This window comes from Bubalus kerabau, chromosome X (assembly GCF_029407905.1).
Source record: "Bubalus kerabau isolate K-KA32 ecotype Philippines breed swamp buffalo chromosome X, PCC_UOA_SB_1v2, whole genome shotgun sequence".
NCBI lineage: Eukaryota > Metazoa > Chordata > Mammalia > Artiodactyla > Bovidae > Bubalus > Bubalus kerabau.
The window spans coordinates 94,238,425-94,380,969 of record NC_073647.1 but is presented as its reverse complement, the minus strand read 5'-3'; the positions used below and the strand labels follow the sequence as shown (position 1 = coordinate 94,380,969).

Sequence of the window (142,545 nt, the reverse complement as noted above, 5' to 3'; positions counted from 1 at the left end):
TGCGACGGCGCCAGTCTGGGACAGCGCAGGAGCAGCCGAGAGGAGCTAGCCCGCGTGGAGGTCAGGGGCGGCATCTGGGAGGAGCTAGCCCACGTCGAGGTCAGGGGCGGCGTCTGGGAGGAGCTAGCCCACGTGGAGGTCAGGGGCGGCGTCTGGGAGGAGCTAGCCCACGTGGAGGTCAGGGGCGGCGTCTGGGAGGAGCTAGCCCACGTGGAGGTCAGGGGCTGTGTCGGGGAGGAGCTACCTCATGTCCGAGGTCAGGGGCGGCGGCCGAGAGCGCCAGTCTGCGACAGCGCCAGTCTGGGACAGCGCAGGAGCAGCCGAGAGGAGCTAGCCCGCGTGGAGGTCAGGGGCGGCATCTGGGAGGAGCTAGCCCACGTCGAGGTCAGGGGCGGCGGCCGAGAGCTAGCCCACGTCGAGGTCAGGGGCGGCGGCCGAGAGGAGCTAGCCCACGTCGAGGTCAGGGGCGGCGTCTGGGAGGAGCTAGCCCACGTCGAAGTCAGGGGCGGCGGCCGGGAGGAGCTAGCCCACGTCGAGGTCAGGGGCGGCGGCCGGGAGGAGCTAGCCCACGTCGAGGTCAGGGGCGGCGGCCGGGAGGAGCTAGCCCACGTCGAGGTCGGGGCGGCGGCCGGGAGGAGCTACCCCACGTCCAACGTCAGGGGCGGCGTCTGGGAGGAGCTAGCCCACGTCGAGGTCAGGGGCGGCGTCTGGGAGGAGCTAGCCCACGTCGAGGTCAGGGGCGGCGTCTGGGAGGAGCTAGCCCACGTCGAGGTCAGGGGCGGCGTCTGGGAGGAGCTAGCCCACGTCGAGGTCAGGGGCGGCGTCTGGGAGGAGCTAGCCCACGTCGAGGTCGGGGCGGCGTCTGGGAGGAGCTAGCCCACGTCGAGGTCAGGGGCGGCATCTGGGAGGAGCTAGCCCGCGTGGCGGTCAGGGGCGGCGTCTGGGAGGAGCTAGCCCACGTCGAGGTCAGGGGCGGCATCTGGGAGGAGCTAGCCCGCGTGGCGGTCAGGGGCGGCGTCTGGGAGGAGCTAGCCCACGTCGAGGCCAGGGGCGGCGTCTGGGAGGAGCTAGCCCACGTCGAGGTCAGGGGCGGCGGCTGAGAGGAGCTAGCCCACGTCGAGGTCAGGGGCGGCGTCTGGGAGGAGCTAGCCCACGTCGAGGTCAGGGGCGGCGTCTGGGAGGAGCTAGCCCGCGTGGAGGTCAGGGGTGGCGTCTGGGAGGAGCTAGCCCACGTCCAGGTCAGGGGCGGCGGCCGAGAGGAGCTAGCCCACGTCGAGGTCAGGGGTGGCAGCCGGGAGGAGCTACCCCACGTCCAAAGTCAGGGACAGCAGCCGAGAGTGCCAGTCTGCGATGGGGCAGTTGCAGCCGAGAGGAGCTAGCCCACGTCGAGGTCAGGGGCGGCATCTGGGAGGAGCTAGCCCGCGTGGCGGTCAGGGGCGGCGTCTGGGAGGAGCTAGCCCACGTCGAGGCCAGGGGCGGCGTCTGGGAGGAGCTAGCCCACGTCGAGGTCAGGGGCGGCGGCTGAGAGGAGCTAGCCCACGTCGAGGTCAGGGGCGGCGTCTGGGAGGAGCTAGCCCACGTCGAGGTCAGGGGCGGCGTCTGGGAGGAGCTAGCCCGCGTGGAGGTCAGGGGTGGCGTCTGGGAGGAGCTAGCCCACGTCCAGGTCAGGGGCGGCAGCCGGGAGGAGCTACCCCACGTCCAAAGTCAGGGACAGCAGCCGAGAGTGCCAGTCTGCGATGGGGCAGTTGCAGCCGAGAGGAGCTAGCCCACGTCGAGGTCAGGGGCGGCGGCTGAGAGGAGCTAGCCCACGTCGAGGTCAGGGGCGGCGTCGGGAGGAGCTAGCCCACTTCGAAGTCAGGCGCAGCGTCTGGGAGGAGCTAGCCCACGTCGAGGTCAGGGGCGGCGGCTGAGACGAGGTAGCCCACGTCGAGGTCAGGGGCAGCGTCTGGGAGGAGCTAGCCCACGTCGAGGTCAGGGGCGGCGGCCGAGAGGAGCTAGCCCACGTCGAGGTCGGGGCGGCGGCCGGGAGGAGCTAGCCCACGTCCAAGGTCAGGGGCGGCAGCAGAGAGTGCCAGTCTGCGACGGCGCAGGAGCAGCAGAGAGTAGCTAGCCTACGTCGAGGTCAGGGGCGGTGTCTGGGAGGAGCTAGCCCACGTCGAGGTCAGGGGCGGCGTCTGGGAGGAGCTAGCCCAGGTCGAGGTCAGGGGCAGCGGCCGGGAGGAACTACCCCACGTCCAAGGTCGGGGCAGCGGCCGAGAGTGCCAGTCTGCGATGGGGCAGTTGCAGCCGAGAGGAGCTAGCCCACGTCGAGGTCAGGGGTGGCGGCCGAGAGGAGCTAGCCCACGTCGAGGTCAGGGGCGGCGGCCGGGAGGAGCTCGCCCACGTCCGAGGTCAGGGGCAGCGGCCGAGAGTGCCAGTCTGCGACAGCGCCAGTCTGGGACAGCGCAGGAGCAACCGAGAGGAACTAGCCCGCGTGGAGGTCAGGGGAGGCATCTGGGAGGAGCTAGCCCACGTCGAGCTCAGGGGCGGCGGCCGAGAGGAGCTACCCCACGTCCAAGGTCAGGGGCGGCAGCCGAGAGTGCCAGTCTGCGATGGGGCAGTTGCAGCCGAGAGGAGCTAGCCCACGTCGAGGTCAGGGACGGCGGCCGAGAGTGCCAGTCTGCGACGGCGCAGTTGCAGCTGGGAGGAGCTAGCCCACGTGGAGGTCAGGGGAGGCGTCTGGGCAGAGCTAGCCCACATCGAGGTCAGGGGCAGTGTCCTGAAGGAGCTACCCCCCACCCGAGGCCAAGGGCGGCAACTAAGAGGAGCTACCCACCGCCAGAGGCCAGGGGCGGCGACGGAGAGGAGCAACTCCACGTCCAAGGAGCGGTGGCTGGGCAGGTGCAGGAGGGCCGAGAGGAGCTACTCCACGTTCAAGGTCAGGAGGGGCGGCGGTGAGGAGATACACCTCTTGCAAGGTAAGGAGCAGCAGCTGCACTTTGCTGGAGCAGCCGTGAAGTACCCCACGTCCAAAGTAAGAGAAACACAAGTAAGACCGTAGGTGTTGCGAGAGGGCATCTGAGGGCAGACACACTGAAACCATAATCACAGAAAACTAGTCAAGCTTATCACACGGACCACAGCCTTGTCTAACTCAATGAAACTAAGCCATGCCGTGTGGGACCACCCAAGACGGGCGGGTCATGGTGGAGAGGTCTGACAGAATGTTGTCCACTGGAGAAGGGAATGGCAAACCATTTCAGTATTCTTGCCTTGAGAACCCCATGAACAGTATGAAAAGGCAAAATGATAGGATACTTAAAGAGGAACTCCCCAGGTCAGTAGGTGCTCAATATGCTACTGGAGATCAGTGGAGAAATAACTCCAGAAAGAATGAAGGGATAGAGCCAAAGCAAAAACAATACCCAGCTGTGGATGTGACTGGTGATAGAAGCAAGGTCCATTGCTGTAAAGAGCAGTATTGCATTAGGAACCTGGAATGTTAGGTCTATGAATCAAGGTAAATTGGAAGTGGTCAAACAGGAGATGGCAAGAGTGAATGTCAATCAGCAAACTAAAATGAACTGGAATGGGTGAATTTAACTCAGATGACCATTATATCTACTACTGTGGGCAGGAATCCCTTAGAAGAAATGGAGTAGCCATCATGGTCAACAAAAGAGTCTGAAATGCAGTACTTGGATGCAATCTCAAAAACGACAGAATGATCTCTGTTCATTTCCAAGGCAAACCGTTCAATATCACAGTAATCCAAGTCTATGCCCCAACCAGGAACACTGAAGAAGCTGAAGTTGAACAGTTCTCTGAAGACCTACAAGACCTTTTAGAATTAACACCCCAAGAGGTGTCCTTTTCAGTATAGGGGACTGGAATGCAAAAGTAGGAAGTCAAGAAACACCTGGAGTAACAGGCAAATTTGGCCTTGGAGTAAAGAATGAGGCAGGGCAAAGGCTAATAGAGTTTTGCCAAGAGAACGCACTGGTCATAGCAAACACTGTCTTTGAACAACACAAGATAAGACTCTACACATGGACATCACCAGATGGTCAACACCAAAATCAGATTGATTATATTCTTTGCAGCCAAAAATGGAGAAGCTCTATACAGTCAGCAAAAATAAGACCAGGAGCTGACTGTGGCTCAGATCATGAACTCCTTATGGCCAAATTCAGACTTAAATTGAAGAAAGTAGGGAAAACCACTAGACCATTCAGGTATGACCTAAATCAAATCCCTTATGATTATACAGTGGCAGTGAGAAATAGATTTAAGGGACTAGATCTGATAGATAGAGTGCCCAATGAACTATGGACGGAGGTTCGTGACATTGTACAGGAGACAGGAATCAAGACCATCCCCATGGAAAAGAAATGCAAAAAAGCAAAATGGCTGTCTGGGGAGGCCTTACAAATAGCTGTGAAAAGAAGAGAAGCGAAAAGCAAAGGAGAAAAGGAACCATATAAGCGTCTGAATGCAGAGTTCCAAAGAATAGCAAAGAGAGATAAGAAAGCCTTTCTCAGTGATCAATGCAAAGAAACAGAAGAAAACAACAGAATGGGAAAAACTAGAGATCTCTTCAAGAAGAGAATAGGGCACAGGTATATTAAGGTGTTCAACAGCAGTCAGGAAGGAGTTAGGTCATACTTGGATCCCCCACTGAAGTTCATGTCAGTGCAGCTGCCAGGGCCCTGTGACCACCCTGGCACAGCCAGGAGGTATACTGGCATCATCAAGCAGGCAGGCCTGGAGAGGATGAGGTCTGGTGCTACAGTGCAGGCTATGGGGGTCATGAGGAGTACAGCAGCCTCGGTGATGGCTATGGCTTCACCACCGACCTGTTTGAGAGAGACCTCAGTTACTGTCTCTCTGAGATATATGACCACAGGTATAGAGATGGTGAGTTCACTGTCCAGAGCACCACTGGACACTGTGTCCATATGAGAGGGCTGCCTTACAAAGCCACAGAGAATGACATTTACAACTTCTCCCTGCTCAACCCTGTGAGAGTCCACATTGAGATTGGCCCTGATGGAAGAGTGACCAGTGAAGCTGATGTTGAGTTTGCCACTCATGAAGAAGCCATGGTGGCCATGTCCAAAAACAGGGCAAACATGCAACATAGATACATAGAACTTTTCTTGAATTCCACAACAGGGGCCAGCAACGGGTCATATAGCAGCCAGATGATGCAAGACATGGGAGTGTCAACCCAGTCTACTTACAGTGGTCTTGAGAGCCAGTCTGTAAGTGGCTGTTACGGGGCTGGCTATGGTGCCCAGAACAGCATGGGTAGATATGACTAGTTTTGTAGTAGCTTTTGAGTTATTTCAGTCAAAATTTTTTCACAGGAGCCAACAAACAGTGAAAAACAGTTACTACTCGAGAGGAAGCTAGGGGACCCATTTTGCACCATGAGTTTGTGAAATCTGGATTAAAAAATTACCTCTTAAGTGTTTTCTCATGCAACCTTTCTTCTAGCATGAGATATTGAGTAAACTAAAACTATTTTCAGCTTTTCTTGATTAACATTTGGGTAGTGTACTTCTGGAGTGATGTTATCTGAGTTAAAGTAGTTTTAAGTACGTTAAGTGTGGATCTTTTACACCACATCATCGTGTACACATTGTGGAGGCGTGCTGTTTTGGAAAACTCAAGGTGCTAGATCCTTAATTCCAAGAGGACATTTCTCATGTTTGTTCATTCTGGTTTATTTTCATTTAAAATTTCTTAGGTTAAGTTTAAGCTTTTTAAAAGTTTGTTTTGAAAATTGAGACACATCACTAATACTGTAGGAATTGGTGAGGCCTTGACTAAAAACTTTCTTTGTACTGTGATTTCCTTTCAGGTGTATTTTGCTAAGTGAACCTTGTTAAATTTTTTTGTTAACTGAACTTTTTCTTAAAGAGACCTTTTCACACACACACACACACAGACACACAAAAGAAGACACTGAGGCTAGACCTCTGGGGAACATCTACAGAGGAGCCCAAGGAGGACAGTGCAGACAAAAATCATGAGCATGATATAATGGAAACCAAAGAAAGAATAATTTTCTAGAAATGAGATTTGTTCTTAGCATCACACACTACTGAGAAGTTCCCTCTGAAGTATGTCTGCAGCTTTTCTAATATGGAAACCACTTATCAGCATAATGAAAGCTGATGGTTGGGGCAGAGACCAGAATGCAGAGACTGAACTATAATGTGAAGATGTCAGTGTTAACTATTTTTTCTTAAAATCAGAATCTGGGTAGTTCTTTTCACAATAGCAACACTAGCTGTGTGTGTGCTAAGTCACTTCAGTCTCGTTTCAGTCGTGTCTGTGCTTACTCAGTTGTTTCAGTCATGTCTGACTCTTTGTGACCCTATGGACTGTGGCCCACCAGGCTCCTCTATCCATGGGATTCTCCAGGCAAGAATACTAGAGTGGGCTGCCATGCCCTCCTCCAGGGGATGTTCCTGACCCAAGGATCAAACGCAGGTCTCCTGCATTGCAGGCACATTATTTACCGCTGAGCCACCAAGGAAGCCCACAATACCAGTTACCATGTGTTAAATAACAAATATACAGAAGGTGAGTATTACAATTTCTTTCAACTCCAGAGAACATATTATTGGGTGCCTTGGCTCTTGGGGATATGAAGAAGATCAAGGTGAGGTCACTGTCCCCAAGGTGCCGATAACACGATAGGAGACAGACAAAGAGGTCTAGGGGCTTAGATGAGGGAAGAATAATTTCTATCAGAAGGGGTTGGGAATCTGAGAAATCCTGACAGAGGAAATGACTTTAGAGCTGGGATTATGAAAGATGAGTGAAAATTCTCCTGGTGGAGGGTGGAGAGGGCGTTCTAAGTAGAAGGACACAAAGGCAAGAGCTTGTAGACAGAAATGTCTCTGCCATGTTTGGGGATGACTTGTGGCTCAGTGCAGATAAAGGGCATGTTAGTGAGTTTGGACTTTAACAGAGATAATGGGAAGCTTCCAGAGTTATTTTAAGCTAGATCAGTCACATGTCCAGAATTGAAAGAGTCCAACTGCAAGTGGGAAGAGACACTGAGAGACTTCCATAACTTTCTGAGTAAAAGAGGATGAGCGCCTGTTCTAAGAGGGTGGCAAAATGTTGGAGGAGAATGAAACAAACAGCAAAGCAAGGCATTTGAGCTAATTTAGGAAATAAAGATGATGACTTGGTGATTGATCATAGTGAAATTATTAATCTCTTGAGCTCTGGAATCAGGAAGAATTCTGGTTCTGCAACATTCCATTTGCATGCTCTTAGAAACATTGGGCTTCCCAGGTGGCGCTAGTGGTAAAGAATCCTCCTGCCCTTGCGGGAGGCTCAAGAGATGCGGGTTTGATCCCTGAGTCAGAAAGAGCCCCTGGAGGAGGGCATGGCAACCCACTCCAGTATTCTTGCCTGGAGAATCCCATGGACAGAGGAGCCTCATGGGCTACAGTCCATAGGGTCGCAAAGAATCATACATGACTGAGCAAGCACAGACACATTATTTAATATTTCTGAACCTCAGTTTCCTCATCTGCATAATAGGGATGATGCCTACTGTATAGGACAAAACAAGATTAAGTACTCAATAAATGTTAGTGATTATGTTTAATACTGTTATTTTTACTGCCAGCTAAATTGCAGTCACTGATGGAAGTGCCCAATAGGCAATTAGAAATGTGAATTGAAGTGCAAAAAGAAAATATGGACCAGAGATTTTTGATTTACCTTATTACTTTGGAGAGTGGTTGCACTGCTGTGAAGGACAGAGAACGGAACTTTGCAGAATATTTGCGCTTAGAAGTGGTAGGAGAAAGTGTACAGAAAAGTAGTGGTGTGTGTGAGAGAGAGAAGCCTTACCTTTGAGAGGATCGTTTTAAACTGCTAAATGCAGTGGCTTCATCTAAATCCTTAATTCCTGACACCTCTGCACCATTAGATGCAAGTGACCTCTTCAAATCTTCTTTTAGAAACTCTCTTCTTCAGTTTCCATGGCATTCTCTTCTCTTCTGTCTTCTCTGATTATGCATAGAACGTCTCAGCCTTATCGCTTACTTGTGCCAACTCCTTCATTTTACAAATGAGGAGACAAAAGAGCCAGGAAATGGAAGTAGCTTGTTCAAGGTTCACAGTCAATTGTTCCTTCCTTGTCTTTATTTCCACCCTTTTCTCACTTTCCACAGTTCTTTGCTCTTTGCCCTCCTATACTCACTTTCTCTTTCTAAAAATTCATCTTTTTGCACAGTTTCTAGGATTGCTTTTAGGTTTCTTGATTGCCAGCTTGAAATCTCCCATCCTTGCCTCTCTCCAGAGCTGCTATCCCACCCTTTCAATAGTTAGTCAGATGTTCCACCAACACCTCATACTTAGCATGTCTGAAATATCATCTTTCCTTACAACGCTAGCTTCCCTCTGACTCCATTACCATATCAATGCTGCCTTCATTCTCCTAGTCAGCTAATTCCTTATCAAATCTGGTCAATTGGTCCTATATAAATGTCCATGTAGTGCAGGAGTTAAGCACAATGCCTGTAGGGACAAGACTGCCTGGGACCAAATAATGGTTCTGTGATATTGGACAAGTGACTTATTTTGAACCAGAGGCCATTAGAGCTGGAAGAGAAGTTAAAGATAATTATTTCCCAAAGCTTCACCTTTTTCAGAAAAGAAATCTGAATCCCTGAAAGGTAAATCCCCACAGCCTGTAAATATGAGTCAGGACTGGAACCCAGGACTACTGGAGCTCCAGGTCAATGTGCTTTGTCCTGCACCATGTTGCCTCTTGCTGTCTTATTGGACCTGTCACCACTGCCACTTCCCAAGACTGAATATTTATAACTTTGTGCCTGGATTATTGACACAGCCTTCTACCTACTCCTGCAACCTTTCCTTTACGCCATCCCCAGTTCATCCTGCCAAGTTAATCTCCCTAAAGCTTCATTTCCATCTTGTCATTCCCCTCATTGAAAAGTTTTTGGTGGTTCCTCCTCGCCTACTATATAAAATTCAAATGTCTGAAAGTGAAGTCGCTCAGTCGTGTCCGACTCTTTGTGATCCCATGGACTATAGCCTACCAGGCTCCTCTGTCCATGGGATTTTCCAGGCAATAGTACTGGAGTGGGTTGCCATTTCCTTCTCTAGGGGATCTTCCCAACCCAGGGATCGAACCCAGGTCTCCTGCATTGTAGGCAGACGCTTTTACCATCTGAGCCACCAGGGAAGTCTCAGATGTCCAAGCTAGGTATCAAAACTCCTCCAAAATGTGCTGCCAGCCCACCTTTCCATGCTTCATTACCCATACTACCCTTATTATACTTCATGACCCAGCCGTGCCCAAAACTCTGTGTTCTTTGAACAACTCATGCACTTTCATGCCCTACTGCCTTTTTACATAGTGTTCTCTCAACTTTGAATATCTTTGATTTTCTTCCTGTCAAATTCTTATTCATTTTTCAGGGCCCAATTAAATGTCCTAGTGCATGAATACTTTTCAGATTCCCCCAGTCAGAATTAATCTTTATGATAACGTATGTTACAGGAATTGACAACACAGCTGAGTGTTTAGTGAGTTCCTGTCTCCCTTTTTTTCACCTGTGTTCCCACAACATATTGCTTATACTTCGTTTTAACACTTATTTCACTTACCTTATATTCAAGCTGATTATTTAACCTACTAATGAGACTTGTCTCATTCATCTTTGCATCCTCCATGGACCCAGGAGAGTTCCTGGCACACAATAGGTACTTAACAGATATTTATTGAAAGGAAAGGAAAGGAGAGGAAAACTGTGGAGCCAAGTCTTGAGACATCCCCTCATTAGTAATTCAGCAAGACCAACTCCTGTTGCTGAACATGGAGTGACATGTTGAGAGAAGAAAAATCTGGGAAACTCTACTGGCCGATCTTCAACAAAGTGCTTCAGGAAGCCTTGGTTCAACCTGACAGTTTGCTTGAGGGTGATAAGGTAGGAGAGGTGAGACAACTCAGATAAAATTCTTATCCACACATTCTTTAAAATAAGCTGAGATCAATGTAGGTCCATTGTTCCTTGCCAGCTGGTTTACAAATAGCTAGAGAGAGCAGTGACTGGTGCTAAAGAGGGGAGAAGGTAGAAGTAGAACGTCTTTGGAGCCATTTGCATAGGGAGGTTCCCATGATCCATGAGTTAATCTTTCCCTGGAAAAGGATTCTTTCTGTCAATTGAAGTATAGTTGATGTATAATGTTGTGCTAATTACTATTGTACAGCAAAGTGATTCAGATATATATATATATTCTTTTTATATTATTTTCCATTAAGGTTTATCATAGGATATTGAATATAGTTCTCTGTGCTGTAGAGTAGGACCTTGTTGTTTATCCATTCTGTATATAAAAACTACATCTGCTAACCCCAGTCTCTCACTCCATCCCTCCCCCAGTCCCCTCTGCCTTGGCAACCACCAGTCTGTTCTCTACATCCATGATTCTGTTTCTGTCTCATACATATGATCGTTTGTGTCATATTTCAGATCCCACACATATGTAATATCATATGGTATTTATCTTTCTCTTTTTGATTTCAGTTGCGTTCAGTCTCTCAGTCATGTCTGACTCTTTGTGACTCCATGAACCGCAGCACACCAGGCCTCCCTGTCCACCACCAACTCCCGGAGTTCATCCAAACTCATGTCCATTGAGTCCGTGATGCCATCCAACCATCTCATCCTCTGTTGTCCCCTTCTCCTCCTGCCTTCAATCTTTCCCATCATCAGGGTCTTTTCAAATGAGTCAGTTCTTCACATCAGGTGGCCAAAATATTGGAGTTTCAGCTTCAATATCAGTCTTCCAATGAATATTCAGGACTGATTTCCTTTAGGATGGACTGGGTGGATCTCCTTGCAGTCCAAGGGACTCTCAAGAGTCTTCTCCAACACCACAGTTCAAAAGCATCCTTTCTTCAGTGCTCAGCTTTCTTTATAGTCCAACTCTCACATCCATACATGACTACTGGAAAAACCATAGCTTTGACTAGATGGACCTTTGTTGGCAAAGTAATGTCTCTGCTTTTTAATACACTGTCTAGGTTGGTCATAGTTTTACTTCCAAGGAGCAAGGGTCTTTTAATTTCATGGCTGCAATCACCATCTGCAGTGATTTTGGAGCCCCCCAAAATAAAGTCTGTCACTGTTTCCACTGTTTCCCCATCTATTTGTCATGAAGTGATGGGACCAGATGCCATGATCTTAGTTTCCTGAATGTTGAGTTTTAAGCCAACTTTTTCACTCTCCTCTTTCACTTTTATCAAGAGGTTCTTTAGTTCTTCTTTGCTTTCTGCCATAAGGGTGGTGTCATCTGCATATGTGAGGTTATTGGTATTTCTCCCGGCAATCTTGACTCCAGCTTGTGCTTCTTCCAGCCCAGCGTTTCTCATGATGTACTCTGCATATAAGTTAAATAAGCAGGGTGACAATATACAGCCTTGACGTACTCCTTTCCTGATTTGGAACCAGTCTGTTGTTCCATGTCCATTTCTAACTGTTGCTTCCTGACCTGCAGACAGATTTCTCAGGAGGTAGGTCAGGTGGCCTGGTATTCCCATTTCTTGAAGAATTTTCCACACTTAGTATGATAATCTCTAGTTGCAGCCATGTTGTTGAAAATGGCATTATTTCATTCTTTTTTATGGCTGTGTAGTATGGAAAAGGATTCTTGATCAAGTTCCCTGGATCACTTCCCTTGGAACAGTGGGTAATTGTGAGGGGTAATGCAGGCCAAGTAGGTTCTTAATGGTCTCTCAGTAGCATTGGACACAGGTTTCAGCTAAGGCCTCTGTGCAGATCATCCTATTTCTAGAGTAATGGCAAGATAAAAGATGACTTGCATTCTCATTTTGGCCAGACCTTGTGACTTGTGGGATCTTAGTTCCCAGACCAGGGATTGAACTCAGGCCCTCAGCAGTGAGAATACAGAGTCCTAATCACTGAATCTCGGGAATTTCCTGCATTCTCATGTTGACAGTTTAAGGACAGGTTGAAAACCTCAAGTTCATTTCTTTGTTGGCCACCTCCATCGTTATCAATTATCATTCATCAAAATTTTTCTAAACACCTACTACATGTAAGGTACATGGGTACTGATGCAGATTTGAATGGAATGTGCCCTTAAAAAAATTGTTATTCTAAGAAATTCCCTGGTGGACCAGTGGTTAAAACTCCACGCTCCCAGTACAGGGGGCATGGACTGGATGCCTGGTTAGGAACTATATCCCATGTGTCTATATCCCGCAACTATATCCCACAACTAAGACCCAGTACAGTCAAATACTTTTTTAAAGTGTTATCCTAATAGAGAAGACACATAAGTAACCAGACAATATGGTGGACTCCGATAAGTGCTATCGCAGAGATATACAGTACAGAGGAGAAACTAAGGGAGAGAGAAAGTGGATGGAACAAAACCTTAACTCCTGAATTTAGCATAAAAGGCCACTGGCTACGTCTCTCCACTCCTCAGCCTTTGTATGTGAAGAGCAGACTGTGAGCTGAGTTTCAAGGAATGGAGAGTTGGCAAAGAAATGAGGAAGAGGTATTATAGGCAGATTTTATCCTAAAGGCAATGAGGAACCAATGGAGAATTTGAAGCAGGGGAGGGGTATGATCAGATATATATTTTAGAAAGGCCACTCTAAGGAAAATTTGGAGAATGGATTGGAAGAGGCCAGGAATGGAGGAAGGGAGACAGGAAACTGGTTTACTAACCCAATTGTAAAATTATTGTAGTCTATACTAGGGCAGTGGAAGTGGAATAGAAAGAAAAGGAGCTGAAAGATATGAGGAAGCAAAACCTACAGGGTTCAGTTATTTATCAAATGCAGAGTTAAAGGAGGCTAAGCAAGGGGAGGAAGCTAGTGCTGAGTCCGTAGATTCCTGGCTTGAGCTATTGGGTGGATATGAGACCATTCAGTGGGATGAGGGAACACTGGAGGGGCAGCAGATTTGGGAGCAGAAGAGATGAGATGAACATCATATACATATTTGGAGACCAGGAGTGAGGTCTGGCCTGAAAATACAGATTTGAATCTATCTGTAGTTGAAGCCATGGGTTAGATGAGCCTACTCAGGGAGAGCCTGAAAAGTGACAGGAACAGAGGGACTAGAACTCTGAGGAACATCAACATTTAAGGGACAGAGTAAAAGAAAAGCATGGAGCAATCAGTTAGACAAGAGAGAGACCTGAAGAGAAAAGTGTAAGAAAATTCAAAAAAGAATCTGTAGCCATTAAAAAATACACTTTAGAAAAATATTTAGAGACATCTTTGTTGTTGTTCAGTAGTTAAGTCGTGTTCAACTCTTTGTGACCCCATGGGCTGCAACACACCAGGCTCCCTTGTCCTTCACCATCTCCCAGAGCTTGCTCGAATTCATGTCCATAGAGTCAGTGATGCCACCCAACCATCTCATCCTCTGTCGTCCCTTTCTCCTTTTGCCTTCAATCTTTCCCAGCATCAGGGTCTTTTCCAATGAGTTGGCTCTTCTCATCAGGTGGCCAAAGTTTTGGAGCTTCAGCTTCAACATCAGTGTTTCCAATGAATATTCAGGATTGATTTAGGATTGACTCGTTTGATCTCCCTACAGTCCAAGGGACTCTCAAGAGTCTTCTCCAACACCACAATTCAAAAGCATCAATTCTTCAGCACCCAGCCGCCTTTATGGCCCAAATCTCACATCCATACATGACTACTGGAAAAACCACAGCTTTGACTAGATGGATCTTTGTTGGCAAAGTAATGTCTCTGCTTTTTAATAAGCTGTTTAGGTTTATCATAACTTCGTTTCCAAAAGGCAAGCGACATCTTTAAACATGATATAATAGCAAGTGAAAGAGGATATAGAACAGTATGCATTGCTGAGAACAGATTGATGATTGCGAGAGGTGGGGGGTGGAAGGTGGGCAAAAGTGTGAAGGAAATCAAAGGGTATGCATTTGCAGTTACAAAATGAATAAGTCATGGGGATGTAATGAGCAGCATGGTAAATGTAGAAATAATACTGTATTGTATATTTGAAAGTTGTTAGGAGTAGATCTTAAAAATTCTCATCACAAGAAAAAAATTCTGTGGGATGGATGTTAGCTAGAGTGACTGTAGTGATCGTTCCACAATGTATACAAGTATTGAATCATTATGCTGTACACCTAGAGTTAATAAAATGTTTTATCTCAATAAAAATAATATGTAGTATATGATGACAGTTTTATAAAAATATAAGTGTATATTTTCATTGAAAAATGACTGTAAGGTTTCACACCTTGTAGTAATGGTTATCTCTGGATGGTGATGCTACAGATTATTTTTATTATTATCCTATGAATTGTTTTGGTATTTTCCAGTTTTCCATAAGGAACATACATTGCTTGTGTAACAGCAAACATAAAGATTAATATAAAAGGGAAGGACATCCCTGGAAGTCCAGTGGTTTAAACTCTGCACTCCCAATACAGGAAGCATGGGTTTAATCCCTGGTTGGGGAACTAAGACCCCACATGCCACAGGATGAGGCTATATATTTATATATGGAAAAATCAAAGAAGAAAGTTTAGAGAAGGTGGGAGTGGTCAAGTGACTCCAACATCTCAGAGTCAGTAAGACTAGTTCTGAGGAATGTCCAATGGATTTAGTAACAAAGTGACTTTGGTGAAAATTATTTCAATGGAGTAGGGAGCAGGTGCAGAAGCTGGATTGGAGTGGAACTGAAAAGTGAATACCAGATGAAGAAGTATAGATGGCAAGTATAGACATATCAAAAAATGTGGTTAAGAAGGAAAATAGATAGGGTAGAAGCCCAGTCTCAGATACCATTCAGTTTAAGATTCTCACACTATGTGTGGTGGCTTTGAGCGTCCTGAAGAGAGGTAAGTTATGATGGTTTTCTGATACTCAGATTTTCAGTATAAGGGGTACAGCATAGTATGGAATTGGAAGCAGGAGCCATCAGGAAATCAGCATCAGAAATTGCTCTTCTGGGCTCAGAGACAAACTTAGCATCATTGGAACTGAGTGAAACACTCCAGTGTTACATATGTGGCTACATAATTTAGAGTGTGGGTTAATACTTGGGAAAGAGCCCTTCCCAAAAGCCTGTGATAAGTATGAAATCATTGTGGAAGTTCTAGTGACTCATGTGATAACAGTCAGGGCTTCTTTATCAAGGTGTGGAGCTCAGTTTCATAGACAATGTTCGCTAGGAATAATGCCAAACCTCAGTGCATGCTACAGTTCAACCTATCCCCAACACTGTGAGGTGAAATGTCAACAGTGAGAAAGAGCAGTTTATGTTTATTAAAGCACTAACACAGATTCAGCAATCAATAACTGCTTGACACTCTGAAAAGCGCCCTCATGCTGGCAAATCCAATGCCACTGAACACCCATTTCCTAGGAAACAGTGAAGTAGCTCAATCATCCTTGTCTTTTATAGGAGGAAAAAGCAACCAAATGAACCAAAATGGAATCAAAAAGCAATCAAAATTCATGATTTCAGGGATCTGAATGGGCCTAGGAATCAGCCCTTTAACTGTCAACAGAGTCAGTTGGGGCAGGTAAAATAGGGGGGAAGATGTCTGGGTTTCCTACCTAGATAGCCTTTCATCCCTCCTATGAACAATACTTGTTAGCAGAAGCCTTTGCTTTCAGGATGTCATCAACAGCCTGACACTCCCCTAGGTATTGACCTAGCAGTGCTGAGTGGTTCAAAGAAATAACAGGGGCAGAGTGGCTGCTGAGACAAGGGGATTCTCAATAAGGCATTTGTGGTGTTATGGTTGGCAAACTTGGTTGACAGCGGGAAGGGCAGAGGAGTCCAAAGATTAGACAGAAAGGATGAGCCTCAGGGCTTCTATTTAGGGTCTGATTTACATGTTTTATTTGGATTATCAGTTTGAGGGGGTGGGTGATGAACCAATACGTTTCTAATTGGAAGTCCTGGAAACAGATCCTCTGAAAAAGAAGTTCCCTTTATATACAATATGAGTTCAATGATAGGTGTGTATATAAAGAAAGGAAACTGGAAAGTACTAAATTATTAACAGCTTAATGGGCAGGGTGTTAGCTCATCAGGTTGGACAATTAACAGAACAAGCTAAATTCTTCTGTGTCCTTTTTGCGTCACCCTTCATACTTGACACTTGGCTCCATTTTGTTTTGTTTTTTTTTGGCTACAACCTGGACTGCTCTCTGATTCCTCAACCCTATCACACTACTTCTACCCTTGGGATTGGATGCAACCTGGGAGTTTTCTTCCCCTGCTCTGCTCCCTGGGTCTTACAGTGCCTTGTACCCCAAAGCAGAAAGATCAGGAAATGGACATCAAGCTGTAACATTAAGATAGGAGCCCAACAGTTCCAGTTTCTCATTATGCTTGTTTCACTTGGCTACCTGAAATGATGTGGAATTTCCTGGGGTCTTTTGCAAGCATACTCTCTGTTGGTGCAGTGATCAGACATCAGTGAAATACAGGACCATTCCTAAACCCCAGGAGTTTGAGTCTCTTAAAAAAAGATTTATTCTTTTATTTTTTGGCTGTGGTGGGCCTACACACAGGCTTTCTCTAGTTGCAGTGAGCAGGAGGGCTATTGTTGCCATGTGCACCTGGCTTCTCATTGTGATGACTTCTCTTGTTGCAGAGCACAGGCTCTAGGTGCATGGGCTTCGGCAGTTCCAGTGTCGGCTCAGGAGTTGTGGCTCACGGGCTTAGTTGCTCTGTGGCATTTGGGATCTTCTGGGACCAGGGATCAAACTGGTGCCCCCTGCGTTAGAAGGCAGATTCTTGACCACTGGACCATCAGGGAAGTCCAGGGTCTTAATAAAATATAAAAATGAGGGAGGCAGGGGCAAAAAGAATTTCAAACTGCAGGGAGTAGATACGGTGCTGCTTAATGCTCTTACTCCCAGGAAATCTATAAGCTCCAAGAAGCACCACCTCACTTTTGGCTTTACTGTTGGTAGAATGAGTGCACCATCCTGACAATATGGGGCTGGTTTAAGGATATTTCACACTTTTAGGTTTTTTGCGCAGAAGAGCTGAAGCAATTTTGCTTTGTTCCCTGCTCCACACTGTCCTGAGAGCAAAGGGTATATGCTTAACGTCAAGTGAACTGGTGCACTATCTGCCTCAGTTCTTCAGAAATCCCCTTGGAAAAATACTGTTAACTCTCCCTTTTTGATCTCTTCTAAGAATATGAATTCCTGAGGCACAAACTCATTCATACAATTACATCTTTTCAAAAGGATCTGTGGGGACTTCTCTGGTGGTCCAGTGACTAAGACTCCACACTCCCAGTGCAGGGGGCTCAGGTTTGATCCCTGCTCAGGAAACTAGATCCTGCATGCCACAATTAAGAGTTCACGTCACAACCAAAAATCCCATAGGCGTCAATGAAGATCAAAGATCCTGCATGCTGCAACTAAGACCTGGTGCAGCCAAATAAATAAATAGATAATTTAAAAATAAATAAAAAGGATTTGTAACAATCAAGAGCAATTATTAATACAGGACAACTTCCATCTTTCCCTAGCAGCCCTTACTGGAAACAGTTTGCATAACCTTCCACAGCCTGAGCTGGGGTGGGAACTTTTGAAATGTTCTGCAGATTTTCAGGGTTAGCCATTTCCTTAATCCTATGGACCCATTTGGGAAGATCTTTTTGGCCTGTGTGTCTTAAGCAACATTTATATGGGAAGCTGTCTCCTTTGATTTCTGAGCCATACAGCAGTGCTGTCTCATTGATCAAAGCCATAGAAAATGCCACATTTTGTTTGGTAATGAGGCCCAGGGACTGGCTTGATGATGGACTCCACATGCGAGGCAGCGCTGCTGCAGACCATCCAGGGAAGCCTTAAGATCGCTGGGCTGAGGCAGCTGGGCGCTGTTCCGGGATGTAATGAGCAGAGCTCCCACTGGCTTTCTGATTCTGTTGATGAGTTTAGAACCTCTGAACTCTGATGATGTTGCTGGAGAAATGTGCTCTGAAATAAAGCGATCAATTTCTTCCAGCAACTGTCCTGGTCCTGGGTGGGACAGAACAGGAAAGGCCTTGTTTGGGCTAATATCTGAGCCATCCTGGAGACAGCAGGCTTATGTTTAAGACCTCTTATCTTGTATGTTTTAAGATCTAATAAAGATCTTCCTGAGTGAATCTGAGGAAGTAAACAGGCTGATGTAAAAAATAATTTTTTTTTAATATTCCCCCCAAACGTCCATTGTGAGAAGAAAGGCTGCTTAGGATTCAAGGCAGACGCTGATTTTAGCTGCTTACCAGGAGCCAATGGATTTGCACTGCTCGCTGTAGTAGTTTTCCTCCTCTCCTCTCCATTTTCCTCCCCTCCCATGCTCTCTCTTCTCTCCCCTTTCCAGAAGATGTGTTCAAGCAGCAATAAACAGGCAGAGGACAAGTCAATTCTAGCAACAGTATTTTTTATACCACTACAAGCTACTCAAAAAGACTTCCTGTAGCCTAAAACTATAAGCACCTAGAGAAACCCTGCCAGAACTCTAAGAAACAATGAGTACACACTGATATTGACCTGTATTTTCCCTTCCTAGGAGCTCTGTTATAGGAGCTTTCTCTTCTGGTCAAACAGGTCTGCCCACCGTTCCCTAAACACATCTCACAGCTTCCTGTCACCTGGAATGGCTGGCCTCTCCATCTCCTTTATGATCTACATCCAACTCTGTCTCTTCCAATAATAAGTACCTTTTAATCCTACATCTGAATGCCTTCTGGCCCCTCGTATCTACACAGGTCATTCAGGACATAATCCCTTGTTGTAGGTACTCGGGCATATATCTCATCTCTCCAGCTAGTTTTGAACCTTCTAGAGTTAAGGACCAGTTCTCACTCAGATTCTCCATGGAACCTGTAGAGCTCATTAATTCTGATGTTGTGGTTAAACAACCTCTGGCACAAGACTGCCTGGGTTCAAATCTTGCTTTGTCACTTGCTGGTTGAGTGACCTCACTCACGTCACTTAACTTCTGTAGGCCTTAATTCCCCTGTAACATGGGAATATTAATAACACCTTCTGCAGAGATCTATTTTGAGGATCCAAGTAATACTTGCAAAACACTTTGAACACTGCCTTTCACCCATTAAGTACTCCAGAAATGCTAGTCCTTGTTATCCACTCCAACCTGAATGCTCAGCATGAACTGCCAAGTGCCAAAGAATGGCACTCAGCCTGCCCCCATGGTGTCAAGCTTAGTTTTGCCTTATAAGTTTACCAGACACTCGCTGAAGGAATTCCCGACCTGACTTTGAATATCCTTCCTGCTCTGAGCCCTTTACCTGACTGCTGGTATCGTCCACAGCCACCCAACACAGTCTTGCCTCCTTTCTGTCTCCCAGTCATGTCCCACTCATTCCTACCTTTGGACCTTTACTCAGTGTTCCTCTTCCCTGGAAAGCTAGCCCTACCCTTCCCCTTTCCAATTCGCACCCATCTTTCACTTTTCCACTCACGCTTTACCTCCTCCAGGAAGCCTTCCCTGATTATCTCAATTTATCTTCATCTTCCCCTTGTGGCTCAGCTGATAAAGAATCTGCCTGCAATGCGGGAGACCTGGGTTTGATTCCTGGGTTGGGAAGATCCCCTGGAGAAGGGAAAGGCTACCCACTCCGGTATTCTGGCCTTGAGAACTCCTTAGACTGTATAGTCCATGGGGTTGCAAGGAGTCTGACACGACTGAGCGACTTTCACTTCACTTCCCCTTCTTCCAACTCCCTCAGCAGTCTAAGTTAGAACCACATAACTGAACATGCACCGACATTTTCCTGGCAACTTTTGAGTCTTCGTCTCATTTCCTCAGGAAGTTGATAAATTCCTTAAGAACAACTAGAATGTTTTCCCCTCTTTTGCCATCTGCCCCTGGCATGTAACCAGTACTGGGTACTCAACAGGTGTCCAGTAAAGACTTATCAATTGATGTACCTATATGCCCGGGTATGGCCAAGGGAAGCTAGAGTTCTGGCTCTCTTCCTGGCAGTGAGCTCGGGCTGGAGTGAAGAGAAGGCAGGGAACCAGTGAAGCTGACTTCAGTTATTTCTTCACTGCCACCCGGGCCACAGAATTAGCAGGGTCTTCAGGTACTGTCCTTTAGACTGGACTTCTCTCTCAGTTAATGGTTGACATTCTCTGTTTACCTTAATGATTGCCAAGATCTGTTGCTGCACACGGTACATTTTGTGGCTCAACTGCCTTGGCCCCGAAGGTAGAAGGCAATTTGGAAGAGGTTTGGGGGTTGTGGGATGGGACTGGAAACACTTTGGTCCATCCCTAGCCACTTAGGGCATGGGTAATAAGCAGAAAGCCCAAGAGAACCCTGGTATGGCCATGTGGGGGAAGCCCTGCTATCTCTCACTTTGGCCTCAAGGGGCCAGTAGCCATTGCCTGTGGCTGTTTTTTCTCTCCCCATAGTCAGCATTTTCAAGGTTGGGAGCTGGAAGGGATGGCACCCAGTGCAGGAGCCCTCTCTGTAGCTCATCCACACACCGGATCTACCTGTGGCCGGCGGGTGGGGGAAGGCTGAAGGCTGAGGCCCAGGTCCAGTTCTGTCTCCCAGATTGGGCTAAACATGCATACATGGGTGACAAAGATGCCTCTCTTCCTCTGGGATGGGGCAGTAACTTCAGGCTATGTGATTTGTCTCTCCAAAGTCACCGGGAGTTCAGGGGATCAATCTTATTTAATGATTGTATGAGGGAGGAGGTAGAGCTGGTTAATGTTTGTCTGGTTCCTCTTGGGCTGTGGGCCATATCTGGCTCCAGCCCTGGGCTCTTTGTCCCTCCCCTGGACTGGGCTGACAGTACCTAGTGACATAGTGCAGACACGCCTGCAGACATTCCCTGGGAAAGGGCAGCAGCAGCCAGGTGAGGAAGCTGCGGGCTGAGGGACATGGGCCCAGGGGCTGGTGTGGCCCAGGAGGGAAGAAGTGGGGGTTGGGGAGAGGTTTGGTTCTTGCCTTCTCCTGGGCTCTGCGTTCAGCCACTTAGATCCCTTCTGTGTTTCCCTCTGAGTTGGACTGAAGCACCTCCTACCCGGGTGCCAGGCTTGCTTAGTCTCTCTCTGTAGCCCCCAACTCATCCTTTTCCCAGGCTCAGTGTTGCTTCTACTCTCACTCTTTTTTGCCCAGGCAAGAATCACCCTCATCCCCACAGGATCAAATCCCCAGAAAGATTGGAGGGGGCCCCCAGGCTCAGGGTGGCCAAGTTTATATCTTTAAGACATTTCCTGCCACACAGGGTTAGGGTTCAGTGGGGGCCGCTGGGCACTGCCAGGTGCTGTTTTCCTTCCCTGATTAGAAGGCTAACCAGGCGTGCAACCAACATAGGGGCTGCGGGCGGATGAATACAGCACACTCGGTAGGCACAGAGGACCAGCCAGCCGGGCCAAGGTTTGGGAGCATGTATTTCCATTTTCTTGAGAGAGGCAGGGAGACTCAAGCTGAGCTTGGAGTAACTGATGACTGGGAGATCTAAAGGATGGGTAGCCCCCTAGTTGTTTGAAAGTTGTTCCATCTGTTGGGAATGGCACGGCAGAATGCACGGACTTAGAAAATGAGATGAGAGGAGAATAGCGACAAGATGGGTTTGAATGGAGAGAAGTATAGAGGAGGATGCAGCAGAGCAATGGGGAAGGGACCCAGGCTTTGATGAGGGGCCAACATGAGCCCTAATCTGAGTTCCAGCACTGGCTTACCAGCTATGTGATCAATTACTCAGCTTCTTTGAGTCTCCATTGCTTCATCTGTGAACTGCAGACAATAACTCACAGCTCACAGGTCTGTTGTGGGGATAAGAGTTAAGGAACAGACTACTCCTAGCACAGAATAGGTATTCTCTAAGTGGTGGCTGCTATAATAAGCCCAAGTAGAGAGCAACAGGAAGTCAGAGAGTTGATGGAGGAGTAAAAGGGTATAGCCCAAACAGTGAGAAAGGGAGCTGATATTACCATGTGGAAAGATCATGACAGAGCGAGAGAAGGAGAAAACTGGAATGAGCTAGACTGGCCCTGACCCAAGCCTGGCCACAGGATACATATGACAGTGTGGAGGGAACAGTGCAGTGACAGGTGCTGTGGAACCACAGGCTGGAGGCAGGGAAGAGAAGCGGGTGAAGAGGGAGAGGGATGGAGTGGTTTGGTCTTAGCCACACCAAACTGATGAAGGCAGCTGGAAACTCAGAAGAAAATCTGAAAAAAAGTCCCCTGTCCTTTCTTGCCAGAGGCTGCCTGTGAAATGGGGGAGGGAGTATGGAGTCTGAGGCTGAGTGTAACCTCATTTAGCCAAGCCAGGCCCCTCTTTCCCAAACCAAAAAGATACAAGGATTTCCCATAGTTGGAAGGAGGGATAGGAAAGAGGTAGGAGCAGAAAGAGATAGACTTGAATGTGTGTGTGTGTGTACACGCATACACACGCATGCAGGCACATGTGGAAAGGAATGCGGAGAACAGTTTTTGAGTTCTGAGATCTAATTGATCTCAGAATGCAGTGTCCTTAAAGGAAGAAAGGCTGCCAAGGTACAAAGACTTTGAGGTCAGAGGAAAACAAATTTGAAATTTGACTCTACCATTTAGCAGAAGTGCAGTTGTCATTGAGGTAAGTTGTTTAACTTCTCTGAGCCTCACCTTCTCTGTCTGAGAAATGGGTATAATATTAGTTGGAGGGACTAAGGACAGTCTCCTGATTTTGACCTGTGCTTGAGTGCTTGGGCAAATCTGGATCTGAGGACAAGGGCAGAGCCAGACAGGGTCAGAGAAATCTTGTCTAATTAAACACAGGAGCCAAACATGCCTGGAGCAACACAGAGCATATCAACACCTGGACTTTAACCCAAAGTCACAAAAACAGTTTGGATTTCAAAATCAGGTAACTCCCATGAATGTTTTTGAAATGAAACCCTTGAGTACTGATGTTGACATAGGGATCAGCTCTTTCTAAACGGAGAGCAAAAATTGAGATCTCAGTGCTCACACAAGGGTCCTTAGGTGCTCTAAAGGGAGCTTCTGGCTATGTCCCAGAGGGCTCAAGAAGGTGGGAGGTGGAGAGCTAAAAGAACCTAGAAACTCAGGGGTGGCCAGGCTGTCTGTGAGACATCCCTAAACGACAGAAGAGAAGAGAACAGCTGAAGTTGGCTTTGGGGTTTGAGGAAGCAGCCAGAGAAAGGTAAGGAGGGGAAAACAGAACAAATCTGGAGGCAACTGAAAGCCCTGGGAAGGGAGGGGAGGAGAAGAGTTGTCAGTTATAGGAAAGAAGAGAAGGGCTAGAGGAGAATAAAAGTCAGACCAATCTTCAATCTCTCTGTTTCTTAAAAGCACTCATAGAAAGAAAAATTATAATTGTATCTGAGGCAGCAAAGCTTCTGGGAAAAAACATGGGCTCTGGAGTCAGCTTGTGTGTCTGTGTGTGTGCGTGTGTGTGTGCATGTGTGTTAGTTGCTAAGTCGTGTCTGACTCTTTGTGACCCTATGGGCTGTAACCTGCCAGGCTCCTCTGCCCATGGGATTCTCCAGGCAAGAATTCTAGAGTGGGTTGCCGTTCCCTTCTCCAGGGGATCTTCCCGACCCAGGGAACAAACCTGCGCCTCCTGCATCTCTTGCACTGCAGGCAGACTTTACCACTGAGCCACCAGGGAGTCAGCTTGATCTGGCTCAAACATCCCAGCTCTGGCATGTACTCACATGAACCTTGTGACACTGAGAGAAGTCCCTTCACCTTTGTCTACCTCAGTTTCCTCATCTGTGACATGAGGGTTACAAATAGCACCTACCTCTCAGGGTTCTTTTGAGGTTTACAGGAGATGGTGTGCAAGGGCCTGGCAGAGAGCAGGGGCTTGGGAAATGGTTATTCTTAACAATATGCTCCTCCACCACCTATTTTGACTCGAACAGGTCTCATTGGATGAAGCATTTCTTTCCATTGTACCTCCTGTACCAGCTCTGCCTTCAGAATCCCAGGGTTGGGAGAAAGGGCACCTGTGTTCCTGCTTTTCCCGCACTGGTTTAGGCCCACAGCATGAACTGACTGAGGCTTTTTTTTTTTTTTAAGCTGAATTAAGAAAGCTTGTGCAGACTATCCCTTTACCCCTTAGTTTCTTTCATTCCGCTCCCCCAACTTTTCTTGGGCTTCTCTGGTGGCTCAGTGGTAAAGAATCCGTCTGCCAATGCAGGAGATGCAAGAGACCTGGGTTCAATTTGTAGGTTGGGACGATCCCCTGAGAAGAAAATGGCAACCTGCTCCAGTATTCTTGCCTGGAAAAACCCATGGACAGAAAAACCCAACCCATGGCTGGCTACAGTCCATGGGGTCACAAAAGAGTCCGCCATGACTTAATGACTAAAGAACAACAAATTTTTCTAGCTACTAATACCCTCCCCCTTCCCTCTACAACAGCGAGGACCACCCAGAACTTGCCACAAAGTTCAGGCCTTATGTTCTCACAGCTAGTTCCTGGCTTGCAGCATAATCTTGTAATGGCAGACAAGGTGGGAGGTAGAAGGAAGCCCCCTCCCCTTGCCTAAGAGACAGAGGGGAATTTCTTCCCTAGAGCAACTGGCAAGCTCCGGAAACCAGGAGTTACAATATATACTTGACCCGCGGGCAGGGCAGCAACAGAATGGTCTGTTCTATTTCAGACAGACTCTATAGGTCAACAGCAGCATTGGGAAGAAATAAAGAGGGATATTGGGTTTGGCAAACCACTTAGTTCCCCCCCAAACCACATTGTTTTCTCTTCCTGATAAGGTTTTACTTCCCTTGATCACTAACCATGAAATTGGAGCTGGGCTAAGAACTTTTACAGGTTGCTTCATTGAACCTCACAATAACACTGGGTATGAACCTCATTTATAGATGTGCACACAGACTCAAAGGTTTGGTAACTTACCCCAGAGTCATAGTAGATTAAAAAAAAAAAACAAAAAACCCGAAGCTAGGTGGCTCTTATCTTTTCCATCTTCTAACCTTTTTCTGTTGGCTTGGTTAACTTGCTTTTTCTTCTGGCTTGTCCTCACTTGGCCATCCTCTGTACGGGCTCAAGGAGTGATGGTCAGGCTTTGCTCCATGACTTTGGGATCGGACTGCACTCACAGGTTAGCAGCTTCCTTGTTTCTTGTGTTTTTATGGGTAGCCTTGCTTCTGTTGCTGTTGTCGTCATCATTAACAGCTAGCCTACACTTCGGGAAACACCATCTGCAAAAGCACAAAGACTGCACCATGCAAAGAGCTTAGGCTTCTGCTTCAGACACTTTTGTGTTTCATCCTACTCAGACACTTCAGCTGTGTGACCTTAAGTGAGTTACTTAACTTATCTGAGCTTCAGTTTCCTCAGCTGGAAAGACTGGGGTAGCAGTTCTTAGAGGCTTGCTAAGTGGGTCAAAAGAAAGAATATATGGGAAAATACTTAGCACAGTTCCTAGCTTGATAAAAGTGAGTTCCTTTTCCTAACCTCAGGCTCACCCATATCCTGGAGGGGATTTAAGCCAGGAAAAATCCTGCTGAATCTAAGTTTCTAGTAGAGTCATGGGAGAGGGCCTTAGGCCAGAGGCTTCTGGTTCCCCTGGGTCCCATCTTACATGCACCTGTCCTTGTTCCGTCTTCCCCCCCGCCGTGGCCATTCTTCTGGTGGGGCTATGGGGTGGGTGCGGCGATGGACCGGGCGGGCACAGAACAGGTGGGTGCAGGCTGGGTGTCCGGCGCTGGGACACAAGTGCTCTGTGTGTAGGGTGGGCGGAAGTCAGGGCGTTTGATCTGAATTCTAAAGGGCGTTGTTCAGAGCCCCACAAAGGTCCCATTGTGCACACACTGGGTATAAAGCAGCATATGACTCCCCAGCACCGGGCGGTGATGAATTGGGACGCAGGCGCGAACCCAGGGACCACTCCCCCTGCATAGACATGAGACCATAGGGAACCTGTCTGGGTGGCCTCAGGGATAGGCGCTCCCCAAGGTAACGGGGCTTTGTGGGTTTAGCCCAGGTCCAAACTTAAGGAGCTGGGGGAGGAGAAGCTAAAGAGGATGGCTGATGGCAGAACAAGATGGACCTGGCAAGGAAGGGCAGGAGAGGAGAGAATGTTGGATGAAGGTGGAGAAGAGAGATGGGGCTCAGGGAGGTCAAGTCATCAAGTGAATGAGTGAGGAGGAAAAGAAAGAGAAGGAGAGGCTGGCAAGGGAGAGGGAGTGGTGAGAAAAGCTATGACTCTCCTTCTTCCTTTCTTGTCACTGGCTCTTGGAAGGGTTGGGGGGAGGTGTCAGGCAGTGTTATGGAGCCTGGCTTTCCACCCCAGCTTTCTGACAGCTTGTTCTGTGGCTCATGTTTTGCAGGTGTGAATGAGGCAGGATGAACTGGACGGGTTTGTACACCTTGCTCAGCGGCGTGAATCGGCATTCTACTGCCATTGGCCGAGTATGGCTCTCTGTCATCTTCATCTTCAGAATCATGGTGCTGGTGGTGGCTGCTGAGAGCGTGTGGGGTGATGAGAAGTCTTCCTTCATCTGCAACACCCTCCAGCCTGGCTGCAATAGTGTCTGCTACGACCACTTTTTCCCCATTTCCCACGTGCGTCTGTGGTCTCTGCAGCTCATCTTGGTGTCCACCCCAGCTCTCCTCGTGGCCATGCACGTGGCACACCAGCAGCACATTGAAAAGAAAATGCTTCGACTTGAGGGCCACGGCGACCCCCTGCACCTGGAGGAGGTGAAGAGGCACAAGGTCCACATCTCAGGGACACTGTGGTGGACCTATGTGATCAGCGTGGTCTTCCGGCTGTTGTTCGAGGCTGCTTTCATGTATGTCTTTTATCTACTCTACCCTGGCTACGCCATGGTGCGGCTGGTCAAGTGTGATGCCTACCCCTGCCCCAACACAGTGGACTGCTTCGTGTCCCGCCCCACAGAGAAAACCATCTTCACGGTCTTCATGCTGGCCGCCTCAGGCATCTGCATCATCCTCAATGTGGCTGAGGTGGTGTACCTCATCTTCCGGGCCTGTGCCCGCCGAGCCCAGCGCCGCTCCAATCCACCCTCCCGCAAGGGCTCAGGGGGCTTCGGCCATCGCCTCTCACCTGAATACAAGCAGAATGAGATCAACAAGCTGCTGAGTGAGCAGGACGGCTCCCTGAAAGACATACTGCGCCGCAGCCCCGGCACCGGGGCTGGGCTGGCTGAGAAGAGTGACCGCTGCTCGGCCTGCTGATGCCACAGACCAGGCAACCTCCCATCCTGCCCCCTACCCCTGTCCTGCCCCAGGCCTGCCCCTCCTTCTCCCCTGCCAGTGCGCAGGCCTCTGCCTGCTAGGGGTTGCTCCATCAAAACTTTCCTTCCCTCCCTACTTCCCTTCCTCCCCAGGGCCTTCTGCCTCAGGGCCTGAAGGTGTGGGGAGCTGGAGGCCACCCACGCCAGCACTCAAGGCTATCGGGGGTGCAGGCAGCTCTCGTTGCCTGCACCCCTTTCTCTTCCCTCTCCCTCTCCCTGGGACCACTGGGGACCAGAGGTGGGATGCTCTGACAACATCTCCAATTATGAAACTAATCTTAACCCCGTGCTGTCAGATACCCTATTTCTGGAGTCACATTGGTGGGGAGGGATGTGGGCAAGTGGAGTGGAGGGAGGGTGCTGTGGACGTGTGGGTGGGGAAGGGAGGGTAGCAAACGAAAGAAAAGGAGGAACAGTGCTTGCTGGCCCTGAGGAAAAGAAGGACATATCTGGGGTGGAGGAGCTAGGGAGGGAGAAGCAGGCAGATAAGTTGGAGTGGGGGTTGGTCAGGGTTGCCTTTGCCTCCAGTCCCCAAGGCCTCTCTCTGCCTGAAATGTTACACATTAAACAGGATTTTACAGTAAACGAAGAGGTGGCTTGTGTGTTTGTGAAGTTCTTTCTCCTGCAATCTCTGACCACCCCCTGGATGAGCTGGCCTTGGCTTTTTGCTGATCAAGAAAGAAATGGGAAAAGAAAGAGAGCAATTTGAGTAGCTGAAGCTGCCAAGGAGGGACTGCCGCGCATATCCCACTACCTCACAGGCCAGGCACAACCAGGCCCAGAGCCATTCTCTCCTGTTTTTTGTTTGGTTTGGGTTCTTTTGCCCCCGTTTTAAAATAACAGCTTTATTGGACTCTAATTCACTCATCCCTTTCTCTGATTGATTTTTTTCATCCATTTTAAATATGTAGGTAATATATTGAGTTTGGGTAATTTTGTGCAGTTTTGTAAACATGACCACAATCTATTATAAAACATCTACATGCCCTCAAAAAGTTTCCTTGGGCACATTCCTCTGATTTTAAAAAGATTAAAATGACAACTCCCTCTGGAGAGACAGGAAATGATGGAGAAAGTTCACAAGTCTGAGAGGGTAACATACATCACCTTGGCGAGGCCTGTCCCCTGCACTCCTGGGAGGAAATATGGCCTGTCCTCCCTCAAAACTGAGCCTTCACTGCCTATGGATGCTCTCCAAGCCACCCACTGGATTGCACAGTGACTCTGACCCCTTTTCTCAGATGGTAGCCCTAATTCTACCCTTCTCCCCAGTTTCCTTCCCTCAGGAATCAATGCCTCCCACCACAGAGATGTCTCTAACACAGGTTAAGCATTTCACAGCAGCAGTTTCCTCAGCATCACTCACCCAAGCAGCAGGTACCTCCCCTCTTTCCCTGGGGGGCTGTGGTGGGAAGAGCCCCAGGCTGGCACTTGATAAAGCTGGGTTCGAGTCTTGGTTCTGTCACTTAGTAGCAAGGTATTCCCTTCTGCAAGCTTCAGCTTTCTTATGAGCAAACAAGGGCTGGCCCAGAACCTTTCTAAGCTTCCTTTGACACTCTGGGCTCCATGAGTTCCCCAAGCCTCCCCCAGTCTCATGAGGGTTCCCTGTTGCAGAGTCACTGCCCTCACCAATGGCCCCCAGGAGTAAAAGTTTCCCCTACAGTGGGTTTCTCCCTTCAGCTTCCCTACCTCTTAACAGAAAAAATTATTTGCTACTCCCTTTCAGAGAATGCTGACTCCCTGTGGGAAGTATGTCAGAAAGGAAGAAAAAATCAGGCATAATCTTACCAGAATTGTTCTCTAGAAACAATCTTTCTCCTTCAGACAGAGAGCCTGGGAGGTTCCTCATTCAAGGAGGTTTCTCCTTTAGAAAAGAAAGGAGTGCACAAGTATTCCTTTCCCACACACTTGGCAATCCTGAAAAAGAGTTTCCTCCCCTCTTAAGAGAGAGACATTTCTTTCCTGCAAGAAATCTCCTTCCTTAGTAAACCGACAGCTACTGTCAGGGGAGAGGTCCCCATCCCCTCACAGTGAGTGGAGATTTCTTATCTTATTGAAATACATTCTCCCTCCCTCCACAACACAACACAACAAACAACAGCACCTCCTTTCTGTCCAAAAGGCCAAAGAAAGTTTTTAAAATTCCATCCTGGTTCAACAAAGGAACTTCATACCCTTCCCACGTTGAGAAATGTTAAATCTATCACCTCAGAAATCGAGTTTCTCTTCAGATTCTAAGAATTCCCCTTGGAAAGGGGTTCCATCTCCAGATCAAGACTTTCCTCTCCAGGGGGCAGTGGTGGGACAATAAAGCTACTGGGTTGGGTGTTCCAGACAAAAGGACACTTTCTCTTGTGTGTTGTGAAACAGGTGCATGCATGTGTGCTCAGCTGCTCAGTCGTGTCTGACTCGTTGTGACCCCATGGACTGTAGCCTGCCAGGCTATTCTACCCATAGGATTTTCCTGGCAAGAATACTGGAATGGGTTGCCATTTCTTCCTCTAGGGGATCTTCCCGACCCAGGAATCAAACCCACATCTTGTGCACTGGCAGGCGGATTCTTTACCACTGAGTACCTGGGAAGGTGGGAGCAGACCAAAGGAAGTTTGAGGGGAGCTGGTGTACATAATATATATAGCAAAGAGGGAGGCGGGTACAGCAGACTAACCCTAGGACCGACTTTTATTCGAGGTTATGTCACAAACATGTAAGGGTTTCTTATACAGGAGGCAAGTGGGGCTTAGTACTCGTCACACAGAAGACACCCGTAGAGCAACTGTAGTAGTGAGGATGGCAATGAAATGAGGAAACCTACTTCTAGCCCCTGGAAACTTCATACTTATCCTGAGGCTCAGCTTCCTCATCTGAAATATAAGCTCTCTTTCACAGGAGCTTTTGTGAGACTCAAACAAGGTATGTTCAAAAGCTGGTTATACACTGTAAAAGTAAGGGACGATAGTATCATCAGCACTGAGACCACAGCCTTAGGGCATGCTAGAACTCGATGAGCCAGAAAGGAGTGAGGCTGGTTCAGCCAGGTTGGAGCTAGTGGAAGGAACTTGGCAATGAAGGGTTTTCCCAGGGAATGGACAGCAGTCTAAACAGCAAAGTCCAGGAGATGTCACAAACTTCTTCTGAGCATGACCCATTTAAGGGTAAATATTCAAGGGGTGTGATCTGAGGGTGGAAATGGCTTGACATTCTCTCTCACGGTACTAGTACTTCTTAGAGACATTTCTGGTCTTTTTAGAGCATCTGTGTGTGCTGAGATACCAGGAGCTGGGGGCAAAGGAACAGAGTCAGCTCCTGGATGAAGGGACTGGTTGAACTAGGAGAGTCGTCAAGGCCCCAGCCAGCTGAGTTGGGATTTCAAAGCAGGCTGCAGTCTCCATAGAGAATTGGCATGGCAACCATGAACTGATTCGGATGCCCAATCAGATAGCCTGGGTGCACACAGTGGTGGCTAGAGGGGAATGCTTGCTCCATTTACTGATTCCACAATACGTAAATGCCAGACTTGACCTGTGAGACAGAAGGGGCTATAAAAGCCCACCAAGCTAGGCTCCCTTTGATTCCTGGACTAGGCCAGTCTGAACCTGTCAGGTGGGGAAAGGATTGGGGCACTTAGGGAGGGAGAATAAAGCGGGCAGAAACCATACAGGTATCTGAAAGGGTATGGTGTTGTCTTCAGAGTTAGACAAACAATCTGGTATGAAGGATTTGAGGAGGGAAATGGCTAGATGGGAGGCAGGACAGATAAACTGTGACCTGTTAATAATGGGCCTTGTACGTCACTATAAGGCATTAAGACTGTTCTATAGTTGAGTTTTGAGTAGGGGAGTGCCACCTTCAGATTTGCAGTGTGGGAGCTCACTCTGGCAGCTGCAGAGACAGTGGATTGGTGGTTGGAAAAATGAGGGGAAGAATGACTGGCCATGGGACTGTGGCAATAGCCCAAGTCGGGCCTGTGGGACTTGGACAACGGCAGGAGGAGTTAAGAGGACACAAATGTAAGAGACTCTTTGGATGCAGGATTGACGCCAGGACTTGATGTCTGAGTGTGGCGAGACTGAGGAGCCAAAGATCATTTGGAGATTTCCTCCCCCTTCCTTGACTGGCAGACTCCTAATCATTGAAGACTCAGCTCAAAGGTCAGTTCCTAATATGAAACCTTCAACTCTCTTCTCCTTGCACCCTCCCCCCAACCCCTCAGAAAGAAGGAGTCCTCCCCCCATTCTGAATTCCCGCAGGATATTGTGGTAGTATGTGTTGATTAGAGTTCTTATCAAACTGTGTGGTAATTACTTGCATAATCTTAGCACACAGTAAGTGCTTATTCTGTTGAATTAAGGGCAGTAGGAAAGAGGATATAGGCATGTGCAAAGGCTCAGGGTCTTGAAAGAGTGGAGTGTGTCCTAGAGCAAAGAATGCCTGGGATGGGGCTCAGGGTGTGATAGGAAATAAGACTGGCAATTCAGGCGGGGGCCAGGCCATGAAGGGTCTCATATGCTATGTGTAGAAATTTACACAGGAGTTTGAGCTCTCAACTATCACAGGTAGGTATGCTTCTTTTTTAAAAGTTAGGTCCCTGCTAGTGTGCGTGCATGCTAAGTTGCTTCAGCTGTGTCCGATTCTTTGCACCCTTAAGGACTATAGCCCGCCAGGCTCCTCTGTCCATGGGTTTCTCCAGGCAAGAATACTGGAATAGGTGGCCGTACCCTCCTCCGGGGGATCTTCCTGACCCAGGGATCAAGCCCATGTTTCTTATATCTCCTGCATTGGCAGGTGGATTCTTTACCACTATGCCACCTAGGAAGCCCAGGCTCCTACTAGACTTGTAGGCAATTCTGTACTCATCATGGTAGGCAGACTGGAGGTACTGAGGAGATTAAGGTCAGGGCAGACCTTGCACAACTTGATGCATTAAGGTTGACGGAGAACTATGGAGGAAAGGGCAGAGCGATTTGACAGTGGACTTCAAAGAGAAAGGGTAATTTATTCAGGATGGTGAACAACTGTTCTCCATGTCAACTGAAGACCCTCTAAAAAGTCAGTACAGCATAGTGACCTTTGCCAAGTTGTTTGGCCACTCCATGCCTCAGTTTCCTCTTCTGTAAAATAGAGATAATAACAGTACATCTGTCACAGGGCTGCAGTGAGGATCAAATGCACTCATTACATAAAAGACACTTAGAATAGTACCTAGTTGATAGTAAGTTCTATGCAAGTGTCTGTTTTATTTCCTCCCGCCATCTTTGCCATCCTCCAAAGATTCACCAAGAAAAAGAAATGCAAAAAGGCAAAATGGTTGTCTGAGGAGGCCTTACAAATATCTGTGAAAAGAAGAGAAGCAACAGGCAAAGGAGAAAAGTAAAGATATATCCATTTGAATGCAGAGTTCCAAAGAATAGCAAGGAGAGATAAGAAAGCCTTCCTCAGTGATCAATGCAAAGAATAGAGGAAAACAATAGAATGGGAAAGACTCGAGATCTCTTTGAGAAAATTAGAGATACCAAGGGAACATTTCATGCAAAGATGGGCTCAATAAAGGAGAGAAATGGTAGGGACCTAACAGAAGCGGAAGATATTAAGAAGAAGTGGCAAGAATACACAGAAGAACTATACAAAAAAAGATCTTCACGACCCAGATAACCACAATGGTGTGATCACTCACCTAGAGCCAGACATCCTGGAGTGCAAAGTCAAGTGGGCCTTAGGAAGCATGTCTATGAACAAAGCTAGTGGAGGTAATGGAATTCCAGTTGAGCTACTTCAAATCTTAAAAGATGATGCTGTGAAAGTGCTGCACTCAATATGCCAGCAAATTTGGAAAACTCAGCAGTGGCCGCAGGACTGGAAAAGGTCAATTTTCATCCCAATCCCAAAGAAAGGCAATGCCAAAGCATGCTCAAACTACCACACAATTGCACTCATCTCACATGATAGCAAAGTAACGCTCAAAATTCTCCAAGCCAGGCTTCAACAGTGTGTGAACCGTGAACTTCCAGACGTTCAAGCTGGATTTAGAAAAGGCAGAGGAACCAGAGATCAAATTGTCAACATCCGTTGGATCATCGAAAGAGCAAGAGGGTTCCAGAAAAGCATCTACTTCTGCTTTATTGACTATGCCAAAGCCTTTGACTGTGTGGACCACAACAAACTGGAAAATTCTTAAAGAGATGGGAATACCAGACCACCTGACCTGCCTCTTGAGAAATCTGTTTTCAGGTCAGGAAGCAACAGCTAGAACTAGACATGGAACAACAGACTGGTTTCAAATCGGGAAAGGAGTACGTCAAGGCTGTATATAGTCACCGTGCTTATTTAACTTATATGCAGAGTACATCATGAGAAATGCTGGGCTGGATGAAGCACAAGCTGGAATCAAGATTGCCAGAAGAAACATCAATAACCTCAGATGTGCAGATGACACCACCCTTATGGCAGAAAGCAAAGAAGAACTAAAGAGCCTCTTGATGAAAGTGAAAAAAGAGAGTGAAAAAGTTGGCTTAAAACTCAACATTCAGAAAACTAAGATCATGGCATCCAGTCCCATCACTTCATGGCAAATAGATGGGGAAACAGTGGAAGCAGTGGCTGACTTTATTTTCTGGGGCTCCAAAATCAGTGCAGATGGTGACTGCAGCCATGAAATTAAAAGATGCTTACTCCTTGAAAGAAAAGTTATGACTAACCTAGACAGCATATTAAAAAGCAGAGACATTACTTTGCCAACAAAGGTCCATCTAGTCAAAGCTATGGTTTTTCTAGTAGTCATGTATGGATTTAAGAGTTGGACTATAAAGAAGGCTGAGCACCGAAGAATTGATGCTTTGGTGTTGGAGAAGACTCTTGAGAGTCCCTTGGACTGCAAGGAGATCCAATCAGTCCATCCTAAAGGAATTCAGTCCTGAATATTCATTGGAAGGACTGATGCTGAAGCTGAAACTCCAATACTTTGGTTACCTGATGTGAAGAGCTGACTCATTTGAAAAGAGCTTGTTGCTGGGAAAGATTGAAGGTGGGAGAAGAAGGGGACGACAGAGGATGAGATGGTTGGATGGCATCACTGACTCAATGGACATGAGTTTGAGTAAACTCCAGGAGTTGGTGATGGACAGGGAGGCCTGGCAGTCCAGGGAGGCTGCAGTCCATGGGGTCGCAAAGAGTCAGACACGACTGAACTGAACTGAAAGATTCACCAGCTCTTTCAAACACTGAGCTAAATTCTTTGTCTCACCTAACATGTTTTCTTGACTGTCTAGTTGTCAATTGTGTGCTGAAGTAGGTAAATCTTTATGTTTGCACACATGTAATGGTACATATGGCCACATTCGGATATAAGTGGAAGGATGGTTGTGGGGGGAGGGCCTTAATTCTTAATGTAGTTTTAATGAAAAGAATGTGTCTCAATCATAATAAATCCTGAAACTTTATTCCCAGACTTACAAATAACTTAAGTGTGGGACTTCCTTGGTGGTGGTGAAGACTCTGTGCTCTACTGCAGGGGGTGTGGGTTCAGTCCCTGGTTGGAGAACTAAGATCCCACATGCCATGCAGTGCAGCCAAAAAAGAAAGAAAGAAAAAGGGAAATAACTTAGGTGGATGAAAGGAAAGAATAAAGAGGATTGCTCATGGAGCACCAAGTATGGACCAGATTTGGTGATAAATTAAGCACTTATATGTATCATCTCAGTAATGGTAACATAGCTATTACTATACCCATACTTGTAGATGAGGAAATGGAGGTTCAGAGAGGTTGAGTAGTATGTCTGGCTGAAAACTGCAGAGCTAGAATGAACACTTAGGTCTATTCTAATCCAGAATCTGTGCTATCTCCTCTATCCCAAAGTAACCACTCTATGTTGCCCTAGGAAGGCTTTCATGATAGAGGGGGGTTGTGGGGGAAGCTCAGTATGATATGAAAAAATTAAGTTGCTGGAAAACAAGATGTATGTTTGGGGGGCCCTAAGGTTAGGAGAGAGGAATGATGAAAGCTGAAGAACAGGCTGCCCTGCGCTTCTTCCAAGATCTCTGCTTGGAGCAGGATCCAGAAATTGTCCATTTCTAGGAAGCAAGGCAATTTGGGGAGTGCAGGCAAGAGGGGAAGAGAGAGTTATTTAGAACCCCCACCTTTCAACCCCGTGAATCATGACAAGTTTTTAAATCCTACTATTTCTCTCCCTTAAGCTTAGAAATCTCAAATGCGGTCTTCATTTTCCAGCAGTTCCTTTGCCACTTTCTCTTTGCCTTCCACCTTCCCTTTAAGGGGCAAAGCCCCTCATCCCACAATTAGAGATAAAGGTCTTGAAAAGCAAATTCCTTGGAGGATTAATGCCAACAACAACAACAAAAAATCATTCACACTAGAATATAATCAATTCACCAACAAAGAAAGTCTTGTAAGTCGGCTTCCCAAATCTTTCTCAAGTTCCTTTCCTCCTCAGCATTCCCATTATGTTGCAGTCTTCCTTCAGGCCTTGAAATTATCTCCTAACTGGTAATGTAGACAATAAAAGCTAATGTTTATTAAGTGCTTGTTGTGTGCTGGGCACTGTGCTAAACCATATCTCCCTTAATCCTCACCATTCATGGAGGTAAGCATAATTATTGTCCCCAATTTACAGATGAGGAAACAGGCCCACATAGTAACTTGGCCAGACCAAACAGCTCTAGGAAAGAAAGGGCTGAGCCAAGGATCTAGAACTCATGTCTGCCAGATGCCCTAGGCAAAGGACATACCCATTTCTGTACCACTGGCTCCCTGAAACTGGCCTCCTGGGTTTCTTCAGCACTCAGTTCTCCATTCACCCAGACATGCTAGAGTCACCTTAAAACGTGATGCCAAAGACTACCCTGGTGGTCCAGTGGTTAAGACTCCATGTTTCCAATGCAAGGGGCATGGGTTCAATCCCTGGTCAAGGAACTAAGATCACACATACCCCATGGTGAGGTCAAGAAAATTTAAAAAACAAACAAACAAAAAACCATGAAGCCTACCCTGTCAATTCTTTGTGAAAATACTTTGATGACTTTCCACTGCTTTGAGGATAAGGTATGACTGTTTTGGTTTGCCTGGACCAAGGGGCTTCCAGGATGCTGGGCTTTCATTGCTAAAACTGGTTGGTCACCTTAGCAGGCCTTTCACAACCTGATCCCTTTTCCCCCAGCAACACCTCCCACCACTCCTCATCCCTTTTCCTGTGCAGTCTCCACCTCCTGTGCAGCCCAACCACCCTTTCCTGAAGACACTCCCAAGATCTCTTTTACCTACATGCCTTTGTGCACATTGATCCCTGAACCTCTACGCTACCTGATAAACTATCTACTCTTCATGAGAACACAGCTGCCATATCACCTCTGTGGTCCATCTTAATTTCCTGGGACAGAATGAATAGCAATTACTTTCTACCTTGGTTATTTTATTGACGTATGAGTCTTCCCCAGGGTCAGACCAGGGTGAGACAATCAAGGCACCTAGGGTATAAAACGCCTCCTTAAGGAGGCAGTCACTCTTAGGGTGGCTCAAATGCCAACCTTATATTTGCATGACCCCAGCCATGAGTGCCTCCTTAAACTTTGCACACCAAATGCCTTAATTGGCTCACTCTTGACACAAGCTTGGTCCTATCAGATTGGGGACTTCTCAGAACAGACTCTAAGTTCTTACTCATCTTAATTATGATTAGCACAAGGCTGGGCACAGGGCAGAAATCTAGTTGGGCAAATGACATCACACCCTTCTCTGTTCTAGTAGGGGAAGGAGATAGGAGAGCTACATGGCTTTGGGCCCTGCTGAGGATGGGAGTAGGAGAAAGCAAATTAACAGGCTTCACCCTGGCCTGTGGTATAAAGATAGCTTTTAATCAGGTGGTTTTACCTTTGGCACCTGGCAGATTTGGGGTTCCACCTATTTGTCTGGTCTCTCCTTCTCAGTTCCTTTCACTGGTTAATTGAAGATATTCTCCAAGGTACCGTTTTTTTATCCTTTTCTCTTCTTATTTCCCCCGAATGATCTTGTCCATTCTCATAGCTTCAGCTAGGAGCCTTTTGCAGATGACTTCTAAATTGACACCTCATGCATTATGCTAAGTGAAACAAGTCAGACAGAGAAAGATAAATACCGTGTGATATCACTTGTATGTGGACTCCAAAAAAGCTGAACTCATAGAAGCAGAGAGTAAAATGGTAGTTTGCAGGGGCTAGGGTGTGGGGGAAAATTGAGAGATGTTGGTCAAAGGGTATATGCTTCCAGTTCTAATATGAGTAAGTTCTGAGGATCTAATGTGCAGCATGGTGACTATAGTTAACAACACTGTATTATACACTAAAGAGTTACTATGAGAGATCTTAAAACTTCTCACCACACATACACAAAAAAATGGTAAATAAATGACAGGATGGAGGTGTTGGCTAATGCAATGGTGGTAATAATTTTGCAATATGTAAGTGTACCAAATCAACACTGTACACCTCAAACTTATGCAGTATTATATGTCAATTATATCTCAATAAAGCTAGAACAAAGTAAGACACTTTATCTCTCTTTTAAGCCTCAGACCCACATTTCCAACTGCCTAGTATATATAGTAGCATCTAGCATCATCATTGCTCTTTCATACCCGTTTTGTCATCTGACCTTTGCAATAATTCTGTGAGCAAGTCAGGGCATTTTTTAGAGGAGACTCAAAAGGTAGGCTTGCCCAAGTTTTCGTGGCCGAACTATGATTAAAACTCAAGTTTGGGTATTTTCTTTTATGCCATGTTGCACAGCCCACCACATGGATGTGTCAGTGGAGTCTCAAACCAAATGTGATCAAAACCTCAATTTGTTACAACATCCTCCTACCCTAACTCCCCTGAAAAAAACAACCAACCAACCCCCAAGACAAAACAACAAAACCCTGCCTCTGTTTCCCAACTTGGTTAAAGGAGTGTCAGTTTCACTGTTTCAGCCATCTAGGAGCCTGTGGAGGCCTGCTTAAAACAAGACTTCTAAAAGGACAAACATATCTGGAAGGCTGTGGTCCAAGGCCATTTTTTTTTGCTTGCTATTAGCAGGGTGTCTGGAACCAGAAGGAGCACACAGCCCTTTTTAAAATTGAAAGTCTTTATGCCTAAGATGAAATTGAACTATATGTAGGCAAGAGACGTGTCGTGTTAAAAGCAAAGAATAACACAGCAACTCCTGGTGAAAAACCTAACAAAACCAGAGCAATCTGGGGAAATGTAATTCGTCCTAAGGAACAGCAGCAGGGCTTGTGTCGAATTCCGAAGCAAACTTCATGCTAAGACCATTGGACACAGAATCTGTGTGAAACTGTATTAAGTAAATAAAAGTGTGGATTTGTTCTGTTTTTTAAAAAAGATGTCTCACTTTTCCAGTCATCAAGGCTAGAAACCTGGATTTCATGTTTGATTCTTCCCTCTCTTCCATAGCCTACAGACTTGACCTTCAAAATGTCTGAAACTCATTTTGAATTCATCCTCTTTTTCTTCTCTGTCCCCATTGAGGCTCACAGAATTTTAGCTACAATCCTTCCACTGATGTCCTGGCCTTCTGATCTACCCTACCCCCGACCCTCCATATTGTCCTGGAGATCTCCTCCCTAAAGCAACACATCTGATCCCCTCACCCCCTCATCGGAAATCACAGCCTTTGATTGTGCTGGTCCCCAACCCCTCCTACTTACTGAGACCCGGGTCAACTGCCACCTCCCTCAGTGAACTTGCACACAACCCCCCTATAAACCTGAAATGACTTCCTTATTCCTCGCTTTCTCATAGCACTGCTGCTGCTGCTGCTGCTGCTGCTAAGTCGCTCTGTGCAACCCCATAGATGGCAGCCCACCAGGCTCCCCCGTCCCTGGGATTCTCCAGGCAAGAACACTGGAGTGGGTTGCCATTTCCTTCTCCAATGCATGAAAGTGAAAAGTGAAAGTGAAGTCGCTCAGTCATGTCCGACCCTCAGCGACCCCATGGACTGAAGCCTTCTAGGCTCCTCCATCCATGGGATTTTCCAGGCAAGAGTACTGGAGTGGGGTGCCATTGCCTTCTCCGTCCCATAGCACTAGGTATTGTATTTCATTCTGCTAGTCTCTCAGCTAACTGTTCACTGTTCTCTCCCCACTCTAGCCTGGGAACCTGCTGGGGATAGGATCTCAGTCTAGTTCATCTGTCTTCTCTGAAATGTATAATCTGAAACTAGGTCCTTAAACGTAGTAAGTAGGTCCTTAATAGATAGCTGCTGCATAAATCTTTCTCTTGAGTGTTTGTAAACTTGTTATAACAAGGACCATATTCCTAGTGGATTCATTCAGTGAGATGGATAAAAATGATTCTCAGCCTGCAGTGGGACACCTCACTTTACACCTTGAGAGATCTGAAGTGGTCCAGCATTGCTCCACTGTATCATTCACCCCTCAAAACACTGCTCTCCCAAAAAAAAACAAACAAAAACAAAACATTGCTCTCCCTCCCCAATAGAAGGCAAAAGACAATTTTAACTCTTTATTTGAAACAATTCCAGAGACAGAAGGTTAGTCGTGACAACAGCTTCTCACTACAACACAAGGTGGGCATGGCTCACTGAAGGGACAGGCCAGGTGCCTCAGAACAATATATACAATTTAAACAGTGGCTAAACTGGTGACAGTTATAAAAACACAAAAAGGAGGCTGGGGAACAGCAAAGCCAACAGGGAAAGAACTAGGTACCCCCTTTGCCGGACGCTAAGAGTTTTCTGCAACTACAGAGGCAAGATGGGGAAGAGAAAAGATGGAGGCAGTGGGGGCAGGACCCATGCCCACAATTCTTCACCTATCCTTTGACCACAGATCCCATCCTGCATGACTCAGGGCCCCCACAGGCTTGGCCTGGCTCTTACAATGGGGGAAGAACAAGAGTGGGGAACCCAGCCCCAACCCAAGTCAGAAGGTGGTTTTTGCCTTCGGAACTCTGTCCACTGAACTAAAGGGAGGCAGTTACAGAAAGCCGCTAAGCATGTTGACACCATGGCTCATGCCAACCTAAGATGGCAGAGAGACAAACACATAAACCAAGGGGACAGGAGTCTTCTCCCCATACTTAAGAGTCATTCTCTGCCTTTGAAGGAAAAAAAGCATTTAGAAGATTTTTTAAATTGCAGCACCAAGCGTTGGTGCTTGCTGGGGTGGGGAGGAGGAACAAGGTAGTGAGGGGCTTCCAACCACCAATTATCTTGTGGGAGGGAAGAGTGCCTAAGCTCTGTGTTTTAGGTAAATGGTCTCTTCATTACTTTCATAGTTTCTTTCATATCTTTCATACAAGACCCTTTAGTTTGTGACCAGGGAAGAGTAGAGAAGTGAGTGGGCACAAGGTTGAGAAGGCAGCTGGGTTCTTCCCTCGGCCAAACCTAGGAACAAGGGCCTTGACCTATGTGGGATGGGTCAGGAAACCCAAAGCCAACAGGATCACCAGAGCTATGAACACTTCACTCAGAGTTTGGCCCCAGGAGTTTACTCTGAAACATGAAGAAAACGGCCTAGCTGGTTTTTGCCCATCACTGGGAGACCAGTCTCTCAGTACAGAGGACTGGGGCCTTGTGGTCGTCAAGTGGTTTGGGAGAAGGTAAAAGCCAGGGATTCCTAGGGAAGGCAGGGAATGGATGAGTAGAAAAGGGCAGTCAGGGCCCTTCAGAATGAGTAGCATCGGTTCCTGGGCCTGTTGCCCTGTGGGACGTGGCCGTGGGACAGACGTCGTGGAAGATGGATACGGGAAGCATGTGGGCTCAATCTAGGTCTTCCTCCCCGGGACGACCCAGCTCCTCATAAATCTCACGCACAGCCAGAATGCGATTGAGCATGCTCTCCAACATGCTGCGGTCCATGGGGATCACAGAATACCAGAGAGGTGACTCAGCGATGCAGGACCGCTCAGGTTGCAGGTAGAACACATCATTGCGCGTCCGGAGGCTTTCAGGACTGCAATGGTGGGGGCAGGAGGGGGGCAGGTGGACAGAGGTCAGTAACTGGGAGAAGTAGAGCCCGTGCGTCCCCAGGCTGATGCCATTCCTGCGAACCTGCCAACTCACCATTTTGAGAGATAGAATTCATAGAACTTGACAGGGCAGCGGAGGGGATTCATGCGGTTCTCACGCTGCTCTAAAATGGGGGCTTCATCATCTCTCTTCCGTTTCCCAGGACCTGTGTCTGTGGAGTAGGCAAATGACCTGGACTCATTAAAAGTGCAGTCTCAACGACAGATCTCCAAGAGCACAGTCCAGGGCACAGGTTGAAGGCCTCAGGACACAAAATGGGCTCATGGAGAAATAAAGGCAGAAGAGTCAGTCAGTCTCTCTGCACCAACTCAACATTCTGCAATGTACTGCTCTGAAGGGCGCCCTGGTTCTCACTGTTAAAACACTCTCTATCATCTTCCCAAAGTTGATTTCCTAAAGAGGTGATCTCAGAAGTCACATGGACAAACTGACAAAACAGACCCTACTGTAAAATCAGGGCTGCTTTCTGGGACCAACAGCAATGGCTCCAGCACCCCACACATTAGTCCTGGTAGAGTCTCAGGTCCAAAAGGGACCTTGGGAACTGATTCCAGGGCCAGAATAGAAACCAAGGTACTGTGGCAGTTACGCCCAGCAGCAGAGCCATGGAAAGCCTGTCATTCACTCTTGTCAACTCCCCCTTCAGCCAAACACACCCAGCAGCTTCCCACCTGTCCACCACACCTCCTAAAAAGTAAATTGCCCTGAAATGAGGAAAGGCAGGAAACAGGCAACTGGGCAACCTCCTATATGCAATAATCACTTCCCAGCAGATTGAAGGACTGGTTGTTGTTCCTTTTTTCTGGAAACCAGGAATGGAAGGATAGGGAAGCTAGAGATAATGGAGAGGGCCAACCTGGTGGTATGGTGGGGCAGGGAAGGGGAAAGCAGAGGGGGAGGAAAAGCAAAGGCGGGGGCAGCATCATACCTCGCCCTTTCCTCTGGCGGACAGGAGCATAGTAGCGGATGCTCACCACCTTGGTGGTGCCCCGAGGGGTGGTACACTTGCGGGACTGCCGGACCACATTGGTGAAGGAGAGCTGCATGTGTTCCTCAGCTGTCTGAAGCCCAAAAAACTTAGTGTTGAAGAACATGAGGGTGTTGAGAAGGACAAAGGGTGAGTAGACCCCCAGCTGCTTACACTCCCAGAGGTGCTCTTCCTCTACTCGGGAGAACACCGTATCTGCAAAGGCAAGGGGGAGAGGCTGTCAGGAGGGACTGGCTACCCACACCTGTCCCCTTTGCTCCCACACATTCCACTCACAAGCACCGAGCACACCAGACTCGTTTGGTCACTAAAGGACCACCACATGTAAAACCCTGACACCTTGCTATACTGCACAGGAGGACTGGATTTGTTTGTTGGCTTTTGGTGGGGTTGGGGGGAATTTTTTCCCCCCAGTTTCCACCTGCATTAGGAGCTTCACTCATGTAAACCTTCAGGAGTCCAACGTCCTTCTTTCTTCACTTACCACTCAACCCTGGTCACTTTTTTGGTCCCAGAGATAGCTCTTCAGACCTAAGGCTTGATCCCCTCCTCATGTTCAAGGACAGGGGCTCTGATTCCCCTAGCTCTAAACCCCAAGGCACCCAACTACACACTCCTGTACTCAGACCCTTTTGTGAAGAGTGGCAGACCCAAGAGTCCAGGGCTCGGAGTGGTACACTGGAAGAATAGAGCAAAGGGCAGACGGGTTGCCAAGTCCCTGGCCCTTACTGTTAGGGAGGAGCGTGGGCTGCCAGGTACTCAGAGACTTGTTGAGTTCTTGAACAAAAGTCAGGTAGTAAAGGTCCGTGAAAATGTTCACCATTCGGTTATTTTCCAACAAATACTGGAAAAAGAAAAACAGACACACATACAGCTAGACTCTGGACCCTAGAGGAAAGACAATGATGCCAACGGCCTCAGGCATGGTGACCTGGACAATTAGGAGACCATGGGAAACAGTTGCTGGATTAAGTGATCCAGAGTGGTTTTCCCCAGGTAAACCTACAGCTCTCAGGTGCTGAGGCCCTGTTGGAGGAGAAGACAGTTTGGAAGAGACGTATCACAGCTGCTTCTTCACAAGCCCACACCCCTTTGTCAGCTAAGGCACGTTTGACTTCTCCCCATGGAAACCAAACATTACCCCACCATTCAGGAGACCTCGCTCTGCCCATCCGTCCCCTCCGAGCATGGGTTTGAGGACGACAAAGCAATCCAGACAGCAATGAATACTGCCTCCTTGGTCAACAGTCCTGGAATGCAGCTTTGATTTTAGTAGAGTATTGTCATTTCTTGTCCTGTCTGGAGTAGGAGATGCCTGCTCAAGGCAGCAGACGAGGTGAGGAACAGGAAGTGGGACAGAATCATTTCAGGTAGGACCCTGCCTACTGTGCTGAGTTACGACAAGTGAGGCGGCATGTCAGTGGTACCTGTTGGATGCCAAGACACAGATAGTAGATGCTATCAGGTTCATATCGTTCACCGTTGGGTCGAGTGATTTCTCTCACAAACTGGGCCAAACCGTAGTTGAGTTCAGCAGCTGAGCAGGCCAGAATATCCTCCTTGATACGCATAGGTTTGGCTGCAAAGATACACAGTGGAGGTAGCTGGCATTAAGACAGCCCCACATGGAGAATTTCCCTTAGCTCCATCATTAACCCCTTCATCCCTTAGTTACATCCAGCTCCAGAACAAACCCAACAATCACACAAAGAACCTTCAGCCTTGAAACCTAGATGGCATCTCCCCTTATTCTGCAACTCCTCTACATCTGCACAGGATGCCCTATGGACACCTTCAGCTGAATCGCAGCCCTGCTCCCTCTCCCCTTCCCCTCCTCCCCTGGGTACTTACGGCCAAAGCGCAGCTCATCACCCTTGCTAGTTTCTCCATTGGCATATTTCGACTGCACCCAGCACTTCCAAGCATTGACACCATAGGAATAGTTGAGTCCAGTACAACTAGGCTGGCTGCTCATGGAGTCCCGGGAACAGCTCTCTGAAAGCACCAGCCGCTTTTGACCCTGGAGAGGAAGAGAAAGGAGTGGGTAGCAGAGGTAAGGCAAGGAGCACTGTGGAAGCAAGTCAGGACAGTGTTCACCACCAGGGCGGGGTGGGACCAATTTAAGAATGCAGCAAGCTTCCACAGCACAGGACCCCAGGAACAGCTCTGATGAGCTCTGATGAACTGGGGAGAAACTAGAGTTTGGCTGTACCTTAATGCACACAGTCTCTGGAGAATAGAATGGCAACCCACTCCAGTATTCTTGCCTGGAGAATTCTATGGACAGAGGAGCCTGGTGGGCTACAGTCCATGGGGTTGCAAAGAGTCGGACATGATTGAGTGAATAACACAACACAATGTACACAGTGGTAGAGAAAGGAGGCTAGGGAAGGGGAAACTAAGGCTTCTGATTTGGCTATGAAAGCCCCACACCCACCCCACTGCCCTTCATGCCTCCATCCCTCTTCTGTGGATATAGAAGCTCTAGTCCTCACCTTCCTCATGGCTCGGGGAAGGTCTTGTTCAGTAGACACGTCCTCAGGCCCTACCAGGCCACAATCAAAGAGGAAGTCCACACTGGGGTTAATGTCCAAAGGATCTAGAGGGGAAAGGAAGAAGAAATCGATTTTTTAAGACCTCAACCCTGTAGTCCTCCCACCTCACTCCCACTACTTGTCCACTTGACTTGAGATGAGCCTCCCAGACATCTTCATTATAGTCAACAGGACAAAGCTATACACAAAGAACGTGCTCACAGGCATGTACACATAAAATTCACAACACTGGGAAGATTCCTAACACTACTGAATTATAAACTTAAACATGGTTAAGTTGGTAAATTTTATGTTATGTGTTTTATAACAACTACAAAAAGAAAAAAAAAAAAAAACAAAAACAAAAACAAAACAAGACTCAAGTGTAGAAAAGTGTCCTGGTATCTCTGGCACTGCTCTCTGTGAGAGTCTTCTGTTTAGGGTCATTCTTGGGGTCACAAGCAACATTTCTTTCCTGACGGTGCACATGCTACTATATGCAGTGGGCACACCCTGAATCCTACTCACTCTTGGGGAAGTCTGCCTCCAAGTCTTGTCCAGGCTCATCCAACACATTGGCCATCTTGACGGCCATGGCCAGGACATCATCCCGAGCTGGCCCAAACAGGTCACAGTCTTCCAGAAGTCCCTCTGCACTCTGGTTGCTCACAAGATCTAGGTGGCAGGGAGGTTGGCTCAGTCTCTGCAGCTCTTCCTTGGCACCCCCCAAAGGCTTTCAGGGGCTGATCCCAACTGTTCCCCCATCCCACCAGGCAACAAGATCACCATTCTCCACCCCCTTAGGCCGACACAAACTGGCAGCACCCTGTCTCCGTTACCACCGCTGCCCATGGCATACCACAAAGGTCAGATGAGGCCTTGTCCAACTCCTCGGCCTCTGCGATCATCTCTGCCATAGCCAGGATATCGGCCTCCAAGGGGTTGGACGGGATCTTCACCTTCAGCTCCTCAATGGTCTCCACAATCTTGTCTGTGCTCTCCAAGGTAGTGGGCAGGAACATGGGCACAGGCACCTGGAGGCATGAATCCCAACTAAATGCCAAGAACCACACTAGCACATGAGATGAACAGCTAGTGAGAGGGAGGGAGTCGGGGTGGTGGCCTCCAGCCTGGAAAAGTGAAAGAGGCCCCCAGCAGGAAGGGCAGGAACACTCACCGGGATAGGCATTGAGAAAGGCACCGGGACTTTCTGGCAGTACAGATGCATAGGCACTGGCACAAAGATGGGCACTGGGATGGGCAGCACGATCACCTGTGGCTTCCACTCTTCTGTTGACAAGAAAGGGGTCTTCTCAGAGACCCTGGCAGATGAGTCACATCCACCCCAGGACCTGATACTTGTTCATCACCCCCAAAAGCTCTAACATGTGCTCAGTATCACAAAGCTGTCCTTGAAACAAAGGTAGACAGATGACCCTGGGACTCCAGAACAATATGCAGGACACTTCAGCCATCTAAGAAACTCCCTTGTCCAGCTCCCAGGCATAGGAGGAGGCCTAAGACCACGAAATACAGCCTGTGGCACCTTGGTACCCTCGCTCACCTGTCTGACTCCCTTTGGACTTCATCTCCACCTTGCAGGAGACCCCCCGATTCTGCATCAGTGGTTTACACATAGCAGCTTTGTTTTTGCGGGGTGCTGCTGGGGGTGGTGGCGGTGGTGGTGGAGGAGTGGGAGCAGCAGGGGCTGGTCGGGTCTTCACAGGGATCTGCAAACACAAAGGAACGTGAGTACCACTGCTACAGTAACCCCTTTGAGACCATCTTCCCCCTTGGCTCTTGCCTTGACCTTGCCCAGATTTCCATTTTCCTGTAGGGTCTTTATGGTGTTTCTGTTCTCCACTTTGGTTTGAGAGGGTGTCTGGGGCTTTGCCTCAGAAGACTGACCTGTAGATCAAAACAAATGAATGCTCTCATCTGAGGCACTAGCTCTCTGTTTTCCTCACCCCTGCTCCAGGAGGGCTTTGTTAAGAGAACTCCGAATGTGAATGGTAAGTCTAGAATTTTCCCTTCACTCCACCCCAGCTTTAATCTTCTCTAGGTCCCAGCAATAGTGGCCAAAAAGATTCTTTGCTCCCGGCTGCCAAGAAGGATTAAAAACATTGCTTCCCCAATAACCCATAATTTGAGACCTTCCGTTAAATGGCCATCAGGAGTGTAGTACCCCTGGAGTGTGGAGGTGCCGTGGTGATATTCTAGAAATGACAATAGTCTTCATTCTCCCTAAAGGTGTTTACGTTGAGCTTGTGTTGACACTTCCTTCTTTCTGAAAACTAACCACAACCCCTATATGCCCCACTCTACCAGGGCAGGTACCCATTCCTTACAATATATACCTTATAGAAAATCAGTAGGATCTAACTCTCAGAACCCCTTTTTAAAAGCTCTCAGAACCTTTAAATGAGATTCCTCTAGTACCTGCACAGTTCAGAAGCTAAAAAACAACACAGAAACAGGAGCTCTGGCCAGGGATGAGGTGAAAGCAGGAGAGGAAGAAGAAAGGGGCTGGGCCCAGGGTCAGAGGAGTCCAGGCCAGTTCTAACAAACTGTGCCCCCTGCCCAGGACTCACTGTTCAGGAGGCTCTCAGGCCCACTCTGGGTATCCAGGTTGGGTTGGTTCTGCTGGCTGTAGAAGCGCAGCAGACACTGTTGGTTGCAGAAATGACGGATCTGCCCACGCCAGTGGATGGTCTCCAGCAGCTTCCCCTGGCGCTTACAGGCATGGCACCGGGCAGCCTGAGGGTGTTGACAGGGTGGTCAGACCTGCCTCCCTAAAATGTGCTGGGTCCCTTGCCCTGGGATAAGCCATGCCACTCTACGGAAGCTGGGCTAGTCGGAACCTCCTCCCTGGAGATGGACCCACAGCCTGATGATGGCACAACAGCCCGTGCTCCTTGCTGCCCTTTCCTTCCTTTGTGACATGCAGCCCCCCTTACCTTGCAGTACCACAGCAGGTACTTGCTCTTACAGTCCTCGCTGCAGAAGTCCCAGGTGCTGCCATCCAGCTGCTCGGTGACTCCGCGCTGGCAGGTCTGGGAGCAATAAGTACAAGTGATACAGCATAATCCCAGCTTCTTAGTGAAGTCCTGTTTGTATAGCAGCACACAGCCTGGAAAGGGGGCAACAGAGAAGAGTCCAGAGACATGAGATCTCCATGTGGCCATGAGACCCAACTTTCTCAAGGCAGTGCACCTGAAACGTTTAACAGCCTCCAGAGTGTCCTGAGCAGAATGGACCACCCTGCAAGCCTACCTTACTTAATCTGCTGTTCTTCCCAGCTGCAAGGTACAGGACTCTCTGGCCCTTCCCCATCTCCTTACCTTCACTGCAGAAGCTCTTCTCCACCCCACTGAATCGGAGCTTCTCATGCAGGAGTTTCTCCTGCCGGCAATGCTCACACTGGGACACCACACCCCGGAGGCGCTTGAAGTCCTCACAGCAATCACGACAGCAGAACTGGAACACCTGGTCCTGGGACGGGGCATGGGGTTGGGGAACAGGGCTGCGACATCTGGACCCAGCGAGAGCCAAGCAGAAGGACCCCTTCAGACAGACGTCTGGTCATGTAGCAAAACATGGGTGGGGGTGGGGATCTTACCTGCCAGTCCAAGACCTCAGGCTTGCCACTGAAGAGGCTGTGGCAGTAGTGACAGCTCAGGTGAATGCCCCCCTCGGGGCTCGTGCGCTGGAGGGAAGGAAGACAAACAAGGGAGGGCCAAGATGTGTGCAGTGGGCTGGCGGAGGGAGGGGAAGTCAGGCTTGCTCTTTGCTCTGCCCAGGCCTACCTACCCCAGATCTCATACCCTCTCTATTGCCACACCCATTATCCCTCGTCCAGGGTCTGGAGTACCTGGAACTTGGTCCAGCAGCTGGGGCTGCAGAATTGGTAGACTGTGCGATCAACCTTGTTGTAGTAACAGGGGTCAGAGAGGCTGCGGCGGCAGAAGCTGCAGGGTCGGGGAGGGCCTGGGGCACAGAGAGAAAAGGACAGAGAGAGAAGGAGAGGGAGAGAAAGAGAGAGAGAAAGAGAGAACACACAGCAGGTGTAAGGCAGTGCAGAGATGGAACGGGAAATCCACGGGAGAGTGTGGTTGGGGCCGAAGTTGGGCAGCAGGGGTTACTATAGGAGGAGTATGGGAGGTAGAAGGAAGGCCAGCAGGGGTCTCAGAGAAGAGGGCTTTGCACCTACCAGTGAGCCCTGCCTGCTTCACTTTGTAAGAAGTGGTACAGCACAGGGAACAGAACAAGCTGGTCTTGCCATTACGGTCCACATGGGATAGCATCTCAAAGTTCTTACACAGGGTCTTGCACCAGACACATGGGTACACCCGTGTGTTTTTCTGTGAGGATGGGGAAGGAGAGGCTGAGGCTGGATTTGTCCCTTCACTTTTATTTTTAAAATTTTTAAAACATGAGATATTTCAGGCATACAAAAAAGAATAGATGATGAGATTAACAAACACCTGTGTGTCCACCAGCCAGCTTCAAAAATAAAACATAACAGATACAATTGAAACCCCCTTTATTTGTTTTATTTCTCCCAGCCCTCGACCCGTCAGGCACCTTTATTTCTCACCCAAGGACCACACCCCCTTCCACAGCCCTCTAATGCACTACTCCCTCGGCCCCACCTTCTTGTATGCCCCCAAGCAGGTTGTGTTGCAGAACCGCTTTTGTTGGCCCTCGTGGAAGAGGAGCTCGGGGCCAGGGCTCCCAGTCTTGGTGTAGATGTAAGCCCCACACTGGTCACAACAGTTGGTTTTCAGTCCCTTGTTGGCCCGGAATTTGGAGAAGCAAGAATTGCTGCAGAGCCGGTGCACCACGCTGCCATTGCTGACCTCATGCAGGACCTGCCACACACACACACACACACCCTGAGCTGGGGCCTGGCCACCACCACCCACCCTGGTGCAAGGATGGCCCGCCCCACCTCACCCTAGACCTTTACAGCAGACAGTGGGCCCAGGGACCCCCCAACCTGCACATCAGGATGTCGACTTGATGCTGAGGTCCTGGGAGGCAAGGATGGCCAGCTGCACACAATCCTGGAGAAGCTCTAGCCTTGAATCCACTCCCTCACGATGGCTGCTTCCCCCTCCCCACATCCCTCATCCACAGGGCCTGGCCCCTGCAGCCCCAGGATTGCAGGGGCGGCTCAGGGCTGGCCAGGCTCTGCAAGTCAGCCCCCATCCAGCTTCCTCACCTCTCCAGTCTTCTGGCATATGCTGCAGCGAGTGGCATCAGCAAGATCCCCAGACTGGGGGATTGGGCGCTGCTGCTGGGCCTCATACAGGGAGAGACAGACGGATGTGCAGAACTCATGGAAGGAACCTCCCGAACCGGTCTGCGCCACAACTGAGTCCTTGGTGTTCCAGATCTCCCTGGAGGTGGGGACAGGTTTGTACATTTAGTCGATACCACCCCTTCATTTCATGAGCCTCCACCTTCCTCCTCTGGGATCAATGACCACAGAATCAAAAACATTGTCAGACACCCTTCCTATTAGTGAACTGCCTCTATCCCGTATGGTGCTAGGGTCTTGCCAACAGAATCTGTCTCACCCTTTACTCCCGGCCTGATCCCTGCTCTCCCCACAGCCCCAGACCCTCACGTACTTCTTGCAGAAGGTGCAGGTCTTTTTGCCAGAGGGCTTCTTGGAGAAAGTGGTGAGGCAGGATGAAGAGCAGAAGAGCTGAGGCAGCCCCTTGCGCTGGTAGGCCGTCTGGCCCTTCTGCAGCGGTGTCCGGCAGTGGGCGCACGTCATCTTGGTGCCTACTGAAGAGCGCCCGGCCCTCTGTGCCACACTCGAGCGTAGAGACATGCGAGGAGAGCGCCGGGGCCGGAATGGCACGAAGTCCTCATCATTGGGATCATCTACCATGGCATCAGAATCCTCATCTGACACTGGAACTGGGCGGGGGGGAGGGGGCGGTGGTGCGTGGGGAGAAAAGGCTAAGGGACCAGGCCTCCAGCCATCACCTGACCTGCAGGTAGTTCAGCTGATCCTGGGATCCCCAATCCCCATGGTTCTTGGCTTTCCACTCTGCCCCTATTACACTGGAATCTCAAGCTACTGGTGTCACCATCCCTTAGTTACTCTGTAATGTCCTAGGGAAGGGAAGGTAGGGATCCAAGTGAGAAGATTCGGGGACAGGGATGGCAGAGCTGAAACAGGAAACTCCATTCTCACTGCTCTTGTTTTCAATTTCCCCCACTGCCCCAGGTTCCCATGCCAATCCAGGGCAGAGATAGGCGCTTCACATTCTGCATGGTGTGCAGCACCATAGGAGCTGGGAGATCCATGCCGGCTACATCCCACCCGGTTACACTTCAAGTCCTACTCACTGCTTTCAGTGGAATCCACAACCTCAGGTTTTGGAGGCTCTACTCTTCTAACGCGCTCGCTTCTCTTCTGCACCTTGGAAACATGGGGAGGAAAGCTGACACCAGGGGCAGGCTAAAGGGCCAGCTGCACTAGTACAGGGTTTGGGGGGTGTACAGAGATGGGAGGGGGCGAGAGAGTAGGGACCCTGGGCCCAGCCCTTAGGAGGAGGGGAGAAAAGGAGGCTGGACTTTCTCCTTAAGAAGCAATAGACACAAGTGCTCCCTCCCTCCTCCTAACTCTCCTCACATACACTCTCCACAGAACAACATCTGGGAGGGAAAATGAAGGGTCTGCCCTTCCCAGAGCTATAGGGGGAACCAGACTCCTTCCAATCCCCTCCCCCCTCACCCTCTCAGGCGGCTTCTCACTCGCCTTCCCAGTCAGGCCATCTCCTGCAAAGGAAGCAGAAAGCAGCCTAATTCTTGAGCCTGCCCTCACCACCCCCTCCCTGGCTCAACCCCCGCCTCCATTCCTGGGGAAGAACTTACTCAAAACTGAAAGGGAAAACTCGCGTGCCTGTGGCTTCTTGAGGCCCCTCTCAGGGTTACCTCGAGCTCTGCACTAAGTGGGGGGGGGGGGGCGGGCTGCAGCTATTCTCCATGAAAAAACAATCCTACCTTCCCACCAGCTTTCTATCCCAATGGTTGGGAGTTAAGGAAATACAGGTAACATCCCTTTCAAGAATTTATAGTTTATCAACAAAAACAAATGCAACCACCCAAAGGTAGCAAGGGGAAAAGGAAGCAATAATGTATGGGGAGGTTCCCCTGGACTCAGGTGGTTATATAAGCCCTAAGACCCTGGTCACAACCTGGGAGAGGCACTGTGTTAGGTAGAACTGGGAAGAAATGCAAGCCTCTTAAGTCTCTGACTATCAGAGACACAATCCTAGGCCCTGCATGTCTACCATTCCTCTGAAAGCACTCTGCACTTGGCTCCAGAACCTAGCATCATTCATCAAACCCAGAAACCCCACTCACATCTAGAATAAAACAGAAAGATCTTAGAACCAAGAAGCGTGGTGTCCTCCCCAAGTCCTGAAGGAAGGAGGACCCTGGTAACCAAAAGCCCACCGGGAGAAGAAAAAGGGACTCTCTCCCACAAAATCCAGTCTTCTCAACCCACCCCCTGAAACCTTGCCCCTATTTTTCCTCCAGAGCCACTGAGCTTCTCCCTCCCTACTTTCCTTCATCTTCTTCACCACATCCCCATTCCTCCTTTCCAAACCCCTAACTCCTCCATACACATCCCTACTCTCCACCCCGACTTCTTCCCCAAACACACAGCCACCTCCTTACCATCCCCCAGCCTTGATTTTCCAGCTGATCAGGCAACCTACCTGGCAAGGAAGGGTGTGCAGGGGGGCTAGGGCTCCCAGGTTTGGTCTGAGAACTGTTGATTCCATCCCCCAGAGTCTCTCCCACTGAAGGGCTGGGGGGGGCATTTGGGCTCTGTGGTTGCCCTTGGGGAAGCTCCTCCTCCTGCCCAGGGGAGCCCCTTCTCCCTGTAGCTATGGAGGTGGTCTCCTCCTCTTCAATATGTGGGGATTGCAGAGTTATTGGAGAATCTGGAGCCAAAGGCTCTAGTAGCCCCTCAGGTGAAGAGGGATTTGCCCCAGCCCCTGGGTCAGGTGGCACCACCTCAGGGGTCCTGCCCCCTGGTCCAGGCTCTAGGGTCTGATCGCTTGCATCCCATGCAAGGGTCCCCTCAGGACCATGGTCCACCTCTGGGGGAGAGGGGGCTTTATAGAGTAGCCCCCCCAGCCCCAGCAGCTCAGTGGCTCCATCCAGGACTCCAGGGTCTTTCTCCAGGCCAGCAGGGGTATCAAGCAGGTCCAGGGCTCCCGAGGATGGAGAAGGGCCAGGGGGGGCCCATCCTCGAGTTGGGGCAGTCTGAGATTCCAGTAGATCCTCTCCAAATTCCATGTCTACTGGAAGGTCTCCAGCCAAGGGCTTCTCTGGCAGGGTCAATGGGTCAAACGGACTGGGGAAATCACTGGGATCCATGAGGATGACTGGATGTGGGCTGTAGATTAAGGGTAGAAAAGAGGGCAGAAGAGGTAGTCTTCACCAGAATTCCTTCTTATATAGGCTCTGGGACACACCCCACCATCCACTTGGATTTCTCTTGAACCGCCCCCACCACTATCGACAAACATTACCACAGGTTTTAGTGCGAATGACCACTCCTCCCCCCCAGTACAGCGCCCCCTGTGGGAAGAAGCGTTCCCCGCCTTGGCCCTGTACCCCCACTCTTCAGGCGCTCCACCCGCCCGCCTAGCCCCCGCCACCCCATTGCAACTCCCAGTTCCCCTCCCCCTTCACCTTTCACTCCCCCCCCCCAACTCCGGCTGAACGCCCCCTTAGAGTCTCCCAGGGCCGTAGCCACCAGGAGCCTTTCCCGCCCCCGCGGTCTCAGTTTCTATCTCCCCTCCCCTCTCTCCAAGAGCCCCCCAGTTCCCCAGTCTTTACCCACCCTGTCTGGCCCCACCCCCCCTCCCCGCGTTGCATAGTCGTCCCTCAGCCCTTTCCTCGCCCCCCCCAACTGCCTTTCCTAACCCCTCCCCCCAGTTACCTTTCAGGGTCGCCCACTTCCTCAAGCCCAGTCCCCCTTTCCTATTGCTCCCCGATCCTTCTTCTCCTGTTGCCCACCCCCCACCGCAGGCATTTACAGGAAGACATTTTGGAGCTACGGTCTCTCTTCAGACCCCCCTCCCGGCTACTGCGAGCTCCTGTTTGCAGGTTCGTTTCGGCTTAGTCAGGCCCGACCCCTACCTGCGGCAGGGTTAGTGTAACCGCTACAAGCCTAGAACTGCAGTCAGCGACGGCCCCGCGCTCCTTCTCCACCTCCCTCCCTAGCAGCCGGGACAGGGGTCGCGGCCCCTTTAAATGGCAGCGCCGCTCACGGAGCCCAGCGCTATGCACCAGGCGGGCGGGCGGCGTCAGCAACCAACCCCATTGGCTGGCTCAAGGAGGGGGCTCGCGAGACAGCGCCGGCCCCCGGCGCGAGACTCCCAGCCCAATGGACGCCTGGAAATTGCGGAGTGGAACGTCGGCACTGGAGATGGAGCTTGAGCCCCCGCCCGGGGCCCCGTTAGTTGAGGAAAAGCTAGCCTCCGGAGCTTGGAAGCCCGCCCCTGGGGAAGGAGGCACCCCCTTTTCCACCAAAGGGCCGAGTACACTAACCCACAAAAAACAAATCTACGCACCTGCTTCCCTTACCTGGCTCAAGAGTCTGGCCCCTCGTCAACACCCGTGCCCGCCCTACCTCCTGGAGCCCACTCTACCCGTGATCCCCTCCTCTCATTCAAATGGTTCCCGGTCCCCTCCCCCTCCTCGTGTCTCTCTCCGCTTCCCACTCGTGTTCAACCCCCCAGCGTCCGCCCCCCTCAACAGTCCCTACCTACGCCATGCAGCAGGCGCCTGCCAAGATTACCCTCCCCCCAACCCCACCTCTCCGGAGCCCGCCCCCTGGGCGACTGCTGGGGTAATGAGTGACAGTGGAGGGTGGGGGGAGGCAGGGACCCAGCCCTCACGTGCCCCTCCTCCTCTTGTCTGCAGCCTCGGGCCCTCCTAACCATTCTGAGACTCAGAGTTGTGGGGTGTCTTAAGCCTGCTCTGCAGCCACTCAGGGCGGGTTAAATGGCTCTGGCTCAATGACAACGCCTATGCAGTAACCGTTACTGCCTGGTGACCCCAAAACCAGGTCCTGCAAAGACACTCCCCCACTCCTTCCATGGTCTTAGGGTAAGTTCTGGGATCTTCTCCCTGAGTCTTCCCCCAAGAGCCCCCTGAGTTATCTCTTCAGTAGTTTTCCTCACCGAGGCCGATAGATTTTCTTCCTCCTTTTTCTCTGTTTCTCCCTCCTTTCTGTCCTTGTCCCCCACCCCCCACCCCCACCGCGCACACTCTCTCCCCCAGTCTCTTTTTTGTCTCTGTCTCTCTGTCTCTCTTAGGCATGAGCACGCACGCGCACGCGCGCACACACACACAACACACACTCCCCCTCCTGGATGGTCCTTAGCATGTGGGTGTGGCTGGGGTTGAAGCTAGAGAAGTAGGGTAGGGGGAGGGGGTATTAGCATTAGCCCTACTGGCTTAAAAAAAAAAAAAATGCGTGCCAGGATCCATTCCCAGCCCTCATTAGAGTTAGAGCACTTTACAGTCCCCGCTCTCCACTTCCCCTCTCCGACCTCCAAGGGCTGGAGAGTATTTAGTATCCTGAGATACTAGAAGAGGCTCGGGCTGGAAGGGAGTCCCGACACATTTTTAGGTTTGGTGTCCAGTTCCTGCTCTGGCCTGCCTCTTTGCTCTGGGCCTTTCTTCCTTCCCACACTAAGCCTCCCCTAGCCTTGTAGTCCTTGGGAGTCTTATCCTGCCTTGCCTCATTCACTTTCTCAGAAACCTTATCCTTCCTGGCTCCCCTCATGGCCTTGAGGTTATCTTTGCTCTCTCCTATACACAGAGATAAAAGCAAGAATTTTCCCCTTTAGATTTCCCAAACCCAGCTTTCTCTTTATCTTAACCAGTATACTGTGTAACCATCTCTCATTTTCTTATTTCTCTGTCCCTGTACCTCCTTTTTGCATTTTCAGTTTGTTCCATCTCAGTTGGGCCACCTTGTTCTTTTGTATTGCCAGCCCTTCTCAACACATGCTTGGATCTTTGGCTGCTCTGGTTGTGATCCTTGTGCCTGGTTTCAAGTTGAGGGGAGACAATCTAAAGGGGGTTGATGGTGTATTCAGAGGTATAGTGTGTGGGTTCTGGAGACAGACCAGAACTCTAATCTCAACTCTGCCTTCTTTTTAGCCAGTTGCCTTTGGATACATCACTTGTCAAGTCACTAGGTCTTATTTTTCTCATCTTTAAAACAGAGATAAGAAAACCATCTAAATCTATAATAGGGGACTGGTCAAATCAACTTTGGTTATATTCATACAATAAATGTAATCATTAAACACATTTTTGAAAAAACTAATGATACACAGAGGATTTTTAAGGCAGTGAAACTATTCTGCATGATTCTGTAATGGTGAATACATGTTTGTGACATGTTAGAACCCATAGAATGCACAACAAAAGTGAACTCTTACCTGAAGTATGGGTTTTGAATGATATTAATGTGTCATCTTCTGCCGCCCTTTTCTCCTTTTGCCTTTAATCTTTCCCAGCATCAGGGTCTTTTCCAATGGGTAGCAGAAGATCAGTGGTTAGATAGCATCACCGACTCAATGGACATGAACTTGATCAAACTCTAGAAGATAGTAGAGGACAGGAAAGCCTGGCGTGCTGCAGTTGATAGGGTGGCAAAGAGTTGGACACGACTTAGGAACTGAACAACAACAACAAATGCCTCAGTGTAGGTTCATCAGTTGCAACAGATGTACCACGCTGGTGGGGGATGTTGATAGTTACGGGAGGCTGTGGAGCTGGGAGGCAGGGAGGGCAGGGAGTATATGGGAACTCTGTACTTTCAGCTCTATTTTGCTGCAAACCTAAAACTACTCTAAAAATAGTCTATTAAAAAAACAAATGACACATGAAAACACTTCTGATATTACATTTTTTACAAAAGGAGTTAAAATATGATGCTAACTTTGTAGAAAAATTCTATATATAGATGTGCTTAGAAAATTACTGCAAAGGGGTTCCCTGATGGCTCAGTGGTAGAGAATCTGCCTGCCAATGCAGGAGACACGGGTTCAATCCCTGATCCAAGATGATCCCACCTGTTGCAGACCAACTAAGTCCTAAACCCGTGGGCCACAGCTGTTGAGCCTGTGTTCTAGAGCCCAGGAGCCGCAACTACTGAGGCTTGAGTGCTATAGAGCCCATGCTCTGCAACAAGAGAAGCCACCAGAATGAGAAGCCCGAGCACTGCAACTAGAGAGTAGCCCCTGCTTGCCACAACTGGAGAAAAGCCCGAGCAGCAGTGAAGACCCAGCACAGCCAAAAATAAATAAATAAATACAATTATATAAAAAAGAAAATGACTGGGAAGAGTGAATTTAATGATATCTCATATAGCAATGCTACTAAGATTAAGTGAGATGTACACTTGCCTGACATATAGCAGGTGTTTAATAGATACTTGTTCGTATTATAAGAGAAACAGAGCTGATTTCATGAATGATTTGGGACTTCATACCCTGGAGCCTTCATGTTGTTAAAATACATATATATATATATATATGCATATATATTTCTCTTTGAGTAAGCGAAGAGTGCCCATATTTAATAGGTTTGAGTATGTATTAGCCACAGATGAAAGGCTCTAACATAGAATGAGCTGATGGGGGACAATAGAGCAGGTGTTGAGTAAGACTGTGGCCTGCAATTCAACACTCATTTCAGCCTTGTTACAGTTATGACATAGTACTGAGTTCTATTACTTGTTATTCACCGTTTATAAAGCAGTCCTAAAGTTCTGTAAACACCATAACAGGTAAAAACTCAGTCCCTGTCTTAATGGGAGTTCTTTCATTTTAGTTATATATATACTTTTCTGATTATAAAAATATAAATGTTCACTGTAAAAATGTTGAAAAGCATAGAAAGTTTGAAGAAAGCAATGATCACTTTTATCCTACCCATCATACCTAGAGATACAACTACTCTTTTTGATGTATATCCTTCCAGTCCTTTGTTTTCTTTTCACATATATATTTTTTCAAAGTAGAAATTATCTTGTACAGTGTGTTCTACAACATAATTGTAATAGCTGTAGATTATTCCATCATTTGCATGTGCCATGCTTTACTTAACTAACTACTGCCGGATGTCAAACTTTTATTATTTTTTCATGACAGGCAAGGCTGCATATAACTTGATTAAACAAATGGTGATACTTCCCTGGTGGCTCAGCTGGTAAAGAATCCGCCTGCAGTTTGGGAGACCTGGGTTCCATCCCAGGTTGGGAAGATCCCCTGGAGAAGGGAACAGCTACCCACTCCAGTATTCTGGCCTGGAGAATTCCATGGACTATTCCATGGGGTCACAAAGAGTCACACACAACGAGCAACTTTTACTTTCACTTGGCAGCCATTTGATTAGAGTGATGTTCACTCTTTAGAACCGACTCTGGAAGCATATGGATTTTTACGTAATGTTCTATACCATTCTAAAGTACCCTTGGGCTTCCCTGGTGGCGCAGATGGCAAAGAATCCGCCTGCAATGCAGGAGTGAAAGTGAAAGTGAAGTCGCTCAGTCGTGTCCGACTCTTTGCGACCCCATGGATCGTAGCCTACCAGGCTCCTCTGTCCGTGGGATTCTCCAGGCAATAGTACTGGAGTGGATTGCCATTTCCTTCTCCAGGGGATCTTCCCAACCCAGGGATCAAACCTGGGCCTCCTACATTGTAGACAGACGCTTTACCATCTGAGCCACCAGGGAAGTAATGAGAGTTCAATTCCTGGGTCAGGAAGATCCCCTGGAGAAGGAAATAGCAACCCACTCCAGTATTCTTGCCTGGAGAATCCCATGGACAGAGAAGCCTGGTGGGCTACAATCCATGGGGTCGCAAAGAGTCAGGTATGACTGAGCGACTAAGCACGTGCACACACACACATACACAAAGTACCCTGGAATGAAGAAAAGGAAATATGCATTTAGGGAGACAATGGGGAAATGCTAGACTGTGAGCTCCTCAACAATAGGGGCCAGTTCTTACTCATCTCTATCTCCAACCTCTAGCGTAGTCCCTGGTATGTTTATTGGATGAATTGCTGGACAAATGAGTTACGGAGAAAGGGGGGAAGCCTCAGTGAACTCAAATTGCAGTAACATTTCTATAATATAAGATTAATAAGGAAAGAAATAAGAGTGAAACAAGAGGGGAGAAAAGGCAGACAGTCAAAGATAAGGAATCTTCATCTTTAAACAGAAGAAGACTACTCAGCCATAAAAAAGAATGAAGTAATGCCTTTTGTAGCACCATGGATGGACCTAAAGATTATCATACTAAGTGAAGTAAGTTAGAGAAAGGCAAATACCATGTGATACCACTTATATGTTGAATCTAAAATATGATGCAAATGAACCTATGTATGAAACAGAAGCAAACTCATAAAGAACAGACTTGTGGTTGCCAAGGGGAGAGAGCTGGAGAAGGGATGGAGTGGGAGTTTTGGGGTTAGCGGATACAAACTATTATACATAGTTAGGATAAACAACAAGGTCATACATACTGTATAGCACAGAGAACTATATTCAATATCCTGTAATAAACCATCATAGAAAAGAATATAAAAAAGAGTGTATATTTATCTATAACTGAATCACTTTGCTGTAAGGAGAAATCAACACAAATTGTAAATCAACTATACTTCAATTTTAAAAAGTAAGCAGAGTCAATAACATTGCTTCAGTGAAAATTAAGAAAAAAATATTCTATTGAAAGCAAAATTCTTTTTGTATTGTTAAGAAATGTTAAAAACACAAAATAAAATTATTTGAAGATTTTAGAAAAAGAAGAAGGAGAGAAATGTAGCAAAAGGGCACCTATTCCTCCTAATCAGAAAGTCCAATGGTGGCAGTTTGACTTAGTGTAAATTTGACTACACTCTTTTTTAATATTAATTAATTTATTTATTTTATATGTGGCTGTGCTGGTTCTTCATTGCTACGAGCAGGCTTTCTCTAGTTGCCCCGAGTGCGGGCCACTCTCTAGTTGTGGTATGTGGGCTTCTCTTTGCAGTGACTTCTCTTGTTGCAGAGCATGGGCTCTGGGGCTTGAAGGCTTAATTGCCCCACGGCATGTGGTATCTTCCCAGACATGGGAAGGATCAAACTTCTGTCCCCTGTATTGACAGGCAGATTCTTAACCACTGGACCATCAGGGAAGTCCTACACTCCACTCTTTAACATTCACTCTGACCTATCCAAACATCTCTCCCAGGTTGGGAAGCAACATATCCTAATTTACTCCACAGAGGGTCAGCTGACTTTATGAGACACACACTCTTGGGTCTATATGGGTCCTAAGATCTCTACAGGACTTTCTGCTATGGTGCTGTCCCTTGAGAAATCAACTTAGGTTAATATCACTTCTTCGGGTCCAACTTATACTTCTTTGTTTAAAATAAGAGCTTTATTGAGATGGAATTTATATACTATACAATTTGGCCATTTAAAGTGTACAACTTAATGGATTTTAGTATATTCAGGGATATGTGCAACCATTAATAATCAGTCAATTTTACATTTTCATCATTTTAAAAAGAAATCTTGTATCCTTTAGCAATCTTCCCCCATCTCTCCATCTCCCAAAGCCTTATCCAAGCCTTATTCTACTTTTTTTCTCCATAGACTCCCCTATTCTGAACATTTCATATAAATGGAATCATATAAATATGTTGGTTTTTGTGACTGGCTTTTTTCACTTAGCATAATGTTTTCAAGATTTATCCATGTTGTAGCATGTATCAGAACTTCATTACTTTTTTATGACTGAATAATATTCCATTGGATGGATATATCATATTTATTTAACCGCTCATCAGTTGATGTACCTTTTGGCTATTATTAATAATGCTGCTATAAACATTCATTTTTACCAGCTTTTATGTGAATAAATGTTTTCAGTTCTCTCAGGTAGAGTGCCATTTCTGGATCATATGGTAACTTTATGCTTAATTGTTTGAGGAACTGCCAAACTATCTTCCAAAGTAGCTCAACTATTTTATATTCTCACCAGCAGAGTTCCAGTTTCTCTACATCCTTGATAACTCTTGTTATCTGATTAATCAAAGTCCATTTATTTAGATCTTCTTTAATTTCTTTCAACAATGTTTTGTAGCTTTCAAAGTATAAGTTTTGCACTTCTTTTGTTAAATTTGTTCCTAAGCATTTTATTCTTTTTCATATTATTGCAAATAGGATTGTTTCTTATTTTCATTTTCAAATTGTTCATTGCAAGTGTATAGAAATATATTTGACATTTGTATATTGATCTTGTATCCTGCAACCCTGCTGAACTTCTTTATTATTCTAATCATTTTTTAGTGGATTCCATAGGTTTCTCTGTATATAAGATCATGTCATCTCCAAGTAGAGAAAGTTTTACTTTTCCCTTTCCATTTTGTATACCTTTTATTTCTTTTTCTTGCCAATTATCCTGGCTAGAACCTCTAGTACAATGTTGAATACAGGTGGCGTCCACTTATAGTTCTTAAGACAGAGTCTTGTAGACTTTTTGATTTCAGCCATTCTGACCGGCCTGAAATGGTACCTCATTGTGGTTTTGATTTGCATTTCTCTGATAATGAGTGATGTTGAGCATATTTTCATATGTTTGTTAGCCATCTGTGTGTCTTCTTTGGAGAAATGTCTGTTTAGTTCTTTGGCCCATTTTTTGATTGGGTCGCTTATTTTTCTGGAATTGAGCTGCAGGAGTTGCTTGTATATTTTTGAGATTAATTCTTTGTCAGTTGCTTCATTTGCTATTATTTTCTCCCATTCTGAAGGCTGCCTTTTCACATTGCTTATAGTTTCCTTTGTTGTGCAAAAACTTTTAAGTTTAATTAGGTCCCATTTGTTTATTTTTGCTTTTATTTTCGTTACCCTGGGAGGTGGGTCACAGAGGATCCTGCAATGATTTACGTCAGAGTGTTTTGTCTGTGTTTTCCTCTAGGAGTTTTATAGTTTCTGGTCTTACGTTTAGATCTGTAATCCATTTTGAGTTTATTTTTGTGTATGGTGTTAGCAAGTGTTCTAGTTTCATTTTTTTACATGTGGTTGACCAGTTTTCCCAGCACCACTTGTTAAAGAGGTTGTCTTTTCTCCATTGTATATTCTTGCCTCCTTTGTCAAAGATAAGGTGTTCATAGGTGCGTGGATTTATCTCTGGGCTTTCTATTTTGTTCCATTGATCTGTATTTCTGTCTTTGTGCCAGTACCATACTCTCTTGATGGCTGTTGCTTTGTAGTATAGCCTGAAGTCAGGCAGGTTGATTCCTCCAGTTCCATTCTTCTTTCTCAAGATTGCTTTGGCTATTCGAGGTTTTTTGTATTTCCATAAAAATTGTGAAATTATTTGTTCTAGTTCTGTGAAAAATACCGTTGGTCACTTGATAGGGATTGCATTGAATCTATAGATTGCTTTGGGTAGTATACTCATTTCACTATATTGATTCTTGAAAAAAGGAACCCTCTTACACTGTTGGTGAGAATGCAAACTAGTACAGCCACTATGGAGAACAGTGTGGAGATTCCTTAAAAAACTGGAAATAGAACTGCCATACGACCCAGCAATCCCACTGCAGGGCATACACACCGAGGAAACCAGAATTGAAAGAGACATGTGTACCCCAATGTTCATCGCAGCACTGTTTACAATAGCCAGGACATGGAAGCAACCTAGATGTCCATCGGCAGACGAATGGATAAGAAAGCTGTGGTACATATACACAATAGAATATTAATCAGCTATTAAAAACAACTCATTTGAATCAGTTCTAATGAGGTGGATGAAACTGGAGCCTATTATACAGAGCGAAGTAAGTCAGAAAGAAAAACACCAATACAGTTTACTAACGCATATATATGGAATTTAGAAAGATGGTAACGATGACCCTATATGCGAGACAGCAAAAGAGACACAGATGTAAAGAACAGACTTTTGGACTCTGTGGGAGAAGGCGAGGGTGGCATGATTTGAGATAATAGCACTGAAACATGTATATTACCATATGTGAAATAGATGGCCAGTCCAGGTTCGATGCATGAGACAGGGTGCTCAGGACTGGTGCACTGGGATGACCTTGAGGGATGGGATGGGGAGGGAGGTGGGAGGGAGGGTCAGGATGGGGAACACATGTACACCCATGGCTGATTCATGTCAATGTATGGCAAAAACCACCACAATATTGTAAAGCAATTAGCCTCCAATTAAAATAATAAAAAAAAAGAGTCTTGCACACTGGACCATTCACTTTTTTCTTTTTGGCTGCACCACATGGCATGTGGGATCTTAGTTTCTTGATCAGGGATGGAACCCGTGGCCCCTGAATTGGAAGTGGAATCTTACCCACTGGACTGCCAGGGAAGTGCCACCTTTTTTAAAAAATTGATGTTACCTGTTTATCTAGTTGGTAATTTGTGGAGGACAGATCATCCTTAGTACTGAGAAACCCTATATTACTATGTTCAGTGTGCGTGCTAAGTCGCTTCAGGTGTGTCCAACTCTGTGCAACCCCACTAGGACTGTAGCCTGCCTGGCTCCTCTGTCCATGGGATTCTCCAGGCAAGAATACTGGAGTGGGTTGCCATGACCTCCTCCAGGTGGGTCTTCCTGACCCAGGGATCGAACATGTGCCTCCTGCATCTCCTGCATTGGCCGGCGGGTTCTTTACCACTAGCGCCATTATTATGTTCAGCACCTTGAAAATATTCAAGTATTATGTGATTGATAATGATAATTAGGAAAAAATGGACTTATCAGAGCCTTGCTTTGACCCTTTTCCTCTGTTGCTTGGTTGGCTCTTCTCACCTCAAACTCACCTTGACCAAAACTGCACTGATTGACTTTCCCTCTGCTTCCCCTGCTTCCCGTCCTAGTTAGTGGCACAACCAGACAATCAGGCACCCAAACCAGAAACCTGCAAATCATTCTAGTCTTCTACTCCTTACCTTCTTAATTGATCCTGCTGCTGCTGCTGCTGCTGCTAACTCGCTTCAGTTGTGTCCGACTCTGTGCGACCCCTTAGACGGCAGCCCACCAGGCTCCCCCGTCCCTGGGATTCTCCAGGCAAGAACACTGGAGTGGGTTGCTATTTCCTTCCCCAATGCGTGAAAGTGAAGTCGCTCACTCGTGTCCAACTCTTCGAGACCACATGGACTGCAGCCTACCAGGCTCCTCCGTCCATAGGATTTTCCAGGCAAGAGTACTGGAGTGGGGTGCCATTGCCTTCTCCCTCCTTGATCCTACCTTCTAATTATTTAGATTTGGTTTCCCCTTCTCTATCCCTACAAAGACTTCGTTCAGTCCTTCCCCATCTTTCACCTGAAATTATGATTGTATTCTAGCCGGTGTTCTGATCTCTTAGCTTGTCTCTCCCAATCTTTACTACACACTGTTGCCAGAGTGACTGTGGTAGCTGAATAATGCCCCCCAAATATATCCATGTCCTAATTCATGGAGCCTGTGAATATTACCTTATTTGGCAAAAAAGTAGGACTTTGCAGATGTGATTAAGTTAAGGATCTCAAGATGAAGAGTATTCCAGGTGGTCCCTAAATCTAATGACAAGTGTGCTTATATGAGAGAGGCAGAGGAAGATTTGACATATAAAGAAGAAGAAAAGGCCCTGTGACCACAGAGGGAGAAATTGGAGCCATGCAGCCAACCAGAAGCTGGATGAGACAAGAAACACTCCTAGAGCTTCCTGAGTGATCCTGGCCCTGCTGGCACCTTGATTTCATCCCAGTGATACTGATTCCAGACTGCTGGATTCCAGAACTGTGAGAGAATAAATTCCTGTTAAGTCACCAAGTTTGTGGTAATTTTTTACAGCAACCTCAGTACATTAATACAGTAATCTTTCTGAAGTTCAGACCTATCATATATGGAAAAAATTATTGTCTTTGTCTCTCAGTCTCTTTGTCTCTCTCTGTCTCTGTCTCTCTGTCTATGTGTGTGTGTGTGTGTGCATGTATCTGTGATAGCCTGGAAGAAAATCTACCAAAATGCTAACAGTTGTTTCTTTTTAAAAATTATTTATTTATGGTTGTGCTGGATCTTTGTTGCTGTGTGTGGGCTTTTCTCTAGTTGCGGTGAGTGGGGCTACTCTTCGTTTTGGTGTGCTGGCTTCTCATGGCAGTGGTCTGTCTTGGCACAGGCTCTAAGAGCATGGGCTTCGGTAGTTGCAGCAGGTGGGCTCAGAGTTGCAGCAGGTGGGCTCAGTTGCACATGTGGCCTCTAGGGTGCGTGGGTTTCAGAAGTTGTGGTGCATGGGCTTGGTTGCTCCGTGGCGTGTGGGATCTTCCCAGACCAGGGATCGAACCCGTGTCCCCTACATTGGCAGGTGGATTCTTATCCACTGTATCACCAGAGAAGTCCAACAGCTATTTCTGCATAGTGAATTTTGATGTTTATGTGTGTGTGTTTAGTCGCTTCAGTTGTGTCCAATTCTTTGTGACCCCATAGACTGTAGCCTGCCAGGCTCCTCTGTCCATGGGATTCTCCAGGCAAGAATACTGAAATGGGTTGCTATTTTCTTCTCCAGGGGATCTTCCTGATCCAGGGATTGAACCTGTGTCTCTTAGGTCTTCTGCATTGGTGGGCAGGTTCTTTACCACTAGCGCCACCTGGGAAGCCCATGGATGGTGTTTATGTGTATTTTTGAATATTTCCTTCAATAAGCATTTATTACTTTTAAAATGAGAATAAAGACATGTTACTTTTACAAAACCCTTAAATCTCTCCAGCACCTACAGATTAAAGTAAAAAATTCTAAGCATGGCACAGTCTCTTAATTATTTGTCTTCCCTGGTGGCTGAGACAGTAAAGAGTCTGCCTGCAATGCAGGAGACCTGGGTTTGATCACTGGGTCGGGAAGATCCCCTGGAGAAGGGAATGGCTACCCACTCCAGTATTCTTGCCTGGAAAATCCCATGGACAGAGGAGCCTGGTGGGCTGCAGTCCATGAGGCTGCAAAGAGTCAGAGATGACTGAGCTCCATCATCTACAGATTCAAGTAAAAAATTCTAAGTATGGCACAGGCCCTTAATTATTTAGCCTATATCCATCTCTTCAGTCTAATTTCCAATCATTCAGCCTCCCCACTTCTCTTCAGTCATGACAAATTACTTAAAACATAGGTCATTCTGTCTCTGAACCTTTGTACACTGGTGTCTCTGACTTCAACCTCTTAGTTAGGATGATTAAAAGGTGCTCTTTTCTGTGAAGCCATTCCTGATCCACTCAAGTAGAGCTGTGTTACCTTTACCTTTTCAGTTCAGTTCAGTCACTCAGTCTTGTCCGACTCTTTGTGACCTTTACCTTTAGCATGATACTATTATTTCATTTGCCTACAGTATTGTTTACATTAACATTTCTCTGCTTATGTTGTGATTGCCTTAAGATACATAATACTTAAGATACAAGATACTTAAAGATACTTAAAATACAAAAGTACAAGTTTTCTTTTGTTATTTTATTTGGTTTTCCAATGGTGTAAACAGCTATGGTAATTAAAAAGTTCGTTGAAATGTTATTGAATCCATAGCTTTTTTGTAACTTTGTTTTTCACTCAACATATACTAAAAACAATCATGCCAGAGTCTGTAAGATATTTGATGTTAAAAGTCCTTATAGATCTTTATGCATTTATATGGAAAGATAGCTAAAGTATTTTTAAAATGAGAAAGCCATGGCCCAGAAAAATATATGTAGCTTAATCCTTCATGTATAAAAAGGTAGAAACTTTTCTCTTTGAGCAGGACAGTATAAATATAGAAAATAGAAATGCAAGAATGCAGTCATAATTGTAACCACTGGGGTGAACAGGAGAGACTTTTCTCTTTTTACTCCTGGGTATTTGTTTTTGTTTTCTGTAAGCAGGAAAAATGCCTTTTTCAGGGTAGAGGTATTAATTCATTTTTCATTATACAGGTGTTGCCTGCGTGCCAAGTTCCTTTAGTCATGTCCGACGTTTTTCAACCCTGTGGACCATAGCCCACCAGGCTCTTCTGTCCATGGGATTCTCTAGGCAAGAATTCTGGAGTGGGTTTGCCATGCCTTCCTCCAGGGGCTCTTCCCGACCCAGGGATTGAAGCCCAGTCTCTTGTGTCTCCTGCATTGGCAGGTGGGTTCTTTACCACTAGTGCCACCCGGGAAGCCCAACAGAGGCATTATTTATTCTCAAAAAGTTTGGTAATCATTGGTATTGATATGTCCAATATGGTAGCCACTAGCCTTGTGTGACTGCTTGAATTTTAGCTAATTAAGATGAAGTTGAATTAATAATTCAGTTCCTCACGCGCACTCCTCCAAGTTCTCAATGGCCACATATGGCCAGTAGGTACAGCCATATTGAACAGAGCAGAAATAGAACATTTCTGTCATTGCAGAAGGTTCTAGACAATGCAGATTTAGATCACTGTGTCCCCACATAAGGTGGCGCCAGTGGGAAGACCCTGAAACCCTGAGTGTGAGTTAGTGGGAACTAACTACAAAGACCTATCAGGTGAGCAGTTGTAGTCCTCGATTAGCCACAGGGCTAGCTAGGCATTATTGAAAAATTGGCATCCTTTGGAATACAGAAATCAGTCTGATCTGGAGGCCTAAAATGTATCCATGGCAATGATGACACCTGTTGATTCTCTCTGTAAAGCACGGGAACAATAATGATGTTTGGACTGCTGGGTTCCCTGGTTACCATGGAAATAAGAGTGCTGGTTACAATTCTGTGTAATTACGCAGAGACTGAGGTATCGATCTCCCCTCCTCTCCTCCATCCCTTTCTTTAACCATAACCATAGTAATGACTGTTTCAGCTGGGCTTCATGAGTCCACCTGGCAGCAGGAGACGCAACTAGAAAATCTGATTAAGTAAGAAGTGTCAGAGTGTAAGTCTTAACGAGGAAATGTGAAAAAAGAAACATGGCGGGGCATTTTTTCAGTAGAAAAAAGCGAGATCTACTACACTGAATACAATGACATTGTTACTCTAGCTGTTTGCACAGGCGCAGTGCAGGAATTCTCAGAGCACGCCTACGCGCACATTATCTCCCCTTCTCTTTCCCTCTCTTTCCACTTTCCTCTCTCTCTCCCTTTTTCCCCCTCTCCTCTGCCCCTCCCATCACTTGGTCTTTCGGTCTTTCCATTACTTAGTTGACGTCTCTCCTTCCGACCCTCCACTCCCTACCCGTTTATCCCCCTCCCCCCTTCCTTTTCCGCCTCTAGCGGACGCAACTTGCGCAAGCGCACTCGCTACAAAGCCTCGCTCTTTGTCCCCATCTGTCGTTCACACGAACTCCAGTCTTTCACATTTAGTAGCCAATAAGATCGAAGAAATGGTGGAAAACCGATTCCACCTCTGGAGATAAATGTTGATTGGCATATCAGATAACCAATAGGGAACGCTACTTTGTACCCCTTGGGAGGCACCGATCTCCGCCGTCTCGTTTCCGGCGGTCGCGCGCTCTTTTCTCGGGACGGTAAAGGCCGTGTAGCGTCGCCGTTACTCTGAGCAGAAAACAGTCGGTGGAGGGTGAGTATGGGGTCGACTTAGTTCTTGTTGGAGAGAAGAGTAGGATTTCTAGCGACAATCGGTGAAGGAAGAGATGAGGGCGAGGCTGGGTTTGAAGGAAGGTGGGCCGTTCGTTCTGCGGCCCCTTGAGGCCTTGTCTCCGCGGCCACACGGTCTCCTCATCCCACCCGCGGGGGCCCATCGCTCTCCCTTGATCTCGCCTTCTGCTTTAACTTGGTTCCCGTTTCCCTTCCCTTGTCGTTTTTTTGTGCAACACATCTTGGAAGCTGAACCTTGTCAGTAAGTTCCCCAATCGTTGAGCCGCCCTGGGCCTGAGGGTGTGGGGTCTATTATCCGGGAGCACTGAAGTCGCGGCTGCAGGAGGAGGCGCTTTGTCGGGCGCTCCTCCTCTCGACCTCGTGAGGCCGTTAGTTCCGGAGGAGAAAGGGGGCCCCCTCCCCTACCCCAGCGATGCTTCTTTGTCAAAACTCTGAGCTGGGAAGTTCATCTGCTAGTCCAGCCCTTGTTGTTTTCCTAGGCAGATTCCTGAAGACTTTTTTTTGTCCTGTTGCCTATCTACTCGACCTATTTATGATATCACTTTTAAAAAAATGAAAATTAATTTTATGGATTTCCTATCGGGTATTTTACTTTTGGAAATACTATTGTAAGCTGCCGCTTTGTGTTCTTAACAGAAGTCGAGGTTAAGGAGGACTGGGAGGCACTTTGTTATCTTCAAAGTTGAGGTAGGGGTAGGGTTGTCAGAGAAAATACAGGACACCCCGTTAGATTTGAATTTCACGTAAACAACAAATTTTTTAGTATACGCGGAATGGGACACTAAAGATCATTTATTTTTCAAAATCTGAAATTCAGATTTAACTGTAATGTGTTTTTATTTGATACATCTGGCCACTCTAATGGGGGGATCCTGGCTAGATTTATATTGTGTCTTTGTCCATGTTCTTGTTACTAAGTGAAAGGTCCTAAGAAATTCTTAGAAAAGGGCCTTACGTTGCCAGTGCCTCCTGCAGCTTTCAGGCTGATCCACATCCAGGCAGCCATCTCCATCTGGTAGGTTTTTACCAGATTTACCCCACACACAGTTTCCACTTAAAAGTTGATCCTTTTCCTGAAAATTAAGGGGACTTTTTTTTTAGGTTTCAGATATGTGGTGTAGTGTTTGGTCTTAAACAACATTTGTGCAGTTGTTTTGCAAATAGCCCCAGTTTTTCTAACAGCAATATGTATTTGCTCTCAAGAAGTCCATCAGGGTTAGTCTTTGGGGCAAATAAGTAGACATAAATCCTTACTGTTGATCTTTATGATTTATTCCCTTTTCAGAGGCCCCAGTGGCTAGGGGCAGTGAATTTATTACCCAGATATCTGCACATATTTCCAAATTATATTGGTGGTCATCATCAGAAGTAGATTACAGGGACAAATGCTTACTGAATACTTGCTACTTTGTGGGCACTGTTTTAGGTGATTTATACAGTATTATTTTGTGTTTACTGTTGAATGCCTTCTTGGGAAATAAACTGAAGGGAAAGAGTATAAAGATTGGTATTATGGAGACATTTACTCGACACAAAGGTAGGCAGTTTGGTTGTAAAAATAATTTTTGCTAGAATCCAGAAGAGCAAGGGAAGAATGTAATTGATGAAATTTGTCTAACTGGAGCACCGCATATGTAGAAATAGGGGTGGTGATTGCCAGCAGGAACAAATAGCTGTTATGTCCATTATCTGGTTCAGTCAAAATAACCAGCCCTGTGAGATAGATGTTACCCCCATCTTACAAATGAGGAAACTAAGACTTAGAGGTTAGGTGACATTTTAGTAAGTGTTTTGAATTCTAAAGTCTAAAATCAAGGTGAGTTCGATTACTCAGTTTGTACCATAGCAATGAGCATGAGCTTTAGAGTTCAACAGACCTGAGTTCTACTCCATGCTTCATCACATTTGTGTGACCTTGGATGTGCATCAGTTTTCTTATTCAGAAGATAGTTGTGAGTATTAAATGAGATAATATAGTCTTAGCACAGTGCCTGACATTCAGTGATCAGTTAATATCTGGTATTAACATCTTAACTACCACACTGCACTTTCTAAAATAAAAAATAACTTCCATTGAAGTAATTCTAAATAGTTTAAAACATTCCTATGATCAAAGAGATAATTTCTACTAAGAAATTGTAAAATGGCCTTTTTGAATGGAGTGGTGAGGTGTGGTTAGGATGTAAATAGAGAATTTTTAATATTTCAGTTTTGAGTGGATCTCTGTAAGGATTTCTATTAACATATAACAGTGTGGGTTCCTGAATGGGATGCAAGGTATTGAGGCTGGGGCCACTGACTCTTAAATTAAAGGCTGGAGATTAAAAAAAATAGAAAGACTCTTTGGATTCTAGCCAGAGGTAAAAAGAAATAGTTGGAGAAATGGCTGTGAAAAGAATTCAAGTTTCTGCTATAGGCTTTTGGGATCAGGGGAACAGGGGTGTTTAATATGTAGGACTCATAGGGGAAAACATCTGATGCTAATGCCCACCTTACCTATCCCCAGCTCTATTTTTATGTTTTAATTTCTTGTATCTTATTTTTAAAAACATTTTCTATTTTTTTAAGGTGTCAAATTTGCTCTGAAACTGCTGCCCTTATTCACAGTATTTAAAGTTGTTAAACTATAACCTATGTGGCAAGAGTCACAAAGGTGTTTAATAAGAATTTATCCTACGGAGATACTTATTGCAACATTATAATAGGAAAAAGCTGAAAACAGCCTAAATGTCTCATAGGGAATAGTTTAGTAAATTAGTGTACATCCAATTGGACTTTATGTAACCATTAACAATTATAATTAAGTTGACAGGAGGAATGAGAAAAGGGTGAATATAAAATAGTGCATTTATGGCTGCAGTTTTGGAATGACAATGTATCTTTTTAAAGGTTAAGAAGCGAAAATGGAAATTGTGGGAGGAATATCTGTTCATGGAGGTGCCCCAAGACTTAGCTGAGAGCATTGGTGTATAATACTGACAAATTATAAATAACCTAAGTGTGCCGGCACTATAAGGGCTTGGTTGACAGCAGAATACAGAGTCCATTAACAATAAATGTAGAAGATTTAGGGACATGGAGTATACCATTTAGAGTACATACAAATATGTAAATAAGTGACTGAAATGGTATATCAAAATGTCAACAGTGACTCTTTCAGTGGTCAGTTTTTGGGTTTTTGTTTTATTGTTTCCTATGTTAAAGATGTAGTTTGTACTTTATTAATGAAGAACAAGACTGATGAAATGATATAAATGAGAATTCAAGTTTTGGCTTGAATGTCAGATTTCTAGTGAGGCTAAACTCACAACTCTGTTTAAAATTGCAAATCTTCCCCTTCCACTTCCTGTCCACTTTCCCCTCCATTCAACTTTTATTTTCTCCTAGCATTAAACCTCTTAAGTACTATGTAAATTAATTATTATGTATGTTTTCTCTCACTGGAAGGTTATCTCTGGTGAAGGCAAGACTGTTCATTGATTCATCCCAAGCACCTAGAATAGTGTCTAGCAAATAAGCATTTGGTGAATATTTGTTGAATTAATGTAAAAAATCAGTAAAAAAGAAAAAGTCATTTTTATCATTTTGTTACTGGAAAGTCAGTTACAGTGACTATTTCATGGATGTAGTTTTTAAGTCTTAAAATTATATTCTTAGAATAAATTATTAGAAGTAGAATTCCTGAGTTAAGAAATATGAACATCTTGATACCTCTTGTTACCTGTTGTCTTATAAAACAACTTTATATAGAACTTAACTGCATTGATATTTTCAGTTTTGGTAGGATATGATATAAAAAATGTATCACTGTTAAAGTTTTATACACATAAGTGTCTTGTATATTCCTCATCCAGAATCAACAGTTACCAAGCCTTTGTCACATTTTTTTAATCTGAGGAATATAATTTATTTTAAGGGAATCATATGATGTTAATAATACAGTTTTCAGGGAAAAGATAATTTTCTGCATCTTTCTTTCAGTTAAATCTGACTGGAGGGTCTTATGTTTAGGGTAAACGATTAAGAATTGATTTTTGTCCTTTAATTTACTGGAAAACTGCCTTTGGATAAGGGAGATGGTCCTCAGCTGATCTGTTAGGAAATTTCCATCTTAAAACCATCAACTTTTGTATTCAGCCTGGATTATACCAGGAATTTTCATTTTAATCTTATGAGTTTTTTGGCCATGCTGAGTGGCTTACAGGATCTCTTATTACCCAGTCAGGGATTGAAGCCCAGCCACAACAGTGGCTTGGAATCCTAACCACTAGGCAACCAGGGAACTCCCTTATGTTGATTTTAAATGACAAAATTTAATATTTTATGATTGTATATGTTTGTATTTGATGCTTCTATTACTTTGGTAGTCGTTTATCTTTCTATTGTGATTAATAATGATATTTAGTAATAACAATATATGCTAGTACAGAACTAGTATTTTCACATATTTATTCATCTTCATAGCTACCTTGAGAGGTAGGTGTTTTTATTATCCCTTTTATAACAACTTAAGGAACTGGTTCAAAAGTAATTTACTAGTAAGTGTTAGGACCATGTTTCAAATATAAGTATGTCTAAGTCTATACAGCCCATACTGTTCCACAGTATCAACTGTAGGCTAGGGTTGCAAGGTGCCAGAGAAAAACAAGACTTACTAGTCCTCGAGATAACAAGAATCTATTTCAATAATTGTATTTTTAAAGTGATTTAATATTATGATAGGGCCATTTTTTAGGGAGTAGATTATTTTGGGAAAGTCACTTCAATGCATGTAGTTATTGAACTGGAAGGTTCCTCAAGTCATTCTATTGCAAGCTGTTCTTATTTAGTACTTGTCTAGTTTCTGTGTGCAGTATAACTGCTAGTGCTGGTGGTTTTAGATGCTTGAATTGTACTCCTTCACCATACCTGTTTGAAATAGTACCATAGGTGATTGACTGACATGTAAGTCACCAGGAAATTAGTGACTGAATATGTTCTAAGCACTGAATGTGTCTGACATTCCAGTTTATTTTTAGGGTACAAAGATGCAGAGCAATAAAACTTTTAACTTGGAGAAACAAAACCACACTCCAAGGAAGCATCATCAACATCACCATCAGCAGCACCACCAGCAGCAACAGCAGCAGCCACCACCTCCACCAATGCCTGCAAATGGGCAGCAAGCCAGCAGCCAGAGTAAGTACATGCTAGGTAATGAAGTAGAAACTATTCCCAAGTCGGTTCTCTCTTGGGAATAGTTTCTTGATTTTTAGATTCGACTCTTGGGATTATAAAGGAATGGGCTTTTGTGGCACACTTTTGTTGTTCTTTTCCCTATTTACCTCAATATTTAGGATAGAAAAAGGCTGATTCTCTGAAATAAGGAGCAGATCTGTAGGATAGCAGTTGAATACAGGTTGCTTTGCTGCACTGGCACATCCTTTTGCTAAACAGATGGCTGCATGTTTTACCTGAGAGCTTGGTTCTTACTGTGGTAATCATCATATGAGAAAATATAAAGAAGGTTTTTAAGACTTAATGGAGAAGAAATCTGATACTGAGTATTATACTTTTAGCCTGGGGCCTCTGCCTCCCTAGTTTTAATCAGAGTAAAAGATCTTTAAAGATACATTCCCATCCATTCAGCTAACTTTGAGCACCTCTTGTATGTGTCTAAAACTACAAACAACCTCATCTTCCTTATTTCCAAAAATTCCTACAAAGAATACTCTTTCCTAACTCATTTCTTTTCATTATATTACCCCAAGCCTGAAAGAATGGGAACTGTTAAGGTTATGAAGATTGATTTGGGATTGGGAAATGGGACAGTTTTTTGTTTTTTGTTTTATTGTAATTATGTTTTAAATGTAAAAATCCAGTCACTTCTGACATAGAGCTCCTTGACTTGCTTGGTTTTCTCTTTGACAGTAACTCTTGTATTGTCTTTCTGTCTCTGAGTTAGTCTAGGTTGGCTCCTGGACCACAGTAGAGCTGTTGAGAAGTCCGTCCTCCCTCCCTCCACCCCCCAGATCTTTGCATACTGCTTTCACATTCTAAGTGCAATTTACTGATAAGTGGTTAGTGGATAGATTCCATTGGGAAATGGTGTTGACTTCTCTACAGCAATTACATTTCTTATCTAGCAGCAGTTGTTGTAAATCTCTCCCCAATCTTTTAAGTGACTATGTTTCTTCTCTCAGATGAAGGCTTGACTATTGACCTGAAGAATTTTAGGAAACCAGGAGAGAAGACCTTCACCCAGCGTAGCCGGCTCTTTGTGGGCAATCTTCCTCCTGACATCACTGAGGAGGAAATGAGGAAACTGTTTGAGAAATATGGGAAGGCAGGCGAAGTCTTCATTCATAAGGACAAGGGCTTTGGCTTTATCCGCTTGGTAAGCAGCTGTAGGCTTTTAGAGCATGGGCTCTAAATGGTGGTGAAGCTGGGAAATGATGGATATGGAAAATTAGGCAGTAGAAATAATTCTCAGATGATGTTTGTAAAAGCTTATAGTTGGTAGAACAGGACAAAATGCATATTTTATTTTAATTTTTCCTGATAGGTTTTTGTTTCAAGGCAACATAGGTTTATTTGCCTAGGACTCTGGGGTTTAAGTATGCCCTTTGGAACTTTTTTTAATTGGGAAATTTCAAGCATATAGAAGTGGAGAGAATAGTACAGTGAACCTGCACATACTTGTTACCCAGCTTCAATAATTATCAAGTCATAGTTAATCTTGTTTTTTCTGTACCTTTCCCCTGTTTACTGTCCCCTACAAATACTTTTAGTAAGTTAAGATTTTTTCCTGAAAAAATGGGAAAAGACTTTTAGTAATGATCAAGATTTATATAATTTATTTCCAAAGCCCTTATGCATGTATTATCTCACTTAAGAGTCTTCAAAACTTTGAGGGGACAGTTTTTTATCTATTTTTTTTTGTATCTACTTTGAAAGAAAAATTTTAATTGCTAAAATCCACATAATATAACATTTATCATAATCATTTTTAAGTGTAGATGTCTGATTTGATTTAGGAAATGTGTTTAAGTATGTGGGGGAAACCTTTTTGGGCGTTATCTATCTCCATAAATGAGGAACATAATGTGCTAGTAAGATCACTGGATGTTATGGTTAGAACCAGTCTTCATTCCAGATCTACCACTAACTCAAAACTATATGGGCAAGTCATTTTTTTCTGGGGCTCAGATTCCTCTTTAAGAATGTGGAGGGGAGGGTCCCATCAAGGTCTGTGGTTCTAAAGAGGCCTCTTGGAGGGTGTAATGATTCTGATTACTCTGGTACATAGCTAGCTGAAACTAAAATAATTCTGACTTCTGTATTGTAAGGGTAGGTTTTATGCTGGTCATTGTTGTCCAGATTTAACACTTAAGAGAATAGCTTGTGATACTGATGACCATGTAAGTCATGTTAACTCTAGAATTTCCAATTGATTTATTACAAGGCCATCAGAGCAATTAGGTTAACCAAAGAATTATCTGAAACACATGAATCCATTCTTCCAGTTCCATCCATTTTTTTTGTATGTTGTTGCCAAGGGTTTTGGGTTGTTTTTTTTTGTTTGTTTGTTTTTTTTTGAGACATTGAGGTATTGAGCTATGGTACTTTAGACTCTTGATGGCTGTGTAGGTGGTCATTGTTCAGCTATTGAGTTATTCTGACTTTGCTCTGCTTCCTAGGAAACACGAACCCTAGCGGAGATTGCCAAAGTAGAACTGGACAACATGCCACTCCGTGGAAAGCAGCTGCGTGTGCGCTTTGCCTGCCACAGTGCATCCCTTACAGTCCGAAACCTTCCTCAGTATGTGTCCAATGAACTGCTGGAGGAGGCCTTTTCTGTGTTCGGCCAGGTGGAGAGGGCTGTAGTCATTGTGGATGATCGAGGCAGGCCCTCAGGAAAAGGCATTGTTGAATTCTCAGGGAAGCCAGCTGCTCGGAAAGCTCTGGACAGATGCAGTGAAGGCTCCTTCCTGCTAACCACGTGAGTGAGGGGTCATTTTCAGAAACATACCTTAAATGCTACTTCCTTCTGTGGTCTCGGGAGTTAGCCTCTAAGAAGCATGTTCTTGTGTTCATTTAGAAGACTAGATACAATCCAGCTCTCTGGTAGGGTTTTCAGTATAATCTTAAATTAATGGAAATGGTATGAGGATTAAAAGATAGACATTTTCAGTAAGTTGTCATTTAGTCAGTGTTAAATCTCCCCTTACTTTGAAGTTTTAGAACTCGTAAATTGTTTTGTGCATGCAACATTTCTCTTAGTATTTATTCTAAGTCATTATCTTGAGTTCTGAGTTTGCTTGCTCAGTTGTATCTGACATTTTTGTGAACTCATAGACTGTAGCTCACCAGGCTTCTCTATCCGTGTAATTTCCTAGGCAAGAATACTGGAGTGGGTTGCTGTTTCCTTTCCAGGGGATCTTCCCAACCCAGGGCTCAAGCCTGTGGTACCTGCAGCATCTCCTGCATGGCAGGCAAATGATGGCTGCAATGGGGCAGCCCCGCACTTAAGTACTTTACCTACTTAAAGGCTGTGTTCAGAGATCTGAACACTGACCCCATCCTGTCAACCCCAGATTCCACAGAGTTCTGTTTAAAGGACTTGGTTACTTGGGACTAGGTGTAAAAGCACCTTCAGAAGTATGTTTAATTGTTTAGTGCTGACCCTTAATTAGTTCATTGTGCCACTGACTCATGTGGAGAGGGAAGCCTAATGAAGGTTATAATTTGACTAACTGAGTGTTTTTCTTTCTCCCAGATTTCCTCGACCTGTGACTGTGGAGCCCATGGACCAGTTAGATGATGAGGAGGGACTCCCAGAGAAGCTGGTTATAAAGAATCAGCAATTTCACAAGTATGTGATCCTGTCAGATTCCCTGTTAGTTGTTTGCCTATTTATTCTTAAGGAGGCTTGTAATGGGTTGTGTAAAAGAGGCAAGTCTTTGCTGTATGTGTTCAGTGGCAGCCATTGTCTTGGCCCTTGGGAGGAATGTAGTGTTTAGTTGGGAGAATCTTGGACAGAGTTTTAGTAACCCAGAAACCTTGTCAATAGAGAGCGAGAGCAGCCACCCAGATTTGCACAGCCTGGCTCCTTTGAGTATGAGTATGCCATGCGCTGGAAGGCACTTATTGAGATGGAAAAGCAGCAGCAGGACCAAGTGGACCGAAACATCAAGGAAGCTCGTGAGAAGCTGGAGATGGAGATGGAGGCTGCTCGCCATGAGCACCAGGTCATGCTAATGAGGCAGGGTGAGTATCTACCTAAGGCTTAAAACTAGAAGAAGGACAAAATAACTTTTTTTCAGGAGTTTCTTTGTATCAATCAGTAGAGAAAGGCCTAAACTTCAGCTTTTATTCTCTGAAATATTTTGTTGATCTTGGTAGGCAAATGAGCTTGGAGATGTGGCAGAGGATACTGGATTCTGTGGAGAAGGAAATAATAGGTTTGACTTCATTTTTGGAATCTGGATACCTCAGATGGCCACTCAGGGATTAAATATCCCCTTTGCTTTCTGGATCTTTATTTGTGGAAAATTAATGGGCCTATATGAGGAGGGTGAAGAATATTCTGAATTGGTCTGTTGTTTTTCTAGATTTGATGAGGCGTCAAGAAGAACTTCGGAGGATGGAAGAGCTGCACAATCAAGAAGTGCAAAAACGAAAGCAGCTGGAGCTCAGGTAACTTTTTTTTCCTCCAACCCTTTTTCTTCACCAGCTCTACAAGGTAGTGTCTCACTCCTGCTTCTTACCACCATGCTACCTCATGCATTTGTAAATATGCTGGCAAATATTTCCTGGCTGCTTCTTAAGTTCTCCCTTTAGGTAGATGTTTTGACTGCCCATGGTTCTGTGAATTCTTGGGACTGCACTAAAGAGGAAAGCAGCTGAGTGACTGGTCTCATGAGGCTGGCTCCTTTGGGAAAGAACTTTTTCCCCTAAAGGACACATCTGGGTTGTTTTAGGGCTGGGCCCACTTAACAGTTGCCTGGAGAACTAAGGTAGTTTTCAGTGGGCTCTTGGATCTCCTTGGCTGAGTCCCCTATTAAGATAGATAATCTGTTCAAGTTCTGGAATGCCTGTGCTTAAATATCTTGGTGACTCTGTAGGCAGGAGGAGGAGCGCAGGCGCCGTGAGGAAGAGATGCGGCGGCAACAAGAAGAAATGATGCGACGACAGCAGGAAGGATTCAAGGGAACCTTCCCTGATGCGGTATATCTCTCATGTGCCCATGATACGACAAACTCACCACCAGGATTAGAAAACACAATAGGCTATGACCAATTTTTCCATTCTGTGACACTTCTTTTAGAAAGAAGCAGTCATAGGAAGGAAAGGTAAGGTTTGAAGAGGAACTCTTTTTACCTCACAGGCAATTTAGGATGAAAAGCTGGAGCTAGTATATGCTGTTTAATCTCAGTGACTGCAGGATCAGATAGATTCAGTCCTGTGGCAGCCTTGTCTGGTCTTCTGATGTCCTCAGCAGTTGTACAGGTTGGAGCCCTGAAAGAAATCATGTGTCTCTCCTTTCATCTCTCAATTTGTTCCTAATAGGAAACTCTGACTTGTGTCCTAGTAGCTCTAAACTTGAATTCATTGTACAACTACAGTGAGTTAGTTCAAGGAGCTGTTGCAGATGTTCTTTAGTGTGTGGTCCTTAGTGGATTGTGGTAGAATGAATGCAGTGCTGTCTTGGACTGTCTTGAGTGTTTTTTTGTTTTTCAGAGAGAGCAAGAGATACGGATGGGTCAGATGGCTATGGGAGGTAAGGACTTAGGAGATGAATGGTACAGATTTCTTTTTTTGTCTCATCTCTGGTGGACTATGTAGCTTCTCCTACCTAGTCCAAATTTTAGGGGCTTGACATTTCTGGAAGCAAATTTTGGTGGGAGGGTAACATGTCTTAGCCCAGAAGTCTTGACTTGTTTCCTTTGGCATAGATAAAGAATGTCAATGTCTGTCTCCTCTATTGATCACTACTCTGCTTTAGGTGCTATGGGCATAAACAACAGAGGTGCCATGCCCCCTGCTCCTGTGCCAGCTGGTACCCCAGCTCCTCCAGGACCAGCCACTATGATGCCAGATGGAACCTTGGGATTGGTAAACTGCAGAGCTTTATAGTAGCTAAATGGTGATAGGAGGAAGGACTTTGCCTTCATGGTCCTTGGGCCTGCTGCAATTTTGCTACAGATTAAATAGTTTTTAGGATCACTGTTATCTATAAAATGTTAATCTCAAGCTCTTTGAGTCTCATGCAAACCCAATCTTAAATTATATTTTATCCTCTGACTGGCTAGTCTTGATTGACATTTTTTTGCTACCCTGGGTAAATAGGTTCCTTTTTGGAGGGAAGGCAACAAAGGTTAGGCATTATCATATGAAATACATGTGAGTCCAAAAGATTTATGGCTCATGCAATCCTGAGGTGGTTTAGTTGTAGTGTCAAAATGTTTACTTTGAATAGGGTTAAATTTGCTGAAGAGTGATGGCCTGCCCTTGTCCATATACCTAGTTCAGGAAAAAGTACTTGGCTAACATTTATCCAGCCCAGGAATTTAGTATATAATGTTACTTAGCCTGTAGGAATCAGGATAAAAAGTTAAAGATGGTTGGGTGGCACTGTCAGCAACTTCCTTTTTAGGGTTATCCACTATAGTTCTAAACAGGCTTAGTCTCCCCTACCATCAGGAACCTTGAATGTGGTGTGAAAATGGCCTCCAGGGGAGGGACTATGGATGGGTGGGAAGCTAGGGCACAGGTTCTATTATAATGTCATTCTCTTTTCTCTTTAAGACCCCACCAACAACTGAACGCTTTGGCCAAGCTGCTACAATGGAAGGAATTGGGGCAATTGGTGGAACCCCTCCTGCATTCAACCGTGCAGCTCCTGGAGCTGAATTTGCTCCAAACAAACGTCGCCGATACTAATAAAATTGCAGTGTCTAGTTTCCCAAAACCCTTAAAAGAAGGACCCTTTTTGGACTTAGCCGAATTCTACTCTGGAAAAGTGTTAGGGATTCCTCCCAATAGTTTAGGTCTTCCCTGCCTGTAGTACTCTAGGGAGTATGTTGGAGGCAGAGGGTAAGGGAGGGGTGATATTTAACAAATCAGTTCTATGTGGTATATCCTTTCACTAATCAATTCTGTGTGGTGCATTCCTAAAATCTCATGTGATTGTTGAGAGCCTGCGAGGGCCAGGGAGCCATGGCAAAATGGATCCAGTTAGAGCCCCCATTAATCTTAATCATTCCACTCTTTGTCCACCCTGTTCTATTTGCTTTCTTGTTCTTACACCCCCCGCCACCCCAGTTGGTTAAGAATCTGCCTGCAATGCTGGAGACCTGGGTTCGATTCCTGGGTTGGGAAGATCCCCTGGAGAAGGAAATGGCGACCCACTCCAGTATTCTTGCCTGGAGAATCCCATAGACAGAGGAGCCTGGTAGGCTACAGTCCATGTGGTTGCAAGAGTTGGACACGACTTAGTGCACTATCTCACCCCAGAGATCCTGCCACATATACCACAAAAACCAAACATCCCCCAATGACCTTGGCCCCACTGTTCCAATCACTCCCAGGTGGGAATTCAGGCACATGTCCACAGAGGTCACAGACAACATACATACGGTTCTGTTATGTCCCATATATTACCCTTTCATGTCCCAAGGAAGACATTTTCTCTTAGAGATTTTCATTTAGTGTATCTTTAAAAAATCTTGTGTTAAACTTGCCTCCATCTTTTTCTTGGGTAAGGACAACCCAGAAATGGCCCTTTTGTGTCTGTGATGTTGCCATTCACAGCTTTCTTGATAGGCCTAGTACAATCTTGAGAACAGGGTTGCTGTATGCTGAATGTCAGACGGTAGCTCTTAGCTTTGCCTATCTTAGGTAGTTATGCTGTGCATTTTTTATTGGTGTACCATGTTTGATTTTGTCCCTAATACCTTTGAAGTTTTTCTGAGAAATGAATAATGCAACATGAACTTATTAAAATACATTTTAAGCCTTTTAATTTTCTGTGCTGTTTTTGAAGGGGGGAGGAAGGGAAGTTCTGTCTCGGATGAGTGCAAGGCTATAAGAATAATCCTTTATGACCTTTTGCTTAAAATATTAATCATTTAGGCAAACATGGGAAAGTTAGATGTATACTATGGTCAAAGTGGTTGAAGATGTGGTGCTATTGGTGGTACACAGAAGTAATGAGGATGGGAGGAAAGCTGCTGCTTTGAAAGAGGAAGAAAATGGGCTGGAGGAATTGGGGTACCTTCGCCAAACTGGGAGGGGGCTTAAAATTGGTTCTTTCTTTCTGACCAGGCTTGAAATTGGCATGGTAGATCTAAAACAAGTCTCAGCAATGGTGAGCTGACCTCACCCAGGTTCCAAGCCCTACTCTGCCTGATACTTTTTTCTTAAGCCTCAGAGCTAAAATGTTCCTGAGTTCTTTCCTATTGGCTGGGAAGACCAATTGAAGTTCCCTTGCCCATGTTAGGAGGTATACGCCTCCTGAACTAAAGATAGAAACAGCTGGCCCTTCCAGGCAGCTAAAAGCCTCCAGACTAAGAGGTGTTCCCCACTCGGCAGCCAGACTCCTTGAAATACCCTTTCAGTAATTCTACCAACGCCTCCATGTCTCTACTCTGCCATAACAAAGGCTGTGGGCAGCATTTTGACCCCCAAACCAACCTTCCTGGTGAGTAATCCTGACCTTGCCAGGAGCTCTGTGGGTGCTAAGGGAGTTGTCAGCTGTAGGCAGTCTGTTAAAGGAACAGAAATTTAGTGTGTACCTGCCTTAGTTCAATTGGTCTGGGTGTTCTTCAGTCTTGACTGATATTTTTTTTTTTTTTGTACCATATGGAAAGATTGTAAGCATTTAAACCTGGAAAAGTAAGAATTCCTTTCCTTCCTGATCTTGTTACTGGTATCCACAGATTCCTGTTACCATCACCCTGGGGTCCCAATCTTCCATGATGCACTTAAGGTGAGGAATAGGCAAGGGGGGAATAGCAAGAGCATTTTGCAAAAGATATAACAGCCAGAAATCTAAGCTGAGCTGGGTCTTTTGTTATCAGGGTTGGTCCTGCTGCCGGAAGCGAACTGTAGATTTCTCTGAGTTTCTAAACATCAAGGTAAATTCTTTACTTTCGGGTATTCTGCCCCCAATAGAAGGATTCCATCCCTAATCTTCTTTCCCTATCTATACTAGGGCTGTACTGTGGGACCACACTGTGCCGAGAAGCTCCCTGACGTCCCTCAACCTGAGGGCCCTGGTACAAGCAGTTCACTTCAGGAGCAAAAACCTCCGAATGTGATTCCAAAGTCAGCAGAGACTTTGCGTCGGGAGAGGCCCAAGTAAAGAGGAGGTCCCTGGGTTTTTCGTACATTCATGAAGATTCCTAGGAGTGATTAATGGGTCATTGAGGTTTGGGAGCTAGAGATAGAGATATGAGGAGACCCAAGTTGTCAGGGCTTGGTGTATGTTTTGTGCCTTAGGGGAAATTTGTCCAGAAATAATGTCCTTTGCTCTTAAGATGGTATGGGGTGATGGGGTAGGTATTTTGAATCAACAGAGTAGATAACCTCTCACAAATACATACTTAGTTATAATACAAGGGTGATTGTTGAATGAATTGGGTTTTCTTTTTGGAAAAGAGTTTTAAAATATGTTTTATATATTAAGAATGTAGTAGTATTGGCAGCCAGGAGGCTGCCGAGAAGAATAAATCAATTTTGTGGCAATAATATGAGCAACAGAAGAAAGTCTACAGTTAATTAGATGAAGAAAAGGGAATGATTGCAGTTGTATAGAAAAATATGGATTTAGAGCAACTGAGTAGTTTGGCAAGAGAAGCCCTGGGGAATTCCCCAGGGTTCAAGGATTTGGCATATCCACAGAGAAGAAAATTGGCAATGGGATTGCTATCCATCTTCTCTAACTCTGCCCTACTTTCACCAGACTTCTTCAATTCCAATACCATTGGTGGGAAGGTTGGCACTGTTGGTCACAGTTAGTGGGTCAGGACTAAATCACCCCATGCATACCCCCTAGGTCAGAGTTGCTTCCAAAGTTGCTTCCGCTAAATATATCCCAAGCCCTGGAAATGGCACTGGAACAGAAGGAATTAGACCAAGAACCTGGAGCAGGTAAGTGGGTCCTTAGTAGGACAGGTTTCACAGGCTGAAATTTAGTGAAAGTGGCAGTTGGGTGGAAGAAACGAATAGGGTTCCTGACTCTTGTTTTCTTTGCCCAGGAGTTGACAGTAGCCTGATCCGGATTGGGGCCAGCTGCCAGAACCCAGGATGTGATGCTGTGAGTGAGAGTTTGTGGAGGACTCAAGCGTGTGTTTGAGAGACATGATGCCTGAGGGATGGCTGGGTATAGATGTGAGGCTGCATACATTTTTATTCATTCTGATCTGATTCTTTTCCTGATTCTCCTTTATTTGTCTTAGGTATACCAAGGCCTAGAGAGTGATGCTACTCCATGTACCTACCACCCTGGAGCACCTCAATTCCATGAGGGGTGATGGAGGGGACTGGGTGGGCTGTGAGACAGGTTTTTCCCAATGTTGACCTTAAGATGGAGTGCTTGTGGGGAGGGGAAAGGAGATTAAGTGAATTCTATTCCTACCTCAGGGTGAAATCTTGGAGCTGTTGTGGCATCCAGACCCTGGATTTTGGGGCATTCCTGGCACAGCCAGGATGCAGAGTTGGTAGACATGATTGGGGGAAGCAGGTAAGTCCTGACTTTACTGAACTCTTGATTAGAACCCAGTTCCCAAATAATTTCTCCTCCTTGTACCTCATGGCCAAGCTCTGTATCTTCTCCCTTTTGCATGGACCAAATAAGATTTCTGCTCCCAGTGGTTTTGCAATATGAGGTCGTGTTAATCTTTCTGACACTCTCTGTTTCTTCTCCACATACACCATGAGAATGCCCCTTAGGATAAGAGTCCTTTCTTACCATCCACATTTCACATCTTCCTTTTAGGTGCCAGCATCTTGCCGTCATGATTGGCATCAGACAGATTCCTTAGTAGTGGTGACTATATATGGCCAGATTCCACTTCCTGCATTCAACTGGGTGAAGGCCAGTCAAACTGAGGTGAGGAATGTCTGATGCTGGATGGGAGGCCAGTGAATTGGGTGATATTATCATCTTACCGGCTGAGTCGTCGTACGCAGTTAATATGTAGGCTCCGTAGTCCTCTGGTAGAGCTGTAAGGTCAGGGTTATTTGACTGGCCTGTGGATGTAGGGAATACACCACTGGCCTGCTTCTTTGTCATAATAATGTGTTCTGACCTTCTGAGATTGTTCCTACCCCTGTAATTCTTTTCTCTCAGCTTCATGTCCACATTGTCTTTGATGGTAACCGTGTGTTCCAAGCACAGATGAAGCTCTGGGGGGTAAGTGAAGAGAAAGGGGCACAAGAAGGGGAGGCAGATGGGGTAAAAAGAAGGGCCGGACTGGAATAAATAGAGGGTGTCTTGAGGGACGAAGTTGTAGTGGGAAAGTGGAGGTTTTCTCTTCATTTGCTTTGATATTCTCTCTCTCTCTCTCCCTCTTCTCCCTATTTTCTCCCCTTCCCCCCAACTCCCCTTTCTTTCCTATTTCTCTCTCTCCCTTACTTATTCCTTCCCTATATTTTTCCCCATCTTGCATTTTTTATTTTTCTCCCTGTCATTCATTACCACCCTGCCCTGACCCCAATCCCTTTGGTTTCCTCATTTTCTCTTCTGTGTTCGTCCATCTTTCCCTCTTCCTCAGGTCATAGACGTGGAGCAGAGCTCTGTCTCCTTGATGCCATCTCGGGTTGAAATTTCCCTGGTCAAGGCTGACCCAGGATCCTGGGCCCAGCTGGAGCACCCCGATGCACTGGCTGAGAAGGCTAAGGCTAAGGTTGGGTTAGAGATGGATGAGGAAGAGTCTGAGGATTCAGATGATGACTTGAGCTGGACAGAGGAGGAGGAAGAGGAGGAAGCAATGGGGGAATAGTGATACCAGACAGTCAAGTCTAGATAGGATCTCAGTGACTCCCTTAGAATTTCAGAGACCAGGATATGGTTGGCCATGGAGTGTCACTGAGCAACAGGAGGCAGGAGGGGAGAACAAAAGTGTCCAAACCATGCTGTTTTTTCCCTTAAATAAATCTTGTATTCTGCAGTTTCACATAGTGTTGTTCTCTCACCTCACTATCTAAGATTGCATTCATTCCCTCCAGCTTCTGTGTGTGTGTGTAGCACACATGTGTGAATACAAGCACATGCAATCAATTCTTCACAACCACCAAGTATTTACTGAGTACTTACTACGTGCCCAGTTACATGTTAGGTGGTTTAGAGGTATCTGAGAAGCAGTAGACTTATTCATTCCTCTTAGGAAAATTGTAGTGTGGTTGACAAGTCAAGGCTAATCTACATGAGATAATAAAAAATATTATCAAGTAGTTTAACTGAGTGCTAAATTGTGCAGTACAATTTTAAAAGCTATAGGAGTTGAGAGAATGGAGTGATTAATGTGGACTGTAGCAGAAAGGGAAAACACCATGGAACAAGTACATTTTTTACAGCTTTAATTAAATATGGTACACATCCTATACAATTTACCCAAGTGTAAGTGTAAAATTCAGGTTTTGTTTTTTTTTTAGTATACTCAGAGTTGTGCAGCCACAATCAATTTTATTTTTATTTTTTGGCCACACTGCAGCATGTGGGATCTTACTTAGTTCCCCAACCAGAGATCGAACCCATGCCCCTGCAGTAGAGCACAGAGTGTTGTTAACCACTGGACCACCAGGGTAGTCCCAACTACAATCAATTTTAAGTTTTTGCCATTCCCCAAAGAAACCCTATACCCATTAGCAGTCACTCCCAATTTCCCCCCATACTGATACAACCACTGATCTACTTTCTGCCTCTATGCATTTACCTATTCTGGATATTTCATACAATATGTGGTTTTTTGTGACAGACTTCTTTCACTTAGGATGTTTTCAAGGTTCATCCATGTTCATCCAACATGATGCTCATCCGACATCAGTACTTTGTTCCTTTTAATGACCAAATGATATTTCACTGTGTGGATATAACACTTGTTTATCTCTTCATCACTTGAGGTATATTTGGGTTATTTGTACTTTTTGGCTATTATGAGTAATGCTTCTGTAACAATGCTCCTGTGAGCATTCAAGTTTTTATGTGGACCTATGTTTTCATTTCTCTTAGATATATACCAAGTATAATTGGAGTGTAATTTCTGGGTAAAATGATAACTTTTAACCTTTTGAGGAATTGCCAGACTGTTTTCCAAAGAGGCTGCACCATTTTACATTCCCATCAGCTGTGTATGAGGGTTCCAGTTCTCTATATCCTAGATATCATTTGTTACTTGTCTTTTATTTAAATTACAGCCATCCTAGTGGGTGTGAAGTGGAATCTCATTGTGGTTTTAATTTGCTTTTTCCTGATGGCTAATGATGCTGAGCATCTTTACATGTGTTTGTTGACCATTTTTGTATCTTATTTGGAGAAATGTCTAAACCAAACCTTAGCCCATTTGTTAATAGGGTTGTTTGTCTTTTTAGTGAGGTTTTTAAAAAATATGTTCTAGAGATAAATCTCTTGTCAGAAACATTTATAAATATTTTCTCCATTCCCTGTGTTGTCTTTCTACTTCCTTGGTGTCTTTTGATACATAAAAGTTGTAAATTCTTTGGAATTCTAATTTATCTATCTTTCCTTTGGTTGCTTATGCTTTTGATGTCATATCCTAGAAACCATTGCCTAATATATGAAAATTCATTCCTATGTTTTCTAAGAGTTTTATAGTTTCAGCTCTTTCATTTTGATCTTTGATCCATCTTTTTAAAAATACTTATTTATTTGGCTGCACTTGGGATCTTCATTGTGTTATGTGGGATCTTCCATTGTAGTGCACAGACTCTGGTTATGGCGCGTGGGCTCCAGAGCACAGAGACTTCAGTAGTTGTGGCACATGTACTTAGTTGTTCCACGCCGTGTGGGATCTTAGTTCCCCCACTAGGGATCAAACCTGCATCCCCTGCATTGCCAGGTGAATTCTTAAAATTTTTCATATGTGGTATGAGGTAGGGGTCCAACTTTATATTTTTGCCTATAGCTATCCAGTTGTCCCAACATTGTTTGTGGGAAAGACTATTCTGTCCCCACTGCATTGTCCTGGCACCCTGGTTGAAAATCAATCAACCATAAATGTGAGGGTTAAGAAATATATTTTGAGTGGAGATTTGGAGAATAAGAAATTTGGATAGCGATGGAAGAGTAGGGAGAGCCAGGCTTGGGTAAGAAGGTGTTCTATTTTACTTTTTATGTTTATTATAAATTCCAAAGGGCTTCCCTGGTGGCTCAGAGGGTAAAGCAATACAGTGTCATTGTAAAAGACAATGCAAAAATGTGTAGAGTAAGAAGTAAGAACTCCTCTTTGGATTCTCTCCAAACTTAGTCCTTTTGCTGTTTGTAACCACTGCTAACATATCAGAGGATTTTTTTTTTTTTTTTTTGGCCACTTGGCATGCAGGATCTTAGTTCCTTGACCAGGGATCCAACCTGTACCCCCTGGAGTGAAACCATGGTGCCCTAACCACTGGACCACCAGGTAATTCCCTCAGAAGGTTTAAATGAGGGAACAAAAGAGTCAAGTGAAGTGTGGCTAGATTGGGAAGAGCCTAAAATTCTAGATCAAGGATTTTGAATATGATTTTAAAAGAGAGTTAAAAAGGCATTATAGGCATTTTCTTTTTAAAAAATTGTGTTCTATTTATTTGGTTACACTGGGTCCTTGTTGCTGCATGCAGGATTTCTCTAGTTGCAGCGAGCAGGGGCTACTCTTGGTTGCAGTGCACCAACTTCTTGGTGTGGTGGCTTCTCTTGTGGAGCACAGGCCCTAGGTGCACATGGGCTCAGTTGTGGTGCAGTTTTAGTTGCCCTGTAGCATGGGACCAGGGATCAAACCTGTGTCCCCTGCATTGGCAGGTAGATTTTTATCCACTGTACCACCAGGGAAGTTCAGCCTTTTCTTTTTAAATGTAGTTTTGGTTTGTTTGTTTTGTTTTTTTTTTTGGGGGGGGGCACCTCACAGCTTGTGGGATCTTAGTTTCCTGACCAGGGATTGAACCCAGAACCATGGCAGTGAAAGCACTAACCACTGGACCATCAGGGAATTCCCTTAAATGTAGATCTTAATTAGAGGAGTGATATCTCTTTTTTGGAGTCTCTCTTCAATCAGATTTACTCCCTCAACAGCGTGGCCAAGAATCTGGGATTTCAGATTCTTAGAAACATCAAACTAGGAAGCTTACCAAACCTCAGGTGATCTCAAGTATTTTTCATAGCACCCTTTTATCTCAGTTCAGATTCAAGGAACATAAGGTTTCATTAGTAGGTAGGAGTAAGATGGGGGTGGGAGAATGGATATGGGCAGCAAAGGTGAGGGATTGCAGCATAGCGTGGCTGAGGATTTGGAAACTGAGGCAAGATTAGGGGATGTTAGAGAATGCATCAGGAAAGTTTCCTCTACCTTTCCTCTACCTTGCAGGAAAGTTTAAACAGAAATAAAGGGGATTCCTAGACCTCCAGGATATTCAATAATTCTGGCTTAGCTCTCTGCTCTCATTCAAGTGCAAATAAAGTTTTCCCCTTGAACTGAACCCTTCAGATCCTTTCTAACTAGGTGGCGTGCGGGATCTTAGTTATCCAACCAGGGGTCAAACCTGTGCCCCTCGCTGTGGAAGCTTGGAGTCTTAACCACTCAACCACCAGGGAAGTCTAGAAGTTTACTAGACTAAAAAAAAAAAGTTCTTTTAAAATACTTTTATTTATTTTTGTCTGCGCTGGGTCTTTGTTGCTGTTCATGGGCTTTCTCTAGTTGTGGCAAGTGGAGGCTACTCTTCATTGCAGTATGCGGGCTTCTCATTGAGGTGGCTTCTTTTGTTGTTGTACAGGCTCTAGGCACATGGACTTCAGTAGTTGCAGCACGTGGTCTCAGTAGCTGTGGCTCATGGGCTGTAGAACTCAGGCTCAGTGTTTGTGGTGCACAGGCTTAGTTGCTCTAAGGCATGTGGAATCTTCCTGGAGCAGAGATCGAACCCTGCATTGGCAGGCAAATTCTTATCCACTTGCGCCACCAGGGAAATCCCACAAGTTTGTTGTTGTTCAGTTGCTGTCGTGTCCGACTCTTTGTGATCCTATGGACTGTAGCATGCCAGGCTTCCCTGTCCTTCACTATTTCCTGGAGTTTGCTCAAACTCATGTCCATTGAGTCTGTGATGCTATCTAATCATCTTATCTCCCGGCAATCTTGATTCCACTTTGTGATTCATCCAGCCCGGCATTTTGAATACTCTGCATGTAAGTTAAATAGAGTGACAGTATACAGCCTTGTCATATTCCTTTCTCAGTTTTGAACCAGTCAGTTGTTCCATGTCCAGTTCTAACTGTTGCTTCTTGTATAAGTTTCTCAGGAGACAGGTTAAGTGGTCTAGTATTCCCATCTAAGGATTTTCCATGGTTTGTTGTGATCCACACAGTCAAAGGCTTTGGCATAGTCAATGAAGCAGAAGTAGATGTTTTTCTGGAATTCTCTTGCCTTCTCTCTGATCCAGCAAATGCTGGCAATTTGATCTCTGGTTCCTCTGCCTTTTCTAAATCCAGCTTGAATATCTGGAAGTTCTTGGTTCATGTACTGCTAAAGCCTAGCTTGAAGGATTTTGAGCATCATCTTCCTAGCATGCAAAATGAGCTCAAAAGTTTACTATTTTTTTAAAGTAGGAACACTTTATTATTTTGGTTGCACTGGGTCTTTGTTTCGGTGAATGGACTTTCTCTAGGTTGCAGCAAGCAGGAACTACTCTTTATTGCAGTGCTTGGGCTTCTCATTGTAGTGGCTTCTCTTGTTGTGAAGCACAGGCTGTAGCGGGTGTAGGCTTCAGCAGCTGTGGCACGTGGGCTCAGAAGTTGTGGTGCACAGGCTTAGTTTGCTCTGCAGCATGTGGAATCTTCCTGGAGCAGGGATCAAACCCATGTCCTCTGTATCAGCATATAGATTCTTATCCACTGAGCCACCAGGCAAGTCCAAAAGTTTACTTTTAATGTCATTTTTCTGTGGGTGAAACATCAAAAGGGGCTTTAGAGGATGTATTTTTTTTAATTTAGAGATGTAAAATATATATAGAAGAGTGTATAAAGTACACTAATCTTAAATGTACAACTTTTTTCTATCTTATCAAAATCAGGGGACCAGCAACTACTCAGAATTCCTGGAGAGGATGGAGGTGAGGAATCAAAAATTTCAAGTAACCCTTGTATATAAACTTGATATATAAAGCTTAAAATTTGCAGCATTAATAAAGTAGTATATTAGATCCTTTTACATAGCCCCAAACCCAAAATATGAGTTTCAAGCAGGTGTATAACATTATTAACCACCACTACAACAATAACCATAGCTACCATTTCTGATACAAACTAACCTGCCAACCATTATACTAAGTGCTTTACATGTATTATCTCATTTAATCATCTACTTCCCACCATCACATCTACATAGTTATTCATAATAGCACAAATACTCTCCCTGCCTCCTTTTATAGTTCTCATTTCTTTCCACTGTGCATTGTATCGTATTCCCTCACACCTCTCTGGAAACCTCACACCATTAATTATCTATCCTCTCTCTCCGCTGTTTGTTCAGCCTTTCTCTCTCTGGATATTTTCGTTGACATTTAAACATGTGCAAGTCTCCTCAGTCTTACAAAAACAATTTCCCTTGACTTCATATTCCTCTCCAGCTATTATTAATTCCTTTCTCTCCTTTGTAACCAAACTTCTTAAAATAACTACTCTTTTTCCATTTCCTTCTTCCTAGTCCATTCACAACACACTTCAATATGTCTTCTAACTCCCTCAGTCTGGGGTGATAAGATTACCATTGACCAGGCCACCAAGTCACTAAATCCAATGGATACTTTAGTCCCTATCTTACTTGAACTCTCAAGCAAAATTTGACATTAATGATAGTTTCTCTCTTGAAGTACATTTCATGGCTTCTATGACTCATCACTCCTCTTGGTTGTCTTCCTACTTCTCTGGCCATTTCTTTCAGTCTCTTATAGGCTCCTCCTCTTCTTACTGGCCATTCAATGATGAAGTTCCTCAGGACTCAGTCCTAGGCTTGGTCTCTTCATTGTTGTTGTTCAGTTGCTAAGTTGTGTCCAACTCTTTGTGACCCCATGGACTATAGCACGCCAGGCTCCTCTATTCTCTATCTCCCAGAGTTTGTTCAAATTCATCTCCATTGAGTCGGTGATGCTATCTAACCATCTCAACTTCTGCTTCCCCTTTCTCCTTTTGCCTTGAATCTTTTCCAGCATCAGGATCTTTTCCAATGAGTTGGCTCTTTGCATCAGGTGGCCAAAGTTTTGGAGCTTTAGCATCAGTCCTTCCAATGAATATTCAGAATTGATTTCCTTTAGAATTGACTGATTTGATCTCCTTGCAGCCCAAGGGACTCTCAAGCGTCTTCTCCAGCACCACAATTTGAAAGCAATCAATTCTTTGGTGCTCAGCCTTCTTTATGTTCCAACTCCACATCTGTATAAGACTACTGGAAAAGCCATGACTTTGACTATATGAATCTTTGCCCATAAAGTGATGTCTCTTCTTTTTAATATGCTATCTAGGTCTCTTCATATATTGATATATATAACTCTCTTCTAGACACTTTCAATTATGCCCATGACTTCAAATACCACCCACAGGCAAATGACTCATGCATTTTTCTCTCTAGGCCATATCTTTGCTTTGAGGTCTAGATCTGTGTATTATAATAATAATAGCTAATGCAGATTTAAATCAGTATCTGACATATAGTAAGTACCTATTATTAGTACCGCTACTATTCTTCTTTCTTTTCACCAAAAGCTTTCACCTTGGCCTTTTGGGAAGGTCGAGGTGTTTCTTTTTTTTTTTTTCTCCCTTGGAGAAGAGGGACACATTTCCAATATCCAATTTTATAATGTTTCAGTAAGAAAATAGGATTCTTTTAGCTGCACCTCATGACTTGTTGGATCTTAGTTCTCCAACCAGGGATTGAACCTGGACACCTAAGCATGGACTACCAGGGAATTCCCAGAAAATAGAATTTTTCTTGACACTCAGGTTTTGCTAGTCTGTAAAGTGATAACATATTTACCATACAATTGCATTAGCTTCAGCATTATGTATGATTGTATTCACCTCCTGAGGGAGTAAACATCATATATAGAATGCCACTGTGTAGGACACTTCTACCCACATTATTTTACTTAATCCTCACACCTGATCTCTGAGGATTATTATCCCCAGTTTTTATAGATGAGGAAACCAAAGCTCGGAGAAGGACATAGCTTGCTTGAGGTCACATGGCTACTGATTAAAACCTCAGTCATTGTTCAAGAGCCATCTGAGAATATCCAAATATCTAAAATCCAATTAAAATCTTAGAAGAGGAGCTTGATATCATACCCCTCTAGCCTAACAGAGTCCCTTTGATAAGCCTCTCTGGGAACCAGCAAGGCTCTTAGTTAGTAATATCTCACATTGATATAATGCTTTCCTAAATTAGGGATCCCCAACCTCTGGGATCTAATGTCTAATGATCTGAGGTAGAGCTGATATAATCATAATAGAAATAAAGTGCACAATAAATGTAATTGTTTGAATAATCCTGAAACCATCCCCAAACCCCCTGGTCCATGGAAAAATTGTCTTCCACGAAACCAGTCCCTCATGCCAGAAAGGTTGGGGACCAGTGTCCCAAACAACTTTTCACCTCTGATCACCTCATCTCTAACCTAAGTGGGACCCTTAGGTACTTTACCTGTCACTTCATCTGGATCAGTAATTCTCTCTCAGTTACACCAGATTCAGTGTTACTGATTCTGGGACCCATGCCTCCACTGTCCCCTCTCTCTCTGCTCCCAAAGTCCCAGAACACTGCTAGAAGAAGAACCAAGCAGGCCAGTATAAATTCATGCTGTCCAGTTTCAACTTGGCCCTTGCAGCTGCTCAGCAACCCTTTTATTTGTCTCATACATTCCCTGGCACTCTCCCCACAGAGGCTGTTCCAGACCTTCCTCTTCTCATATTCCAGCTCCTCCTGTTCCACTCCTTCAGATTAATACACACACTTTCATCAGATGCTTGATAATTCAATAACATTTTAAAAAGCATTTTAATGGAGAATGTAAAACATGTACAAAAGTAGACTGAATACTGTAATGAATCCCTTACTAAACACTCAGCTTCAACTAGTATCAACTCTTGGGCCCTCTCGTTCCATCTGTTTCCTCTGTACCATAATATTTTGCAGCAAATTCCAGATATGATGTCATCCCATACCTAAATATTTCATTATGTATCTTTAAAAGGTAAGGATTCTTTTTTAAAAATCATAATTGTAGTATCATTAGCACACATAAAATAAATAAGCAGTATTTCCTTAATATCATTAAATATCAAGTCAGCATTTAAATTTCTAATAGTTTCATAAATGTCAAAAGAATTTTACAGCTTTTTTGGTTTGAATCAGTATCTAAGATCCACACATTGTGATTGAATATATATTATATGTCACTTTTTTCCTTGCAACTTTTTGTTGAGGAAGTTGGATTGTTTTTCAGTAGAGTTTCATAGTCTGGGTTTTGCCAATTCCATCTCTGTTGTATAGGTTCTCTGTTATATATTGGTAAGATCAATAATGTCTGTACAATGCATATTCTATATTCATTGTCCTATTTTCAGCAGTGTGAGGAAATTGTCTACGTGACCAAAGAAATGGAGGGTGTCTGGCCTAGAGACTGACTCAGGAAGAAGCTAGGACCTCTTTAGCAGGAATGAAACAGATGGTTCAATAAATAGTAACGGAGGTCCAGGCAAGATAAGATGGGTGAGGGGCCATGCAGTGTCAGATTTCTACTCTGCTGGTATGTAGAGCAGGACAGTCAGGGAAGCAATGATCAGGCTGAAGTCAGAACTAGAAAAGGAGAGGTAGCTCTTGAGGCAGCAGCTGGGATTATTTCTCAGGGGATTACTCTTCTTGCTATACCCTGTTTTCTAAATATATCTTATTCATTTCCACCTCTGTGCCTTTGCCCTGGATGTTTCCTCTGCTTGGAATAGCATCTCCTTTCTCTCTACCCACCCAAATTCTACTTACCTTTAACGACCAGTGCAAGTTCCCTCTTCTCTGTACTTTAGCTTGTAGAGTCATAAAATATCTCTGAAAGGATAAACAAGAGATCAAGAACATTGATTGCTGTCCCGGGAAGGAAACTGGATGGCTAGAGGACAAGGCTGGAAGGGAGAAAGATATTACTTATTTGCTGCAGGAGGGACAGTTGATCTGATGAAAGTGTCTAATATGAAATCTGTGGAAGTAGAAGGAGGGAGATTGGAGTTTATAATTTGAGGAGAAAGAGGAAGGTCTGAAACAGCCTCTGTGGGGAGAGTGCCAGGGAACATATGAGACAAATAAAAGGGTTGCTGAGCAGCTGCGAGGACCAAGTTGAAATTGGACAGCATGAATTTATGTTGGTCTGCTTGGTTCTCCCTCTAGCAGTGTTCTGGGACTTTGGGAGCAGAAAGAGACAGAGAGGACAGTAGAGGTAGGGGTCCTAGAGTCAGAAACACTGAATCTGACGTAATTGGGAGATAATTACTGATCTGGATAAAGTGACAGGTAAAGTACCAGGGGGGGTCCCACTTAAGTTAGAGATGAGGTGATCAGAGATGAAAAGTGATTTGGAAAAGTGTTATATCAATATGAGATATCACTGATGAACTAAGGGCCTCATTGATTCCCACATAGGCTTGTCAAAGGGATGCTGCTAGGCTAGAGTAGTGTGATTATCTTCTAAAATCATCTTCTAAAATCCCAGTTGGGTCCTTAGGTTTTAGATATTCTTAGATGACTCTTGGACAACTCTTAGCAATGACTGAAGTTTAAACATGTGGCAGTCATCACTGAAACTGGAACTTCTGCAAGATACATGGTGGGAAGGGTAATTTTAAAAAAGCTCTTTATTGAGCCTTTACTATGATCTAAGTATTGTAATAAAATATGTGCATGTGTACATGCACACTTTATCTGTTATTTCTCTTTGTATATATCATATATACATATATCTCAAATGAGAATATATATTCTCCTTTACTTCTCACAATAGTGTATTAAAAGCATTATTATTATTTTTTTAATAGATGATGAAACTGGGCTTCAGGGAGGTTGCATAATTTTCTCTAGGTCACACATCTATCAAGTGTCAGAACTGGGACTCAAATCCAGGTTTGAGTACAAAGCCTGTAGTCTTTCGTTTCTAGCACTACTTTCCAGCAAATACCTCTATCCATTAAATCAGTGTTATTTTGCCAATGACATCCATTATTAAAACTTTAGATTCATTCTCACCAAAAAGATTTATACACTGAATTGAAAGCTTTTGGTGAGTAAGAAGTTAATTGACTAGGGTGGAAGAAAGAGATTCTTAGAGACAGTGAAACCAATTGAAGATAGTTGCAGTAGTCTAAGAGAGAAAGATGAGACCTCAAACTTAAGTGGGTGTGGTAGTAAGAATGGAGGAGAGAATAATGTATTTAAAAGCTATGTCTTAGTCGATTCATGCTGCTATAACAAAGTACCATGGACTAGGTGGTTTATAAACAAATAAATTTATTTCTTACAGTTCTGGAGGCTGGAAGTCTGAGATCAGGGTACCAACATAGTCACGTTCCTATGAGGGACCTCTACCAGGTGGAGAGGAAAGAGAGAAAGCAAGCTCTCTCATGACTTGTATAAGGGCACTAATCCCATTCACGATCTCTTCTAATCCTAGTTAGACTTCCCTGGTGGCTCAGACGGTAAAAACATCTGTCTACAATGCGGGAGACCCAGGTTCGATCCCTGGGTTGGGAAGATCCCCTGGAGAAGGAAATGGCAATCCACTCCAGGACTATTGCCTGGAAAATCCCATGGACAGAGGAGCCTGGTAGGCTACAACCCAGTTACCTCCCCAAAGCCCCATCTCCTAATACCATCACATTGGTGGGTAGGATTTTAATGTATGAATTTTAGAGGACACAAGCACTGAGTCCACAACATCAGAAGGAGTGAAAGTAATATGGCCACTGCTAGTCTCTGTGTTCCTTAAACTTAATGTAACTCACTCCTTCCTCAGTGCCTCTGTACTACCTGTTCCCCCTACCTGGAATAGTCTTTCTCCAGGTCTTTGAATAGGTGATTCTTTCTTAACATTCACAGCTCAACTGTCACTACTCATGATAGGGAAACAATTCAACTATCACCACTCATGATAGGGAAACAATTCATTATCTCAAAAATTAATCAATAAAGGGAGATAATCAAGTATTTATCCTGCCTTTCCTGGATGAACTGGGTAGATGAAGGGACATGTCTTTTTCCAAAACCATTCCAATTAATAAAAAGAAATATAATTAGGATATCACTGTTTTGCAATCCTTGATAAATAGTGAGCAAAGATATTAGACATTATGTCTATCCTATAGTCATATGAAAGGGATGGAATCCGAGTTTGATCTAGTCTTTGGATCCAGGTGCCAATTTGTAGTAAATACATAGAAACCACATAATGCCTATGTAATTAGCAAAATGCAGAGTGAGAAGCTTCATAGGTCAAATTTGAGTTCTTCCATTAAACAAAAAAAAATCACACTTCTCAGTGAGGCCTTTCTTGACCATCTTCTCTAGATAAGCACCTACTCGCCAAGGTACTATCACATTACCCTGTTTGATTTTCCCCATATCCATTATCATCTGCTGAGGTTTCCTTACATGAGAAGCAATATAACATAACAGTTAAGAGGACAAACTATTAATATAACATCAGGCTGCCTGGGTTCAAATCTTGACTACTTACTAGTTATGTGACCTTAAAGTACTTAAAAGCTATAGACCTCAGTTTCCCCAACTATAAAATGGGATTAATAACAGTGCCTATATCATAGGGTCATTAGGAGTATTAAATGAGATAAGTCTATCTCATTTAATATCTACCTCATAGCTTATCATAGTACCTAGTACAAGATAAGCATTATAAATGCTAACAATATTGCATAATTATTTTTTTCTTGTACATTATTTCTCTCATTCACTAGCATATAAGTCTTTCTGCACTATATGCCGCATCTAAACTGCCTAGCGCATATATATATTACGTGCTTAATATATGTTTGTTGAATGAAAGGCCTGAGTTAGGGTGATAAGGAAAATAGAGAGGAGATATGTAAGATATTATTTAAAAAGAAGGGAAAAAAAAACCTTGGGCTTGATTTTTTTCTGATAAAGAGGGAATGGTATAAGATAATTACTACAAGGCTTCAAACTTAAGTAACAGGTAGGTTGGTGCTTTTAACAGAAACAGGAAAACTGGGAACTAGAACTAATATAATTTGAATATTCCAATAGTGAATTTTATTTTAGATACGAGTTTGAAATGATGGCAAAGCATGTGAGGGGAAATGCTGCTGCTGCTGCTACTGCTGCTAAGTCGCTTCAGTCGTGTCTGACTCTGTGCGACCCCATAGACAGCAGCCCACCAGGCCCCACCATCCCTGGGATTCTCCAGGCAAGAACACTGGAGTGGGTTCCCATTTCCTCCTCCAATGCATGAAAGTGAAAAGTGAAAGTGAAGTCGCTCAGTTGTGTCCGACTCTTAGCGACCCCATGGACTGCAGCCTACCAGGCTCCTCTGTCCATGGGATTTTCCAGGCAAGAGTACTGGAGTGGGGTGCCATAGCCTTCTCCAGTGGAAATGCTAGCAGGCAGTTAATTAGAAATGCAAAATTAGAGTTCATGAGAAAAATCAGTGCTGAAGATAGATTTCAGTATCATCTGCATCAATATGATACAAACATTTAACTTACTAGTATGAGCTTCCTTCATCTTTAAAAAACAAAAACATGCAGATGTGAATAAAATGAAAAACACAGTATTTGAACTCTTAAATTGTTCTCAGAAGAAGTCACCATAAGAAATTTGGTATGTATTCTTACAAACATTTTCTATACATTTATAAGCATATTGGCATACAACATGTAGAGACATAGTAAAAGTATGAGCGATACCTATGTTTTTATAGAGAGGTTTGGTTTTTCTTTTTGGCCAATTTGGAATTATTCTATAAATATTTTTCTGTAGCTTAATTGTTAAGCATATCACTTTATTGTCCTTTAAAATATTTCCACATCAATATATATAAATCTCTGACATTCTTTTTTGTGCTGCATAGTATGGATATGCCATAATTTAACTATTCTGCTATTGGCGAACACTTAAGTTGACAGTTTTTTAATATTACAAATTGCTGCTGCTGCTGCTAAGTCACTTCAGTCGTGTCCGACTCTGTGCGACCCCATAGATGGCAGCCCACCAGGCTCCCCTGTCCCTGGGATTCTCCAGGCAAGAACACTGGAGAGCGTTGCCATTTCCTTCTCCAATGCATGAAAGTGAAAAGTGAAAGTGAAGTTGCTCAGTCGTGTCCGACTCTTGGAGACCCCATGGACTGCAGCCTACCAGGCTCCTCCATCCATGGGGTTTTCCAGGCAAGAGTACTAGAGTGGGATGCCATTGCCTTCTCCAAATATTACAAATTATGCAGCAATTAAAATCATTATACACGTATCTTTAATATTTATACTAATATTTTTTGAGGATAAATTCCTAGAAGTGGGATTGCTGGAAAGGAGTTATAAATATCCTTACACATTTGAAGTGTTAATATATACTGCTCAATTTCCCTCCACAAAGGCTGTTTCAGTTTACATGGCCACCCAGCAGTGTACGAGGTACCAGTTTCCCCAAAACCCTCTTCAATATTTTGTTATGAATTAAAATTTTTATCAACAAGATATGCAAATAATGGTAGCTCATTTTTATTTTGCATTTCTTCTGGTCTCAGGAAACGGTAAGCATTTTTTACTGAATATAGTAGTCCTCCTTATCCATGGTTTCACATCCCATGATTTTAGTTACCCTCAGTCAAATGTAGTCTGAAAACATTAAATGGACAATTCCAGAAATAAGCAACTCGTAAGTTTTTAAAAATATTTTATTGAAGTATAGTTGATTTACAATGTTGTATTTAATTTCTGCTGTACAGCAAAGTAACTCAGTTATACATGTGTGTATATATATATATATATATATCTTAATATTCTTTTCAATTATGGTTTATCACAAGATATTGAATATTGTTCTCTGTACTATACAGTATGACCTTATTGTTTATCCATCCTATATATAATAGTTTGCATCTGCTAATCTCAAACTCCTAGTCCTTCCCACCTCTACCGTCTCTCTTGGCAACCACAAGTCTGTTCTCAGTATCTGTAAGTCAGTTTTTGTTTCATAGATTATGTTCATTTAGTATTTGTCTTTCTCTTTCTGACTGACTTGGCTTAGTATGATAATCTCTAGGTCCATCCATGTTACTGCAAGTGGCATTATTTCATTCTTTTTAATGGCTAATATTCCATTGTGTATACATACATACCACATCTTCTTTATCCATTCATCTGTTGATGAGCATTTAGGTTGTTTCCAAGTCTTGACTATTGTGAATAGTGCTGCTATGAACATAAAGGTGCATGTATCTTTTTTTTTTTTTGTATCTTTTCAAATTATAGTTTTGTCTGGGTATATGCCAACAGTGGGATTGTAGGATCATATGATAGATAGGTCTATTTTTAGTTTTTTGAGAAACATCCATATTGTTTTCTCTAGTGGCTATACAATTTACATTCCCACCAACCATGTAAGAGGGTTCCCTTTTCTCCACACACTCTCCAGCATTTATTACTAGTAGACATTTTTTTTTACCGCACTACGTGGCTTGCGGAATCTTAATTCCCCAACCAAGGGTCAGACCTGGGACCTGACAGTGAAAGCGCTGAGTCCTAACCACTGGAATTCCACCAGGGACTTAGACTTTTTAGTGATGGCCATTCTGACTGGTGTGAGGTAGTACCTCATTATAGTTTTGATTTGCATTTCTTGAATAATTAAGCGATGATGAGCATCTTTTCATGTGCCTATTGGCCATCTGTATGTTTTGTTTGGAGAAATGTCTATTTCAATCTTCTGTCCATTTTTCAATTGGGTTATTAGTTTTAAATTGAACACAATTCTGAATAGCAAGATGAAATCTTGTGACATCCCACTCTAGGATGTAAATCATGCCTTTGTCCAGCACATCCATGCTGTATACACTACCCTCTTATTAATCACTTAGTAACCTCCTAGAAGTTATCAGATCAACTGTCTCAGTGTCACAGTGCTTGTGTTCAAATAACCCTTATTTTATTTAGTAATGGCCCCAAAGTGTAAGAGTAGATGCTGGCAATTTGGATATTCTCTTACTGTACCTAATTTATAAAATAAACTTTATCATAGATACTAATATGTATAGGGAAAAAACAGTATAAGTTTTGGTACTATCTGTGGTTTCAGGCATCCCCTGGGGGTCTTAGAAAGTATCCCCTGTACCAAATTTCTGTTAAACTCTGTTTCCAGCCCCATATGTCATGTGCATCCTCTGCTGTACCTGGTGTCTTGGATCTTTGCATAGTTTTTCTGGTGAAATGGCCCCTTCTTATCTGTATCCTCTGTAGTAGATCAAAATCTCTTCCCAGCTACTATTAATATTTCAGCTACAATTTCTTAAATGACATTGCTTCATCGAGAAAATCCCAAGAACTTTTTATCCTTTTGGGTTTGTACATATTTTGTATATTGTTTTGGTTTACTTTTAGTGGTGCCTCAGAAGAGATGTGAAATGCAATACTTGTCATAAACTAAATTCTCACACATAACTGCTTCTCTATTCAGTTCCGTTGATATATTTGTCTATTCTTGAACTATTTTACAACTTTATATAATAATTTGATATTTGGTAGGCAAAGCTTCCCTCACTTCTTCTATCTTTTAAAAGTTTCTTGGCTCTTTTTATATGTTCTTCCAGATGAACTTCAGAACCAACTTGTTTAGTACTCTTATCCCTGACCTCACAAATCCCAATGAGATTGTTATAGAAATTTATACTTACTTGAAAAGTTTTTAAATAATGAAACTTCTTATTCAGGAATATTGTACATCTATCTGTTTGTCAAATATTCATACTTATAGCCTTCAGTAATATTTTGTAATTTTATTCATGTCAGTATTTTGTATGTTTCTTGTTAGGTTTATTCCTCTCATTTTTTTCACTGCTGTGAATTAGATCTTCCCCCCATTGCATTTTCTAATTGGATATTGTTTTTATAGAGAAAAGTTATTGATTTAAAACTTAAACTCTATTTCTATTTAATTTTAATAGTATTTCAGTTCATTCTCTTGTATTGTCTATATATCATATATAAACAAGGACATTTTATGATTCTTCCTTTACAGCATTTTAACTTTTGTCTTCATGCTTTGGCTAGAATCTGCAGAGCAACATTCAGTATTAGTTGAGAAAACAGGTGAATATTCTTGATTTTGTTCTGACTTTAAGGTGAATGCCACTAGTATTTCACTATTATGATGATTGCAGTTGTTTTCTTCTTTTTTTTAAGTAAAAAAATTTTATTTACGGCTGTGCTGGGTCTTCATTGCTGTGCAGGCTTTTCTCTAGTTGTAGCGAGCAGGGACTACTCTAGTTGTGCACAGGCTTCTCATTGTGGTGGCTTCTCTCGTTGCAGAGCACAGGCTCTAGGGCACATGGGTTTCAGAAATTGTAGCTTCTTTCGGCTTTCAGCTCAGAGGAGGCAAAGGTGCAACTTTCTTCAGTCGTCCCGAATCCGGGTTCATCCGACACCAGCCGCCTCCACCATGCCGCCTAAGTTCGACCCCAACGAGATAAAAGTCGTGTACCTGAGGTGCACCAGTGGGGAAGTCGGTGCCACGTCTGCCCTGGCCCCCAAGATCGGCCCTCTGGGTCTGTCTCCAAAAAAGGTCGGTGATGACATCGCCAAGGCAACTGGTGATTGGAAGGGTCTGAGGATTACAGTGAAACTGACCATTCAGAACAGACAAGCCCAGATTGAGGTGGTACCTTCTGCTTCTGCCCTGATCATCAAAGCCCTCAAGGAACCACCAAGGGACAAAAGAAGCAGAAAAACATTAAGCACAGTGGAAACATTACTTTTGATGAGATCGTCAACATTGCCCGGCAGATGTGGCATCAGTCTCTAGCTAGAGAACTTTCTGGAACCATTAAAGAGATCCTGGGGACCGCCCAGTCTGTGGGCTGCAATGTTGATGGCCGCCATCCTCATGACATCATAGATAATATCAACAGTGGTGCAGTGGAGTGCCCTGCTAGTTAAGAACTGCAAAGGAAAAAGAAAAATAAAGGATCATTTGACAACCAAAAAAAAAAAAAAAAAAAGAAATTGTAGCACAGGCTCAGTAGTTGTGGCGCACGGGCTTAGTTAATCTGCAGCATGTGGGATCTTCCCAGACCAGGGATTAAACCCAGGTCTCCTGCCTTAGCAGGTGGATTCTTTATCACTGAGCCACCAGGGCAGCCCTGCAGTTGTTTTCTATATTCTCTTTCTTTGGCTGCACTGGGTCTTAGTTGCACCATGGGGGATCTTCAGTCTTCATTGCAGCATGCAGGGTCTTTAGTTGTGGCATGTGAACTCTTAGTTGCAGCCTGTGAGATCTAGTTTCCTGACTAGGGATTGAAGCCAGGCCCCCTGCATTGGGAGCTCGAAGTCTTAGCCATTGGACCACCAGGGAAGTCCCTGTGTCTCTATTTCTGCTTTGCAAATAAATTCACCTGTACCATTTTTCCAGATTCTGCATATAAGTGATATTATGCAATATTTGTTTTTCTCTTTCTGACTTCATTCTATATGACAGTCTCATTTGTTTTTTCAGTATTGAGCTACGTGAGCTGTTTTATATTTGGAGATTAATCCCTTGTCAGTTGCTTTGTTTGCAAATATTTTTTACCATTGTGAGGGTTGTCTTTTCATCTTGTTTATAGTTTCCTCTGCTGTACAAAACCTTTTAAGTTTGATTAGGTCCCATTTGTTTATTTTTGTTTCTATTTCCATTAATCTAAGAGGTGGGTCAGAGAGAATCTTGCTTCAATTTATGTCAAAGGGTGTGCTCTCTGTATTTTCCTGTGAGAGTTTTATATTGCCCAGCCTTACATTTAGGCCTTTAATCCATTTTGAGCTTATTTTTATATATAATGTTAGAGAGTGTTCTGATTTCATTCTTTTACATGTAGCTGTCCAGGGGATTTCCCTGGTGGTCCTGTAGCTAAGACTCCAAGCTCCCAGTGCAGGGGTCCCAGGTTCAATCCCTGATCAGGGAATTAGATCCCACATGCCCCAAGTAAGAGTTCACATGCTGCAACTAAGAGTTTTCATGCTCAGGTAAAAAAGAGATCCCACACATGCCATAGCTAAAGATCCTGCAAGTGGTTTAGTCACTCAGTCGTGTCTAACTCTTTGCAATCCCATGGACTGTAGCCCAGCAGGCTTCTCTGTCCATGGGATTCTCCAGTCAAGAATACTGAAGTGGATTGCTGTTCCCTTTTCCAGAGGATCTTCCTGACCCACGGATGGAACCCTGGTCTCCTGCATTGCAGGCATATTCTTTACCATTTGAACTACAGGAAAGTCCTAAAGATTCTGCATGCCGCAACTAAAAGATCCTGTGTGCTGCAGTGAAAACTGAATATAGGGCATGCCACGACTACGACCCGACATAGCCAAATAAACAAACAAACATATAGCTGTCCAGTTTTCCCAGCACCGCTTATTGAAGAGACTGTATTTTCTCCATTGTATATTCTTGCCTCCTTTGTCATAGATTAGGTGACCATAGGTGTGTGGGTTTGTCTCTGGGCTTTCTATCCTTCCATTGATCTATATTTCTGTGTTCTGTGCCAGTATCATACAATCTTGATTACTGTAACTTTGTAGTATAGTCTGAAGTTGGGGTGGTGCCTGATTCCTCCAGCTCCATTTTTCTTCCTCAAGATTGCTTTGGCTCTCATGGCCAATTTTGTTTCATCTATATTTTGCTAGCTCCTGCTTCTCTGCCCATGTAAGATTATTCTGAAGCAAATATCAGATATCATATTATTTCATCTCATCCATAAATATTTTGGTATGTATCTCTAAGATATAAGAACTTTTCTTAAACATGACAACAAAACCATCACCTCTGAAAAATTCTTATATTCAAGTGTACAGTCATTGTTCAGATTTTCCTGATTGTCTCATAAATGTTTGTGTGTTTATTTTTAGTTTGTTTCAATCATGATCCAAGCACAGGTTATATGCTGCAATTGGTTGATATGTTTCTTTTAAAAAAAAAATATTTATTTATTTTGGGCTACATTGAATCTTAGTTGTGGCTTGAGGGATCTTTTGTTGCACTGCTCGGGCTCTTTACTGTGACTTGCAGGCTTCTCTCAAGTTGTGGGGTATGGGCTCTCTAGTTGTGGCACACTGGCTCGGTAGTTGTGGCATGGGGGCTTACTTGCCCCACACCATGTGGGAATCTTAGTTCCCTGACCAGGGATCAAACCCATGTCCTCTGTAGTGGAAGGCAGATTCTTAACCACTGGACTACCAGGGAAGTCCCTGTTTCTTAAATCTCTTAATCTATAGGTGCCCGTTCCTTCTCCCACCATTTTTTTTTTAACTCCCATGAGATTTATTAGTTCAAGAAACTGAGTGATTTGTCTCATAGCACTTTCCATAAGATACATTTTAGTAATTGTATCCTTGTGGTGATATTTTCTTGTTCCTTGTATTTCCTAAATACTGATGAGAGCTAGAGACTTGATTAGATTTACATTTCCGTTCTATTTTTTACTCTATTGAGGGACAAGGATATGTCATAGGTAGTATTGTATACTATAAGTAGACACAAATTCTCTTGTTCCTTTTACAATCTTTTTTGATGTTCTGAAGTTTCATTAAAAATGTCCTAGTGGAGATTCCTTTCTTTGTTTTCTTTTTCCTGTTTGGGATTCCTGAGTTTTAAGGTTGGCATTAAAAAAAAATCAGTTCTCAGCTATTTCCCTTCAAATATTGCTGTTCTACTGTTTTCTCTATTCTTGGCCTGAACTCCAATTAGACAACACCTGTAAACATAGGGCTTTTAAAACTTACATTGTTGGCCACCAGGGATCAGATGACTTCAGAGGAAGAGTCTGCTGCAGCAATTACCCATTAGAGTTGTAGTTATTCATTGTTTCCTCTGCTTTACTGCCAATGTTCCATATATATATATATATATATAGACAGAGATATACATGTATCTCCACACACAGTTAAAATATATCTTAAAATTCATTCCTATCAGTATATAATTCACCTTATTTTTTCCACTGAGGTATAACTTACATACAGTAAAATGTTCAAATCTGAAGTATACATTTTTGTGTATGAATACATCTATGAAACAACCCCCAGCTCAAAACAGAACATTTCCAGCACTACAGAGGCTAGCTCCTCGTGACCTCTTTCAGTCATTATCCAGTTCCAAGATTAACCGCTTTCTGACTTCTATAGTCATAGATTAGATTTGCCTATATTTGAATTTCATATATATGGAATCATACAGAATATGAACTCTTTTGAATCTGACTTCTTTCAACAGTGTCTGAGAGCTTCATCTATTTTCAATGTATCGATCATTTGTTCTTGGGAATTCCCTAATTGTCCAGTGGTTAAGATTCCAGGCCTTCACTACCAGAGGCCTGGGTTTGATTCCTGGTCAGGGAACTAAGATCCCTGCAAGCCATGCAGTGCTGCCAATAACAATAATAATAATTTGTCCTTTCTCATTGCTGTGTAGAATTCTTTCTTAAAATTAACTTCCTCTGTGATGACCTACGGAGCAGTGAATGGCACCCCACTCCAGTACTCTTGCCTAGAAAATCCCATGGACAGAGGAGCCTGGTAGGCTGCAGTCCATGGGGTCGCTAAGAGTCAGACATGACTGAGCAACTTCACTTTCACTTTTCACTTTCATGCATTGGAGAAGGAAATGGCAACGCACTCCAGTGTTCTTGCCTGGAGAATCCCAGGGACGGGGGAGCCTGGTGGGCTGCCGTCTATGGGGTTGCACAGAGTCAGACACGACTGAAGCGACTTAGCAGCAGCAGCAGCAGCAGCAGCAGTGATGACCTAGAAGGATGCGATGGGGGGAGGGGAAGGAGGCTTAAGAGGGAGGGGATTATATCTATAATTATGGCTGACTCATGTTGTTGTATGGCAGAAACCAAGACAACATTATAAAGCAACTTTCCTCCAATTAAAAAAATTAACTTTCATTTTGTGGATATATCATAATGTAGATAACAAATCCTCTGTTGATAGACATATAAATGGTTTTCACCTTGGTACGAACACTACTGCAGTACATATGTTTATTCATGCACCTTTGCCGATATGTATATCAATAGGATAAAATCCTAGATGTGTAGGTGCTAGGTGAAATATTCTGTGCATTATTAATTTTAATAGATTTTGCCAGATTGTCTTCCAAAGAGGATATATTAATTTGTAAATCCATCAGCAGTATATATGAGTCTGATTCTCATCACCCTTGCTAACTATTAACAATTTATAAATTGAGGTATAGTTGATTTATAATATTACACTAGTTTCAGGTATATAACATAATGATTCAAAATTTTTATAGATTATATAGCATTTAAAATTATAGGGACTTCCCTGCTGGTCCAGTGGCTAAGAACTCATACTTCTGGGTTTGATCCCTGGTCGAGGAACTAGATCCCACATGCCACAACTGAGGGTTTGCATACTGCAACTAAAGATCCTGCTTGCCACAACGAAGATTGGAGCTTCTGTGTGCTACAACTAAGACCTAGCAGAGCCAAATAAATAAATAAATAAGCAGAACTTGAAAAAATTAAATTATTATAAAAATATTGGCTATATTCCCTGTGTTGTATAGTATATCCTTGTAGCTTATTTATTTATCTTTGGCTACACTGGGTCTTCATTGCTGCACATGGGCTTTCTCTGGTTGCAGCGAGCTGAGGCTACTCTCTAGTTCTGGTGTGCAGGCTTCTTATTGCAGTAACTTGTTGTGGAGCACAGGCTCTAGGGCATGCAGGCTTCAGTAGTGGCACACAGGCTTAGTTGCCCCGCTGCATGTGGTATCTTCCTAGACCACGGATCTGACTCATGTCCCCTACACTGGCAGGTGGATTCTTAACCACTGGACCACCATGGAAATCCACGTAGCTTATTTATTTTATACATAATTTTATATTTTAGACTTCACATATAAGTGGCAACATAAATTATTTTCTCTGTCTTATTTCACTAGGCATAATACCTACTAGGTCCATCCATGTTGTTGTAAATGGCAAAATTTTATTCTTTAACACATCTTCTTTATCCATTCATTTGTTAATGTACACTTACTTTGCTTCTATATCATGGCTATTGTAAATAATGCTGCTATGAACATCACAAACTCCTTATTGTCAAATTCAGACTTAAATTGAAGAAAGTAGGGAAAACCACTGGACCATTCAGGTATGACTTAAATCAAATCCCTTATGATTATACAGTGGGAGTGAGAAATAGATTCAAGGGATTAGATCTGATAGAGAGAGTGCCTGAAGAACTATGGATGGAGGTTCGTGACATGGTACAGGAGGCAGGGATCAAGGCCATCCCTAAGAAAAAGAAATGCAAAAAGGCAAAATGGTTGTCTGAGGAGGCCTTACAAATAGCTGTGAAAAGAAGAGAAGCAAAAGGTAAAGGAGAGAAGGAAAGATATACCCATTTGAATGCAGAGTTCCAGTAAGAAAGCCTCCCTCAGTGATCAATGCAAAGAAATAGAGGAAAACAATAGAATGGGAAAGACTAGAGATCTCTTCAAGAAAATTAGAGATACCAAGGGAACATTTCATGCAAAGATGGGCACAATAAAGGACAGAAACCGGACCTAACAGAAGCAGAAGATATTAATAACAGATGGCAAGAATACACAGAAGAACTATACAAAAAAGATCTTCATGACCCAGATAACCACTATGGTATGATCACTTACCTAGAGCCAGACATCCTGGAATGTGAAGTCAAATGGGCCTTAGGAAGCATCACTACAAACAAAGCTAGTGGAGGTGATGGAATTCCAGTTGAACTATTTCAAATCCTAAAAGATGATGCTGTGAAAGTGCTGCACTCAATATGCCAGCAAATTGAGAAAACTTGGCATTGGCCACAGGACTGGAAAAGGTCAGTTTTCATTCTAACCCCAAAGAAGGGCAATGCCAAAGAATGCTCAAACTACCACACAATTGCACTCATCTCACATGCTAGTAAAGTAATGCTCAAAATCCTCCAAGCCAGACTTCAACAGTATGTGAACGATGAACTTCCAGATGTTCAAGCTGGATTTAGAAAAGCCAGAGGAACCAGAGATCAAATTGCCAACATCTGCTGGATCATCGAAAAAGCAAGAGAGTTCCAGAAAAACATCTGCTTCTGCTTTATTGACTATGCCAAAGCCTTTGACTGTGTGGATCACAATAAACTGTGGAAAATTCTGAAAGAGATGGGAATACTAGACCACCTAACCTGCCTCTTGAGAAATCTGTACGCAGGTCAGGAAGCAACAGCTAGAACTGGACATGGAACAACAGACTGGTTCCAAATAGGGAAAGGAGTATGTCAAGGCTGTATATTGTCACCCTGCTTATTTAACTTATATGCAGAGTACATCATGAGAAATGCTGGGCTGGATGAAGCACAAGCTGTAATCAGGTTTGCTGGGAGAAATATCAATAACGTCTGATATGCAGATGATACCACCCTTATGGCAGAAAGCGAAGAAGAACTAAAGAGCCTCTTGATGAAAGTGAAAGAGGAGAGTGAAAAAGTTGGCTTAAAACTCAACATTCAGAAAACTAAGATCATGGCCTCTGGTCCCATCACTTCATGGCAAATAGATGGGGAAACAGTAGAAACAGTGACAGACTTTATTTTGGGGGGGCTTCAAAATCACTTCAGATGGTGACTGCAGCCATGAAATTAAAAGACCCTTGTTCCTTGGAAGAAAAGTTATGACCAACCTAGGCAGCATATTAAAAAGCAGAAAGATTACTTTGCCAACAAAGTTCCGTCTAGTCAAGGCTATGGTTTTTCCAGTAGTCATGTATGGATGTGAGAATTGGACTATAAAGAAAGCTGAACGCTGAAGAATTGATGCTTTTGAGCTGTGGTGTTGGAGAAGACTCTTGAAAATCCCTTGGACTTCAAAGAGATCCAACCAGTCCATCCTAAAGGAAATCAGTCCTGAATATTCATTAGAATTATTGAAGTTGAAGCTCCAATGCTTTGGCCACCTGATGCAAAGAGCTGACTCATTTGAAAAGACCCTGATGCTGGAAAAGATTGAAGGCAGGAGGAGAAAGGGACGAGAGAGGATGAGATGGTTGTATGGCATCACCGACTCAATGGACATGAGTTTGAGTAAACTCCAGGAGTTGGTGATGGACAGGGAACCCTGGTGTGCTGCAGTCCATGGAGTCGGACACACTGAGCAACTGAACTGAACTGATGAACTTTGGGGTACATCTGTTTTCTTTGTGTGTGTGTGTGTTTATTTCTATTTTCTTTTTTTTAATATAAATTTATTTATTTTAATCAGAGGTTAATTACTTTATAATATTGTATTGGTTTTGCCATACATCAACATGAATCTGCCACGGGTGTACACGTGTTCCCCTTCCTGAGCCCCCTTCCCACCTCCCTCCCTGTACCATCCCTGTGGGTCATCCCAGTACACCAGCCCCAAGCATCCTGTATCCTGCATCGAACCTTCTGTTTTCAAATTAGTGTTTTCATTTTCTTTGGATATATGCCCAAGTGTGGAATTGCTGGATCATATGGTAATTCTGTTTTCAGTTTTTTTGTAGAATCTCCATACTCGTTTCCACTGTGGCTGCACCAATTTACCTTCCCACCAACAGTGTACTGGGGTTCCCTTTTCTCCATATCCTCACCAACACTTGTTATTTGTTGTCTCTTTGATGATAGCCATCCTGACAGGTGTGAGGTGATATCTTAATGTGGTTTTGATTTGCATTTCTCTGATGACTAGCAGTGTTGAGCATCTGTTGACCATCTGTGTGTCTTCTTTGGAATAATATTTATTTAGATCTTCCGCCCATTTTTAAATCAGGTTTTTTTTTTTTTAATATTGAGCTGTATGTAGTATTTATATATTTTGCATATTAACCCCTAGTCTGTCATATAATATGCAAATATTTTTTTCCCATTCAGTAGGCTGCCTTTCCATTTTCTTGATCATTTCTTTGTTGAGCAAAAGCTTTTACATTTAATGAGGTCCCATTTGCTTATTTTTGCTTTTGTTTCCTTTGCCTTAATTGACAGATCCAAAGAAATATAGCTATGATTTATGTCAAAGAGAGTTCTGCCTGTGTTCTGTTTTAGGAGTTTTAAAGTTTATTTTTGTATATGGTATTATATAATGTTCTAATTTCAGTTTTTACATGTAGCTGTCCAACTTTCCTGGTACCATTTATTGAAGAGACTGTCTTTTTTCCATTGTGATTAATTGACCCAGGTGTGTGGTTTTATTTATTTATTCTGTTCCACTGATTTATGTGTCTGTTTTTGTGCCAGTACCATACTACTTTGATTATTATAGCTTTGTAGTATAGTCTGAAGTCAGAGAGCATCATTCTTGAGTTCTGTTCTTTCTCAAAATTGTTTTGGTTATTGGGGATCTTCTGTGTTTCCATGCAAATTTTAAAATTATATGTTCTAGTTCTGTGAAAAATACTATGGGTATTTTGTTAGGGATTGCATTGAATCTGTACATCACCGTGGGTAGTATTTTAACTACTAGGTCTTCCAGTCCATTAACACAGTGTATCTTTCTACCTGTTTGTGTCATCTTTAATTTCTTTCATCAGTATATTATAGTTTTCTGAGTACCAGTCTTTTATTTCCTTAGTTAGATTTATTCCTAAGTATTTTATTCCTTTTGGTGTGATTGTAAATGAAATTGTTTCCTTAATTTCTCTTTCTGGTAGTTTATTGTTAGTGTATAGAAATGCAATGGATTTCTGTATATTAATTTTGTATCCTGCACTTTACCAAATGATGAGCTGTACTCTTTTTTTGGTGGTGTCTTTAGAATTTTCGATGTATAGTATTAGGTGGTCTGCAAAAAATGACAATTTTCTTTCCCTTTCAATTTGAATGCCTTTTATTTCTTCTTCTTGTCTAATTGCCATGGATAAGACTTCCACTATTATGCTGAATAAAAGTGGCAAGAGTGGGCATCCTTGTCTTGTTCCTGATTTTAGAGGAAATGCTTTCTGCATTTAACCATTGAGTATGATGTTAAGTGTGGGCTCGTCGTATATGGCTTTTATTATGTTGAGGTATGTTCCCTCTGTGGGCTTCACAGGTGGCACAGTGGTAAAGAATCTGCCTGCCATTGCAAGAGACGCAGATTTGATCCCTGTGTCAGGAAGATCCACTGGAATAGGAAATGGCAAACCACTCCAGTATTCCTGTCTGGAAAATTCCATGGACAGAAGAGCCTGGTGAGCTACAGTCCATGGGGTTATAAAGAGCTGGACATGACTGAGTGACTGAGCACACATGCACACATGTTCCCTTTATACCCACTTTGTTTTTTACTCTTCGGCTATGCTGCGTGGCCTGTAGGATCTTAATTCCCCCACCAAGTATTGAACCTGGGCCCTTGGCAGTGAAAGCACAGAGTCCTAACCTCTGGACTGCCAGGGAATTCCCTTTTTTTCTATACCACTTTTGTAGAGAGTTTTTAAATCATAGGTGAATGCTGAATTTTGTCAAAAGCTTTTTCTGCATCTATTGAGATGATCATAAGATTTTCATTCTTAAATTTGTTAATGTGGTATATGACATTGATTGATTTGTAGATATTGAACCATTCTCACATACCTGGGATAAATCCCACTTGATCATGGTGTATGATCCTCTAATGTATTGTTGAATTTGGTTAGCTAATATTTTGTTGAGGATATTTGCATCTAAGTTCATCACTGATAATTGGCCTATAATTTTCTTTTTTTGTGATATCCTTGTCTGGTTTTGGTATCAAGGTGATGTTGGCCTCACAGAATGAGTTCCAAAGTGTTCCTTCCACTGCAAATTTTTTTAATAGCTTGAGGAAGATAGGTGTTAACTCAACTTTAAATGTTTGTTTGGTAGAATTCCCCTGTGAAGCCATCTGATCCTGGTCTTTTGTTTGTTGGGAGATTTTTTTATTATTATCACTGATTCAGTTTCATTACTGGCAATTAGTCTGTTCATATTTTCTATTTCTTCTTGGTTCAGTCTTGGGAGATTGTGCATTTCTAGGAATGTGTCCATTTCTTTTAGGTTGTCCATTTTATTGGCGTATAGTTGTTTGTAGTAGTCTCTTATGATCCCTTTAATTTCTATGGTACCAATTGTACTTTCTTTTTAATTTCTGATTTTATTGATTAGGACCCTTTTGGTTTTTTTAAAAAAAATGTTTATTTATTTTTGGCTGTGCTGGGTCTTCATTGTTGCACAGGCGGAGGGGGCAATGGCACCCCACTCCAGTACTCTTGCCTGGAGAATCCCATGGGCGGAGGAACCTGGTAAGCTGCAGTCCATGGGGTCGTGAAGAGTCGGACACGACTGAGCGACTTCACTTTCATTTTTCACTTTCATGTATTGGAGAAGAAAATGGCAACCCACCCTAGTGTTCTTGCCTGGAGAATCCCAGGGACGGCAGAGCCTGGTGGGCTGCCATCTATGGGGTCGCACAGAGTCGGACACGACTGAAGCGACTTAGCAGTAGCAAGAGGGGGCTACTCTCTAGTTGAGGTGCCCAGGCTTCTTATTGTGGTAGCTTCTCTTGTTGTGGAGTACAGGCTCTAGGGCTCATGGGCTTCAGTGGTTGTGGCTCACAGGCTCCAGAGCACAGGCTCAATAGTTGTGTCACATGGGCTTAATTGCTCTGTGACATGTGGGATCTTCCCAGATCAGTGATTGAACCTGAGTCTCCTGCATTGGCACATGGATTCTTTACCACTGAGCCACCAGGTAAGCCCCTCGTTTCTTTTTTTTTTCCCTTGATGAATCTGGCTACATGTTTATCAATTTTATTTATCTTTTTAAAGAATTAACTTTTAACGTCATTGATATTTTCCATTGTTTTTTAGTCACTATTTCATTTATTTCTCTCTGATTTCTTTCCTTCTACTAACTTTATCTTTTGTTCTTCTTTTTCTAGTTCCTTTAGGTGTCAGATTTGTTTATTTGATATTTTTCTTGTTTCTTCAGGTAATCTCATATCACTGTATTTATTTATTTATTTGGCTACACTAGGCCTTAGTTGCAGCATGTGGGATCTTCAGTTTCAACATACAGAATCTTTAGTTGTAGCATATGGGCCCTAGTTCCCTGACCAGGGATCAAACTGGGGCTCCCTGCATTGGGATCAAGGATTCTTATCCACTGGACCACCAGAGAAGTCCCTTGTATCACTATAAACTTCCCTCTTAGAACTGCTTTTGCTGTCTCCCGTAGATTTTGGATCATTGTGTTTTCGTTTTCTTTTGTCTCCAGGTATTTTTAAAATTTTGTCCTTGATTTCTTCACTGATCCTTTGGTTTGTTTAGTTTCCATGTATTTGTTGGTTGTTGTTTTTTTGTTTTTGTTTTTGTTTTTTACAGTTTTATTTTCTTGTAGATTTCTAGTCTCATAGTATTGTGGTTGGAAAAGATATGATACTTGATATGATACTAGTTTTCTTAAATGTACTGAAACTTAGTTTTATGGCCTAGCATTTGATCTCTTCTGGCGAGTATTCCATGTGCACTAGAAAAGAGTGTATATTTCCACTGTTATTGGATGGAATGTACTATATTTATCTATTAAGTCCATTTGGACTCATGTTTTATATAAGACCAGGGTTTCCTTGCTTATTTTTCATCTAGATTATCTGTCCATTGATGGAAATGGGGTGTTAAAATCACCTAGTATGATTGTGTTGCTGTCAGTTTCTCCCTTTATGTCTGTTAATATTTTCTGTATGTACTTAGGTGTGCTTATGTTGGGTGCATATATTTACTATTGTTATAGCTTCTTTTTGTGAGGAAGCTTTGCCACAGCATGCAAGATCTTAGTTCCCTGACCAAGGATCAAACCTGTGCCCCATACAGTGGAAGCACAGAGTCTTAACCATTGGACAGTCAGGGAAATCCCTGTTATATCTTCTTTGGATTGATCCCTTAATTATTATGTAATACCCTTCTTTGTCTCTTGTTACAGTCTTTGTTTTGATATATATCCACTGCTGCTGCTGCTGCTAAGTCACTTCAGTCGTGTCCGACTCTTAGCGACCCCATGGACTGCAGCCCACCAGGCTCCTCCATCCATGGGATTTTCCAGGCAAGAGTACTGGAGTGGGGTGCCATTGCCTTCTCTGATATATACACTACTATCTATAAAATAAATAAGTAGTAAGAACCTACTATATAGCGCAGAGGACTCTACTCAGTACTCTGTGGTGACAAAGGGGATGTATTATATGTATAGCTGATTCACTGTGCTCTATAGCAGAAACTAACAACATTGTAAAGCAACTAAATTCCAATAAATTTTTTAATAACCTATAAAATAAAGTCTATTTTGTCTGATATAAGTATTGCTACCCCAGCTTTCTTTTGATTTCCATTTGCCTGAATACCTTTTTCCATACCCTCACTTTCAATCTGTATGTGTCTTTGGATCTGAAGTGTATCTCTTGTAGGCAGCGTATATTTGGGTCTTGTCTTTGTATCCGTTCATTCACTCCATGTCTTTTAATTGGAGCATTTAGTGCATTTCCATTTAGTGCATTACCCATTATTGATGGATACATACCTATTGCCATTTAGTTAATTACTTGGGGGTAATTTTTGTAATTTTTTTTATCGTCTCTTATTCTTTGTTCTATTCTCTTGTAATTTGATGACTGTCTTTAGCATTAGTTTGGATTCCTTTCTTTTTGTGTATGTGTTTCTATTATAGATTTTTAGTTTGTGGTTATCATCAGGTGTGTGTATGTATGTAAAATCAATGTATATACACATATATGTGATTAAGCTGCTAATCTCTTAATTTCAAAGGCATTTTAACAGCTCTGCATTTTTACTTCCCTCACCCCATGATTACTGTTTTTTACATCATATTTTACATCTTTTCATCTTGTGTAGCCTTTAATGACTTATTGATTTTTAGTGCTTTTATTTTAAAACTTTCCTACTAGCTTTGTACGTGGATGATTTACTACCTTTACTGTATATTTGCCTTTATCAGTAAGCTTTTTCCTTTAATAATTTTCATGTTTATAGCTGTGGCCTTTTCTTTTTCACTTCCCTTTAACATTTCTTATAAAGCTGGCTTGGTGGTGCTGAACTCATTTTTTTGCCTGTCTGTAATACTTTTACAGATTTGATTTGATTTCTCCATCAAATCTGAATGAAAGCCTTGCTGGGTAGAGCATTCTTGATTGTAGGTTTTTACTTTACTTCACTTTATTTATTTTTTTCCTTTACTTCACTTTATATGTATTGTGCCACTTCCTTCTCACCTGAAAAGTCTCTGCTGAAGTTAGCTGATAGCTTTATGGGAATTCCTTTGTATGGTATGTGTTGCTTTTCCCTTGCTGCTTTTTATATTCTCTTTATCTTTAATTTTTGCCCTTTTAATTACAGTGTGTCTTGGTATGGTCCTCCTTGAATTGATCCTGTTTAGGACTTTGTGCTTCCTGGACCTGGATATCTGGATATCCAGGATAGGGAAGTTTTGAGTTATTATGTCTTCAAAAAGTTCTCTGTCCGTTTCTCTCTCTTCTCCCCCTGGGACCCCTGTAATGTGAATGTTAGTATACTTGATGTTGTTTCAGAGGTCTCTTAAACTGTCCTCTTTTCTTTTTATTCTTTTTTCTGTTTTACTTTGGTGATTTCCACTACTCTCTGTATGCCAGTTTGCTGATCCATGCCTCTGTATCATTTAGTGTACTTTTAATTCCTTTTAGTGTAGTTTTCGTTTCAGTTATTGTATTCTTCATCTGTCTTTGTTAAAAACTTCTAACTTCTCTATTCATCTATTCATCTCTTCTTATCCTGAGTTCTTTGATCATGTTTACAATCATTACTTTGACCTCTTTATTGGGTAGATTGTCTATCTTCACTTCACCTAGTTCTTCTTCTGGAGTTTTATCTTGTTCCTTCATTTGGAACATGTTCCTCTGTCACCTCATTCTGCCTAATTTGCTGTTTTTATTTCTATGTATCTGGTAGATTGGTTATGTTTCTCAACCTTGGAGAAGTAGCCCTTTGTAGGAGACATCTTATGTGTCCCAGCAGCACACTTCCCTGTTGTCACCAGAGCTATATGCTCTAGAAGTGGCTCCTTCTGTTATGGTGTGTTGACTACTGTGGGTGGTCTCATAGGTGTGGCTCACCCCTGGTTTGGTTGGTTTTCAGACCCTGCATTGTATAGAGGCTACTAGCTGCTGGTCAGCAGGGTCAGGTCACAAGATCCTGGCTGAAGGACCCAGGTTTGGGGGTGGGGGTGGTCCTGGGCTAGTGCTTGCTCACTGGTGGGCAGAATCAGTTTCTAGGATGGATTTCCTGGATCTAGTGTCAGCCTTCTGAATGGGGCTGGTGAATGGCGCTGGTTCCTGATGTGCCTGGCTGCAGGTTCCCGGGTATTCCATTGCTGGTACTGGCCCACTGGTAAATAGGGCTAAGTGGCTGGCTGAGGAGTCCAAGGCATCTCAGTGCTGGTATTGGCCTGCTGATAGGTGTGGCTAGGGCCCAAGTGGTCCCAAAGCTAATTAATGCCAGCTCATTGGTGTGCAGAGCCAGGTCTTGGTATCTCTGGCTTCAGGGCCCTATGCATCCCAAAGCTGGTTTCAGCCCACTGGTGTATGGGGCTGGATCCCTGGGCTGCTGGCTAAAGAGCTCAGGGTGTCCCAGGGCTGCTCTCTGCCTGCTGATGTTTTGGCTGGGTCCTGAGAAGGCAAGCTGTGGGGCTGTGGTGATCCTGGGGCCAGTGTCTATCCATTGGTTGGTGGGGTTGGAGTCCAAGAGATCTCAACAGTGGTGCCCACTCACCAGTGGGTGAAGCTGGGTCCTGGCACTAGTGCCAATCCACTTGTGGGTAGAACCAGGTCCTGGGGTCTCTGGCTGCAGGGCCGAGGGGTCCCAAAGCTGATGTCTGGCCACTGGTGATTGAGACCAGTTCTTGACATAGCTGCAGGGTCTGGGGTGTCCTCAAGCTTGTGTCAGCCCACTGGTGATTGAGGATGGATCCTGCTGGCTGAGGGGCTCAAGAGGTCTCAGAGCCGATGTTGGCCTGCTGGTGGGTGAGGGCATAGCCCAGTAGGTTCCAGGGCTAGTGCCAGCCTGCTGGTGGGTGGGCTGGGTCCTGCCATGGCAGGTTGTGGTGCTACAGTGGTCCTTGGGCAGATGTCTGCCCACTGATGGTTGAGGCTGGTTCCAAGGCTAGAGCTTGCTCACGGGTGGGTGAGTCCGGGTCACAGAGTGTCCTGAGGCTGGTGCCTGCCCACTGGTAGACAGAGCTGAGTCCTGGGGGTCTCTGGCTGCAGGGCTTTGGGGGTCCTGGGTCTAGTACCTGTGCTCTGGTGTATAGGACTGGGTCCTGGGCCCTTTGCGGACAGGGCCATGTCCAGAGGCAGCTGTGGGTTCAGAGGGTTTTAAGACCACCTGCCTGCTGGTGTGTGTGGCTGTTCCTGCCTGGCTAGTTGCTTGGCCTGAAGCATCCCAATATGGGTGCCTACAGACTGGTGGGCAGGAGTGGGGCAGCATCCCAAGGCTAATTAACTAGAAGCAGGATTCCAAAATGGTGCTTGCCAGCCCCAGTGTCTCTGTCTCCAGGATGAAACATATGTCTATGTCCAGTTGCCTCTTGCCTCTCTGGAAGGCTGGCCAAGATCAACAGGTGGCTCTGACCTAAGCTTCTTTCAAATTACTGCTTCAGCCCTGGGCCCTGGAGCATATGAGATTTTGTGTGCCCTTTAAGACTGGAGTCTCTATTTCCCATAACCCTCTGATTCCCCTGAAAGTAAGCCCCACTGGCCTTCAAAGCCAAACATTCTGGGGATCATCTTCCTGATATTGGACATTTGGACTGGGGAGCCCGATGTGGGGCTCAGACCCCTTGCTTCTTGGGGAGAGCCTCTGCAATTGTAATTATTCTCCCATCTATAGGTTGCCTACTCTGGGGTATGGGTCTCGACTATACTGTGACTCTGGCCCTCCTACTCATCTCATTGTGGTTCCTTCTTTACGACTTTAGTTGTAGGAGATCTTTTCTGCTAGATTCTGGTCTTTCTCATCAATAGTTGCTCTCATCAAATAGTTGCGATTTTGGTGGTGCCAGTGAGAGGAGGTGAGCTCAGAGTCTTCCTGCTCGGCCATTTTGACCAATAAAGAAACTAGTAAGAAATATTTTTATCTTTGACAATCTTACAGGTTAGAAACCTATAACTAATAATATTTTTTTTTTTACTAAAAATACATGTACATGGCAAAAAACAACACAAGCAATATAAAAGGATATACAATTGAAATTATAACCCCTGTTCCCTCAGTTCCCTTTCCAGAGATGCCCACTGTCAGTTTCTTGTTTATTCCTCCAGATATCTTGTATGCAAACCATGTATATACAAGTATAATAAATGGGTGTATATGTGTGTGTGCACATGCATTTGAATATGTATGTCTGATTTACTGATGAAAACATCTGAACATACTTATTTGTTCATGTGGGTTAGTATATTTTAGGAAAAATTCCTAGAGGTATGATTGTTGTATCAATATATTATAGTGATTGATATCATTCCCAGCCCAGTATCCATGCCATGTCTTCACCATTGTTCAGCAGTCATAAAGTTTGAAGAGAGTGGAACTGATCTCACTCCCAGCTTCAAGAGTGGGTGCACCACCGTGTAACATGATCAAAGTAAGTCTATCCCCTGTGCCTTGGTTATTGGTTCAGGCAAGCCAGGCCTTCACCAATCACTGCATACCACTGTCCTGTCAAAGGGAAAGTTCAGGAATGGTCCAGTGATACCAAGTCAATGAAATGTTAGAAGATATTTGTTGATGTATTGGGAGGAAGAAGGTTGATTTTCTTTTTTTTTTCCTTTGCTCTTGTGAGAGAGAATAAAAGCCAGCTTTGTCTCTTCTTTTGCACAGTATGTTGTAGCTGATGTGAAGAGTTCAAGTGCTGCAGCCCTTTTGCTACCAAGAACGGAGTCAAACAGTGGAGCTCACACTTGGGATGACTGAACTGACAGATGGTAGGAAATTAGGTCCTTGGTGATACTGTTGAGCCACAGAAGCAAACCAATTTCCAAGCCCACTCGTCCCCTGGAATTTGCGTTACTGGAACCAATAGATCATCTTTATTGTTTAAGACTATTGGAGTTGAGTTTTCTGTTACTTACAAATAAAAAAGCATATAAACTTTATTTTTTTTCCTTTTTTAAAAAAGTTTTTATTGGTGTATAGTGGATTTACAATGCTGTGTTAGTTTCAGGTGTACAGCAAAATGATTCAGTTATACATATACATGTATTCAAAAATGTGGAACGCTTCATGCATTTGTGTATCATCCTTGCGCAGGGGCTGTGCTAACCTCTATATCATTCCAATTGTAGTAATGTGCTGTAGTAATGTAGTAGAGTGTGCCAAAGTGAGCACACTTTAAAAATTTTTTGATGAGTTGTTTTACAAAAGATATACCGATTTACAATCCAACAACAAAATATGAGTGTTTTTCCACAGCCTTGCCAAAATAATATATTATCAAACTATCTGATACTGCCATTTTTATAGGAAAAGAGTGGTATCTTAACAGTCTTTTTATCATGAGTAAGGTTAAACTTTTTGTTTGTTTGTTTATGTTTTGGCCATGCTGCTCAGCATGTGGGATCTTAGTTCCCTGACCAGGGACTGAACCGTGTCCCCTGCATGGAAGCATGAAGTCCTAACCACTGGGCCACCAGAATTCCCTAAGCTTTCTAATGTACTTAAAATTCACATGTATTTCCTTTTTTTCTGCATGTGTATGTATACTACTCATGTCCTTTGCCTAGTTTTCTATTTCTCTTTTCTTATTGCTTTGTAAAAGCTTTTTGTATCCTAAGTAAATCAGGTTCTTGTTATGTGGGTTGAAATGTACTTTCTGAATCTCTTCTTTGGCTTTTGATTTTCTTTTTCCATTAAAATGTTTTGTTTTTTTTTTTTTGGCTGCACTGAGTCTTCATTGCTGCTTGTGGGCTTTCTCTGTTGCAATGCACAGGCTTCTCATTGCAGTAGCTTCTTTTGTTATGGAGCCCAGGCTCTAGGGCACACAGGCATCAATAGCTGCAGCTCATGGGCTCTAGAGTGAGGGCTCAGTAGTTGTGACACATGGGCTTAGTTGCCCTAGAGCATGTGGAATTCTCCTGGACCAGGGATTGAACCCCATCCCTTGCACTGACAGGCTGATTTCCAACCACTGGACCACCAAGGATCTTTTTGCATTTTTTAAAAATTTTGTTTATTTATTTTTGGCTGTGCTGGGTCTTCATTGCTGTGCAGGCCTTTCTCTAGTTGCTGTGAGCAGGGGCTACTCTCTAGTTATGGTATTCTCTTGTTGTGGATCACAGACTCTAGGGTATGCAAACTTCAGTAGTTGTGGCTCCTGGACTTGAGAACACAGGCTCAGTAGTTGTGGTGCACGAACTCAGTTATCTGCTCCATGGCATGTGGGATCTTCCTGGACCAGGGATCAGCCCCATGTATCCTGTGTTGACAGGTGGATTCTTTACTACTGAGCCAGAAGCCCTGCTTTTTGCATTTTTATGGCAAATATATATAACATAAAATTTAGCATTTTAAAGCGCACAATTCACTGGCATTAAGTATATTCACAATATTGTATAACCTTTACCACTACTTATTTCCAGAACTTTCTCATCCTAAAGAGAAACTTTGTTCCTATTAAACGATAATTCTCCATTGTCCCTTCCAACAGACCGGTAAACTCTATTCTAATTTCTGTCTCTATGAATTTGCCTATCGTAGGTAACTTATATGAGTGTAATTGTACAGTATTTGAATTTTTCTGTCTTATTTCATTTAGCATGTTTTCAAGATTCATATTTATTGTAACATATATCAGAATGTTATTCCTTTTTATGGCTGAATAATATTCCATTCCATGTATATACCAAATTTTATTTATTCCTTCATCTGTTGATGGACACTTGAGTCATTTCTCAGTTCAGTTCAGTCGCTCAGTCATGTCCAATGCTTTGCGACCCCATGGACTTCAGCACACCAGGCTTCCCTGTGATCACCAACTCCTGGAGCTTACTCAAACTCATGTCCATTGAGTCGGTGATGCCATCCAACCATCTCATCCTCTCTCATCCCCTTCTCCTCCCTCCTTCAATCTTTCCCAGCATCAGGGTCTTTTCAAATGAGTCAGTTCTTCACATCAAGTGGCCAAAGTATTGGAGCTTCAGCTTCAACATCAGTCCTTCCAATGAATATTGAGGACTGATTTCCTTTAGGATTGACTGGTTGGATCTCCTTGCAGTCCAAGGGACTCTCAAGAGTCTTCTCCAACACCACAGTTCAAAAGCATTAATTCTTCAGCATTCAGTTTTCTTTATAGTCCAACTCTCGCATCCATTCATGAATACTGGAAAAAGCATAGCTTTGACAAAACAGACCTTTGTTGGCAAAGTAATGTCTCTGCTTTTTAATACACTGTCTAGGTTGGTCATAGCTTTTCTTCCAAAGAGCAAGAGTCTCTTAATTTCATGACTGCAGTCACCATCTGCAGTGATTTTGGAGCCCCAAAAAATAAAGTCTGTCACTGTTTCCATCGTTTCCCCATCTGTTTGCCATGAAATGATGTGACCAGGTGCCATGATCTTAGTTTTTCAAATGTTGAGTTTTAAGCCAACATTTTTACTCCCCTCTTTCACTTTCATCCAGAGGCTCTTTAGTTCTTCTTACTTTCTGCCATAAGGGTGGTGTCATCTGCCTATCTGAGGTTATTGATATTTCTCCCATCAATCTTGATTCCAGCTTCTGCTTCATCCAGCCTGGCATTTCGCATGATGGACTCTGTATATAAAGTAAATAAGCCGGGTGGCAATATACAGCCTTGATGTGCTCCTTTCCATATTTGGAACCAGTCTGTTGTTCCATGTCCAGCTCTAACTGTTGCTTCTTGACCTGAATATGCTGCACTCAATATGCTAGCAAATTTGGAAAACTCAGCAGTGGCCACAGGACTGGAAAAGGTCAGTTTTCATTCCAATCCCAAAGAAGGGCAATGCCAAAGAATGCTCAAACTACTGCACAATTGCACTCATCTCACACGGTAGTAAAGTAATGCTCAAAATTCTCCAAGCCAGGCTTCAACAGAACGTGAACCGTGAACTTCCAGATGTTCAAGCTGGTTTTAGAAAAGGCAGAGGAACCAGAGATCAAATTACCAACATCCGTTGGATTATCAAAAAAGCAAGAGAGTTCCAGAAAAACATCTACTTTTGCTTTATTGACTATGCCAAACCTTTGACTGTGGATCACAATAAACTGGAAAATTCCTAAAGAGATGGGAATACCAGACCACCTGACCTGCCTCTTGAGAAATCTGTATGCAGGTCAGGAAGCAACAGTTAGAACTGGACATGGAACAACGGACTGGTTCCAAAGAGGAAAAGGAGTACATCAAGGCTGTATATTGTGACCCTGCTTATTTAACTTATATGCAGAGTGAATCATGAGAATCACTGGACTGGAAGAAACACAAGCTGGAATCAAGATTGCCGGGAGAAATATCAATAACCTCAGATATGCAGATGACACCACCCTTATGGCAGAAAGTGAAGAACTAAAAAGCCTCTTGATGAAAGTGAAAGAGGAGAGTGAAAAAGTTGGCTTAAAACTCAACATTCAGATAACTAAGATCATGGCATCTGGTCCCATCACTTCATGGCAAATAGATGGGGAAACAGTGGAAACAGTGGCAGACTTTATTATTATTTTTTTTTGCTCCACAATCACTGCAGATGGTGACTGCAATCATGAAATTAAAAGATGCTTACTCCTTGGAAGAAAAGTTATGACCAACCTAGACAGCGTATTAAAATGCAGAGACATTACTTTGCCAACAAAGGTCCGTCTAGTAAAGGCTATTGTTTTTCCAGTAGTCATGTATGCATGTGAGAATTGGACTATAAAGAAAGCTGAATGCTGAAGAATTAATGCTTTTGGACTGTGGTGTTGGAGAAGACTCTTGAGAGTCCCTTGGACTGCAAGGAGATCCAACCAGTCAATCCTAAAGGAAATCAGTCCTCAATATTCATTGGAAGGTCTGATGTTGAAGCTGAAGCTCCAATACTTTGGCCACCTGATGTGAAAAACTGACTCATTTGAAAAGACCCTAATGCTGGGAAAGATTGAAGGTGGGAGGAGAAGGGGATGACAGAAGATGAGATGGTTGGATGGACATGAGTTTGGGTAAACTCCGGGAGTTGCTGACGGACAGGGATGTCTGGCGTGCTGTAGTCCATGGGGTTGCAAAGCGTCGGACATGACTGAGTGACTGAACTGAACTGAATACTTAGGAGTGAAGTTTTTGTATCATGTGGTAATTCTATGTTTAAATTTCTGAGACCCTACCAAACTATTTTCCACAGCAGCTACAAACATTTTACATTTCTATCAGCAATGTGCAAAAGTTCCAATTTCCTTTTAAAAAAACTTTATACAATTTATCTAAACGTAAAAAAGTTCATGCATTTCTCCCAACCCCTACCCCCAGCTTCTTAAAACCCCTCTTTGCCTCTTGCCACCATCAGTCTGATCTCTGTATCTCTAAGCTTGGGGATTTTTGTTGTTATTATTTTCAGATTACACACAGAAGTAAGATCATACTCTATATATCTTTCTCTGTCCTACTTGTTTCATTTCCCTCTAGGTCCATCCATGTTGTTGCAGATTTCAAGATTTCATTCTTTTATGGCATATATATATATATATATAATTTATTTATTTATCACTTCATCTATCAGTGGATAGTTACATTGTTTCCATATCTTGGCTATTGTAAATAATGCTGCAGTGAACATAGGGGTGCATATATCTTTTCAAATTAGTGTTTTTGTTTTCTTTGGATAAATACCCAGAAGTAGATAAGACTTCCCTGCCTGTCCAGTGGTTGAGACTGTGCTTCCAATGCAGGGGGCTCTGATTTGATCACTGGTTGGGGAACTAAGATCCCACACACCAAGCAGTGCAGCAGGAAAATAAAATTAAATAAATAAAAATTAAAATACCCAGAAGTGGAACTGCTGGATCATATAGTAGCCCTATTTTTAATTTTTTGAGTAACCTCTATACTGTTTTTCCATAGTGGTTGTATCAATTTACATTCCTACCGACAGTGCACAAGGGTTCTCTTTTCTCCACATCTTTGCCAACACTTGTTACTACTTGTTTTTTGTTTGATTGTAATAGTCTTTTTTTTTTAAGTAAAGAATCTCAAATTTTTATTGTCTTCATAATACAATATGAAGCTCAAAACTGGATCACTTGGCCTTTTTTCTTCTTATCGCCTCCTAGCTAAAAATGCTTGTATCTCTTAATAGCCAACATTCTCTTATATCTGCAGTTGGGCTCAATGCATTCAAGCCCGAGTACAATCTACTTTGTAGTTTTAGCCTTTTTCAGGAAAATCGGCTTAGTCTGCCCACCATAGTCACTCTGCTTCCTGTCAAAACGCCGCTTTCCCTGGCCATACAGAGAATCCTTGCCCTTCTTGTACTGTGTAACTTTGTGAGGTTGGTACTTGCCATACTTGTAACAGAAAGTCCGATGGGCTTTGGGAATGTTCACCATGTTTGCAAGAGTGTTATCAGAGAAAACAGACCTGGCCAGAAAAGAAGTATATCCATGATAGTCATTTTAACAAGTGTGAGGTAATATCTATCCCACTGCGGTTTTGAATTGCATTTCCATGATGATTAATGATGTTGAACATTTTTTCATGTACCTGTTGGCCACCTTTTGTCTTCTTTGGAAAAATGTCTTGTTCAGATCTTTTGCCCATTTTTAATCAGACTTTTTTTTGCTGTTGACTTGTATGGGTTCTTTGTATTAAATATTTTTCAGATATATGACTTGTAATTATTTTATTTCTTTTTAATTGACGTTAATTGGTTTACAAATGTGGTGTTAGTTTCAGCTATACAACAATGTGAATCAGCTATATGTATACATATATCCCCTCCCTCTTGAGCCTCCCTCCTGTAATTATTTTCCTCATTCAGTAGGATGCCTTTTTATTTTGTTGATGATTTCCTTTGCTGTGCACAAGATTTTTAGCTTGATGTAGTCTCACTTGTTGCTTTTGCCTTTGTGGCTTTTGTCTTTGCTATCAGACTAAAAAAAATCATCATCATCAAAACCAATGTTAAGGAGATCTACCTCCTATATTTCCTACCTATATTTTCTTCTAGATGTTTTATAGTTTTAGGTCTTACATTTAAGTCTTTAACCATTTTGAGTTAATTTTTGTATATGATATAATATAGTGGTCCAGTTTCATTCTTTTCAGTGTGAATGTCCAAATTCCCAACACCATTTATTGAAGAGACTGGTCCTTTATCCATAGTACATTCTTTGTTCCTTTGTCATTGACTAGAGTGCTAGTCAATTTCTTCGTCAAGTTAAGTTCTAGTCTAGTTTCTTAGTCTAGTTAATTTCTTCACATCCTCACCAACACTTGTTATTTTTCATTTTTAGTCATAGCCACCCTAATAGTATGAAATTGTATCACATTGTGATTTTGATTTGCATTTCCCTAATGACTAATTATGTGTTGTACATCTTTTTGTATGTTTATTGGCCATTTATTATACCTTCTTTGAAAAAAATATCCCTTTGCCCATCTTTGAATTTGGTTGTTTTATTATTTTTCAAGACCATTTTGACTATTCAGGGTCCCTTCAGATTCCAAATGAATTTTAGGATGGATTTTTCTATTTCTGCAAAAAATTACATTGGAATTTTGATCAGGATTGCACTGAATCTTTAGATCACTTTTTCCCCTACAATGTGTGTGTGAAGTGAAAGTCACTCAGTCGTGTCCGACTCTTTGTGACACCATGGACTATACAGTCCATGGAATTCTCTAGGCCAGAATACTGGAGTGGGTAGCCTTTCCCTTTTCCAGGGGATCTTTCCAACCCAGGGATTGAACCCGGGTCTCCTGCATTGCAGGCGGATTCTTTACCAGCTGAGCCACCAGGGAAGCCCTTGGTGTGTGTATGTGTGTATAAAATTTGAGATGATCATGTGATTTTAATCCTTTATTATGTTAATATTGTGGATCACATTGATTGATTTGCATATACTGAAGCATCCCTGCACCCCAGCGCTAAATCTTACTTGGTTGTTGTATATGAACTCTTTAATGTGCTGTTGAAATTAGTATGCTAGTATTTTGTTGGGGATTTTTACATCCATGTACATCAGGGATGTTGGCCTGTAGTTTTCTTTTCTTGTGGTGTCTTTGTCTGGCTTTGGTTTCAGGGTAATAGGCCACAGAGTGCATTATGAGGTATTTCCTCTTCAATTTTTTGGGAAAAGTCTGAGAAGAATCGGTGTTGCTTCTTTTTTAAATGTTTGGTTGAATTCACCAACGAAACCATCGTAATCCTGCATATTTCTTTGTTGGGAAGTCTTCAATTACTGGTTAAATATCCTTACTAGATATAGATCTTCTCAGATTTTCTATTTCTTTTTTTTTTTCTATTTGTTTTATTTTTATTTTTTTATGGGCCATTTTTGGTAATTTATGAAGGGGATATACTCATTTCTTCTACCTATAGACTACTGTATTTCAAATGTGTGATTGTTTTTTCCACACCAAGAAATTCTGCAGATCTCAGGGGACACCAACTAGGTGTTCTATGATTTAACTCAATTCTGACACTATCTACCAAGAGATAGCATCAGATCCTACAAGTTAAGTGTTCAGTCCCACAAGTGTGCCCCCACTTCAGATGCCAATTGCAAGTCTGGATTGTCATTTGTGTTTCTGACTGAGCAGCTACATATTGGAGGTTCCCAACACCCCCTTTTTGTGTTTGGTAACTTGCTAGAATGGCCCACAGAACTTAGTAAAACAGTTTACTTACTAGATTATTGGTTTGTTATAAAAGGATAAAACTTAGAAACAGCCAGATGTAAGAGATACATAAAGTTATGGGGGAAGGAGTGTAGAGCTTCCATGACTTCTCTGGGTGTGATACCCACTTAGTATCTCCACATGTTCACCAACCTAGAAGCTCTCCAAACTCCTTTGGTTAGGATATTTATGGAGGTACATGTTTGATATGCATGTTTGATTGAATCATTGGCCATTGGTGATTGCATTGATTTCCAGCCCCTCTCCCTTGAAAGTCAGGGGATGGGACTGGAAGTTCTAATCCTCTAATCACATGGTCATTTCCCTGGCTGTCACCTCCCATCTGAGGGTATCCAGAAGTCCCCAGTCAGCCACAGTCATCTGGTTTATAGTCTTGTTCAAGTCGTCTATTTCTGAATTGATTTGTTTGGTTGCTTGGCTGATCAAATTGTCCTGTTCCTTTTTCCCCTCCAGTTTTAGTTCTTACTTCTAGTCAATGAATAATAACTCCTGTAGTCAAAACACTGAAACTTATACTTTTTCTGTCTGTAGCAATAATTATTTTGTACCTATTGTTCTTTCATATTTTTCCCCACCTCTAATGTTTCTGTAAAATTATTTCAAATTTTGGTTTTAGGATTATTAAAATTCTTGGCTAAATTATACCTCTTTTATTGTAGGAATCTTTAATGATTATATGAAAGTCAGAGCCATATTATCAGAAAATATTTTTTTTAATTGTTATTTACTTTTTGAATATTTACATAGTTTCAAAATTTCAAAAGTTTCAAGAGGATATACAGTTTAAAAATCGCCTTGTAACTCTTGTCCGCAAGCCAGACAGTTTCTCCTTCTAGGAAACAACTAAAGTTACCAGTTTCCTTTTTACTTTTGCTACACTGCATAGCATGTGAGAACTTAGTTCCCCAACAAGGGATCAAACCCACATGCCCTAAACTGGAAGGACAGAGTCTTAACCACTCACCAACAGGGAAATCCCTAAAGTTATCAATGTCTTGAGTATCTTTTCAGCGATATTCTGTGATATATAAGCAAAAATTCATAGTCTTTCATTTAATTTTTTTCTTATCAAATTGATAGCGTACCATCTGCATGTTCTGGATCTTGTTTTTGTCTTAACACTATATCTTGGAGGTCATTCCAAACTCTCATTTTTAAACCTTTTACTGTGGAAATTTTCAAACATATACAAAGGAGAGAGAATGGTATAATAAGTCCCCATGTACCTATCACCCAATTCAGTAATAATGAATACTCTGTTATTATTGCTTTATTTAGCCCTCTCATTTATTACTATTAATATTATTATTAGGAAAATTTTGCTGTAGTATTTAAAGCATATTCTAGACATCTTCCTACACACTTCACTTTTAAATATTTTGCCTTATATATACCTTTAGAAGACAAAGACTTAAAAAGTATAACTATAATAACATTATTACACTCAATAGAATGTATAATTTCCCAATCTCATCTAATGCCTAGTCTGCATTTAGTTTTCCCTTAGTAGCTCTAAATGTTTTACTTTGCAGTTGCCAACCTTCAGATATTTTTATTGACAATTTCAGAAGCTCTGCAAAGAACAACGCAAAGAAATAAAGGAAAACAATAGAATGGGAAAGACTAAAGATCTCTTCAAGAAAATTAAAAATACCAGAAATGGTATGGACCTAACAGAAGCAGAAGATATAAAGAAGAGGTGGCAAGAATACACAGAAGAACTATACAAAAAAAAAAAAAAAAGCTTAATGACCCAGATAACCATGATGGTGTAATCATTCAACTAGAGCCAGATATCCTGGAGTGCAAAGTCAAGTGGGCCTTAAGAAGCATCACTACGAACAAAGCTAGTGGAGGTGATGGAATGCCAGTTGAACTATTTCAAATCCTAAAAGATGATGCTGTGTTAGAGCTGCACTCAATATACCAGCAAATTTGGAAAACTCAGCAGTGGCCACAGGACTGGAAAAGGTCAGTTTTCATTCCAATCCCAAAGAAAAGCAATGCCAAAGAATGTTCATACTACCATACAGTTGCACTCATTTCACATGCTACCAAGGTCATGCCCAAAATCATCCAAACTAGGCTTCAACAGTACATGAACTGAGAATTTCCAGATATACATGGTAGACTTAGAAAAGATAGAGGAACCAGAGATCAAATTGCCAACATCCATTGGATCATAGAAAAAGCCAGGGAATTCCAGAAAATCATCTACTTCTGCTTCATTGACTATGCTAAAGCCTTCGACTGTGTGGATCACAAACAACTTGGAAAATTCTTAAAGAGATGGGAAAATACCAGACCACCTGACCTACCTCCTGCAAAACCTGAATGCAGGTCAAGAAGCAGCACTTAGAACCAGACACGGAATAACTGACTGGTTCCAAATTGGGAAAGGAGTATGTCAAGGCTGTATAGTGTCACCCTGCTTATTTAACTTATATGCAGAGTGAAAAGTGAAAGTGAAGTCGCTCAGTCGTGTCCGACTCTTTGTGACCCCATGGACTGTAGCCTATCAGGCTCCTCTGTCCATGGGATTTTCCAGGCAAGAGTGCTGGAGTGGATTGCCATTTCCTTCTCCAGGGGATCTTCCCGACCCAGGAATCAAACCTGGGTTTCCCGCATTGCAAGCAGATAGCTTTACTGTCTGAGCCACCAGGAAGCATATGCAGAGTACATCGTGAGAAATGCTGGGCAGGATGAAGCACAAGCTGAAATCAAGATTGCCAGGAGAAATATAAACAACCTCAGATATGCAGATGACACCACCCTTATGGCAGAAAGCAAAGAAGAACTAAAGAGCCTCTTGATAAAAGTGAAAGAGGAGAGTGACAAAGCTGGCTTAAAATTTGACTTTCAAAAAACAAAGAACACGGCATCTGGTCCCATCACTTCATGGCAAATATGTGGGGAAAAAACAGAAAAAGTGACTTTATTTTCTTCAGCTTCAAAATCAGTGCAGATGGTGACTACAGCCATGAAATGAAAAGCTGCTTGCTCCTTGGAAGAAAAGCTATGACAAACCTAGACAGTGTATTAAAAAGCAGAGACATTACTTTGCCAATAAAGGTCCGTCTAGTCAAAGCTATGGTTTTTCCAGTAGTCATGTATGGATGTGAGATTTGGACCATAAAGAGGGCTGAGCACCAAAGAATTGATGCTTTTGAACTGTGGTGTTGGGGAAGACTCTAGAGAGTCCTTTGGACTGCAAGGAGATCAAGCCAGTCAATCCTAAAGGAAATCAGTCCTGAATATTCATTGGAAGGACTGATGTTTAAGCTGAAGCTCCAGTACTTTGGCCACCTTATGGGAAGAGCCAACTCATTGGAAAAGTCCTTGATGCTGGGAAAGTTTGAAGGCAGGAGAAGGGGGCGACAGGATGAGCTGATTGGATGGCATCACTGACTCAACGAACATGAGTTGGAGCAAGCTCCAGGAGATGGTGGACAGAGAAGCCTGGTGTGCTGCAGTCCATGGGATCACAGAGTAGGACACGACTGAACAACAACAATGGAAGCTTTGCCACTGCTGCTCCCTGTTTTCCTTAAGCTCTTTTTCCTATTTGACACTATTGCGTATATTTCTTATAACTTTTAAAGCTATTCTCCATGTTCTGTTCTAAATCCTTTTTATTGGCTCCTATACTTCCTTTTACCTGCACCCTTGAGGCCCAATGTTGAACTCTCTTCTCTTTTTCTCTACCTTTCCTTCTTTCAGGTAACTAATCTATATTATTGTTTCAACCATCACCTTTGCTTGAAACTTATCAGTCAGTCAGTTCAGTCACTCAGTTGCGTCTGACTCTTTGCGACCCCATGGACTGCAGCACACCAGGCATCCCTGTCCATCACCAACTCCTGGAGTTTACTCAAACTCATGTCCATTGAGTCGGTGATACCATCCAACCACCTCATCTTCTGTCATCCCCTTCTCCTCCTGCCTTCAATCTTTCCCAGCATCAGGGTCTTTTTAAATGAGTCAGTTCTTCGCATCAGGTGGCCAAAGTATTGGAGTTTCAGCTTCAACACCACTCCTTCCAATGAATATTCAGGACTGATTTCCTTTAAGACTGACTGGTTTGATCTCCTTGCAGTCCAATGGACTTTCAAGAGTCTTCTCCAACACCACAGTTCAAAGCATCAATTCTTCGGCACTCAGCACTCCTTATGGTCCAACTCTCACATCCATTAACTACTGGAAAAACCGTAGCTTTAACTAGATGGACCTTTGTCAGCAAAGTGATGGCTCTGCTATTTAATATGCTGTCTAGGTTGGTCGTAGCTTTTCTTTCATGGAGCAAGCAGCTTTTCATTTCATGGCTGCAGTTACCATCCATAGTGATTTTGGAGCCCAAGAAGATAAAGTCTGTCACTGTTTTCATTGTTTCCTCATCTATTTGTCATGAAGTGATGGGGCCAGATGCCATGATCTTTGTTTTTTGAAAGTTGAATTTTAAGCCAGCTTTGTCACTGTCCTCTTTCACCTTCATCAAGAGGCTCTTTAGTTTCTCTTTGCTTTCTGCCAAAAGGGTGGTGTCATCTGCATATCTGAGGTTGTTGATATTTCTCCTGAAAATCTTGATTCCCACTTGTGCTTCTTCCTGCCCAACATTTCTCACGATGTACTCTGCATATAAGTTAAATAAGCAGGGTGACACTATACAGCCTTGACGTACTCCTTTCCCAATTTGGAACCAGTCAGTCATTCCATGTCTGGTTCTAAGTGCTGCTTCTTGACCTGCATACAGGCTTCTCAGGAGGCAGGTCAAGTGGTCTGGTATTCCCATCTCTTTAAGAATTTTCCAAGTTGTTTGTGATCCACACAGTCAAAGGCTTTAGCATAGTCAATGAAGCAGAAGTAGATGATTTTCTGGAATTCCCTGGCTTTTTCTATGATCCAATGGATGTTGGCAATTTGATCTCTGGTTCCTCTATCTTTTCTAAGTCTACCATGTATATCTGGAAATTCTCAGTTCACATACTCTTGAAGCCTAGTTTGGATGATTTTGGGCATGACCTTGGTAGCATGTGAAATGAGTGCAATTGTGTGGTAGTTTGAACATTCTTTGGCATTGGAATGGAAACTGACTTTTTCCAGCCCTGTGGCCACTGCTCTTTCAAATTTGCTGGCATATTGAGTGCAGCAGTTTAGCATCATCATCTTTCAGAATTTGAATTAGTTCAACTGGCATTCCATCACCTCCACTAGCTTTGTTCATAATGATGGTTCCTAATGCTTTGGAAGCATCAAGCATAGTGACGCTTGACTTCACACTCCAGGATGTCTGGCTATAGATGAGTGATCACACCATTATGGTTATCTGAGTCATTAAGCTCTTTTTTGCATAGTTCTTCTGTGTATTCTTGCTATCTCTTCTTTATATCTTCTGCTTCTGTTCAGTCCATGCCATTTCTGTCCTATATTGTTCCCACTTTTGCATGAAATGTTCCCTTGGTATATCTGACTTTCTTGAAAAGATGTCTAGTCTTTCCCATTCTATTGTTTTCCTCTACTTCTTTGTATTATTTACTTTAGAACATTTCTTATCTCTCCTTGCTATTGTTTGGAGTTCTGCATTCAGATGGGTATATCTTTCTTTTTCTCCTTTGCCTCTTGCTTTTCTTTTCTCAGCTATTTGTAAGGCCTCCTCAGACAACCATTTTGCTTTATTGCATTTCTTTTTCTTGGAGATGGTTTTGATCACTGCTTCTTGTACAATGTTATGAACCTCTGTCCATAGTTCTTCAGGCACTCTAGCACATTTAATCCCTTCAATCTAAAAGATTTGAACACGTACTATACAGGAAAGCTATATCAATAGCAATTAAGTAAATGAAACGCTGTTCAAATCATTGGGCATCAGGGAAATGCAAGTGAAAACCCCCATGAAATACCACTATATATACCCACCTGAATTGCTACATTAAAAAGACAATATGGGACTTCCCTGGTCATCCAGTGGCTAAGAATCCACCTGCCAATGCAAGGGATGCTGGTTTGATCCCTGGTCTGGAAAGATCCCACATGCCGTGAAGCCGATAGGCCCGTGCACCACAGCTACTGAGCCAGTGCTGTAGAGCCTGCAAGACACAACTACTGAGCTTGTGTGCCTAAAGCCTGTGCTCTGCAACAAGAACAGCCACTGCAGTGAGCAGCCTGGACACCAAAAGGATGAGTAGCCCCTGCTCGCTGCAATTAGAGAACACCCACATGCAGCAAGGAAGACCCACCATAGCTCCCCCCAAAAAAGAATATTTAAAAAAAAAAGACAATAGGAGCTTCCCTGGTAGTCCAATTGCTAAGATGTCACATTCCCAATGCAGGGGGCCTGGTTTCAATAGCTGGAACCCAAATGCCACGACTAAGAGTTCACATACTGCAACTGGAGCTCCCATATGCTGCAATGAAGAACGAAGATTCCAAGTCGAAAGTATGACCCAGCACAATCAGATAAATAAATAAAGACTTAAGACTAAGTGATGGTGAAGGTGTGGAGTCACTGAGACTGTCATACATTAGCATTTTAAATGGTACAACCACTTTGGTGTGCTATTTGATAGTTTCTCAAGATGTTAAATATTCAAAGTTAAACATACACCTACCCAATGACCCAACAATTCCACTCTTGGGTATCCCTCTAGAGAAATGAAAATATATGTTTAAAAACAGACTGATGAAAGAAATGTTCAAGCACTGAGGTGTGGGGGGAAGTGATTCTGGCTTATACCTGAGTTAACTTGAATTTTATACACACAGCCTGTTTGTGGCCTATCAAGCATACATTGTAACTCTGCTTTAATTAGTAAAGAAAAGGACGCATTGACCAGAAGTAAAAAATGTCCATGTTAAAAATAAAGATTAAATTCCTCCCTTCTAGAGATGCCGATACTGATACCTTTCAAGATAAGATGTCTTTTCCAGGTGCTAAGGCCAGTACTGACTCAGGGTGTACATGCTGATCTGTTTTTTTGGTTTGTTTTTGAAAGCCTTAAAAGAATGTATCCATGACTTCTTTGATGTTCTTTGTTCTGGCAAGATGTAAAATTGTGCTGAAAACCATGCTTATCTGGAGCAGTTCCTCAGGGTTATCTGAGAAGCTGTCTTCTGGGCTACAGTTCTCAGTTTGGCTCAAAATTCTTTTCTATTCCTATTATTGTTTATTATTTTTGTCAGTAAGACTTAAACACAAATATTCATAGCAGCTTTATCCATAATGGCCCCAAACTGGAAACAAATTGCATATCCTTGCAGCTGCTGCTGCTGCTGCTAAGTCTCTTCAGTCGTGTCCGACTCGGCAGCCCACCGGGCTCCACCGTCCCTGGGATTCTCCAGGCAAGAACACTGGAGTGGGTTGCCATTCCTTCTCCAATGCATGAAAGTGAAAAGTGAAAGTGAAGTCGCTCAGTCGTGTCTGACTCTTCGCGACCCCATGGACTGCAGCCTACCAGGCTCCTCCGTCCATGGGATTTTCCAGGCAAGAGTACTGGAGTGGGGTGCCATACTAAGCAAGAAAAAGGAAGAAACTACTATTATGCCCCACAACATTAATAAATCTAAAAAATATGCTGAGCAAAAGAAGTGGACACAAAAGAGTAAATACTCTATGATTCCATTTATATGAGGTTCTAGAAAAGTATAATTAATCTTTAGTGATAGCAAGCAGAACAGTGGTCCACTGGGGGTGGTTGGGATTGACTGCAAAGAGATACAGAGGAACTATTTGGGGGTAATGGAAATGTATGTCTTGATTGTGGTAGTAATTACATGGTGTGCCGGGAGCCGGCATATTGCATATTGAGTGCATATTGCATATTGAGTGCAGCACTTTCCACAGCATCATCTTTCAGGATCTGGAATAGCTCAACTAGAATTCTATCACTGCTGGGAGCCAGCATGAGGCACTCTGCCCGTGGCAAAGGTCATGAGGAAGGAGGCTCGGCATACGCAAAGGTGGGATCGAGCCTCAGGAGTCCCCCTGGAAATTCTCCAGCATCTACCCCCAAAACCAGAGTCTGCCTACTTTCTGCTTTGTGCTTTCACCTACACCTCTGACTTTACAGGGGGCTGTCCCCCACTACCTCTCTCTGAAAAAAGAGTTAGCTTACAGCTCCAGTTAATAATTCCTGGGTGTGACAGTGTTTCAACCTACAAACTCCTTTGGAAATCCTCTAGCCTGCCTGAATAGGTTTTTCCGGCCACATGTGATTGTTCAGAGCCTCCCAACTGTGAGAGGCAGGAGATGTTCTAAACTGTCTAAACACAGATTCCTTTGAGTAGTTAAAAGATTGATTAGAAATTGTATTGGTGAAGGGTTTTTCACTTATTGAGCCAATGTTTGCTGCTAAGTCTCCATACTCCTTACCTACTGTGTCCTTGGCAGTGTATTGATTGATATAATGGGTGTATAGAAATGTAAGTAGTAGCCTCAATGTTTGTAACGTTGGACCCTTGAGTTAATTCTTTTCTTGATTGAGCCCACCTCACCTTTGCCCTATAGGAATGCAGCTTTGTCCAATGCTTTTTTGGAGGCTGGTGCCTGACTTTGGAATAATCACCTTTAGAGAAAGATAAGTTTCTTAAAATGTTAACAGGCCTCTGGGCCAGAAGATGATGTAATTCACCTGAACTTTTGCATATGATAAGTTTGAAAGCCTGGCTTCGATTAGGACCAGGAACTGCTGTCCTTGCATGACTCCACCCCTTCCCCCATTATCCTCTATGCACAACTTAAGGTATAAAAACTACTTTGGAAAATAAAGTGCGGGCCTTGTTCACTGAAACTTGGTCTCCCCATGTCACTCTCTCCCTCAAGTTCTGGCTGAGTCTCCATCTGGAGCGCGGAACCCGCCATGCTTGCTAATTATGCCTGGGCTTCTAAGATCCGACCGGGGAGGCCTCAGTGTCTCCTCTCCTTCGGGAGAACGGAAGGACGCCTGCGGCCTACGTAAGTGGTGCAAACTTCTTGTCTTGAAATTTTATTGGTCTCCCGCGTAAACCAAGCTACTCAGCCTCTTTTTTCTCCACTGAATTTTCCTACTGAGCTATCCTCATTCTATTACTCTTTATATCTTTAATTAATATCTAACTGAAGCTATTGTATCCTTATCCTCGCTGACACCATCCCCGCTTCGAATACCCTGGATCAGCCAGGGCTGGACCCTGGCAATGGTGCATACATTTGTCAAAAGTCATCAAGCTATAAACTTAAAATGAGCTTATTTAATGGCATATAAATTATACCTGTATAAATCTTATTTAAAAAGAAAAAATATAATTTAGCAATAAAAAGGGATGAAGTATTAATACATGATACACTGTGGATGAAACTCAAGAACATTATGCTAAGTGGAAGAAGCCAAAGACAAAAAGATAATATATTGCGTGATCCCATTCATGTGAAATGGTCAGGAAACACAACTTTAGAGACAAGTAGATCAGTGGTTGTTGCCTGGGGGTTGGGAGCAGGGAGTGACTGTTACTGGGCATGAGAGATATTTTGGGGTGATGGAAGTATATTAAAATCAAATTGTGATGATAATAGCACAAAGTTTTAAATGTACTAAAATTCATTTAATTGTACACTTAAAATGAGTGAATTTATGGTATGTAAATTATATTTCAATATAGCTGTTTTAAAAGATAATTGACCAGCAACCACGCTCCTTGATATCTATCAAAATGAGTTGAAAACTTATGTCTGCACAAAAACCTGCACTTAGGTGTATATATTGTTTTGTTCATAATTGCTAAATTTTGGAAGCAACAAAGATGGCCTTCAGTGGGAGAATGGATAAACTGTAATACATCCAGACAATGAAATATTATTCATCACCAAAATGGAATGAGCTATCAAGCCATGAAAAGACATGGAAAAACCTCAAATGTATATTACTAAGTGGAAAAAGCCAATCTGAAAATGCTACATACTGTATAATTCCAGTTATATAGCATTCTAGAAAAGGTGAAACTAAGAGACAGTAAAAAGATCAGTGGGTGCCAGCGTTAGGAGGGAGAGAGGGATGCATAGACAGGCCACAGAGGATTTTTAGGGCAGTGAAACTATTCTGTATAATACTATTATGGTGAATACTTATGTTAAAATTAATCGAATGTACGGCTTCAAGAATAAATCCTAATGTAATCTATGGACTTTGGATAATACTGATGTGTCAATGTAGGTATGTTGATTGTAACAAATGTATCATAGGAACTCTGTACCTTCCACTCAACTTTGCTGTGACCCTGAAACTGCTCTAAAACATGAAGTACTAAAAAGTAAGTGTTTTGGACTTCCCTGGTGGTCCAGTGATTAAGAATCCGCCTTCCAATGCTGATCTTCCTAGGTGGCTCAGACGGTAAAGCGTCTGCCTACAATGCCTACCATGTGGGAGACCAGGGTTCAATCCCTGGGTTGGGAAGATCTCCTGGAGAAGGAAATGGCAACCCACTCCAGTATCCTTGCCTGGAAACCCCCATGGATGGTGGAACCTGGTAGGCTACAGTCCATGGGGTCACAAAGAGTTGGACACGACTGAGCGACTTCACTTTCAATGCTGAGGACAGGGGTTAGAGTTTGATCCCTTTTCAGGGAACTAAGATCCCACGTGCTACAACTAAAGATCCTGCATTCCACCACAAAGACCAACACAGCCAAATAAATAAATATTTTTTGAAAAAGTAACTTTAAACAAAAACAATAACATGTATTATGAGATACAAGTAGAATGTATAACAAGAGTAGTCCAGGAAGAGAAAAATGGATCGATATTAATATGAGGTTCTTATACTTTTTATAAAGTGGTATAATAACACTTGAAGGTAGACTAAGTTATGGATGTACACTGTCAACCTTTAAGCAACCACTAAAATAACACAACAAAGAGGTACAGCTAAGAAGCCAACAAAGGAGATAAATGAATAAAAATAATATTGATTGATTCAAAAGAAGGTGGAAAAAGAACAAAGAAGAGTGGGGGAATGAAAAAATAGCAAGATGACAGACTCAAACCTAATCATATCAGCAATCATGTTAAATGTACATGACCTAAAGACCTCAGTTTCAGGGTAAAGATGATCAGACTAGGTAAAAAAACAAGACCCAGTCATATGCTGCCTACAAGAAATATTCTTAATACAAAGATACAAATAGGTTAAAAGTATGTAAAAAAAGATGTATCATGATAACACTAGTCAAAAGAAAGCTGCAGGAGCTATATTAATATTGGACAAAGTAAGTTTCAAAGCAAAGATACCAGGAATAAAGAAAGTGATTTTGTAATGACAAAGGAATCAATGAATGCTGCTGCTGCTGCTAAGTTGCTTCAGTCGTGTCCAACTCTGTGTGACCCCATAGATGGCAGCCCACCAAGGTCCTCTATCCCTGGGATTCTCCAGGCAAGAACACTGGAGTGGGTTGCCATTTCCTTCTCCAATGCATGAAAGTGAAAAGTGAAAGTGAAGTCGCTTGGTCTAGCGACCCCATGGACTGCAGCCTACCAGGCTCCTCCATCCATGGGATTTTCCAGGCAAGAGTACTGGAGTGGGGTGCCATTGCCTTCTCTGGAAAATCAATGAATCAAGAGACGTAACTCTAACGTTTGTGCCTCTAATATAGGAGCTACAAAATACATGAATCAAAAACTGAGAAACTTGCAAGGATAAATAGACAAATCCACAGTTCTAGTCAGATATTTCAATACTCTCATCTTAATAACTGGTAGAGTGAGTAGGCATAAAATCAGTAAGGATATAGTAGAGCAAACAACAATGATCAACCAAATTGACCTGGTTGACATTTATAGAACACTCTACCAAATAATAACAAAATACACATTCTTTTCAAGTGTACATAGAATATTTACCAGGATGTGAAGGCTTCCCTGGTGGCTCAGAGGATAAAGCGTCTGCTTGCAATACAGGAGACCAGGGTTCGATCCCTGGGTTGGGAAGATCCCCTGGAGAAGGAAATGGCAACCCACTCCAGTATTCTTGCCTGGAGAATCCCGTGGATAGAGGAGCCTGGCGGGCTACAGTCCATGGGGTCACAAAGAGTCAGACATGACTGAGCGACTTGACACAAGTGAACATAGAATATGTATTTCAAGTGTACATAGAATATTTACCAGGATAGGCTATGTTCTGGTCCACAAAACAAGTCTCAGTGAATTTGAAAGGATTCAAGTCACACAAAATATGAATAATGGAATTGAAATTACCTGCTAATAACAGAAAGATCTTTGGAAAATCCTCAAATATTTGTAAATAAACAATCCACTTCTAGATAACACAGTAATCAAAGCAAAGAAATAGAGGAAAACAAGAGAATGGGAAAGACTTGAGATCTCAAGGAAATTAGAGATACCAAGGGAATATTTCTTGCAAAGATGGGCACAATAAAGGACAGAAATGGTATTGGACATAACAGAAGCAGAAGATATTAAGAAGAGGTGGCAAGAATACACAGAAGACCTATACAAAAAAGATCTACATAACCCAGATAGCCATGATGGTGTGATCACTCACCTAGAGCCAGACATCCTGGAATGTGAAGTCAAGTGAGTCTTAGGAAGCATCACTACAAACAAAGCTAGTGGAGGTGATGGAATGCCAGTTAAGCTATTTCAAATCCTAAAAGATGATGCTGTGAAAGTGTTGCAGTCAATATGCCAGCAAATTTGGAAAACTCAGCAATGGCACAAGACTGGAAAAGGTCAGTTTTCATTCCAATTCCAAAGAAGGGCAATGCCCAAAAATGTTCAAACTAGCACACAGTTGCACTCATCTCACACTCTAGCAAAGTAATGCTCAAAATTCTCCAAGTCAGGCTTCAACAGTACGTGAACCGAGAACTTCCAGATGTTCAAGCTGGATTTAAAAAGCAGAAGAACCAGAGATCAAATTGCCAACATCCCTTGGATCACAGATAAAGCAAGAGAGTTCCAAGAAAACATCTACTTCTGCTTTATTGACTATGCCAAAGACTGACTGGGTGGATCACAACCAACTGTGGAAAATTCTTCAAGAGATGGGAATACCAGACCACCTAACCTGCCTGCTGAGAAACCTGCATGCAGGTCAAGAAGCAACAGTTAAAACTGGACATGGAACAACGGACTGGTTCCAAACTGGGAAAGGATGATGTCAAGGCTATATAGTGTCACCCTGCTTATTTACCTTATATGCTGAAGTACATCATGCGAAATGCAAGGCTGGATGAAGCACAAGCTAGAATCAAGATTGCTGGGAGAAATACCAATAACCTCTGATATGCAGATGACAGCACCCTTGTGGCATAAATCTAAGAAGAACTAAACAGCCTCTTGATGAAAGTGAAAGAGGAGAGTGAAAATGTTGGCTTAAAACTCAACATTCAAAAAACAAGACCATGGCATCCGGTCCCATCACTTCATGGCAAAATGATGGGGAAACAATGGAAACAGTGAGAGACTTTATTTTTGGGGGCTCCAAAATCACTGCAGATGGTGACTGCAGCCATGAAATTAAAAGACCCTTGCTCCTTGGAAGTAAAAGTATGACCAACCTGCTAACTGCTAAGTCACTTCAGTCGTGTCCGACTCTGTGCGACCCCATAGATAGCAGCCCACCAGGCTCCCCCTTCCCTGGGATTCTCCAGGCAAGAACACTGGAGTGGGTTGCCATTTCCTTCTCCAATGCACGAAAGGGAAAAGTGAAAGTGAAGTCGCTCAGTCATGTCCGACCCTCAGGGACCCCATGGACTGCAGCCCTCCAGGCTCCTCCACCCATGGGATTTTCCAGGCAAGAGTACTGGAGTGGGGTGCCATTGCCTTCTCCAACCTAGACAGTGTATTAAAAAGCAGAGACATTATTTTGCCAACAAAGGTCTGTCTAGTCAAGGCTATGGTTTTTCCAGTAGTCATGAATGGATGTGAGAGTTGGACCATAAAGAGGGCTGAGCACTGAAGAATTGATGCTTTTGAACTGTGGTGTTGGAGAAGACTCTTTAGAGTCCATTGGACTGAAAGGAGATCAAATCAGTCAATCCTAAAGGAAATTAGTCCTGAATATTCATGGGAAGGACTCATGTTGAAGCTGTAACTCCAATACTTTGGCCACCTTATGTGAAGAACTGACTCCTTAGAAAAGACCCCAATTCTGGGGAAGATTGAAGGCAGGAGAAGGTGACAACAGAATATGAGATGGTTGGATGGCATCACCAACTCGATGGAGATGAGTTTGAGCAAGCTCTGGGAGCTGGTGATGGACAGGGAAGCCTGGCATGCTAAGTCCATAGCATCACAAAGGGTCGGACATGACTGAACAAATGAACTGAACTGAACTGAGATAATACATGGGAGAAACAAGAAATCAAAAAAGTAAGAACATATATTGAACTGATGACATTCTGCTAAAGCAATAGTTAGGGGGTAAATTTCAAGCACTAAACACCTATATCAGAACAGAAGAAGTTCTCAAAACAATAACTTCAGCTTTCAACTCAGTAAAAAGAAGAGCAAATAAAACTCAAATTAACAAAAATAATGAAGATCAAAGTGTAAATCAGTGAGATAGAAAACAAAAACAATAGAGAAAATAAACAAAACCATATTCTTGTATGCCAATGTTTGTTGTTGTTCAGTTGCTCAGTCGTGTCCAACTCTTTGCAACCCCATGGACTGCA

At 43.6% G+C, this 142,545-nt stretch overlaps 4 protein-coding genes, 1 non-coding gene and 4 pseudogenes across 13 annotated transcripts in view; 6 read left to right on the top strand and 3 right to left on the bottom strand.

The window, feature by feature from the left end:
* The window catches only part of LOC129639404 (heterogeneous nuclear ribonucleoprotein F-like), a 9,751-nt pseudogene extending 4,448 nt beyond the window's left edge, over window positions 1–5,303 (top strand).
* The window catches only part of GJB1 (gap junction protein beta 1), a 29,928-nt gene extending 2,069 nt beyond the window's left edge, over window positions 1–27,859 (top strand). The window contains exon 2 of the mRNA XM_055564546.1: window positions 26,357–27,859. Coding sequence (XP_055420521.1) covers window positions 26,373–27,227 — 855 coding nt within the window. The 5' untranslated portion in view covers window positions 26,357–26,372 and the 3' untranslated portion in view covers window positions 27,228–27,859. The remainder of the gene's footprint in view (window positions 1–26,356) is intronic.
* A 9,827-nt stretch (window positions 27,860–37,686) lies between these two features.
* Window positions 37,687–38,615, top strand: LOC129640104 (60S ribosomal protein L35a-like; annotated as a pseudogene).
* A 1,167-nt stretch (window positions 38,616–39,782) lies between these two features.
* ZMYM3 (zinc finger MYM-type containing 3) lies at window positions 39,783–55,203 on the bottom strand. 5 transcript variants are annotated; one of them, XM_055564050.1, is made up of 25 exons: window positions 55,073–55,203; window positions 52,592–53,277; window positions 51,601–51,644; window positions 51,213–51,285; window positions 50,483–50,777; window positions 50,071–50,248; window positions 49,499–49,717; window positions 49,057–49,207; window positions 48,718–48,833; window positions 48,466–48,552; window positions 48,188–48,338; window positions 47,804–47,976; window positions 47,438–47,603; window positions 46,657–46,754; window positions 46,411–46,576; window positions 46,024–46,136; window positions 45,706–45,880; window positions 45,375–45,521; window positions 44,808–44,911; window positions 44,164–44,332; window positions 43,740–43,891; window positions 43,042–43,156; window positions 42,253–42,507; window positions 41,358–41,475; window positions 39,783–41,247 (listed from the first exon to the last, which is right to left on the bottom strand). In XM_055564050.1, exons 2-25 carry the CDS (start codon window positions 53,256–53,258, stop codon window positions 41,055–41,057), a joined length of 4,125 nt encoding a protein of 1,374 aa, XP_055420025.1. In that variant the 5' UTR covers window positions 53,259–53,277; window positions 55,073–55,203; the 3' UTR covers window positions 39,783–41,054. The 5 variants fall into 5 exon arrangements, with proteins under 5 accessions (XP_055420025.1, XP_055420024.1, XP_055420023.1 ...); XM_055564049.1 differs by lacking the exon at window positions 55,073–55,203 and adding an exon at window positions 54,655–54,732; XM_055564048.1 differs by lacking the exon at window positions 55,073–55,203 and adding an exon at window positions 54,027–54,161.
* A 13,016-nt stretch (window positions 55,204–68,219) lies between these two features.
* On the top strand, window positions 68,220–81,500 carry NONO (non-POU domain containing octamer binding). Of its 2 annotated transcripts, none has more exons than XM_055562932.1 (11): window positions 68,220–68,462; window positions 73,508–73,678; window positions 74,683–74,876; window positions 76,180–76,481; window positions 77,259–77,354; window positions 77,553–77,749; window positions 78,094–78,178; window positions 78,607–78,709; window positions 79,223–79,262; window positions 79,488–79,597; window positions 80,291–81,500. In XM_055562932.1, exons 2-11 carry the CDS (start codon window positions 73,528–73,530, stop codon window positions 80,423–80,425), a joined length of 1,413 nt encoding a protein of 470 aa, XP_055418907.1. In that variant the 5' UTR covers window positions 68,220–68,462; window positions 73,508–73,527; the 3' UTR covers window positions 80,426–81,500. The 2 variants fall into 2 exon arrangements, with proteins under 2 accessions (XP_055418907.1, XP_055418906.1); XM_055562931.1 differs by having other exon boundaries at window positions 68,221–68,462; window positions 73,519–73,678.
* A 176-nt stretch (window positions 81,501–81,676) lies between these two features.
* Window positions 81,677–120,135, top strand: ITGB1BP2 (integrin subunit beta 1 binding protein 2). Of its 4 annotated transcripts, none has more exons than XR_008707850.1 (13): window positions 81,677–82,184; window positions 82,423–82,472; window positions 82,564–82,620; window positions 82,698–82,843; window positions 83,541–83,635; window positions 83,743–83,801; window positions 83,944–84,014; window positions 84,128–84,227; window positions 84,483–84,596; window positions 84,837–84,899; window positions 90,761–90,799; window positions 119,509–119,624; window positions 119,861–120,135. XR_008707850.1 is itself a non-coding variant. In XM_055562934.1 (11 exons), the coding sequence occupies exons 1-11, from the start codon at window positions 82,121–82,123 to the stop codon at window positions 85,486–85,488; spliced, it is 1,047 nt and encodes a 348-aa protein (XP_055418909.1). In that variant the 5' UTR covers window positions 81,881–82,120; the 3' UTR covers window positions 85,489–88,190. The 4 variants fall into 4 exon arrangements, 1 of the variants encoding a protein (XP_055418909.1); XR_008707852.1 differs by having other exon boundaries at window positions 81,870–82,184; window positions 119,544–119,624; XR_008707851.1 differs by lacking the exon at window positions 90,761–90,799 and having other exon boundaries at window positions 81,872–82,184.
* On the top strand, window positions 102,303–102,971 carry LOC129638482 (60S ribosomal protein L12-like; annotated as a pseudogene).
* A 109-nt stretch (window positions 120,136–120,244) lies between the features above and the next one.
* LOC129640471 (U6 spliceosomal RNA) lies at window positions 120,245–120,347 on the bottom strand. The gene has a single exon (XR_008708840.1). It is a non-coding gene; the product is annotated as a U6 spliceosomal RNA (small nuclear RNA).
* Window positions 120,348–125,248: 4,901 nt separating this feature from the next.
* On the bottom strand, window positions 125,249–125,569 carry LOC129639242 (60S ribosomal protein L36a-like; annotated as a pseudogene).
* Between the last annotated feature and the right edge of the window lie 16,976 nt (window positions 125,570–142,545).

Bases quoted from the DNA above. Each gene is read 5' to 3' on its own strand.
- ZMYM3 (XM_055564050.1), bottom strand. From the start codon at position 53,258: ATGGATCCCAGTGATTTCCCCAGTCCGTTTGACCCATTGACCCTGCCA. The intron at 47,977-48,187 runs GTAAGGAGATGG...CCCCCTTTCCAG, and splicing joins GAAGAGCTTCTGCAGTGAAG to GCTGTGTGCTGCTATACAAA. The intron at 41,476-42,252 runs GTATGATGCTGC...CCTACTCCACAG, and splicing joins CCGCCAGAGGAAAGGGCGAG to ACACAGGTCCTGGGAAACGG.
- NONO (XM_055562932.1), top strand. From the start codon at position 73,528: ATGCAGAGCAATAAAACTTTTAACTTGGAGAAACAAAACCACACTCCA. The intron at 73,679-74,682 runs GTAAGTACATGC...TTCTTCTCTCAG, and splicing joins GCAGCAAGCCAGCAGCCAGA to ATGAAGGCTTGACTATTGAC. The intron at 76,482-77,258 runs GTGAGTGAGGGG...TCTTTCTCCCAG, and splicing joins GGCTCCTTCCTGCTAACCAC to ATTTCCTCGACCTGTGACTG.
- ITGB1BP2 (XM_055562934.1), top strand. From the start codon at position 82,121: ATGTCTCTACTCTGCCATAACAAAGGCTGTGGGCAGCATTTTGACCCC. The intron at 82,621-82,697 runs GTAAATTCTTTA...TATCTATACTAG, and splicing joins CTGAGTTTCTAAACATCAAG to GGCTGTACTGTGGGACCACA. The intron at 84,597-84,836 runs GTGAGGAATGTC...CTTTTCTCTCAG, and splicing joins TGAAGGCCAGTCAAACTGAG to CTTCATGTCCACATTGTCTT.